Source organism: Manacus candei, unplaced genomic scaffold (genome assembly GCF_025592945.1).
Source record: "Manacus candei isolate 608988 ecotype Guabito, Panama unplaced genomic scaffold, ASM2559294v1 h1tg000015l, whole genome shotgun sequence".
NCBI classification, from domain to species: Eukaryota; Metazoa; Chordata; class Aves; order Passeriformes; family Pipridae; genus Manacus; species Manacus candei.
The window spans coordinates 4,554,565-4,667,798 of record NW_026138063.1 but is presented as its reverse complement, the minus strand read 5'-3'; the positions used below and the strand labels follow the sequence as shown (position 1 = coordinate 4,667,798).

The window sequence follows — 113,234 nt, the reverse complement described above, 5'->3', positions numbered from 1 at the left end:
GAGACATCCCACACATGTAAAATTCCAATGTCTGTCAAACAAAATGAAGAAACAGAGATTTCTAAGCACAAGTGGCTGTTGCCAGAGCAGCAGTAGCAGCACCACATAAGCTATTTATGTGTGAGCACAGAGAGATATTATTTTTCTGCACCACCAGTCTCTATGAGTTTTACTGCAGCAAAACTCTCAGTCTTCCATTAAAAAAAAAAAAAAAGAACAACAACCCTCACAGGATTTCACCAGTTTTAAGCATGTCTTTAAGCTACTTCTTGATGTACCTGTATGTTTTCTGTCTGCTTGCCCTCCTGGCCTATAGCCCCATCAGAAAACAACTTTATTATATATCCAGAAATAGTAAGATCAGCAATAAGAAGGTAAATAATAGCAGGAAGTATCTGAAAAATGTGTCAGGGTACTCATGTATACAATAGACCCAGCATGTGGCAGGTATTAAAGGAGGTGCAGACTCAACATCGACACAAAACATCAGCACCAAGTAATTAGAAACAGAGAGGCCCATGGAAAAATAAATACTCAATAATAGCCTGGATGTACCCAGCAGCAGGAAATGAGCTTCAGTGGTGGAGTGATCTGATTACACCAAATATAGATAAAAATAAGGAACAATTATTATTTCTTTTTAAAGGCAAAAACAAAGCAAAAATTTCTTATTGGGTAGATCAGTAGGGATCAAATTGCCTTCTCATTTTGTATATATATATGTATTATATATATATATATATATATATATATATATATAATCTATATATCTGTATATTTTATTTATCCATTATATATTTGGAAGGTTCTGAGAAGGTTACCCAGCTGTCCTGGCAGGGTAACCCAGAGGGGCACAATGTGGGCATCTGCCCTGAGGGCAGCACAGGGCTGCAGGACTCAGCAAGGATTCATGTCAGCACCATCCTTTTTCAGCCTCTAAATTCACCCAGCCCATCCAGCCACTCACCTTTGGGTTGCTGCTCAGCTGTCCCATGGACACGGAATAGCTAAATTCCCATAGCACATGTATTTTTGGCAGGGTGCTGACCTGAAACCCCTTTTAGTCTTGCCTTGGTGCTGTGGCTGCTATTTGAGCCCTAACTCAAGCTAAAGCAATGCTGTTGCAGAGCACAAACCATAGGTGGGAGGAGTGGCCTGGGATAACCAGGACAATGGCTACAACATATCCCAAACACCCCTCTGGCAGGATCACATGAAGCCCTCATGGAGCAGGTTGAGAGATTTTTTTTCCAAGGAGGGTGTTTCCATGACCCCTCTGAGCCTGAAAACTGCCCCAAGCAGCTTTTTGCACCTGAATCCCTTTGCTCTGTGAGTTAATAAACACACAAAGTGCCACCAGCTGGGATAGATTTTCCCATTGCTGTCCATCCATGCTGGATTTAAACAAGCAATTAAGAGAGAAATGCTTTAATAGGTTATTAACAAATCTTTTTCCTTTTCTGTTTTTTTTTAAATTAAGTAGTTTAACTTGGCAAGGCAGTTCAAACACCCCATCCCACCCTGTTCCAGCAAGCATTAAAGCATGATTAGAGTCTCATGTTTGTTATGATGTTCTTGCCATTAGTTCAGAGGTTTGGTAGGGATTTTAAATGGAAACATGGGACAACAGGCATTTTTTTCAGCAGACCATTGCCCACGCAGTGGCTTGATCACCACACTGGTGTTCCCTGCATGCTGACAGGATGCTCTGAGCCCAACTTCCAGCTGCCAAAGCCAAAAACAGCATCAGCATCTTCTTAATAACTGGCACAGGGGGCAGGGAGAGGGCAGATGGCACTGCGTAATAAACACAGCAAGGCACACAAACAGCAGAATTGAAAGCAAATAACTAAAATGCTTCAGTTTGATACAGAAGAGTAGAATGCTTCTGGGAGCAGTGCTGCCACTGGCTCGAGCGGGGGAGATCCCAGTTATCCCTTGCTCCTCATCCAGGACAGATAAGAGGGTGTTCAGCCATCGCTGTTCCCAACCCGGTAACATTTTCCAGCGAAGCTGCATTCATCAATCTTCCTCCTTCCACTCATTTAGAAAATATTTACACTGTTGGCAGATAAGGCTCCTGAGATAGAGGTAATTCTGCTGACACAGTGAGCTGGGAGCTGTGAAGCCTGCAATCTCCCCAGCAGCTCTTTCACAGCTCTTCCTCCTGCTCCAGCCTGGAATACTGAGAGCCCCACGGGGATAAAGACCCTCCCCATGGCATCAGCTGCAATGGGGCACAGCGTTGGGCTGGCAGAAATAACTGGCAGAGCCTCTGGGTAGGCAGCAAAGGTCTGCTGAACTGGGGTAGTAGCCTGAAGCCCAGAGCAGGAGGGTCCAGCCGTCTCTCCCACCTGTGTAGCACCCAGCAGACACCCCAGGGACCTGTGTTTTCCTCCCTGTACAGGCTTTCTGGGCTGATGGGTATTTGCTGGAAGCAGAGATCAAGTCTTTTTTCTCTGGATAGCCTCAGGAGTGCAGGATGTAGAGCATTTCAGGGAGCATCGAGAGGTGTGCTGCAGCTTCCGTGCTGCTGCGCGTGGGTGTTTCCATGAGAAATTATACTGGAGCTGAAAAATACGAAACCAAACCAAACACAGGAGCCTTCTAATTACACCAGCCAGGCTATTAAATGTAAATTACCCCAGTGCTTGTTTTCAGGCCTGTCAGACCCCCCTGGCTGAGAGGTTACAGCCCCAGTGCCAAAAGGTCTTCACTAACAGCATGGCAGCAGCAAAGTGGTCAAGAAGCACAGAAGGGCACCAAAATTTGTTGTATTGGCTTAAAAATCATGAAGCTGAATAATGAATTATTTTTTACTCTTCTGCAGTTTAAGGAGTGGTATTTTTCAACTTTTCTTGGCAGGAGAGTTAGAAGTTAATTTGCTTTTTAAAGGAAATTTTTGGAAATTGTGTGATGCCAAAGGCTGAAGTTTTAAGCTAAATACATGGAAAAAGCTGTAGTGAGTCTGACCAAAGGTTCTGGACTCCACTGCCCTCCTATCAGTAGAGGTCAGCCACACCTACCAGATTGCAGCAGCTCATGGTTAGGGACTTCCCAAGCCAGAGCTGGTGTCTCTTTGTTCAATAACTCTCTCTACTTTCCTAATCCTTTCCTACTGTAAGCTTGTTCAATTATTTCTCCAAATACCAGTAATTGCCAAGCTTGCAGTTATTAAAAAAAAAAAAGTATATCTGTGAACCCAGCAGAAGGTGGAGCCAAACAAAGCAGTAATGTTCTGAAGATGAGATGGGCACTGCTCTCAGGGGAAGGAGGGATACCCCAGGAAGGTGAGTTGTCTGCCTGAGCATTGCTGGCTCTGACTGCATCCCTCTGCTCCTCCTTCGTAAGCAAAAGCACATCCATGCATTGAAGCGGAATTTAAAGGCACAAGATGAGTGGGTTTCCCTACCTCCTGCTGAAGCCTGCTTGGCCCTTTGGAAGAGAAAGTCATCAATTAATTTTTTGCACAGGATCAATCCGAGCCCAAAGGCACGTGCAGAGCCCAGGGCTGGGCATAGGGATGAACATGACCATGGAATAGCTGTATCAAAACCACATGTATTTTTAACACAATTATTAGATGAAATAACTATTACTTATAATAAAAAACACACTATGTATCATATATAGATAACCTATAAATAAAATATATTCATACGTATATTTTAGGTATATATTATACATATCACAAGTATATATGTATACAATGTAATCATAAAATATTTATATATTATATATAGTATGTATAAATTCTCTCTCTCTATATATATATATATATCTCACTATAAATATGTATAATTCCCAAGGGAAGGTGCCTCCCAGAGGACAGGGATGATGGCAGCAGGGTGCTGACAGTGCTGCACCACATCTGAGCTCTGATGAGATGCGTGGTCCTTGGAGGTTAGTGGGGAGAGGAAATCTGCTTTTTCTCAGTGACTTCTGACCTTCAAACCCACTACAGAAAGCTTAGGAGGGCTCTTTTCCTCTTCCCACAAGCACAACAAAGAGGCACAAAGCAACTAATGTTTTTGCAGGTGCAGAATTATCTGTTGGGAGAGCAAACTGCAGAGATTGTGACAGAGAGCTGCAACTTTCCTGCTCACCTTTAGCAGGGAGCCTGTTTCCCATATCAGCCCACTAACCAAAGAATCAGAGCCTATGAAATCAGAAACCTGGGTTTTTGTTCTGGTATATTTTGGGGACCTTGTCTGCAGCTCCTTACAGAGCAATGCCATTGGCAGGAGTGCCCCGGGAGGGCTCTTTCCCAGGGTGAGATTGCTGGACCTGCTGCAGGAAGAGCATTTTGCTGCTGTGCACAAAATCCCTGGGAGAGCTCTGCTTGCTAGTCAAGAAGCCACTGCTGTCGTTTGCCTAATTCCTCTGGGTCTTTTGTGTTGCACACAGCACAATCAAAGGAGTTAGGATCATAAGAATATCTACATGTGCTGTCCTGAGCTTTGCTAAGCCCCAGAAGCAGCTGGGATGCCTAATTCCCTTTAAAACAAATGGCATTCCTGTGCCAGGCCCTTCAAGATGGTTTTACAAACAGACCTTTGAGATATGAGCTCAAAACTGAGTCTTTCAGGGGGGCTCCATCCAGCACCATTACTTTGCCCTGGGGAAAGAGGGAAGATACAAGTGAGAATCAGTGCTGATCTTGGGCTAGTATCAGACTGATAGAGGGATGAGTGAACATGGGATGCAATTAAAATCCCTCCCAGTTTGCCCATTTATCTGCTTACCAGATAGCTTCCCAAGCTTCCCAAGGTTTAAAGCTCAGTGTTTGAAGATGTGCTGTTTTGCAGGGAAATGCTTTGTTGTAAGCCAGAGCCAGGGCTGGCTGCCCACACTGAGCACAGTAACCCCAGTCTGGGCTGCAAACTGAGCAAGCTGCTGGTGAACTGGTCACAAACAACCTGTTGAGCAAGAGTCAGCTGCCGAAATGCTGGAGTGAATAATACCAAAGCAATGCACTCGGGAGAGTTGCAATGGGAAATCCATACAAGAGAGCAAGGTCTGTTCATTCCTTATTTACCCAATATCTGGGACAGCTCTGTGGTTTATTCTTTTAACTTGCAATTCACTGCACGAGTGTTTATCTGAACTTGGAAGTGGAGGTTAAGCAACACTGCACTCATTTTTCCCAAAATTTCCCCAGGGTGTGACAGTGGATCAGATCCATTGCTCATGCCAGTGTGTGATAACAGGAGAACTTGCTTCAGAAGTGGAAAACGCAGCAGCAAACTCCATCTCAGCTGCACGGGGGGAAGATCAAGGCAGAAGATCACATTTTGCCCCAAATAGCTGCAGCAGTGTCCTGCCCAGGACTCCTCACTTAAGGCAGGACATGACCCAAATGGCCCAACTCCAGCCCGGATAGGCAGCAGCATCCAGGGGCTGATGGTCCAGGCTGGGTTGCACAAAGCAGGATTATTTTAGGTTCTGTCACACTGTCTCCAAATAATTGGAAATTTGAGTTTAGTAATTAAAAGTTCTAAGGTGAATCCAGGATTATGGAAAGGAGCTACTTGCTCGGCTGGTGCACAACATTCCAACAATGCACAATGCACTTTTTCAGCTGTATTCATTATGCATAACCAATTTTACATTTCCCTGGGTACTTTCCTCAACTAACTCCAAGAATCAACATGCTGGCATGTGCATGCACATCCACTTGCACTTTCAGATTCCTCCTTTGCTCCTGTTTCTAAGGCAGTGCACTGATGGCACCACCTACATACAATACCTTGAAGTCTAAATATTGAAACTAAAATGCTTCAAGACCCTACTGTCAGTGAGTTTACACTTTGATTCACTGCAGATGCAAAATATGCAAGTAAGAAGCAGAGCTGGGATGCAAGTTTAGCATCCACATCATGGGATGTTGGCCTATTCACTGTGACAAGCCAGGCTGACACAGGTAGAACCACAATTACTTTATGCCAAGTCTTTAACAACATGGAATCACATGGAAGTGATGAGATATTGCAAAGCTAGGTCCCAAGTGAAGTTGGGAACTCCTAGTCTAGATCTGACCAAAATTCTCACTGTGAGTAACTGGTGGGATGCTGAAGTAGCTGCCTGAAAGCATTACTTTCATGGGAAGGCACATGTTAGCACAGCCCAGGAGCAAATAGCAGACCTCTAGGACCAGGAGCTGAGGGAATTGTTGACAGACTAGTTCTTGGTTGATTAGCCAAAACAAAGACATTCTTTAGAAACCCATAAATTTTGGTGAAATGTTTACTAAGTCCAGAAGGTTTCCTCCCATATCTGTTTTCCTTGGCAGTTTATTTCACTAACTGGAAATGAATATTTTTTCCTAAAATTTTAAGCTCCCAACAGACATAGGACCCCAGGATGGCTCCTGGGAGTGAAGAGGAGGAAAGGGAAGAACTCTGACCCAGAGAGGCTGCTCCAAGTCCCAACTGCATCCTGGCCATCCCCATTTGAGACTCAAATACCCAGCCAGAATAATGCATGGGAATTTTGTTGTCCTGTCTGACAGACTAATTAAATACCTTGAAAAAGCCACACAACCAGAGTCAGGTCACACCAGCTCTGTTTGACCCAGCAGAGATCTTCTGCCATTCTGTGCTGGCTGCTGCCTAAAGGCAAGCACAGATGCCAAAAGATGCTTCATCGTCTACTGAGAGGCAGTTTTTGCATCCCTACCATCTTTTCACAGCCTGGGACCAACACTGTGTCACACGACAGTGGCAACAGTCACCCTGACTGGTGGGCAGCAGCCTTGAGGGCAGCACATGTTTGCTTTGCAGAGGTACCCAAGGACGGGGTCTCGTGTTCTCAGCCAGATCCCCCAAATGTGGTGCTGAGGCTTCCTCACACAGCTCCATGGTTGTGTAAGAGGAACTATGTCCAGAAAACACCATCACATCCAGCTCCATGCCCAGAGCTTCCAAATCCCTACAGTCATGGAAGATACACAAAGAAACCCCCTTGACTTCACCCTGGGAAATAGTTAAACAGCAGCTTTTGTTCTCAGTAGGGGTATTTAAAATATCATCATTCACTGAAAAAGATGAAAGAAATTCTTCCCTGTGAGGGTGGTGAGGCCCTGGCACAGGTTGCCCAGAAAAGCTGTGGGTGTCCCATCCCTGGAGAGTGTTCAAGGCCAGGTTGGACGGGACTTGGAGCAACCTGGTCAAGTGGAAGGTGTCCCTGCCCAAGGAAGGGGGTTGGAACCAAATGGACTTTAAGGTCCCTTTAATTCCAAACCAGTCTCTGATTCTGTGATTCTACTGTTATGCCTCTCTCCTTTGATCCTGATCTGAGGTACCAGGACAAATGAAAGATGGTTGATTACCCAGCAGATGAAATATCCTAATGACTCTCTTCAAGGTCTTAGCCAGCACAATTTAGGTGGATGCACCAACATGTACAAACAAAAATGCACTGTGAATTGAGAAGTATTGTCCTGATGAGGGAATATTTGCTGTAATTTGTTTTGCAGGCACTTAGCAAAAGTAAAATAAGTAGAAATGGGGAGAGTACCCAGCAAAGTAATATGAAAATGGAGTCTCTGGCAGCCTCCAAGATGCACCCTTTTAATGCAATTAGAGCACGGAGTGGATGAGGGACCCTGGGCCCAAAGTAGCCAAACTCTAGTTGTGTTTTTTAACACTGAGAAGGATGTGCCTGCACTTCTTAACTCTTATTCCAGACAGGGAGTGCAATGGAAAATCACATGGCAGAGATGAACATCATCTTTGTCAGCACTTACCAGCAAATGGTGCTGTAGGGGAACTATCCCGTGATTCCCTGTGTGCAGCCCGTCCCTGGCACTGTGCATCCCTGGGGTAATCACCCCAGGGCTGAGGCTTGTTCCCCATTAGCCAGCCCCAGAGATGGGAACATTCACATTAGTCTGGAGCCAGGAAGCTCTTGATTCTTGCCTCAGGCACATCTGTCTTGAGCCCATTGAGTTCAGGAAAATGCATCCACCTGGGCATGAGGTCGTGCCTGTAGGTGGAATTATTCCTTAGCAGGAACATCCTTTCTTAAAAAATTGCTTGTTCCAAAACAGTACAATCTGTGTGGGACCTATTTGGACAGATAGCTGTGGGACAGGCTGAGCATCCAGGAGCAGACCCCCCATGCCCAACATCCCTGCCAATGCCAGCAGCGGCTCCTCTCCTGGTGCCTGCAGTGTCCTGAACATGCTGTGTCCAGGGCTCTGCCAGCCCCACTGACCACAGCCACATGCACTGCTGGTGAGAGCATCTTTGGCATGACATCCCCAGGGAAGGAAGGATCCCCAGGAAGGGGTACCCTCCTGACTGACTGCAAACCAGGAGCCCACCAGAGACACCTCCAGCACATCACCCACCACCCAACACCTACAGTGGGGCACCTGAGCTTGCAGTGAACACTCAAATGGAGTGAAATGAGCTATAAAAACCCACCAAAAAAAAGACAAAAATTGCCACAGTCTGGACAAATTGCACTGTGCTGGGCGAAGGAGAGCATCAGCCTTTTCCACCCCCATCCCCATCTGAGCTGTGTCAGTGGTTAAAGCTGCAGGTCTGAGCACAATCTGTTCCACAAGTGACTGGAAAATACATTACAGCTGTGATGAAAATGGATTTTTCTTTTCTTCTAAACCTACTGTGAAATATGAATTGAGAATTCATTAGCTATGAGCTGCTGCAAAGTAACATTGCTTTTAAAATATTCTGTAGTCTCCTGGCTCCAGAGGACCTTGGTTAACGGCAGACAGAGCAGAGGGGTCTTTCATTTTTTAAAATGTCCTGGGGAATATCATTAGAAATTACTTACAGGTTCTTTCAGAGGCTTTTTAATTTCAATTTGCAGACTCTAAGTGAAGAGAGAGGACAAAGGGGAATGGCTTTAAGCTAAGAAACATAGATTTAGATTAGATATTAGGAATAAATTCTTCCCTGTGAGGGTGGGGAGGTCCTGGGACAGGTTGCCCAGAGAAGCTGTGGCTGCCCCATCCCTGGAAGTGTTCAAGGCCAGATTGGACAGGGCTTGGAGTCCTGCCCAAAGCTGGGGCATGGTCTGCCTCCATGGTCAGGTCCCAGATATGTTTTAATTTCAAACAACCCAAAATTCCCAGGATAACCAGGCCCACGGCTTTGACTCAGGCTCCTCACAATTGCTGTGTTAGAGAGCTGCCAGGGTTGTTATCCAGAGAGCCCAGCGGATGTGATGGGAATGCTTCCAGCACCATCATCCAGTTGTAGTTAAACAGCTGTATGATGAAGTGGACCATGAGGGAGTAACTCAACACCACCAGAGCTGCAGCAGCCTTTGAAGTCAGCACTTATCAACTCTGTCTGTCAGCCGTACAATTAAACCTTTTTTCCCCCACAAAACAACAGATGCCAACATAAACTGAATATCCCCTGTGATTCCCTGCTAATCATTGAACAAACCCACTACAAAGGTGACCCCAAATCCTCGTGCAGGGTGGGGAGAGGGACGCATTGGGGAACATGTGGTCTCGGAGGTGGGAGGTCTGTGCTTGGGAATGCACTGTGCTCAGTGAATGAAGGGACACAGAGATCATCCAGAGAGACACAGAGGTTCCTGTCATATTCCCCTGCCTGGACTGTTCACCTCCCACGACAGTTCTGATGGGTTTTGAACATATTTCCAAATTTGACTTGGCAGTGATGCTCCCAGAGCACTGCATTTGCTCAGATTTCAAGAAAATGGTGATTAACCAGGTAGGGAAATGGGGAGAGGCAAGAGCACCTCCTGCCCAGCCTGGCCCAATGGCACCAGGGGACATGACAGGAGCAGCAGGGACCCATGGAAACCCAGGGGGACCTGGGGAGGGAGAGGTGGCAAGGTAGGACAGGGGACCCAGGGAACTAGGCAAATCACAAACTGCCAGCTCGGCTGTTCACAGAACAATCTATTTTCAACAGCTTTGCAGAAAATCTCAGAGGAGTTACACAATGATTTCATGAGTATCTAAAAGAGGACCTGAAATCTCCTTTCTCCTGCCTGCAGGTGCATTGATTTTCCTCAAAGTTTAGAGGCCAAACAGCTCCAATGTCCAACACATCTTGACAAGCAAGAAGCCGTGGGCTGAGAATTAGGAAGAAAAAATGTGTGAGGTCTTTTTCAGAGCCAGAAATATCTTCACAGCTGTAAAGACAAGATCTCCTCGAACAAAAGAGTCACTCCCACCTCTGCTGTCACTTACCTGACCTTTTCGTTTGGCAAAGCTGTTGTCTGGAGAGCTGATAAAACTCACACGACAAGATATACCTGGAGAAGAATCCTTGCTTACAGGTTTTTGGTAGAAAAAAATACGTTTCCGCCAAAAAAGGTTTGAAACCAACCAATTAAAAAGAAGTTTCAAAAGAATCCAAAAGTAATTTGCATTTTGGTTGTTCAGTTTTTCCGGTTCATTCCAAAAGAAAAATACCAAAATAAGATACTAACTCCTATCAGTATGGGTATTTATTTCTGCTGGCATGGTACCTTCACGCCAGTCTTTTGATAGTGGTGAATATATCCCCACCTGGAGAGCTTGCAGCGAAAAAAGTGAGAGCCTGAAGGAAAAACTGACAGCAGACAACAATAAAAACAACAATATCTTTTTCTTTGGAACTGACATTTTCTTGTGACAATGTGAAATGAAAAATGTCTTGTTCAGTGGGAAAGCAACTCAAGAAAGCCAGTCCCTGCCAAGAAGTCATCCCACTTGCCCCAGAGCAGAGCAGGGGGAGGTATGCTGAGCGCTGCAATGCTCAGCTACCCAGCCCAGCTCTGCTGCCTCCCTCTCCCTTCCCTTTTTTTCTTCCTATTTTCCTTTATATTTCTTCCATCTGCCTGGGGCTCATGTCCCAGGAGAACTAATATTTTACACCAGCATGCTGATAGCTGCTAAAGTCCCACCAGGCTCTTCCCTGCCAGCATCTGTAACGGATGATCCAGCATCAGGATCATTCTTGCTCACCCTGCGGTGCTCTGGGAGGTTTCTGAGCTCTCCGAATCTCCAGCTCCTCTGCACCCACTTTTCAGAAAATCATGGAATGGTTTGGGTTGGAAGGGATATTAAAGATCAGTTCCAATCCCTCTGGCATGGGCAGGGACAGCTTCCACTAGACCAGGTTGCTCAGAGCCCCTGTCCAAGCTGGCATTGAAAAAGGCCTTTTCTGCAAGGCTGTTTTCCAGGTTGTTTCCTCAACAACTTTTGCCACCCCTGTTTGATTCATTTTTCCCAGTGGTTTCACTTAAATGCAAAATGCTTCATCTCCCACCCCGCCTCTGCACCCACCCACCCTCCCACTGCCAGGCACCAGGGACCGGCAGTGCTGAGCTTCACTTCCCCTTCGGACGTCCTCCCTCTGGGTATTGTGCTACTCTAGTAATGAGAAACTGGAATATTTTGAATTAAAACCATCTCCCTCATGTATATTCATCGCTACAAACCACAGCAGATGCTGCATCTCTCAACACATTCAGTGAAGACAAAGTCTCAGCAGCAGCTTTGACTTTCCAGATGCCAGCACAGAGGTGCCTCCTCCTGCTCGCTGGCCCCGACCAAGAGGGATGATTGATTTTACAGTATTACAGCCAGCTCTGCAGTCACAGATGACAGCTCTGGAGAAGACTTCACTGCTGACTCCCTGTGAGCTTTGAAAGATCCGTAGTAATTATTTTTCCTTAAGAAAACAGATGAATTAATCCTTCTGCTGGGGTTGCAGTTAGTTTTTCTAAAACTGGTGTTTTTCAGATGATTTCAGAAAGCAAATAAGGCTGTCTAGCACCATTTTTCAAAATCATTCCCAGCCATGTATTTTAAACACTCCATCAGATTTTCAGAAAAAAACAGATCAGATTTCTGAAGTGCTCAGTGGGTGCTGCTGGCTGCCAGAAAAATGGGGATGTTGTCTTGTGCCTCCAAAGAGAGCAGCAGATTTTGCACAGATCTAACACACTGGAGATAGATGCCAGATACGTGCTCTCCCTGAGTTTTAGCTGCTTTTTTTTTTTTTTTTCCCCTGAAATGATTCATTTATAGCTTCAAATATGAAATATAGATAATCCAGGAAAGAGAACAGGAGAATCCAGCAATGGATGAAGTGTCCTGACATGGTTCCTGCGCACAGCCACACTCCTGATGCCAACAAAACAAACCACTCTGCTCTAAGCCTCAGGAAAGCATGTGAAAACACTAAATTTTGCAATGCAGAGACCTCATGACACAACTAAGGAGGTTTGGTAAAGGGCTTCGATGAGCAGCTAAGGAAAAGCCTTACTTTTTCAGATGGAAATGCCTTCTGTGAAAAGCACTGGAGAACAAGCTCTCAGAAAACTCACTCCAATTTAATACAATTTAGCATAAATTAGTTACATCAGTGACAATTAAACAGAAATACAACCTTAAAGACCTCTAACCTTCGAATGTCAGACTTGGACATCAGCAATGCAGATGGCTCTTCTCTGCAACTGCTCTGCAGATACCATAAAATGGTTTGGGTTGGAAGGAACCTTAAAGAACACCTATTTCCAACTCCCTGCCATAGGCAGGAACACCTTCTACTAGACAGTTGCTTAATCAAATGATTTGACCTCCTTTCTGTGGCTATACATAAATAACCCCTCATTTAGAAAGCACTTTATTTATGAAGCTTCTCTGGTTGACTTTACAAACATTAACATCTGGCAGGAGAAATCGTGGTCACGTTAAAACCAGTGGAGGTTTTCTCAGCAGCCCCACACAGCAGTGTTTCTCCCTCTGAGCAGAGATAAACTGGGACAGATGACCAGGGTCCTGATTGAGTCTTTATTTATGGATTTAATAATTTTATTGCCTGAAATAAGAGAGCATAACTTTATGAGGACACCAGAGAGGTTTGGCTTAGTTAGCTCAAAAAAATAAAATAAAAAAAAAAAAGGCAGGTTGAGAGAAGATACAACTGCTGTTTATAAGTAAATAAGGAATAACAGAAGAAAAGACAATAATTAAGCTAACAATCCAAGAACCAATGGGAATGAGCCGGCCATAAATTATTCAGGATGGAAATGATATGTTTCACCCCATTAAAGTAAATCTTCATAAAACCAGCAATTCTTGCCTCCAGTTAGTCTAAAATATCATGGGTGGGGGAAGGGAGGGGGAACTGACCGAAATTTCATTCTGAAAGGGAAGGGCAGGAGCAGAAGGGTAAAAGCCTTTTCACACAGAGCAGCAAATACAGGACCACAATCCAACACAAATACACATCCTACAGATTAACTAACAGTCATGGGGGAGAAATGGCCAACAACCCTGGCTCCTCTTAGTTTATGATTTCTTTATTACTGCCATTAAGCACTGTTGGGCATTTTGTAGGATGGTCTGAATGCAACTCCCAGGAAGGTCAGAGTAAAAACATATTCTTTTAATAAACTATTAGTTTGCTAAACTGCATTATGAGAAGGAATGTCTCTGTGAAACTTTAATGAGGCAACATTGTGGCCCTTGTCTAAACCCAGGATCAGGGCACAGGAAAGACTGGGTTGGCTAACTGCAGTCTGAGTCTAACTTAAATGCCAAAAATAGAAGGAAATGCTTGGGGAATGAAGCGTTCACTGGTATTATCACACTCTCACAGTTTTGAAAGCAGGCAATGCTGGTGACCTGTGATCTTCTAACTAGAAAATATTCCTAGAAAGTAAAAAATATGCATAATTGTCAGGTGGTGTGTAGTTTTGAGCAACATCCCTTCTGCTATGATGTTGTGGGTATGACATTGTCCCTAAAGCAGGGTGCTTTAAGGCATCCCCTCACTCCCAGGGATCTGAATCCTACCAGAGGCATTGACAGACACATCTCCGTTTGCTCTACAGCAAATACCTCATCTGAGGGACAATCTGCAATACATTCTTGAGCTGATTGGATGCAACTCCTTGAACTTGCAATTTGTGTTTAATTGTAGCACTGATCAAAGCAGTTTTTAGTTGCTAATTCTCACAAAGCCCTCACAAGGCTGTAACACCCAGTGAAAACAAAGCAGGCAGAGATTAACTGATCAGCACAGGGTATGTCACAGCTCAGCAGAAGGAGCCTTGCCCTGACCCAGATCAGTTGCATTGATGTTTTATAGCAAAGAAATGCAAAATCACTCCAGGTTAGGCCTGGAAGTCTGTGCTCTGGTGAAGTGCTGAGTGCCAGGCTTCACTGTGCCACCAGCTTGTGGGCACTCAGGATTGCTGTCTGCAGCTCCCACCCATCACTCTGCATTATGGGGGCCACTGCAACAGGCAAAGGTGGAATTTGGGATGGGAAAATCTAGATCAAAAGATTTGGAGCTCACTGTGCCTCTTTCTGAGGTGGTTTGGTCCTAACAAGTCCTAATAACCAGCTCCTGATTTGGTCCTAACGAGTAATGGTGACCCTTTTGGTGTCCCTAAGGACCCAGGGTCTCCCTGGGCACTCCCCTCCTTACCACCACCAGGAACTCCCCTCTAAAACCAGATGCTGCCAAATAAGCTTCTCCACACAGAAAACATGGTATGACCAGATTTCTCCATAGCCATCCCAAATCTTTTCCTATTTAGCCACCCCAAGCCCAGAGGGTCGGGGCTTCAGGGCACATCCCGTTCCCACATGTCACACACAGATGAAGCACTGATGCTTGACTGTGGAACTTTCACTGATAATAAATCCCTCCTCACACACCTGGATTGTCCTTTCATGAATGTCCATAGATCAGCACGAGCTTGGCAGAGCCACCTTCACTCACCTCGATGGAGGAGCTGGCCCCTGGAGATGCCAGGCTTGCTTAGCTCAACACATCCCTTATCAACAAGGACACTCCTCACAGTGCTTTCTGTCCCTCTTGCCTAAACAAGAAACATTTCTGTGCAAGCCAGGCAATGTGCCTGGGAGAGGCGATTCCAGCCCGGAGATAACATGGATACAGCCGCCTCTGTTCCCTGGGAAATCTGCTGATGGGAGACAGGGTCTCACATGGGGGAGCTGCTGTTTGGGGCCATCCAAACTGGTGTTGCTGATTGTGTGATATGAGGCAGTGAGGGGTAGGCTTGCTTTCCCAGTGAGCTGGAGCAGTGAGGCTGGAGGGAGTCAGTGTTTTGTATCTCTCCGTGCAGAATTTATCTAAGGAAAAGGCACCAAGGACGGGCTGCAGACACTTGGCAGGATGAGAACAGCCAAGCACAGTGATATCATAACACACTCCCTGAGTCATTAGCTATGACTCCTATCTTTGCTCTGGGTTAGAGACAAGGGGATGTAAATAGAAGCCATGAAGAAATGCCAGGAGGAAAAGTTTCAATTTTACTGACGAGGCTATTGCTGATTAACTATTTTACAGCTTGGGCTGTACTGAGGGCTAGATCTGAACACAAAAATCCTTAAATAGTTTCCATGTCAAGCGTGGGCAGCCAGGGAACCATAAACTGCACAGCAGAGACCTCATCTCTCTCTGAGTCCTTAGTGTCCTGATGCTGCCCAGCATCTCTGAGGTCTGGGATTGAACACCAGAGGAGGTAAAGGCACACATTATGTGCTGACAGGAGCTAATTAGTGCCACAAATACACCCACCTCCTGAAGACATCCAAAACCATTAGTAATTTTTCACAGCTAAATGGTTTTGACAGGCTTTTCAAAATTATGGAAATCTGTTTAACTAAGTAGTAAATACGTTTGTGCAAATCTAAGGATAGAAGAGTAAGGATGCATCCTCAAGATGAGCTCCTCTGCAATCTCAAATCCTGAAAGTTCCAGAACCCATCAAGTAACAATAAAGGAGTAAATAATAAAAGTAATAATCCATGAAGCAAAATGCTGCATTTCCTCTCTGTAACAGCCCTGGAGCCCAGCTTGCTGTGCCACGGTGGCTGAGCCCGATTTCTGCTAACACACACATCCTTCCCTCCTTAGGTATTGCACACCGTGACGTTCTTTCCAAGTCGTTTTCCCCAAGCATTGCTTAGCAACTCATTTCTGGTTATCTAACTCCAAGCAGTTCATCCTAATGACCATGCTGGGTTTTTCTTTTTCCTTTTTTTTTTTTTTTTTCAGCTCTCCCCATGTTGCTTCTTCTAGTGAGGAACTGCAAGTAGCAGCAATTTGAAAGCTCTGGGCAGACACCACGGTCTCTGCAAGTCAGCCTGTTCTCTGCTATCCTTGTTGTGCATGGGGACCTGCAGGATACTCATGGGCAGCCAGCACAGATCCCCTGGCCCAAAACACCCCAAATCCACAGTCCTTTAAGGTTCTTCCTCTGCATCCCTCCATCTTGACCCATGCAATCCGATTTATCATTTAAAAAAATTGTTTGAGCACTAAATGCCAAAACATCTCACTCCCTTGCTGGTGAAATCAGCTGAGATTTCTCTGTCTGACATCCCCACATAGCCCAAGGTGCTGGAAGAGTCACCCTGGGGTGCAGGCAGCAGGTCTTCCACCTCTGAGGAAGGTCGGCTTTATAGATTGACACATGGGCTTCTACATTTTCCCACACTATAGCAGGCATTAATTAACTTGCACAAGCAAATCACGCTGGAGAATTGTGTGAGAAGAGACTGTCATCGAAACCAGAAAGAAAAGTAGGAGATGCCTCTAATAACATGCATTTATTCCATCAAAGTGTGCTTCTGGTCAGATCATTAACAGCAAAGCACCACTCAGACTGCAATCTAATATTCGGAGGATTCAGACGTCTCATGCCTTCTTGTGCCAGAGGAATATTTCAGCTCCTGCATCAATCTCTTTCACCTTCGTCGTCACCACCACAGTGACAAGTCCCTCTTCATGGCTGGTAGCATCTTGCCAGTTTCCTCAGGCAGAAAATTTCCCTTTCTGAGTCACTGTAGAATCTCTCAGGCTGCAGAGCAGCCAAAGCCTCTCCCCACTTTTCAGCTCTCTGTACCATTTGACAAAATCTTTACCTCAGCTTGAGGACAGAACTACAGCCCCACAAACAACCTAACCACCAGGGGAATGTCTGCTAAACCGTGTGCTTTCCAAGCTACAGGTGAATTTATCTTTATGCTGCCAGTCAAAAGCGTGGTACCTGTATGGGCAAAGGCAGGTCATGAGTGTTGTGGCCTTAGCTACTGAGCCAGTATGGTGATGGACATCCTGCTTAGGTGATCTGAAGGTCTGGTGGACAATCGTGTCTCCAGACAGACCAAATGTTGCATTTCAGGATGGAACCAGGGTCCTCCAAAACACAAAGACACCCTGAAACAGATCACCTCCATCCTGAAGGTCAGAGTTTACACACAAACCTACTGCTAAAATTCTATATCCCTGGGACTAACAGATAAAACCAAACAAACCCTACTTATTCAGAATGACCCTTACTGAAACCCACAGGGATGTGGTAGATGAAGCTTGACTTTCCTGGGCAAAAAAGTTCTGGCATCCAGCAAGGGCTATGCCAGCACTTCCATCCTGTCTGGGCTGTGTGACCTGCTCCAGGCTGGGCAGCCTCAGCAACACAGGGAAGCCTGTCCTGGAATGTGCAATAATGGTTTCTTTAGTACAAAACCAGTGGCACAAGGCTGGTAAAATATCATTGGGAGCTTCCACACAGCCCAACATCAGATGACTTGAGTGATGAAAGCTAGAGATTTCCTTCCTGTACGTGGTCTGACTCCACTGTGTCATTAAAATCAACACATAACATGAAAGGGAGGGTGAGGGGACTTGACAGCACAGCAGGGACCCTCAGCAGGACAGTCATACTCCAACACCAGCAGCTGCTGGTGCTTTCCTGCCCAGCCTTGACCTGCACATTTTTTACTGCAGAGTGATTCCTAGGCAGGATCTGCTATCCACCAGCTGTACAATTTGGGGCAAATGACTTGGTTTTCTTGATTCCAACAGCCTGTAGCACCAGCTCCTTGTGTATATCACAGAGATGTTTTGAAGATGAAGGTAAGACCCTTGGGGAATATAAGGTGGGGAAGTGGTACCACTTCCCACTGATATTTAGCTGGTATCTGGAGAGAGGAGAACAGAGGAAAATAACCAAAAAAAAGCCTTTTATCCTTTAAATGGCATCTTTGTTTGTTTTATTTTCTATTTTGTTTTTTTGTGTGGAATCTAAAGGAAATGGGGAGCAGCAGAACATTAAAAGCCCTGTCTGTTGTCACCTGGCTGTGCAGATACCTTGCAGCAGTGACCACATTGTCCCAGCTGGCAGCAGGTCACAGCTTGTCCCAGGCTACAAACACCAACCCCTAGAGAAGGAGGCCAAAACACAGCTCAAAAGCTGCAGCCGTTTGGGGAGTAGCTGCAGTGTCTGGTTACTTCAGCTAATAAAATTGTAATCCTCTCAATGACTGGTCCAAAAATAGGTTACGATTTTGGAGAGAGACAAAAAGTCTTCGTGGTGCTTCTGGGGTCATTCCCTGCCCTGCAGCTTTGCTCTGCTTTCCAAAATAAGGAGCTTTGCCGTCAATGCATGGCTGCAAATGCTCCCGCCCCTAGGTAATTAGGGCAGGAGATAAATATGCATGGTGGCCGTCGGTCCCCGCCGTCGGGGGCATCTTGGGACAACACGTCTTTTAGTATAAAAATATTACTGCAATCTCCCCGATCTGCAGCTTAATGTAGTAACGTCTCTCTCAGGAAGAGCGCTGGCAGATGCACAGCAGCTAAATGGGTTTTGCAGCCTGAATCAGCCACCCAAACAGCCCCAGGGAAAAGCAAAGTTCCCTCCAGCACCAGGGGACTGCAGGGTCCGTGGCAGAGCCCATCCAGGGAGGCTGGAGGGGCACGGGGAGCATCAGTGATCCCACTCTCAATCCCGCACCTTTGGGTGAGGCTCCCCTACCCCTTTCGAGGCAGGAGTTGCCCCCCTGTTCAGCCTGGGCTCATCTGCCTCGTGGCAGACAAAATATAATGGAAATGCCTTGCCCTGATGAATTTACTTTAAATTTCTGCAAATGGAATAAATTCCAGCAGGGTGAAGAGTACACAACAAGCCCTGAGCACAGAGGGTATTTCAGCATCAGAGTTTTCTATGTGCAGTGAACGCAGATTCTGCACCCTGAGTGCCCCTTGAACCAGGCAGTGCAAGACCTGGACCTGTGTTTCACCCTTCTCATTGCCTCAGGCTTGAAATGGCTCATCTAATTTAAGGTCAGAAAAGGCTTTGAGGCAAGCAAAGAGTATCTTAAAGACATTCTGAAAACATTAACAACACTATCCAAAAATGTTAAATTCATTAGCTGATTAAATCATACAACAGAGTAATAATTTATTTTAAATATAAGCTGGTGCCTGGATTGTCAAGTCCACATCTTTTTCAGTCCTAAAAGAATCCCTTTTCTACAGCAGATATTGGTATCAGCACAGAACTTAAAGATTATTCGTGCAGTTGTTAAGACACTTCCATGTGGACAGCCTGCTCCTGAGAGGTTCAAGGCTGGGTTGGGTGGGGCTCTGAGCAACCTGGTGTAGTGGAAGGTGTCCCTGTCCATGGTAGGGAGGTTGGCATGAGAGGATCTTTAAGGTCCCTTCATACCCAAACCATTCTTTGATTCTATATTCTGTCCCCTCTCAACACTATTCAGCCTTTTCATTTTAATTGGGGCCCATTTGCACACATGTCTGGAGTGTTTCCCTCCTGATCTTCAGAGCAGGCGCTGCTCAGTCACACCACTGAAAAGTAAACCTGGAATCTGCCAATACTTCAAGAGACAATGAATGAGCAAAGATGGATGGAGAGGAAAAAAATTAAGTAAGAGCAGGAGCAGCAGCAGATATTGCCTGACAGTGGCTACAGAATAATGACATGTAAAACTACATTTCAAGCCAGTGTAAGGCACCAAGTAGAGAAATCACACTTCAGACTGTAAACAGGAACCTCTTCCATCTCATTTTCCTCTAATAAAATTATTTTCTATGAGTTAATAAAATTATTTTCTATGAGCGCTGCAGAGGTTACAACCAGAGCCACGTTTCAGTGCAAGTCCCTCACCTACCCAAACACAGAGGGGCTACTTGCTGGCTAGTTTTTCAGGTCCCTTTGCGACTCTAATTAAAGCTTTCCATTTTTTCAAAGTGAGTAGCAGAGCTGCTAAGTAACTGCTGAAAATTACACTGAGGATCCAGTGTCTGCTGTGCAGCTACCTCGGTGCTCATCAGCTTCCCAGGGTGATTGCAGGAGGGGTGGAGCAACAGCAGAGATACAGAGAGCACGGGGGAAAAAAATCCAGTAACTTTTGGAAAGACTGGTGGCTTGGGAATGTCTCTAACTTGAATTTCACAGGAAGAAATAATAATAATAATAATATTAATAATAATAATAATAATAATAAAAGTTGGATATCCAAACTAGAGTGCAATCCAAACCCACCAAGCATTATCCTCTCTTTGCATCCTCTCCAAATGCAGAGAGGACCACTTCCATTTTTGTGATTCTCTTGCAGGAATCACAATCCTTTTTCATAAAAATTAATAGAGAAAATATATCAGATGCTAAAAGCATTTTAGTTCCCCTGCCTCTGATGTTCTGAAGACTCTGACATGGAGAAAGAGGGGAATACTTGTTTAGATGAAACTTGATATGCCATGAAAGCCATCCTGTGTGCAAGTAATCCTGAAACCTTGGGACCAGGAGTCTTTATTTCTGATGCAATGGACTGTTCAATAACAAGATCCCCATGGGAGTATAGGAAACACACCCTAACTCCCTGTGGAGCACAGGAAAATGTGAAATGGCAACTAGCCCTTCAAAATCTGCCTCATTTATATGATTTGTGGTAATTTTCTGATTTATCATCTTAAATGGACCTGATCACCAGGAGAGGAGGGGGGTCAGGAGGTAGCTAATAGCATATGAAGTGCTGTTGCTTGAGGAGCATTTCAGAAAGAGCTGTAGCCAGATTGGTGAATGTTTTTAATTAAGATATAACCTTAAAAGGCTTTTCTCGATGAAATGCCAAAAGTTGGAGCACCAGAGAATGAAGCAAGTGATTCGGGTGAGGTGTCTCACCAATGGAAGTGGCTTAATGAACTGCCCTTAACATATCTACAGAGCTACTGAGATATCTTGCAGCTATCAGCAGAAAAGATGATTGCACTAAAATCCTGGTTTTTCTTTTCTCCTGGCTCTGGTGACCTCCTAAAAATCCTCAAGCAGCCTCCCCTGCATCCTGAAGGACCAGGGCTATCAACAAAGGTCTTTGCTCCTTGGAGAGAAGCCACTGCTGTGCAGGCTGATCCTTGCTGGCAGGCTGAAGCCTTGCCTTCAGGAGATATGTTTTCTGATGCTCCTTGCAGGTACCTTTCACAGGAGCTTTGAATAAAAAAAGCATTAGAAAATCTGACCATGGTTGATTAAATATTTTCCTGAGCAGGAACATGACCAAACCACTGCATCCCTCCATAACTCCAGAGAAATCCACAAGTCAGTGCGGTAACACTTCCTATGAATCCTCCTCTGGGAACTTGGGGCTTCAGAATGGTCTTCCAAGGCCAAAGAAAGCTTTTTTTCCTGCTCATGACTTAGCCGGAGGGTTTAAACACGCTATTCAGTTGGCTTCGGTGGTTGTTGCCGAGCTGTTACATGTTGTTTATGCTTTGCCCACTAAGTGGAGCTGGGGACTCTCCCATCCTTCCCCTCCCGGGATGGTGCCAGTGTGCTTCTTTCCCTCCCTGGATGGAGTGACAGGTTCATGTGCTGGCAGCGTGGCTGCAGCTCACACAGACAGACCCACCCTGGCCCAGGGGTGATGGCACATTACTCACTTTCCATCACTTAAGTTTGAGGTCTTTCCCCCTTTTTCTACAGAGAGGATTTGGTTTTGAACCCAACTGATGCAACCTTGTGCAACCAGGACAGGAACATTGACACTTTTGGAGGGTGAAGAGTGCCAGAGCTTCCTCTTTTAACACTTTGCTGTGTCAGCTTTTTTCACAAATTCCACTAATTAACCTCTCCAATATCTACAGGTACTAACAGAAATATCTATTAGCACAGAGAATTTTCAGAAACCTACTCATAATATGGTCCCCTGTTGTGGTTTTTCACATCTGTTTTATACAAACCACCTGAAAATACCTATAGATGGCATGGCAAGTCAGCAACAAAAAATATTCCTGTGACCTGCCACTAAGATCAATTCAACCATTAAGACAAACTATTTGCTTCACTAGAGACCATCCAACACCTGCACAAGTTTATACATTCCCAGAAAAAATTCCCTGGGAATTTGGGAAAGCAGCTGAAGATGGATTAATTCCTCCATACAGCACCTGTATCCAAAGATCCTGTAGCCAAAGATCACATCAAAAATAACCTCAGAGGAAAACAGAGCACGTCTCTAGAGAAAATAGAGGACATGGAAGTAAACCAGGATAAAATTACAGCTTTACAAAATTCATTGCATTACCCTGCAATGGAAAGATAATTAGGAAATTGGTTTTGTACTAATGATTCGTATCTAGCTGGGCAGGAGCTATGTCAGGAACATGACTTTAATTTAACATAATACTGCAGTATGAAACATGGCTTGCAATATTTTTATGCCCAAGAATCAGATACACCCAGTGTGATGCCTCTCCTCTCTCACCCCTGCCCCCCAAATCACCATCCCAGACCAGGGCATTTGGAGATCACCTGCACAACCCAAACAGTAGCTAAATGTCCTTAATGTTGTTTGCAATGAAGCAGGTTCTGCCTGAAAGTGTTGGGCTAGTGAGATTTTTTTCTATGAACCTGATTATGATTTTTGAGGTTCGATTTATTACAATATGATTTTCTCATTGGTGAGGCTGGATAAAAATCCATAGGATCACTGAAACCTTATACTGAGAGTGCTCCACATGGTGCTCCCACCTGGAGCAGTCTGAAAAACGTCTCTGATGTTGAAATTTCCTCATGAACATCCCTTTCCTGGAAGTCAAAATTTTAGGATAAGTTCAAGCCTTCCTATTCAGCTGTATCAAACCTTTCCCTGTGTAAAGGAAATAATTCCCTTCAAATTATGTCAGCACACTGACAGTGTTGACTGGAGTAATATTAATTTGCAAATCAAGTGTCTTTATGAAGCAGACATATCTTACTTGCCTCTACAAGGGTTTTCTTTGCAGACAAAATATTTGCTTGACAAAAATTTACAATTTCTCATGGAAACGTTATCCATGGAAACCACACTACTGACATGTGATGAGACAGGAATATGCCACTCACCGCTGCATAATGAATGTGGTTGAGCAGTACATGGAGTAGACTGATGCATAGTTCTTCAGTTTATGAAACAAAGTCTACTTGTTTTTCAGTGATCACCATACAATTAGATGGCAAACAATGAGTTCTCTTTAGCATGTAATGAATTTACTGAATATAAAAGTATTTAATTAATGGCAGATTTCATCTTTCCCCCTTTCCTTTGTGTCCCAGATTTTAGAGTGACTCAATATCTCTTCCAAACTTATAATGACAGCTTCTTTCTCAATAGTGGCCTCGAGGCACAAGGATTGCCTTGGAGGAAAGCAAGTTCGTCATACGCCAGGTCCATCCTAAAATGTAATAGAATATACTGAATATTATGTACTTACATAAACTAAAATGAGGAATATCCTATTAGTCAGTTCCTTTTAATCTAAGAAAAGAGACAAGGATTTCATGGCATGGAAAATTTGCTAATATATTGAACCATATTGCCATTATTGCTTTATTGCCAGTTATCACAGGGCTCTTATCAGAACATCCACTTGGTAAATGAATAAACCCTTTCACAACACACAGCTCTGGATAACTGTGGGATGGGACGACTGAGGAGAGTGCCAGGCAAGGCAGAGGATGCCTGTCCTGCCCCTCAGGGACACACCAGCAGGCACTCATCCATCTGGGCAGCACTGCTGTCCCTGGAGGCTTTGTGCAAAGCAAAGGGATTTGGTGATGTAAAGGCAGACAGGACCACGTCCAACTCCCAAACCCTTCACCTGTCTGCTCCAGCCAAAGCCGTGGTAGGAGCTGGTGTCACACCAATGGCTGCTGGGGGTGACACAAGAGGGGACCTGCACTGCTGGCTCTGCTCCCAGGGCACTGATGGGGCTCCTTGGCTGCTGCAGAGATGCACAAGTGAGTTACTGGGTGGAATTTGCCTTCGAGGGATTATTTCAGTGAGCGTCTCACTCCTGAGTGAACTTCACACATTACTGAGTTAAAGCACTTAATAAACACTGATGAGAGTGTCACAGTATATAAATGCACTGCTGGTGGGGGTGGGCTGTGTTTTGGGGAATATATGGGAGAAAGAAACATCTACCCACCCTTCCAAGATGCCTGAAGGGGATCCTCCCAGTTAAATCTATGCCTTTCGCTCATATACAAATATAAAACTGTAACACTGGTCTAAACTTTCACCGTGAAGCCAATTCTGTGCCAAGTGACTGAAAAATCCCTTCACTGCATCAGTTTCCTAATTATTTACAAGCAGACTGGTGCTACCTTTCCTGTTAGATAGGGTTCCCATAGCAACATTACTTTTATCACATAAGAGGATTTACCAGATTAAAACAGACGCCTTCAGGTAATTAAAATACATGAAATTTCTTTGTTATTTACATTTCTGCTAGCGAGGAACCACAATACTCAATTCAAACCAGGATGTTGAGGATCTTTGCGACCGAACAAACAAGAAATAAAGCTGTCAGTGTTTGTCTAGTACAAAATGGGGACATGCCAGCTGCAGGAGGCATTGCACACAAAAAGCCTCCCAGTTTGGAGCATGCGATGCTGAGAAGGGCAGGCTGTGCAACCTGGTATTTGCATTTGGAGCCGGTGCCAGAAGGTTGGGATGAATGGCCTGGTTTATTTTCTGGAGAGCCAGTTTTCAAGAGAAGACATAATGCATTGGGTGTGTAAGAGCTTTGACCCTGGTCTGAATGACAGAGAGGGGTGCATTTGAATACTATCACCTGTTTCCCAGGTATTTCAGCTGGACACAGTCTTTGCCACCTCTGCCTTGCAAAGTGTCAGACCTCCAGTTAACTAGAAGTCGTGCAAAACTCATTCTTGAGCTCCCACTACAAGAGCAAAAAGATCCAAACCAAAGCATCTAATCCTTTCCATCTGTCTCCAAAGGCTTGCTGTTTTGAATTTTGCTTTGCCTCCTTAGCACTTCCAGAAGCTCTCTCCCAGCTTTACGCTCGTGATGCTCCTGGATGTCCCAGACTGTTGCAGGTGAAGGCAGACACAGGATTCAACCTGTCCTGTAAGGTGACAGGGATGGGAGTAGCTCTGGCAGTGCTATCATTGGAGTCAGAGCGAAAAAGAAAACAGCAGGGAAAGACCAATCTGGAAAAGCAGCCGCCTTCTGGGTGCTGAAAGTCATTTTGCACAGTGAGAGAGTTTCCTTCTGCTGATGTTGTGGCCATCAGGTAAGAGGTGGGAGGTTGGAAGCAGGTGTTTGTCTTTGTCTTGAGGAACAGAGAATTCAGCCAGTAAAAGCACTTTGGTTAGAGGGCTGAATTAACCTGCTTGTACCTCTCCACAACAGTAACAGTGAAGACATGGCATTCAGAGAGCTGGATTTCAGACTGCTTCACTCTGTATTTTTGTATGGCTTCCAAAAAAGCACAGAAAGCTCTTCTCAAATTAAATCTGTCATTGCTATATTTTAGGATCTTTGTTTCTAATTAACATTCAATTTCAGTGTCTGCTATGGAAAGTTTTCTTGTTTGAAAGTATCGAGGAATATTAAATCCAAAGTTTTTCTCAACACTGTGCCAAACTACACCACTTATTTACTCCACAGCTAGAATCTGGAGCAGTGAGAACTTAAATCATGCTGTGTAAGATGCAACTTCAACTTTAACAGCAGAGACAGTTCAGACTTCCAGCCCTCTTCTACTTGGAGACAGAGTTTCAGCAGAGATTTAGTGTGTGTTGTCCAACCCTTGGCAAGCCCTGGCTCCTGCCAGCAGCTACAACTGGTAGATGAAAGCAAAAGAATATTTAAATGCAGATAGGGGTCTCCTGATCATTTTCTCTGCATTTCCTAACCATTTCTCATGGGAATGAACAGAGCAGCTCACCCTCAGAAGTGAGATTTGGAGTCCCCACGATCCATGAAGACCCACCACACAGACTCACATCTCAAGCTTCTTTGCCAGACATTAGAACTGGGAACTTTTTTCTGAAGTTATGAAAGAAGAGCTAACTTCCGTTTTTTGGTGTTAAACCCCATGTCCAGCTTTGCATGACATGGAATTGTAATTAAAACCTGACTGTTCTGATGACAGGCAGAAAAGAGTAACTTACAGCTGAAAGTACAGCAGCCCCTGTAAGTTCAGTTTAGCCCCGGGAAGGCCAATCTAATTCTAATATTTCCATTGCAGATGGCCCATGAAACCCATATGTGACATCACTATGGCCTTGCAGCTTTCTTTTTATTGCCCTGGCATATCTTCAAAAAGATACATTTGTCTTCGGGAAGGTGAAATGGAAATAAATTTTAAAGAAAAATGAGTACAGAAGTGATTACACAGAAGGAAATTAAACCAACAGTGTTATGTCTGGCAAATCTCCTCCATCCTTTGAATAAGCTGGTTATCTCTTGATTAAAAAAAAACCACAAAGAACTGGAAAACAGGAGAGTGTCCATAAAACAAAACTGTAACCCCAGCCAACATCCCTCACTCCTCTGGGAAAAATGTCGATTTGGGGTTATTTGGAGCAGATTTAGGTGCTACCATGGAGTTTTAATGATTCTGACACTGCAGACCAGCCTAGTGGGCTGCTCAGCAGCTCCTTCATGGGGTCTTGGTTTTGCACTGACTGAACTCTTCATGGTGAATTGACCTGTTCCTGACTGCTGCAGAGTAAATCTAACACCAAAGCAAACAACTCACATGGAAAGGTGGCAGCCTGTGGGCTCAGGTGACCATCTGGGTATGGTTTTGAACTCATAAAGCATTTCTCAGTGAACAGAAAGAAATATGACATGCTGTGTTTGGAGGACAATGAGGATGCCAGGAACAGCACATTCAGTTCCTTACTGCCCTAAGACATGTGGCTCATCTCTGTGGTAAATCCTCTGAGCAGGCTCTGACAACTTCTCTTTCTTTTATAGCAGTGTTACACAAGCCTAATGCCCAGTACTCCAACCTGGAACTGTCACAAAAATAAGATGACACCTTCCTACAGTCTTTGAGTGCAGGATGCTCACAGACCCACTTACAAGAAGTGATGGTATCTGCTCTAAATAGTAAATTAATCAACCTCTGAGCTCTGAACCTCTTCTAGTTGTTCCTAAAGCACTGATCTACCTGAGGGCTCAACCCTACCAATCTTTACAATGCAAACCTTACCTGCTTGGACAAACTTGGGTTAAAATTGCAAACCGTTTACTTTCTAGGCATTAAATTTTAGTATAAAATTTCAAATCCCATTGTGAGAACTGCCCATTCCCTGCTGTAGCCAAACAGCAGGCACTAATTCCACTAGCACACACTCCTGCCAGGCCACACCTAATCATTGCACGCTGAGCCACGGCACAGATACAAAACCAGGAATTAAGAGACTTGTTGTAGATCGTAAGTGTGTTCAGCTGGGAACTTACTGAGAACATTGGCCATAAAATGTATTACTGTCAGAGAATTTGGAAGGGGAAGTGCCTCTACTCTGTGCACATTATCAGTGGCTAGGTGGGCTTTGGACTTGAGTACAGTTTGCCCCAAGGATTGTTCCCAGCCCTGTCACTGGCTTCATCTGTAGATGGGCAAAGGACAGATGTAGAACTATAGAATCATTTAAGTTGGAATTCTAAGATCACTGAGCCCAACCATAAATCTAACACTGCCAAGTCCACTCACTTCAGGGTGGTTTCATGTCATAACATACAATGAGAAGTGGCTGCCTGAAAGGTTCCTGCCTGGTCTAAAGCCTCATCGAGGTTCTCCAGAGCCAGCAAGGGATGGTAGCACTTCCTGAGGACAAAGTATCTCACCTCACCCAGACATCTGCCCAAGAACTCCAGGGATTTTCACAGAAATATCTTGGATTAGACATGACTCATGGAGTGATTCAGGTACCTGTGACTCAGCTCTCCATCGATTACAGTGGTCATAGCCCAGCTGCTAAAAGTTAATGTGAAGGTCATTTAAATGAAATGAAACAGGTGTTTTTCTAAGGATCATTACTGGCTTTGATGCTTCCCTATGGATTTTCACATTTCAGAAAATGCAGTGACAACATACAGTATCTTAAAACAAAGCCTGAATCATTTATCCACACAAATACAGCAACAGAGGCAGGGGTTGTAAAACAGAGTGATTTCTTACTCTGTCTTAGTATTTCCCTTGGGCATGGGCACTCTATTCCTGTGATCCTGCTTCTCATGCCTGTGGTTTGTGTGCATTCCTGCTTTCCTCTTGACTGCCTGGACAACAGTTGTCTTATTTAAATTTAAATTTTTAAATCATACAGTTTCTTGCATTCCCTAGCAAGGGAGACCATTCCCTACCTGGAAAGAGTCATCCATTATAAGTCAAGTAACAGCAGAGAAGAAACCCCAGGATAACTTGATGTTATCTTGGAGCAAGAAAGATCACTGTCAGCAAGCAAAACACCACTCAGTGGTCCTGAATCTATGACAAATATATTCCTTTTTTTTTTTTAATTAAATCTGAACTGAAACCATCAATGTCCCCATTCTGAAAGAAACCCCTGTAAACAACAGTTCAGTTGGGCCTTCCCCAAGAGACAACTAATTTTATGTTTCATCAGAAAGAACACATTTCACTCCCAAGAATCATTTTAATCCTTTTCCTAATTCGCACATGTTAACACTCAGAAGTGATTAGAGTTCCACGACATGAAGTAATCAAGTTCAGGCACTGTACATAATGCTCAGCAGTTTCTGCACAAGGCAGAACACACCCTCAACAAATTTATTAGTAGGGTTGCCCTTTTGAGACTATCTGGGGATTTTCTGTTGACAAAAATATTTCCTTTATTCCCATGGTATTTGCCCAAAGTATTCCCTGGAATGCCAAAAGAACAAGACAATAACAAGGCTGCCTTCATAACCCTTCATACAAAACTTACGGTTTGTATGGGGCCCCCTGAGCCTTTTTTGCTTGGCTTTTTGACTCATCTGAACTAATTTACTTTGGGTCAAACCCAGAAGCCTTTATTGAGGTAAAAATTCATCACCTCCAAATGACCAAATCTTGAAAGAAGCCTCAGCCCCCAGAAAGCAAACCATCAATTTAATCAGAGTACTTCTCTGCTAATAAATTAGATAGGCTTGAGACCATTCTCTTGTATATTGGCCAGCTGGCACAGGATGACCCATGTCAGTAATGTTCAACTCTCTCACCCTGCAGAACAAAAAGGCTGTGTGAAAACTGCCTGTGGGAAGGGTTGACCCATCCTGACACCTGCACCGTGCCCAGGGTGTGCTGCTGGGCACAGACCATGGACAACTCTGACAGCTAAATGGTATCAAGGACAAGACCCCAGACTCCCTGAACATGAGTTCAAATGTAGCCCCACAGTCCAACTTGGGTCAACACTTGTTGCTAAGTTTGCACAGCCCTTAATCAGGGAATCCATCAATGAATCCAAATGTAAAAAGTGCACCAAGGCTCCTGAGCTCAGCAAAACATTATGCTCTTTGGGTTAATCCTGGAAGTTTGAACTTGAAGTTTTCCAGTTATGGAAATGCCTTCTTGATGCAGTTGATAGGAAAACCTGAACAATTCCTGTAAAATCCACTGCATTACTGTATTTCTTCACTTAATCCCTCGTGGATAAGAGTGAGAGGAAGCATTAACAGAGCAGCATAAATTGACACTGACTACTGACAAACCAATGTTGTGAAATAATCCAGCTGATTCAATATGCTCGGTATTGAACATATTGCTGCCCCTGAGCAGCAGCAAGGGAGATCTGGGCTTTGGCTGCCTTGGCACTGCACAGAAACCATGGCATGATGCCTTGCTCTGTTTGCCTCCGCCTCCTCCTCCTTAGGCACAGCTCTTGCCTAGGGAATGACTAATGCCATATTCAATTTCCTTAATATGGCTTTGCATTGCTTATACTGCACTGGAAATTTATATTGGAGTCTGAACATGGAGAACCTGTACTGAAGAGATGGGAAGGACAGCCAAAACCAGAGCCAGAGGGGCTCTTGGGCTCACCACCAGACTCTTGCTGGTGGCTCAGAAGTCACCCTCCCAGAAGGGCACCACCTTCCTGTTCAAGAGAGCACCTTTAATTTAAGTCAGTTATTTCAAAATATTTTCTGCTTGTTCCAGTGTCTGCTCCCTCCAGAGATGTCACAACAAACCCCAGGGGAATGTTAACACAGACCCCAAGCTGTGCTTGCAGTGTAACCTCCATTTAGCTCCGTTCCTCTGGTTCTCATCTTCCCTGTCTAGTCCTTCCCTAATTCAGGCCAAGGATTTCTCAAAAACTCTGAGGATGGGCGTTTTTCCTCCATTGTTTGAAATGCATGAAAACCCACTAAATAACTTTTATTGTCTGTGTAATACAGGCAGTACTGCACCATCTGTGTTTCATGTTCGGGGAGAGAGCCAGGAAGCACTTACATACCCAAGGAAAGGCTATCAAATTAAATGAAACAATGGGAAAAAAAAGGCATCCTGTAACCTAGTTTGTCTTTCTACAGTGTTTAGGATGACATGAAAGTGCCACTTGATCAAAGAACAATTTCCAGGCTATTGTACAGCCAATTGGGCTTTTCTTGGGTGCAATTCCAAAAGATATTTAGTCTACAACCACTGTTGCAGCAGCAACAGAGGAGCTGGAAATGGTGTGCAGGGGCACTAAATGCCCATCCACAGCTTCACATGTGTTCACTGCCCTTTCACACAGCCCGTGGGCACGTGCCCTGTGTGTGGCACATGCCCTGTGTGTGGCACAGCTCTGCACATCCCACAGGGACTGGGAAGGACAACTGCAGAAAATGCAAAAGAAAGCTGACAGTACAGACAATGCAGACAGAGAAATGGCTGTGGTAGTTTGGGATAACAAAGGTCCCAATATCCCACTTTACCAAAGCTGACATGCTGTTTCACCCATGCTCTAAGCTCTGCAAACAACAGCTGGGGCATGAAGAGCAGCAGTTCAATCCCTCGCCCCCAGACAACACCATGGGATCACACAGCATGGGCTGCAACTTCAGCATCAGAGGAGAAACTCATCTACACCCAGCTCTTTTCAAACTTAATGGGAAAAAAAACCCCAAACCCAACAAAAACGTGGCATTATGGGGCAACAGGCTGGACTGTGGAGAACCATGAGTAATGATTTCTGACCCCATGCTGAGGCTGTTAGTTATGAGGAAAAGGTTAATTCTCTCCTCCTTTACCTATTTTAAGTGCTTTAGAGTTCTTCATTCCTCTCATAGAAACTCAGTGCTATATTGCCAACATCCAGCACAGTCTTCTCCCAGCACAGCATTACAAGCACTCTACAACAGCTCTGTGGGTGCACAGAGCAGGCAAGGGGTTGGTCCTCCCAGGCATCAGCAGAGCTGTGGCCAAGGTTGGCCTTGTTTGCAAGGCCTGGGATATTCTGCACTGACATCAGTCAGGTCGTTTACAATGTAATATTGAAAAAGAAAAATAAAGAAAAGAAATAATTGCAACATAAGTCAGGAAAAACTGTAACTCCAGGGGAAAAGAGTGGGGCTAACATATATTCCATCCTAACAACTTAAAAAGAAAGTATTGGCTACTTCTGAGAACAACACAAGTATTACTAAATTCATATTATTATTATTTCAGGATGTTAACTCTATGCCCCCAAAGTGTCTCTGACAAGAGTCCAGTGGACTGTAAAGGGAGCAATTAGGACAGCACAGCGTTTTGTTAAATGCCTTCTGCCATCTGCCAGTCCTGTGTGGCTTTCCAGCACTCAGATATCACCAATATTGCTCATCTACAAACACTCCTTGCCTCCAGCTTCTCCATATATATTTCTTGCTTTCTATCACCCTACAGTCCTCCTGTATTTACAGTTACTCCTATGAAGATCACTACATGCACAGTCTTTTAGCTCAAAATCATCCTGAAAAACATTACCCAGCCCTCCTGTTCCAAACCTGTGGTTATATATGACACTTCATCTCCAGCGCTCCCCAGCAGGGTCCCTTCACCTGCAGGAGGTGGCTCTCAGCACAGCCCTGAGAGGCTGAGGGATTCATCGAGCACGGGATTGAACAGGGATGGGAAGTAAAGCAATTGCATTAGACAAGAAAGACAGAGAGTGTTCTTTTCTATTTTTTTTTTTAATGTAGTCAATAAAAGAAATAACTGCAGGGAGATGCTGTGGATGAGCGATGGGTTAGCACAGCTTAGCAATATCTCCAGAAGAAAGTCTGTATCATTAGATTTTGCTCTTGAGAGCTGTGATGGACAAGCTCAGCCTTCACATCTTCCCACAGTTAAACAGAGCAGACTGACAAGCTGGGTTTGTCTTGCTCCCTGTTTACCTTGACCTTTTGGGGACAAACAGGGTAAATCCCCATGAGGGTTCACAGCAGGCTGTGCAATCAGAGCTGCCAGTCTCTCCCCAGCCACCCATGGCCAGGTCAGCACAACCCAAGGGCTCCTCACTTCATGATCACCTGAAGACACTGTCTGTACCTCTGTGAGCAAAGTGGAGTCTCTTCAGCATCAGGCTCCAGGGTCACAGTCAGGGACTGCTGTTCAGCCCATGAGACAAGGCCAGTGGTCTCTCTTTAATACAGAAATCACAGAATGGTTTGGATTGGAAGGGACCTTAAAGTTCATCTCATTCCACTTCCCTGCCTTGGGCAGGGACACCTTCCACTATCCCAGGTTGCTCCAAGCCCTGTCCAACCTGGCCTTGAACACTTCCAGTGATGGGACATCCACAGCTTCTCTGGGCAACCTGTGCCAGGGCCTTACCACCCTCTGATTAGAGAATTTCTTCCTGACTTCTAATCTAAATCTCTCCTCTTTTAGTCAAAAACCATTACCCCTTGTCCTATCACTATCAACCTTGTGTAAAATGAGAAATGTTCAGTTGAAAAACACAGCTGATAAAAAAAAAAATCACAGGGGAAGGTGAACGTTAAATATTCAGGCAAGAAAAAGCAACATAAAGTTGTTCTCTGTAACACAAAGCCCCAAAATGGGACAAAGCACATCCCAGTGCTTTGCTATTACATGCTGCAAATAAATTGTTTCTGCAAGAGAAATAGGTATTTTCTCAGCCAAAAGAAAAGCAGAGCAGGAACTAATCAAATTCAATGTTCTTCAGCAATATAACACGAATGCCTCCCACTCCAATGTCATTTCAAAAGAGAAGTGAAACCTATAACATGTATTTTGCTTTACTTGTAAATATTTTAAAGGCCAGGGGACCTCAGTACATCAGTATTCTTCCACAAACGTTCCTGAGTTCATCTCCAGTAGTCTCTGGAGTAAAAAGTTTGTTGTGAAGGCGGGTCATTATGAAGATGGTGTAACACGTCTGAAGGTCTGGGGACCAGACCTCAGGAGTGTTGTGCATCCCCAGAGCAAAGTGTTATCCATTTGTTTCTTAAAAATACTGATGGAATGAAAGGGCTGGTTGCTTTTGCTGCTGGAGAACTGGAACCCCCTGGCAGCTGCGGGCTGAGAGCCAGGAGCTGGTATGTTCAACTTGGGGAAAAGCAAGCAGGGATTTTAAAGTGCCACTTCATCTGATTCACTGAGCAACAGGACAATTAAATAAACAAACCCAAACCCAGAGTTTATTTCTCTTATTTCAAATTTGTACTTATTGCTTTTCTTTCCCTCATTTCTGCCCACTGTTTGGTTGAAGTTTAATCTGTCTGCACCACACGACTCGCATGGATCCATGCCAAGGCAGTGGAAAACATGGATCAAGATTTTGCATGCCCAAAAGGTATTTCATATATTTTCAAAGTATATCTCCCCCTTGCTGTTCAGACCTTCCCTTCTTTTAATTTCATCTGAAGGATGCTCAAGTGGGAGGTCAGGGATAGCTTTAGTTAAACATGAAGAAAACAGAAGAAATCATGCAATATTCTGGAAGTGCTGAAGCTGGAAGGAAAATTAAAACCAAACCAACAGTGTTCTCCCACACAGAAACAATTACCACTGACTAGCCATCCCTTTTTTTTTTTTAAATTTCACAAATTTCCCCTTCCCATTAAGGGTTATTTGCATTGCCAAAAATTGAATTTTCTTTGCCAACAAATTGTAGTCTGTGACCTCCTTTCCCCTGGGTAGACAAAGTCATGGTAAGAGCACTGAAGATTCACCAGATAATTAAAATAGCTCTACATTTGCCTTGCAAGCATCAAATACATGTGAATTTATAACATAAAAGTGAACTTTTTTAAAAAAATTAATATCTTTGACTAGATAAGGCTTTACATTTTAAAATACAAATTAATCCTCACTGGACTGGCACAGAGGGGGCTCTGACCTGGCCATAATGGCATAGTTTTTCTCCTACAGTTACAAAGGGACCTCAGCTCCCTTCTGGGAAGGTCTCGTCTACAAAGGAAACGATAAAAAGAATTGATAAACCTCTGTCCAGTTCCTGAGTGCCAACAAAAGTGTAAACTTGAGCCATTTCTTCGGATGGATTTGATGATGGCAATATCCACCCCCTAAGAAAGTCACTGAGCTGTATTCCCTTCCCAGAGCACATTCCATGCCGAACACAAAAGGGAGCATTTGCTTACAAAGCAACTGTTTTAGAGCCAACTCCTGACTTTAATTTATTGAGTATTTGTTCCCCTTGACCAAAATTTCAGCAGTCCTTCTCTGCCAGAGCTAATATTTTAAATCGTGTATTTTAACATCATTTGCATAACTTTTTGAAAACACGTTATCGCTATCTGTGTCCTCCTGTTTTACATCCTGCCTAATCCCAAGGTCAAGGAACTCAATAGGATCCCCTTGATTTTTCTGGGCTTCAGACAAGAATTTCCAGGCCCAACAAGAGCTCTCTGCCAGCAAAGTGCTGCATTTGCCATGGGCTCTCTCCCGACTACACTGGACACTTGACAGCAGGACCATGCTTAGTTTGTTTTTATTCACTCTCTGCCATATATTTTAAACTTTTATCCTTGCTCAAAAAACCAACAGTTTTACTTGCTACATTCTTTTGCGAGGTCTTTTGTGGCTACAACAAAGTCTTCTGTCAAAACCTGAGCAATAGCTAAAATTCATTTTTTCTAAAACACTCTTTCCTACAGGAATAACGTTCTGGAGAAAATGGCTACAAGCACAACAGCCTTTCTGCTCAAAAAGCTGCAGGAAATTAAGACTATGCCAGCAGGAGTCACTCACCTGTGAGCTCCAAAAGCATCGACATACCAAAAGGGATCATGACCTGAAGCTTGGTGGAGTTTATGGGAATGTTCCATCTGGTTCCTCTGTGCCAAAGCCCATCCTGACTCAGACCAAAAGGGTCTCATCCTGATCGTGCTCTGTCAAAATCCAATGGGCTCCTCTGCACCCATCCTCACAACCTGGGCTTCCTCACCCTGGGCTTTTGGTCAAGGACACACATCCATTTCCAGTTCTATCTTTGCTAAGGTAAGTCAAGGTGAAAGAGCAAAAACATGGCCATTTTCTGTGTTTCAAACCAACACCACTTCTGTTCAGGCATTTCTCTTCCAGTACTGTCCTTATGAAAAAGGCTGGGTTTGGTGCACAACTACTGTCCACACAACCCAACAGAAATGACAAATTGACTTATTTTTAATAGGTGCCCTTTTGCAATCTGTTCTATAAATAACAGTTTTTACAGGAGGATCTATAAGCAGATGGGTGACAAGAGCAGTTACCAGCAATGGCAGATATGTAGGAAGCTATTTTGTATACCACGTTATGCAATGGTGGTAACCTGTTGTACGTATACTACTATTTTTTAATGGCTCTACTCCATCCTTGCACTTCCTCCACATAAGAGGCTCTTGATTTTCAGTTCAGGAGGGGAACAGGAACAGACTGTTTCTCAGCAGCAGTCAAACAGTCCATTTGACAACCAACCTGACACAAAGCCGATGGAAATTCTGCTTCTATGTTAGTACAAAAAAAGTGGCTTTAATTGGCAACAGTTTTTGGACAGCTCATTCAGGAGTTGCCTTCTGAATCACATCCCTTCTCCCATAGATGAAGGTGCTATGAGCCCAGCCCAGAAGAAACACCCCCCCCCCATATGTCTTTTGTTCAGTTGGGTCTCTGAACTGTCAGGAGTAATTTCTCCAGGAGAGGATTATTGACTCTGAGTTGCATCACCCATGGGATGCAGCAATCTGACATGATTTAGAGGATAGGAAGGAGAATACAGCACCCAGCTGAAAGAGCAAGGAAAATTAAGACGGGAGTGGACTAAATACATTGAAGGAACTGGAAACCAAAAGTGACACAGAGGACAAAAAATATTATGAATTCTCCTTATGCTCTCAATAAAACCACTGCAGGAAACATTGTTTTTTACTTGGTTTTCTCCACATTCTGACTGCCACCCTCATTCTTAATGGTTATAAAGAAAATAAGCTTTATAGATTACATTTTGTTCCTCTAAAGCAAGATATTTGGAATTGAAGAACAGAAGAAGAGACTTGCTGCAAGCCCTCACAGGCCCACACTTACCATGCTGCTGGACAAGGAGACCAGGCATCCTTGTTGAGGTGGCACTGAGAACTATTAACAGAGAACTATTAACAGAGAACTAGTCCTAGTCCTTTAAACAGAGCAGGAAGACTTTTTTCCCCCTTGTATCTCCATCACAATTGACTTGAAAATTGTGCTTCTCAGATCAGCTGCCCCACCCTGTCGATGGTGTTTATCCAGCACAACCGGGGGTGAGTGGGATGGTTGTAGGTAGGACCCTCCACCCACGTGAATCAGCCCAGCTGAACCATCTGTGAGGCCATCAGCTGATTCCTGCCAGCTGAGCCTCTGCCTTCGCCTCCTGTGACTCATCCTCCTTCGAATTCAACAAAGAGCCCCCAGACTGCAGGCTGAGTCACATCTGCTTTGAAGGTGGGAGCGGGGTGGCTTTTGTGTCACCCTCTCTCCACCTCGGGAGGGAGTGCTGGGGAGGAGGTTGTCCATGTGGCAGTGAAACTCGAGTCAGAGCTCTGAAAATAACAGCAGGGGGACAAGAAAGGCCTCTGAGAACAAGAGTGGCTTTCAGCCACCTTCCGTAATAACACTTCGATCTGCTTCTGCCGGGGCAGAGGGGACAGGGATGATGTCTGATGCAGGGGAAGACCAAGTTCCCAAGGACTGTAGTTATGTGGAATTAAAATGTACAGCTCTGCAGTTACATTTTGACAGAAATGACAACCTTAACTGGGGAAAAACTCAGGAAAGGGCACTAGTAAATCAGAACAAGCAGGCAAATTCAGCTCTGATTTAAGCATGTATGTCTCTGCTGCCGGATTTGGCCACTTGGCACCCTCTGACAGCTGTGTATTACCCAGTGGTCCTTCCTACCAGAGGCAAAATCACAAATTTCCTTGGAGATTACTAAGATTACTCTAGATTCCTGCTTTAGTGTTGAGTATGAATTTCTTCCCTCCCCACAGATGTGCACCGCTTTTCCTGTGGAGAGGAGTTGGCAGTATGTTCCCCTGCCCTCTCCCCTCCTCCTCCTCTCCCCAGCCAGCAGAAACCTTGACTGCCCACTCCCTGCTCCCTGCCTTCAAGAATCATTAATTATCATAACAAAGAACATTTCCTTTAACTGCACAATGTCAAATGACTCTTCAATTGAAGTGCTCGTCTGTTTTTATCAGTTCAGAGCCAAACTGCTGTATGAGGAGTCCGACCGGTAGCATTCCACTTGTGAGAACGCTCTGACTGGGAAATACAAAGACAATCCACTGACAGCAGGAAATAATATAAGTCATGGAAAAGCCAGAAAAAAATGGAGGATAGACTTGGATATTGTGAGGGAACTGTGAGGCTGGATAAGGGCTGTCACTGGTTATCTTGGAGGAACCCATTAGGCTGAACATCTGCATTTCCAAGTAGAACTAAACTCCCATCAGGAGCCTGGGTTTGCTTAGATGTTGCCTTAATGTTTAATTTATTCAGAATAATTTAGCTTCATTTGGGAAGTTGCAAATGAACTGTTACTTGTTCTGTGTCAACAAAACACTGGGGTTTCTTGCTTAAAAAAAAAATAAAAAGAAAGGAAAACACACATCTTGTCAAGCCAGTGTTCTTTTTTCATCATTCACCTTTCTGAAGATGAGCTGGTGGAGAGTGATATGGGATAAGTCACTCAGCAGTGGCCAGTGATGCTCTACAGCAACTGTGTTGAAGCACAGCACACTTCCAGACCAATGCCCAGCAGGAAAAGGGAAATTACTCTCCTAAACAGCTATTTCCAGAGTGGACAGTGGAAAGAGTGAAACAAACCACATTTTCCTGTGTCTCCTCCTGCATGCCTCAACACCAGAAACTTCATAAAAGCCCCAGGATTATTTGACTTTGTGATTCTGTGTGGGCACAAGAGGATAAAAATTGCCTGCAGGAATGTACATCTATAATGTATTTAAGGAACTGGTGGTGCTGGGCACTGTGTGTGGCACAAAGCGCCAGGCAGCTCGTGCTCCCTGGTGAATGGGAAAGTGGGAATTCAAGCCGGGTGAAGCCTGTTTATACATACATTAGTGTGTAGGGGGGGTGGTTAAGTAACTGTCACACGCTGCAGTACGTGCTATCCTACTGCAAAATTTCATTATGGGTAACTCCCCTTACTCCTTTCTGTGTAATAAAAACACCTCAGGAAATTCCATCATGCTAAAATTAGCAGCCAAGTCTCGGTTCAGAACTCGATCTAGATATAATCCTGTATCAGCACAATAAGGTTGTTAACAGAAAGACCAATTTTAATTTTTCCTTAAATCATAGATGCTGGGTTTAATCCCATCCATTGCCATCCGTGCTCCTGCTCCTTCTGCCTGAGCTCAGCCTCACTGTGGGGCTGTTCCTGTGCAGGCAGGTCCCCACAGTCCCCTGGGGTGACCAGTGCCACCACAAAGGACCAGCTTCTGGGTCAGTAGCCTCTGGTTGCCATTTCCATGAAGCACTTTTCCACAGAGCAGCTTTGTTCCCAGTGCCTCTGCTTGATAATTCCCAGTGGGAAAGACCCAGTGGCCAGTCCCAGTTATCAGCACTGCACCCATCAGCTCAGCACCGATGCAAAGGGAATGGCAATAAGAAATGGGGATTGAAACCATTTTTTTTTAGGCTGGTGGGAGGGCAATGGAGCATTAGCATTTTTTAATTACTTGTGATGCTGTGAATGTAAAAGATGACGATGAACTCTAACAGAGGGCTTCTCCTCCTTCCCTTTGTAGTGCTACATGGTTCCTCTGCAGCTTAGGCTTGTTTGCTCACTTTCTCATGCTCTTGTTTGGTTAACAGCTACCTCTTGTCAGCTTTGCCCACCCTGCCAAGCCCCCAGGACATGCTGTGTGTCCTCAGCCTGGCTGAGGCACCTGGGGTCCCTGCTGCCCCCAAGGAGGCCACTGAGCTGTGGCACATCCCCTTGCCCTGCAGCACAACGGTGAACTCGCAGCCCTGGCTTGTGGTTCGATGCAGGTCATCAAAATGCAATTCAAATATTGTGGTTTTCACAGAGCAAGTCAAACACAACATCTGAATGAGACAAGGGTGGATCCAGCATGTAAATGCTGTCTCCAGCACTGCATGATGAGGACCTCTGAAGACTCACCTCCCCCATCAAGGGGATGGAGAGGGGATGAAAAGGCGGGGGCTTTCCCTCACCCTCTCTCCTGCCTGCAACAGGCAGCATTTCCTAACCAGGAGTTGTATAAGCCGTGAGAAACATGATTGAATCATATGCTTCAGAGTCCCTGCTGGCTTCTGTTCTGGTAAATCAAGAAGGTAAATATAGATCAGTCACTGCCTGGGTTTATCCGAGTGTATTTGAGCAGTAGCCGGGCTGTCCATGCTCGATGTGGACAGCCAGGACGCACCCCAGCCATTAATCTGGTTTGTCTAATTGATGTGGTCATTTCTCTTTTGCTGACTGGATACATTAAGAAATTGCTCATTCACTCCTCCAGGTTTTTGATGGAAATCTACTTTATTTTGCCCAAAAGCACGAAACAAAGCAAAGCCCTTCTTTTTCCCTTGTGCCCTGCACAGAAGAGATGGCTCCAGCTCCTGCTTCAGCACTTGTTTCCAGCTCTGTTCAGTGCTGGTTCCATGAGACTGAAAACATCACCTCAGATTAGGTAAATCTTTTCATAAAAGCCATTAACTCCTCTGTGGAAAAGCCCGGTGGATTTTTCCATGAGATGCAATTTCTAAAAGCCTGTCTTTATAAATGTGCAACGTCAGGGCCCAGGAAAATAACAATAAATTAGAAAAAAAAAAAAAAAAGCAGAACGGGTCAATGTAAGCAGCACTTCATTTATGTACACTCCAGCTGAGTTCAAGAACTACATCATGCCTGTACCTGGCCCACTCCAGAACTGATTCTTCAAAACATGTACTTTTAGCATTAGATCTCACTGGATCAGACTCAATACCAGTATTTGGTCTCCATTCTGGATCAACTTTTTTTTTTTCAGTCTACAGACTAGTGGAAAAATTTATTTTTTCCCCAATTTTCCAGTCCTTTCCCTGCACTGCAAGTGTTTTGCATACTAGCTGGCACATCAATGATGGAAAACACGCTGTCCTAATATCCTCCCCCAGCCCTGCAGAAGCTTTCTTGAAACCTATTTACTGCTGGGATGTGCATATTAATGTCTTGTCTTATTTGCCTCACCAAACAGAAAGGAGCTATTTTAAGTTAGCAGAAGATACACAAACTACTGAAAATCCAATCTTCATTTTCAGGAGAAGCCATCTGGTTCATGGTCCTTCTTTTGCATCAGTTTTAAAGCTTCTTTGGGGTATTCCTATGGACAGCACACCCCCATGTGCCAGGGGGTCACTAAAGGATGGTTATCCAAGCCGTGGGACCTACACCAGAGACCCAACACGTGGCAAGTTATTTCACCAGAGCCACCTGGCTGAGATCCCATTAGCAGCTCGTAAGTGAGCCTGGACCCTGATCACTGATCATGATATAATGAATGCCAAATTAAAACCTAAAACTATGCTACCACAGGCTAGATCTTATCAACCTCCCCCGAAAGCTGAGCTGCTTCATGCCCTGTGGGTCTTGAGTAGGATATTTCAACTAATATGCTGCAGGTAATTCAATCTGTGCTGCTCTGCTCTTTCGAGCTGCACTCGGCCAAGGCTGCGTTATGATATTAAATCCATGGCGACTTCAGAGGTGTAGGCTTTGGCTCATTGTCCTTCAGCTGACATGCAAAATCAGGTTGAACAGACCTGGAATGACCCAGCTGAAGTATCTTGGCTGAGCTTCAACTGAGAAACTGTGTTTAGTCCAAGGAAAACTGCACAGTGGTGCACATCTGGATGAGGCTTTTGCCTTCAGTGCTGGCCCTTCCCAGCAGTGGCCTTTGACTTCAGCAGTAAGAAATCATCAGGGAATAGTAGATCAATAGAAATGTCAATGACAACAAACTATCAGATCAATATTGTCCTCTCTTTTTCTGCAGTGCTGTTGGTTTCAGAGCAGATGTGCAGTGCTCTCCTGCTGAATAGCTGATGCTACTTATCTTCAATCCCTGGGATGTTTATAAACCTTTCCTTTCCTGGAAGGCCTACTTCTGGGACAACAGCAGTTATTCTGGGCACGCAAAAACTGCACTTTTGTGAAAAACAAACAACAAACAATAGACCTTCTTATTTACATGCAAAGCAAATGCAGTCATGCAAACAACAGCCTCTCGGCAAATCCTGGGATGGGCAAAGCCCTGTCCATGATTAGCAGCAGGATGGATAAATCACACAGCCAGTTAGAGTGCCCAGGAAGCATTCATATATCTTTCTGTTTTCCTTCCCCAGAAGAAAATGTTCTGTTTTGTTTTTTATCCAAGCAGAAATAGTTCAGTCCTTGGGTAAAATTTGGCAAGTAAATGCTAAAATACTCTGAAGACCAATAATCTAACCGGGCACTCTCAGCAGTAACCAGTGAGCTATTTGTGTATGAACCCAAAACAGATACTGTGGCCTAACACTGCTTTTACTGAGGATAATGTAAACAGCTTCTCCTGGGCATGGGTAGCCCAGCAGAGACTGAGCTGGTCCTGTCACCAGAGTGTGCCACCGTGGGGACAAACAGCTCAGGGATCTCCCCAGCCCTGTGTGAGGCAGCCAGGTACAAGAAGTGATGGGGAGCTGAAATGAGTCCAGGGTAGGGATCATGAGAGGCAACACGGGAAAGCCATGGAGATCAGACACAACCTGGTGTGTGCAACACCACAGCAGAGCAAGTCATCCCTCAAAAGCCTCCCAGAACATACCTGGAAGTGTTCAAGGCCGGGTTGGATGGGACTTTGAGCAACCTGGTCTACTGGAAGATGTCCTGCAGCAGAACATCTTTCCTGCCCCCTGTTCATCATGGGTGAACCAGGTCACGTGTCCCCTCATCAAAGCTTTACTTTCAAAGCTTTTTCCTCAAAGTATTCCCACACTAAAAGCATTTACAGCACTTGCTCCTACAGCAAAGAAAAAATGTTCTCTCCAAGCTCTTTACTGATAGATTGAGTTTCTGCCTAAAAGTAGCCCAGCATGTGTCCTGCTAGAACCAGCTTTTCTAAGACAAGTAGCTGGCTAAGCCAAGCAATCCTCTCAGCTTCAGAGGCTCGTCTTTACAGAGCATGTGACAGGTGGCAAACACCACAACCCACTGCTCTGGACTAAGCTCTCAACACCAGACAAGTCAGTGCCGACAGATATGGGTTACATCAGTTCAAACCCAAGGTGCCTGGCAGACTTTGGAGGGCTCAAAGACATCAAGTAGGTGCTGATCTTCTGGGAAACATCCACGGGAGTCACACTCTTGCCTAACACAGAGTTGTCATCCTGTGGTGTCTCTATATCCAGAGTCACATCCCATGTATGGTCTGTCAACAAAGCCATCAAATGTCCCTGCACTGGTACCACCTTTGTGCTGTGGTACTTTACCTTTTACTCTCAGAACAGACAACTAAAACAAAATCCTGCCACCAGCTGCACCCGGGTGACTTTAACTGAAATTCAGAAGAGCTAAACCCACCTGCAAGACAGTGGGAACTGATACTCAGCAGAGTATCAAGTCTCACTTGATTAAGCCATAATCATCACAGCATACCTGGTGTGACCTGGATGGGCAGGTAGCACTTAGAAGCTACACAGTGGCCCAAAGCATTAATGTTAAACTGTGGGATGAAGAACATGGGAAGGCAAAAAATCAAGTTTCTGCTTGATTTGGTTGTTAAAAGCAGTCTTCACTGGACAAGGAAAAAATAGTGTGTGGTCCTTTAAATAAGGCAGCAGCCTCCAGACAGTGAATCATTTAATCCCTTCTCACTGGCAGCTGCTTTATCCCAGCCTCCCCCAGAGGCACATCTGCAGCCCCTGTCCCAGTGCAGGAAGGGGAGCCCTACTGGGGACTGCAGCTCCCCAAGGTGGGGTGTCCCCACAGGTATCCCCACACCATGGAGCCTCCATCCCCATCACAGGGTTCTTTATGTGTCCATGGCCAAGGCAAGCACAGCTATCTCGGTGCCAGTGTGATCTCCCTGTTGGGGCACTGACAGCACAACCAATCACTTTGTTTGCAGGCTTGGAACTAGGCTTGCACTGTGTGTTCACAGCTGAACTGTCCCAGTGAGGTCAGGATCCCATAAAACATGTAGAGACCATCCCTCACCCAAAGAAATTACAGCCTGTGCAGTCAACATGCTCCCTGAGACCAGGCAGCGTTTCTAAAACTGTTTCTAAAAATACTGGCACTTCTGCAGGGCTCCACCTGGTCTAGGCTCAGAGACACTGTCAGCTGAACTTTGCAGTGGATGTCTGGGAGATCCTGCTGTTCTCTGAGATATCTTGTGATGCCAGAGACCGAATCAAAGAGAGAACACTTGCCAAAGCCGTGGACATGAGCTCCTGGGCATGCAGAGCAAGCAGGTGCAGGGCTAACAGGCTCCCACCACTTCATCCCAGTGGCTGCTTAATACAGTGTCCCTGTGCAACCTGGTGTTTGCAGACAGAAGAGCTTTTCTATGAAATATCAATTGTTCCTAAGAGCCAGCTGACACTGAAACTACCTGCGCTAAATGATGAGTGTATGATAGAGGCTGTGCCTTGCTTGTCTAACAGGAGCTGCTGGAGGGATGGCAGGCAGCACACATGGACACAGAAATGGAAAGGGAAAGGTGCTGTGGGTTCTCTCAAATAGTTTCAAATAGTTTTTTGTTTGGAAACATTACCCAAATCAGTGCACCTTTTTAAACCCAACAAAAATGTCATTCGGTGACCAAGCACACGCTCTGGGACCTTGATGTAAATCCAAGCTTGAACATCCCACTAGTCAGTTTTGATAATGTCAAAACATTTTGAGGAACAGCACTGAGGAAAACTCATCAAACTAAAGGAATTAGAGATGAACCTTCCCACTCTGGGGAGGTTTCATGGAGAAAAAGAGGCCCCATGAGATGAGGATGCTGGAAGCCCTGGAAGAATTTGGTGGTCAGCAGGCCAAGAGATGTTGACTCTCCTAATAGAAAGCTCTGTAGACAGAGAAATAACCCAGAAAACTGCAGTAACCATGGTATTTAAATGGCACGATTAATTAGTCACCGATGAGACAAGTATGAGGGGATTATGAGGGAGGTAAACAAAGATTTTAATAAAAGGAAGAAAGAAAATCAATTGAATGGATTCTGCTGGCTTCTTCTCTCTGTATTCAGAGTCACAATAAAAAGAAACCTATGTCCCACGAAATTGGAAAGGCCATATTTAACACTGATAAGCAAAACAGCTGAGATAATGAGATAGCAGCTGGTAGAGATCCCTGCTACAAGGTGTTATTGAGGCCAAAGCCTTGGTGAAATTCAAAATAGGATTAAGTATTTAAATTACTAGTCAGATGGCCACTTGCTGTTAGGGAAAAAAGGGCAGAAATTAGTTTGGTCTAGAAAGTGGGCAGTGCCTGAGAACAGAAAAAATTCTGCTGTGAAAGTATCATCCTGTGCTTGGCTGCTATGGAAAATTTTACCTTAACCTGAGGGCGACCTCGCTGATGGGACTTGTTGAGAGGGTAACTTGTCCTCACTCAGTTCTTTATCCACATTTAATCACCTTGAAGAGCACCATTAGAGGGGTAGGTGTAGAAATTCATCTTCCTGCACGATTGGAAGTTACAAAACTCATGAGAACAGGGTAAAGATTAATGAGAAAGAGCTTAAATGAGCCTCTGACAAAATGCTTGCAACATTTATTACTCAAAGTGGTGGCAGGTTGTTTTGTGGAGCTAACAGCAGGTACCACTGGATAGAACAGAAGCAAACCTACACAAAGTAGATCAAGGCTGGACTAAAACAGGGTCTTCGAAGCTATTACACAGCAAAGTCTGCCAGAGCAAGAGTTCTGAGCAGTAGAAGGTGGAAGGTGGGGGTGGTACTGTGGAACTGCACAGTGATTTATACCAACTTGGGTGCTAGAAGGCTTTCCTAAGAGGATACAAAAGCCTCTCTCTGCTGCTGCCAACCAAACTGCCCTCAAACTGCACATGCTCTGCTATGCAAGCCCCAAGTAGTAAATATGACTCAATTGATTCTGAACCCCCCCACACAGATAAGTCCCATTAAAACTTGGCCAGACTGACAATCCTTTAAGAAACAAACAGTCCCATGTCCTTTACTCACACACTCTACAAGCACCAAGGAGTTGGATGTGAGCACAAAAGGCTGGCAGTACTGTCAGATAGAGTTCACCATGTTCTTAGAAGTGCTGCAAAACAAGGTGCAATAACAAATGGAGAAGGTTTTCACTTTTACACAGATTTAGTCAAAGGAAAGCTCCTGATATCAGCTGTATCCAGTGTCCACAGACTGAGGAAAAGCAGCTGGGGGAAGCCAATGAATGAGAAGAGAAGCAACAACCAAACAGGAAGCATGGGGACTACAGAGAGGGACAGGAGAGAAGCTGCAGTGCTCACTGCTGCTTTCAGGCAACCAAAGAATAAGGAAAAGAATAAAAACAGGGTTTCAAAATGGCTGGTTGTGAAGAGGGCAGTCAGCTGGCTGCACTTTGGCTCCAACAAAGCTTTTTCTGCTGTGTGCTGTACGATGAGATGTGTGCTGGCCACAGCAACAGGAAGGGGACAGAGCATCCTGATATCCTGTGAGGACACCTTCTGCTGACCAGCAGTAACCTGGGGGAGGTCTTTTCTGTTCCTGTCTGGGAAGAGAGGGGCTGCAAAGAGACTGCTGCAAGGGGGGGAAAGAGCAAGGTAAAACTAAGCTGGAGAGAGTCTGGTAAGAAACTGGGAAAATGATGGCGCTCAGCTGGAAAGCCACAAAAACCACCACAGAAATCAAAGCTGGAAAGGAAATCAGACATGGCACGTGGTCTGCTACCCTGGACAAAGACAAGATCATGGACATAGAATCATAGAATAGTTTGGGCTGGGAGGGACCTTTAAAGGTCACCTAGTCCAACCCCCACCCTGTCTGGGTTTATCTGTGCAGTGTCACTGTCTGTATGTCCCCAGAAGGTCACTGCCATTGATGCAGCTTCTGTCAGGGTCACTCACATTGGGCAAACACTGACTTCTGAACTGAACTGATCCCACTGAAGGATACCATCTTTCACTTTTATGAGCAGACATTTATTTCAGTACTTAGAGAATTAAAAGTTTCTCTCCACTCAAGACACAGCCTGCATTTGGAATAGGTCCTGTTAGAAGCTCTAGCATGAAGCTGTAACAGAGACTGAAATCTGATTCTCACCAGGCATAACTGGAGATGAAACCAGTTTGGATTTGATGCCAAAATGGTACAACACAGATACAGCCAGGGAGTGTATCCAGAGCAAACTAGACTGTGAGAATCAAGAAATAAAAATGCAAAAAGGAATAATCTTGAACATGAATTCCAGCCATCCTGAAAAGCAGCTATGGATATAAAATATTAAACACATCCTGCACCTGATACCTAACTCCTCCTAGCCGTGCTGTGTCGAGGGCTGGACAACCCGGCGTGCTGCAATGCATGAGGCATTATTTTAGTCCTAATTCTGTCTGTTCCGGGATTATGGCATTAGCACCCAAATCTCACAGTGCAGTTCAAGGAGAAAACAAAAACCAGGCTCCCCACGTTTTGTCCCTGGGATGAGGAAAGCCCTGCTCCGGGGGAGGCAGACAGAAGAGTTATTTTCCAGCAGCCAGACAGTTTGGGGGATGCCGTCTGCAGCCCTCAGGACACTTGGGCAGGCAGGAACGACTCCGTGGGAGGGGAGGCGACAGCCCCGTGCAGGGAGATCTCCCGGGCCCGGCACGGCCCGCGGGTATTGCTGGCGGTCACATGCGGCAGAGGCGGGGAGGGGAAGCGCCGAATAATTGAGGAGCTGCAGCGCCCTCCTCCCTCCCTCCCTCCTTCCCTCCATCCCTCTCTCCCTCCATCCATCCCTCCCTCCCCCCTCCCTCCACACTCCCTCCGCCCTGCGTGCGCTGCCGGGAGCCGGGGTCGGCGGTGCCGGCGCAGCCCCCCCGCCCCTCCGGCTGCAGCAGCGCAGCCGCCCCCGCGGGGAGCGCGCCCGCGGCCGCCCCGCAGCACCGCCCGCCCGCCGCGCTCCGCGCCCGCGGTGAGTGCCCGCGCCGCCGGGAGGGAGGGAGGGAGAGAGGGGAGGTGGGAGCCCCTCGGAGCCCCTCGGGGAGCGGGGGACGGGCGGCGAGCCCGGGAAAGGTCTGCCCGGAGCCCCGCGGGGGAGCGCGGCCGCGGCCCCCCCGCCGCGCACACGGGGCCGGTTTTGTGCCCCGCTCGGCAAGGGCAGCGCCCCGGCTCCTCCGGGACGCGGGGGACCGGCCCCGGGGGACCCCAGCCCGCCTGAGCATCCCCTCGTCCCGGCCCGCCGCGGCCCCGTGTTTACGGAGTGTCGGGGCACTCGCAGGCGGGGAGGAGGAGGCGGGGGCGCCGGCGCTGACGGCGCGGGATTGATAGGAAACGGGGGAAAAGCAGAGTGAGAGGAGGGATATCGGGTGGTCTGAGCGAAGCGACAGCTCTCGCTACAGGTGACCGCGCGGAACGCGCCGGGGGGGGAACGTCGGGAAGCTGCGGGAAGGGGGGGAATGGGGGAACAGAATCGGAGGAGATGGTAAACCGCGAGGGAGGCGGGCGCGGACAGATGAGACCTGCGGGGCAGGTGACACCCGCGGGGCCGGTGACACTCTCGTGGCCGGTGTCACCCGGCGGGGCGTCTCGGGGTGATGCGGGGGTCGGTCCCGCGTGGGGCCGGCGGCGCCGGGCGGGCGCTGTCCGCGGTGCTGAAGCCCCGACGGGGCGGCCCCCGGCGCAGGCGGCCCCGGCCCCCCGAGGCTCCCCCGTGGCCGCGGGCGACCCACGCACACGGGCCCCATTTGCGGCTCCGTCTTCCCGCCGGCGTCGGCAAAACTCCCCGCGACTTGGAAGCCGGTAATGGAGTTGGCTTCCTCTTTACGTCACCCCGGCTCGGTGCTGTTTATTGATTCCACACGGGTATTTTGGAGCTGACTGGTACCAGCCGCCTGCCCGCCTCGGTCCCGGGTAGGTGTGCTCCAGCAGCCTAATTTCTTCCCTCAGATTGCTTTCCAGCCCAGGTTTTGTTGCTTATTAAATAAGAGTTTATGCAGATAGACTTAGTGCTTTCCTGTCACAGACCATGTTGAAAGTGCTCTAGTACAGGGCTTCCAAAATCAACACCGACTCTGGGAGTAGGAAGCCGTATCACTCTGGTCGACCCCAGAGAAGACTTTTTCTCAAAAGGACCATGTCTGATTTTATCTAGCATATTACCTAATTAATTCTCCCAGTGTCCCTAAGCAGTAGGCGAGTACATTTTAGCATGCCAAGGCATTTGTTTAACTGCCCCAAAGCTGTCATGAGACTGAAAGTCTGATTGCTAAAGATATTTACGTGTGTTTGTTTTATTGGCACACGTTGCTTAAGGCATGTGACTTACAGGAGTTGAACAACATATTGTAAACAAACAAAAAACCTCAAATAAGCCAAAAATGACACTAGAGAGAAAAAGTTAAACTGACAATCTGTTCTTGCTCTCCATGAGGAATCCTTGTTGCATGACAGCAGAGAATTAAGGGGTTCTTGCGGAGATCCAAGGCCCAATTTCCCTTTTTCATCTATCAAAGTTGCTAAACTTTGCCAACAAAACAGAGACTGATAAGTAGTAAATAATACCAACAAGGAATATTGGATCCTCTCAAAGTCAAATGTGCAGTACATATCTGAGAAGACAGCACAGAAGCAAGAGCTGTGATAGGACAAGCTGTTGAACAAGAACTAGGGAAAAAATGTCTTGCTCAGTTGCTGATCAGTAAGTGGAGACGTAGGAAGGAAATTTGCCTCAGCCCTTAGAGGCAGACTGCTAGAATACATTAGACATCAACAAAAATGACAATAAAATTGTAAGTAAGGAGAAAAAAAAAAAAAAGGAGGAAAGAAAAGCCAAAGCCTGTCACGGACTGGAGAAAGGCCCTTACAAAGGAGGAACTATGCCACCTGAGAATTCACTTCATTACAAAGAAAGGTGACATGATTCTTGCCTCTACAGAAAGAAATTATTAGGCACTGACTTATTCTTCCATCTGCCAAAGAGAGTCACAACATGAGCTAGTGCCGAGGTGCTGAAGCCAAAACATTCCAATTTAAGTGAGGGATCGCATTTTTGAACAGTGGAGGGCTGATGACCTGATGAAGGAGCCATCAGAAAACCTGCTGGATTCTCCATCTGTTTATGTCAAGACTTGATGTCCTCCCAGAATATGTAATTTAGCCAAAACAAGTCATTGGGCTCCCTGCAGGAGTAATTGCCTGGAAACTAATGGCCTGCAATTCAGACAGAATTAACTCAGAGAACTTAATGGTACCTTTGATTCTTAATTCTCCAAGTAAGGCTCAGGAATGTAGAGGTATTCCAGCCTCCCCTCTAGACAAGTATAATGTTCCCAGTGAGTGGGATTTTAACTACGTGCCAGGAGCAGAACAAATGACTGACCAAATTCTATTTTGAATCCCCCAGTTTTCCAATTGGTTTCATTAATTAACTCTGCCTAAAAATAATCTCTTTCTTTGTGCATATTGCAGTGAAGTGAAGCATTTTAAAACCCTTCTCCTCAGGGAGTCAGTTATGACTCTCAATTCAAGACGTATCTTATCCTTCTCCAATTTTTTTAGGATTATATGAAAATGATGAAAATTCATTCTTTGTGTAACTTCAGAATCTCAGATGGGATCATATCAGAAAGGATTCCAGCCAAAATTATTTTAAAGGATATATTTGTAGTCTGACGTGACACTACTTCCTTCTTGAGCACAAGACAGTCTGTTTTCTCAGTTCTGAAATCACGCGCATATAATAGGATTTCATCCATCTTCCCTTGAAGGCAACAGGAGTTTTTCTAGAAAATTCAGTGAGAACAGGCAAACCTCTTACTGGCTAAATTAATGGTTTTCCTGTGAAGCCCTGTAACACTCAATCAAATAGAATGGCAAGAACTTACACAAACGTAAACACCATCCTGGACTCCTCATGAAAACAAACAAACAAGCAAACAAAGAGGATAACAGAGCAGTCTGTAACAGACTTCTTAGCCTCCAGATAATCAGAATTTTGCTTTCAGAGCACTTGAGCTATTAAAGTCATCATAATGTATATGTGTAAGCAACATGTCATTGTTTGGATTATTAAGACATTTAAAAATAAGAACATAAAAGGAAAGCAAATACTTCATCTGTGTGGGGTAGTGGGATCTATATGTCGCTCAAAAACACTTATCTGGTGGGCAGTATTTGTGTCTTTCACATCGATTAAAAATAATTAAAACCCACAAATCACTCGCAGAATTATATATATATATATATATATATATATATAAAAAAAAAAAATCACTCCCTCTATAAAATATAAAGCCATGGTTGGGTCTGACCTTGTCACTCTTGTGGAAGATAGAAGATCTAGGGATGCAAAGCATCCAGAGCCCAGAAATATAGTAGGCATTTTTAAGCTACTTCATATGGATGTGAAAACATGTTCAGAGTCTCACCTCAGCCCAGGTTGAGTCTGCTGAACTCATTAAACCACCCAAAGTGTAAATGGGAGCAGACTCTAACTTAGATCCACAGAGATCTCTAAAACATTTTTCATTTACGAGGTATGAGACATAGTTAAGCTGTGGTTGCCAATGGGAAACTGCTCCCTACTACAGGAAAAGGTTTTTCTTGTATATGTTTCCTTGACTCATCGAATAGCAGCCCTTCCTCTAGACCATGTGGTCATCTGCATGGCACTGGATGTTCTGAGCAGCATTGATGCTGCCACCACAGCCCTTCCTTTCTGTCACCAGACAGGAACATCTCTAAGGGAAAACTATTTTTTCCCACAATAAAACTCTGGTACTTATGAAACAAAACCAGGGAGGTGGAGCCACACAGCACGTGACTCTATTGTTTTTGTTCCTCAGCACAGTGACTGTATCAATAATTTACCGAAAGTCATGATACCATAAATTAAATCTACCTGGGAGGTGATCAAAATAAGAGCTTTTACAGTACAGGTTTTTCAAGCACCACAACCTAATTCTCAGAAGATAGTCTTACAGGACCCAGTGGTTTGCTGCCTGTGGGGAAATGGGTTACTGCTGCCGTGCTACAAGTGCCTATGAGGGTGTCAAAACTTTAGGCTGATGTCTGTAAAACCACACGTGTGCATTTAGTCCCTCTCAGCAGCCATTGACTCCTGCTTGTTGGTGACCATGACCTCAGTTAGTGGTTTGGTGCATTCCTCCTGCGGGTCCCTCCGCTCCATGAGTGCAGGCTAGGTTTTCTTCAACACAGGTTTTTAAAGCTGAGGATGGAGACACCCGTTCGTGCTAGACATCTATTTCAAACCTGGGCAGGTTTCACCCACAGCAGCCCAATTAAAACTTAGCTTTAATCATGTGCTTGAGCATTATTGAACCAGGTCTTGATGATGGACCCATCGAGCCATTCTGAATGAGCCACTGCCCCACAGTGCTCAACAATGCCAGGGTGGCTCCAGGTAGGATTTGGACACCCTAGGCTGGTAGAGAAGGAAATGTGTGCTTCTCCTACCTGTCCTTCATTTTCAGCTGGGACTAGGCAGAAAGCATTGATGACAGGCCTTGCACCACTCCAGCCCTGGAGCAAGGAGCTCAGGAAGCATCTGGATATGCCAGTGCCTTGTCTAAGACACCTGGGCAGCAGCAGGTGTGTTCCACTCATTAACCGGCTGTGGAATCAACAGGGACCAGGAGATGTGCAATTAAGAACCAGGGGCACCAGCTCTGCACAGAGTAAATTAAGACAGAAAGAAGCAATATGTCAAGTTCCTTTGGCTGAGAGCTCTGGCACAAGCAAGAACTACGGCAATAATATTCCAGCAGCTCTACTCTTAGTTGTTTGTGGGCACGCCAGTGGAATTACACTTGCCAGGCAGGGCAGCACAGCATGGGGAGACTCTGCTGGCTGTGACTGTGTTGTCTCAATGAAAGAAATTAGGTTTCGGGGGTCTTAGCACTAAGGGAGGCTAAGAGCAAGTATGCAATTAGCTACTTTAAACTGGAGGTAATCACGCTGGCTCAGCTGATTCCCTTGCTCCATAAGGACATCTCTGGGCAGGGCATGTTTATCACTCAGGGATGTTATAATACACGAACTTATAATTTTTAAGAACACATAATTCTTCATTTAATTGTACTTCTCTAGTACCATCCTAGATACTGATTTAGCCTTAGATATGCATTTTCAACTCACTGGGAAATGTCAAAGAGCTCTCATGCTAAAGCTCCAGGTATTACTCACGCTACACGCTGCTTAGGTGTTACGTTGCCTTTGCCTGACTGATGATGAAAAATGACTAAACACAGGAACCCTATTCTAAATCTTTGATCATCTTGTGCTCACATTACTCATATAATCGGTTGTGTTGAAAAGCAGGAGGATTACTCATGTAAGGCAAGGATGTTTTGTCCTAGTGAATAAAAAGAATAAGCAGCAAAAATGTAATAAAAGCAACAGGAGCTTCTATTCACTTCTTTGGAAGTGCAGTGAATCTACCTCAGGCTTCTGCTGAGGAATTTAGTGACACAGGTTACAAGCAGCCAAATTACCCCCCAGCTCAAAGCTCTCATTTGCATATGCAAAAAACTCCCGTTGATTTGCATATGCTACTACTGCTTTTTCTGGAACATTTAGTAGGCTCGGGATTGAAGAATGTGTCTTTCCAGCTTCTTCTGAGGAAAGCAGTTGTTTGAGAACCTCTCCTGCATTAATTAGCTGATAGCCAAGATAGTGGAAGCAGGACAGCAAGGCATAATCAATTACATTTGTAGAACTGCTGATGGAATACGATAACTAATTAATGAGACCACGTGCACGCCCAAAAGAAAAACGCATTTGAAACCTGGCAAGAGCTGATTTGTGTTTGTAAGCCTGATGTGTTTACTGTGTAAAGGGCCAGTTCAGGACTCCTACTAAATTATTACAGAAAGCTGGAAAGATTGCTGGTGAGTGAGAGTCAGCACTAAGAGCAAAAAAACCCAGCAGTTTCTTAGCTGGGAATAAAGGAATCTCTATAAACCCAGCAATCTTCAAAATAAAAGTAGAGGTTTAAAAATAGTGGATTTTCGGGTCCTGTGTTTGCCATACAGGTAAATCTTTTTCTGACTCAGGTGATGAAGCCAAAGTGTTAAACCAGTTCTTTACTGAAAGATTTGTGATTTTGCCTCTGAATGCAAAATGTTACCCAGAAATTAAATAAGTTGTCATAATGATGCATCAGCCAGACTCTTGCAACAGTAAAAATCCATTTTGTTTAGAGAGCCTCACACGTTAATAAATAACCCATTCTGTGAATTATGTCAAATGAAAAAAAGCTCTCCTGTCTGGCTTGCAGCAAACCACAATGACTTTCATTCTGTGGTGTAAAAGTATGGATCCACTGAGGAAAGAAAAAGAAAACACAGCCCAGTAATTAGAGAGATTTCCTCCTGTGTGTTGTTAAAGCAAAGACAGTTTTTAAGTGAGTATAATTCTAGAAGAGACCATCTGGTAACCCAGGACTAAATGCTTCAGTGACACAAAAGCAACCCTTTCCCACTCTCACAGTGAGATTTGATACAGAAAATGTGCTATATCATCAAAGTGGTAATTACTGAAAGTATAATCTACTAACCAAAACCAGGGAAAAGCTCAGAGTTGCAAACACAGGGCTGCAACCACTCCACTGATGCCATCAGCAGTCATACTGTTAGAGAAATGTATACCCAGCATTGCAAACAGGCCACTCACTACAATCCAGAGATACCAGAATATCAGGAAGATGCTTTTCCTCTTGTGGCAGCTCAGGGTCTGGAACTGCTACTCTCAAAACCAGAGGGAAGGGTGCAGAAGGATCTGCCAGCATATTTCCAAGACCAGGTTGGATGGAGCCCTGAGAAACCTGCTCTAGCAAAAGGTGTCCCTGCCCATGGCAAGTTGGGTTGGAACTACAGGATCTTTAGGGTCCCTTTGAACCCAAACCATTCTATGAATCTGTGATTCCATGAGAGACAAATCTGGGTTCCTGGGCACCCATCTCACAGTATTTAAAATGCCTGAACTTCAGCAGTCAGCACGTTAGTGCTTGAAAGAGTCTGAGCATCCAGACCTGTGAGCCCAAACTTCCTTTAGGAGTTGCACTTGTCCAATACCACTGTGGCTTGTGACTGCAGCAGGATGGGGGAGGCTGTATCCAGTGGCTGTCAGCTTTGGTGTCAGTATCTGCACTTGGAATGCAGAGTCACACAGCTGCCAAAAATGACTGTTTGGAAGTGTCCAGAGCCTCAAGGGTCCTTCTGCAGATGACCACGTGCAAGTGCAAAACCAACATTGACTTCAACAAGGCACATCTAGAGGAGCATGAATCATTTTTGAGCGTGTTTTCTCATCTGCTTCCTTAGAAAACCCAACCGAGTTAATCACCACACACTTCCGTAAGGCAGCGGTTTTCTCCATTGTACTGATGGAGGAACAAATTTACTAATCTCATGTGGTATCACTACTCTCCTAGAGGGATCCTGTCAGAACAGCTCCAAGAAGTTCCTGGTTGCCCACTTTCTGCTCAGCTCACCCATCTATTTATTTACCATTTCTCTGCATTAACTGTATCGTTATAGTCTTTAAGGTTTTTACTTTCCCATCTCAAGGCAACAATGACAAACTAGACCTTTTTGCAAATGTGCAAATTGATTATGCCTCTTTCTCTGCAGTTCTCTCTCTTTTTTTTTTTTTTTTTGGTGGTTAAATAGCTTTTTTGCAAACCCAAATGGAGCACTTCATACATATTGCATTACCTACAGCTCGCACGCAAAGACTCTTGTCTGTCATACCCTGCACTCATTCCTACGCTGCTCTGCACCATGGAAATCATTGGTACCTGTACAAAACCAGCAGAAAACAAGTGAAAACACAAAATTCTATGCATTGGACTGCCTTCTACAGACACAAGGACAGGAGAAAATCTGATGTCTTGGATAGGTGGATTTACTAAGGGGAGGGGATGTGCCTTCAGGGATGCACATGAGCATCTCTGAAAGGGTGAACAGGGTATTTTGGCTTCCATCCCATGCAGGCTGTAAGAACTGTAGGTGCTGTCTCCAAATGCATCCAGGCCCTAGGAAGGAGGAAAACACTGATTCCTTCAATTCCAGAGCTGTTTCTCACTAGGCTTGTGCTCCAGAGGATCCCAAGAGACCCTGACAGCCTGGACTGACTGCTTGTGAGGCTGGCATGTAATTAACCCTGGCAGAGCATAGAGCAACTCAGTATCAAGGGATCTGCTGGCCTTCACCATGACCAGCTCTAATTTCACCTCTGAATACATCACTTCATCTCCTGTCTCATCCAGGCAGGAAGATGAGCTCTCAGCCACCAAAACCTCCTGTGTGAACAGACTGCCCACAGAGCAGTGCTCAAATACTGATTAGCTATTTACTTGGGACATGGAAACCGTCAGCTGCAAGACAGAAAAAAGCTTTAACATCTCTCCCATCCTTCCCTCTGCCTTTTCCCTGATAATTCAGGCAATCCAGTCTCTTTCCAGCAAGGACAGCAGTTAAACCATCACACTGTATCCCCCCTGAAGGCTGGAGAGAGGCAAAAAAGGGTGATCTCTATGTACATGCTAATTATATCAGTGGATTACTTGTCTATGCTCTTTTAACTCCTGCACTAGAGACTAGAATACAAAGTTTAGGAATTCCTTGGGGGCTAGCTCTGGATGCATGGCACCCTTGCCATGCATTTAATGGCAGTTAAATATTTCCTCTTTTATTTTGTTTATTTGTGAAGAGGTTAATGATGTTTAGCCAGCTTGGAGCAGTGCTAACATCAGTGAAGCACTAAATGTAACACGGATGGAAATAATGTAGGAAACGGCCATTCAACCTCTCCACTTCCATTTTGCTGGGAAGACACACACAAACAATCCCTGAACCCATTTTTTAAGTTGATGCACACAGAAAGTTAGCCTTAAACCTGAGATATTGTCACTGGTTTAACTTAGCAACAGTTTTAGTTTAAATTAATGACAGTTCCACTTGAATTGCTCCAGCAGAAATAAAAATGGAAAGATTAAAAATAAGAAGAGCCCAAAATTACCAGCAAAGGCACAAGGCCAGATTGCTGAAGCTGGACCCACGTGAGCGGCGCCGGGATCGGCGGGGACCAGCCCTCGCTCTCGGCTCCGTGCCTGGTTTTAAATCCCTTTAAGGAGGGCTGACGATGGAGACAGAGCCAGCTTTTACAGTGGCAGCCCAGCTGGGGCTCAGCACTGTAAAAACAAGCACGTAAAACTCCGGATGAAATCGCTCTCGTAAGGAAAACGCCGCGGTGAGGAGCAGCCCCAGCAGAAGGCTCCGCTCGGGTCGGAGCTGCTGCCCGACTCCCGCATCGCCCCGCTGACGTCAGTGCTGTCCCTGCTGGAGGAGCTGCAATGAAATTCAGGATCCAGCGTCTCTTCAGACGAGCCGCCTCACCGCTACCGAGCTCACAATCAAAGGAAAACGAGAAGGGGGAGGTCAGGCTAGCACACTGTTCCACTTGTCCTTTTTCTGGGATTGCAGCGGGTTTGCTGCCTGGAGCCGCCTTTTCCATCATCTCGAGCCACCTCTCGCATCCCTTTGAGCCTTTGGGGCTCCCTTTCCCCAGGCAAATGCTTTAGCCCAGCTGTCCATGCAGCCCCTACGAGGAGGGTGTCTGAGGGCTGCTGCTCCTTCATCACAAACACCCGTGTTACTGTTCCCGGGGTCCACTGCAGGCACTGCCTTGGGGATTGGTAGGAACCTGCTTCAATCCCACATTTCTGGAGCTCATCTCCCCTGGGCAAGGACGAAGGTGCTTTCCCCCTAGAAAATCCTGCAGCAAACTGGGTGCTGCTGACCCAGCTGCTGGGGCATCATCCAGTTTCCCTCTGTAATAATTACTCTGGGAGCCATGGAAAAGCAGAGAAAATCCAACCTTTTCCTCTTAATGAGGGCCCCTGGCTGACTTTCCATATACCAACAGGAGCTCTCTTTTTTCATTTACCACCATCAATATTCTGTTTCTTTTACATCCTCAACAGCTTTTAATAGAGATCTTTGCTCAGAAATACTCCTATGGACTTCTGGACAGATTTTTTTCTGTCATTAACAGACAAATCAAGTAGTGGTTTGGGGAAGGTTGTCTGGGGAAGCTGGAGCTGTGGGGGTGATGAGGATGGGCGATGCTGGGGTGCACCGTGCTGCATCTCACCAGCAGAATGAGTTTTACATCAGGAATAATTCAGCACTGGTCCAGACACTGAGGAATATCCATGCCTGTAAATACCTAGACCTCTCCTTCTGACTTGATTGCAGTTTTAGTTAATTTACTCTGATGAAGAAGAGTGTTTCGGTACAAACAGCAGTCACCAACAAGCACATGGTGGCAGCCCCAAGCACCAGCCAGCAAGGAAAACCAGCCCCAACAGCCTGATGATGGAGAGCTGAGCAGCTCCAAAATCCGGCTGCAGCTTATCCCCCCGAGCCACAGCTCCCTTCATCTTCCTGGGTTTATGATGAGGAGAGCAGATTAAAGAAAACAAGTATAAATTCCCTTTCCTTCCCACTGTGTGCTTTTAGTCAGCCAGGGTGAGTGAAGCAGAGCAGAAGGGAGCTGTCTCTGCCCCATGGAAAGGGTTGCCATCCATGACATATTTTTTCATTGTTTCAAATGGAGTGAAAGGATGTTTTCCAAGCTACAGAGCAGCAATATGCTGATCTCACTTAAACATCTGGAATAGTTTCGAGTGACTGCTTTAATTGAATATAGCAGCAATTATAGAGTTATTTCATTTCAGATGTTTTGAAAGGTTCTTTTTCTTTTCCTTGGTGACTTAGGAGGGGCCATATGAATTGCAGGGCTACGTTGGGCTGCCATGCAGAAGGATTTGGTCACAGCCCAGCCCCAGGCAGCTGGAACTGCCTGACAGCCTAAATCTGGGTGCATCACCAATCCACCAGCTAGTTGCTGCTTTAAATTTAAAGCATTTAAGATATTTAAGTTTTTTTTCATTATTTTAGCAGTTGAGATTATTCCAGAATAAGACTGCCATGTCTTCTCTTGGAGTTCTTTGCAATGCTGGTCAGAAAGTAATTTCTATACCATGACGTGGCTCAAGAGTGAACTGAGCAGTCCAAATCAGTCATGCTCAGCTCTCTTCAGCTGGGGGAATGCACTGATTTTTCCAGTGTGGATGTGAATCCCTCCAGCAGGACCTGAGCATTTGCCACCCTTCTCAAAGCCTTCATCAGCCACTCACAAACATGCCAGACAAGATAATGAAAAATTGCTGATCTCAAATCACGGTCCCAACCCCTATTAAAAACACAGGGCAGGTCTTCCCATGACAAAACACAACCTGGTGATGGGAGCAAGGACCAGCCCATAGCCTCAGCACCTCCATCCCACACCATCCTACCTCTCCCAATGGCCCTTCTCAACTGGTTTAAGTCAATTTGGTGCAAACCTTAGCATAGCAACCTGAGTCTTTCAAACTCAACTAGGAGCACCCATAAAGCCCAGGGTAAATAATTATATAGAGGTTGGGAGGTGGGAAGCACTGCAAGACCTCTTTGCCAGCCCATGCTTCAGACATGTGCTTTGGATAACAGGAAGCTCAATTTTGGGTAATGATGAGCACTTTTCTTGGAGAACTATTTTTCCCTGTGGTTGAAACCACAGATGCACATTTACTTGGGAGCAGTAACAATTTTTCCTTATTATTATTCCTAGCTAGAACATCCAGCCTTTCAGCTTGTGGTTGCTTGAGGTAAAAAAAAAATCAGCACAATTTGAACTGTGATCAACCAAAACATGAAATGAATGCTGTGTTTCATTTAATAAACTCCAGCAACACAAGGCTGCCTGGTGGACACAGTGTAATTTGTTTTGGATGTAAAGACGGAAAAAATAATTGTTTTGTCTTCAAGGCAATTAGAGAATAAGAAAGATTTCTCTATTAACAGAAAAGAAGCTGCCAGGTTAAAATTCATATTTCATAAACTATTTTTCCTGTTCCTTTGTATTAACTTGCAGATTGTCAATTCTTGTTGTTTTGCTCAAAGCTAAGTCATCATGTGTCACTAGAAAGTCACTGCTGCTGATATTATGAGAACTACACCATTTGTGAAGAACAGCAGAAAAGGAAGTGGGAATGGCAGTTGCTGAATAGCTCTTGAAAATATGACTGGGGAGGAAAAAGCACAGAGAAAGAGCTAAATAAGATAATGTCATGATTTTTAAGACAATCCTAGAAGAGATGGGTTCAGGCAGGATAATTTAAAAGTATTTAAAAATGGCTGGAGCTATCAGTTACTTGCTTTTCAGTGGCCAGTGAAGCTGGCACTGCTTCTACTGAGCTTCCCACCCAGCTTAACTACACAGAAGCCAGACCCCAAAATGCACTGCAGTTACACCAGCAAGAACACATATCTCAATTTTAAAAAGTACTCCTTAAACAGTATTTAAACAACTACAAGAATGAAGCGATAAATTGAATGAAGAAACCACACCGAAGAGCATTTTTAACTTTGTGATTCATGGGGACCTGAACAAACAGTGCCTTTTAAAACTTTTCCCTTTAGGTTTCACCAGGATGACAGTAGCACACAAAAAACCCACAAACAACCAGTATAGCCTGAGAGCTGTAGGACTGAAAGTCTATAGCACCAGAATGAAAAATCACCTGTCCTTGTAAGGGCCGGTTTGTGGTGATCCAGCCCCAGCCTGGCACAGGTGGGCAGTGGTCTCAACACACTGGATGTAGGAGCAAAGCTACAGACTTCCTTAATTTTTTGCAGCACAAGTGGAGCACAGTGATCACAAAATGGTTTGGGTTGGAAGGGACCTTCAAGATCATCTCATTCCAACCCTCCTGACATGACCAGGGACATCTTCCACTAGACCAGGTTGCTCCAAGCCCCATCCAACCTGGCCTTAAACAATTCCAGGCATGGGGCATCCACAGCTTCTCTGGGTAACCTGTACCAGGGCCTCACCACCCTCACAGGAAAGAATTTCTTCTTTCATCTAGTTTAAACCTGCCCCCTGTCAGTTTGAAGGCCCATTCCCCCTTGTCCTGTCACTTCATGCCCTTGTCCAAGTCCCTCTCCAGCTCTCTTGGAGCCCATTTTCATACTGGAAGGGGCTCTGAGATCTCCCTGGAGCCTTCTCTTCTCCAAGCTGAGCAACCCCAACTCTCTCAGCCTGCCTCCACAGGAGGTATCCCACACATGGTCCCCACATAGTCTGCCATGGTGATGGTGGGCTGACAGCCCTGCTGCTGGAAGTGCAGTGCCATCAGGCTTGGAGTCACGCTGGGTCCTGACCAGTTCCCAGTGTGCCACAGTGGCCACCAACACCTCACAGCTACACGTAGCCATCACTGCTTTTGGTAGCAGTTAAGCCATGTGATGAGCACTTGGAGGAAATCAGGTTCCTGCTGTTGTAGCACTGTAGCAATGACCAGGGTTACACCCATCCAAACACGAAGGAGGGCAGTGCATCCCTGCTGTACAGAACAACTGGGATGGAAGGAGGAGATTTCTTGTAGCAGCAGCAAAGGTGAAACCAAAGCTCTCCCAGCACTGAAGCCCAGTCAGAAAACAGCTTAGGGGGCCCTTTTGGAGCACATCCCTCTTTCTTTACTATTTCAGTCAAAAACTCTTTTCCTCTCTTGCAGCCGGGCCGCCAGCGCAGGAGGGAGATGCAGCCACAGCCCTGAGTGGGTGCTGCCAAAACCATCCGTGACCCCCTCTCCGGAGCCCAGCCCCAGCCATGAGCGGGTTCTTCTCGCGGCTGGACCCACGGCGGGTGCCGTGGGGGGCGGCGGGCCATGCCCTGCGCACCCGCGTCCTGCGCACCAAGCCCGTGGAGTCCATGCTGGAGGGCACGGGGACCGCGGCCACGCAGGGCGCCAGGCTGGCCAAGGTCCTCACCACCCTCGACCTCATCTCCCTCGGCGTCGGGAGCTGCGTGGGCACCGGCATGTACGTGGTGTCCGGCCTGGTCGCCAAGGAGATGGCGGGGCCCGGGGTCATCGTGTCCTTCATCATCGCGGCCGTCGCCTCCATCTTGTCGGGTGAGTTGTGCTTGTGGGATTTTGGGTGATGTTCCCTCTCGTGCCACCTCGTGCATCCTCTCCGTTCATGGGTGGACGCCTGGCAGGATCCATGCTCGGCAGCACAAGCTGCAAGGAGGCAGCACCTTCCCCACAGACTAAAAAACCATTTCCCTGGTTCACCCAACTGGGTTCACCCAACTTGTGGGGTGCACTGTCCCTCACTGCCTAAATATCAGACCAAACCTTGTACTGGGAGCCAGTAGCCCAAGTACAATTATCCTGATGAACTGCTGATGGCTTCCACAAGGATGGAGCCTGTGGCCAATATGTTTTGAGACATTGGAGAGTTTTGCAGTGCATGTCCCAGGCAGAGAGTTTGACCGAGCCACAGTATTGGAGCGAGAGCAAAACGTGGCTTGTGGGAAACTCAGTTCCAGCAGGGAGGATATCAGTGGCTTGGGCAGCACCAGGGCCAGCTTCCTTTGTTGACATGGCTAACAGTTAAGAAATTCCTGGAATTAAGAAATTAGTTCTGGAGTTGATTTTATTGGCTCCTATTCACGCAGGGTCACTCTTTGAATTTCCAAACAAAAAACACAACAAACAAATGTGCAGGGACAGAGGAATTACGTATTTTAGCGAAAACCCTGTGAATTCCATCTCCTTTGTAGGAACCCAGCTGAGCATATGGCTCGAGCTGCGGTTTCCACATGAAGCCAGTACTGCTGGCATTTGTCCTTTCCAGATCAGTGCTAACACGATGATGTGATATTCCTGCTCTCCCCCGCTCAGAGGACTTTGCATGCTGTGTCAGTCTGGTATCCAGCTTTTGTCTGCGGGTTGGATAAGGAAACTTGAGTAAATGGCAAAGAGCTTTGATAGAAGCAAACATGGCAAAATGACCCAGCTCAGCTTTTCAAGCCTCCAGATTTTTGTAGGTGGAGGTGGAAACACACTGTGCTCTTTCCCTGGAGGTTGCCATGCTGCTCTGTGGAGATCCCATCAAAGCATGTGCGAGTTTGAACCCCTGACATCCTGCAGCCCAGAGGTACAGCCCTGGCACAGCACAGGGGTGAGCATCACATTCTCTCCAAAGCCCACAAAAAGAACAGAGAGCTTGCAATGAGATCTGATGTTTATTTGAGATCTCAACAGAACAAATAACCCTAAACGTCCATTTTTTAACTGAGGCAGTAGATAGCATCAGTGTCTCTCCTTTCCCACTGCCTGCTTTCTCTCCTCTGTGAGGGTTTGGTTAGCTGGGATGCAAACCAAGAGCAAATGGAGCTTGGGTGGGTCTGTGCTAACAAAAACATGCTGTCCTCCAAAAGGGGCTATTTCACCCCAGACATGAGCCCTACCCCACAGCAGGAGCTCCTCCCGCCTTCGCCCACGGGAGCCTGCGCCACTTCCCACTCTGCTTTCATCTCCCCTTGCTTTTGTAGCCCTGGGAAAGTGTTTTCTGAAGGATGCAGTGTTTTGATAGTCTCCTTGGCCGCTTCCTCACTTCATCCTTTACACTGCTGTTGTTTGTAACAGCAACACTTTCTTGGCAAGTAAAACCAAGCAAGAATTCAGGAGCTGGACAGGCTGTTAGACTCACTGGGGATGTGATTTCAGCTCTCACATCATGGTTGCTCCCGGTGTGTCAGGCACGGAGTTTGGGCAAGTGTGCACGGACAGATTTTAAGGAATTTTAAAAGTTTTAAGGCCAGATGGGACCACTAGATCACTCACTCTCCCTTGGTCCATCACAGATCACCAAGTCAAACCCCACTGGGTGCAAAGTGAGCCCAGGGGTGTTTGGATTAAAAAAATTTCTAACAACAAAAAGCAAACAAACAAAAACCAATACCATCCAGAAAGTCATCCAGCTCACCTGGGAGCCCTGCCAATGGGAAACCCCTCTGCACTGGTTAGCCCAGTTATCCCAGATAGGGATTTTTCCAATTTCATCTACCCAACAAATTCCAGTTACACCTTCCCCGAGGTTTAAGCAACATGTACCCCATCAGGGTACTTACACAGGCACCATAATCCATTAACCTGATAAATTAAATTAAATCAATTATTCTCTCACTGGAAGGCCTTTTGTTTAGCTCTCAAGTAGAAGCTTCCCTCCACAAAGCCTCTGCAGGCTCCCATGACCACCAGCATTTTCTACTCTCACACCCATGTCTAACCAAAACCCCTTCTTGGCAAAAATCAACAGTTTCCATGTCACCCAACCCCATCACCCTCTCTGCAGCCTTTTCCACCAGCTGTTGCTTGGTGATCTCCTCACCTGAAGTAATACAACCTTATTTGGAGCACAGTGCCATGGTCTTACCTGGTACCCATGTAGGAACAGCTCACCAGCAGGCGGGATGCTCCATGGAACGGGAGGGAGCTGAGCATGTGCCTCAGGTGCTGCCCGGCTGTAGGATGAGGGCTGGGCTAAGGGGCTCCAGCTGCAGCCATTTGGGTGGAGCTGGAGAGATGGGAGTCCTTGTTCTAAGGAATCTTTCTTTAGGGAGCTGCCTCTTATATATCAGCACATAGTGATCATGAAACACAATGGACAGGCTCAGTGGCCTACTGTAAATAATATGAATGCCTCAATAAATTAGGTGCTGTTCGTTAACAAAGTGTGATCCCTCTGGGTTTCTTGCACAGTAACATGAATTATTTGGTGTTACCTCCAGTGCATTTGAAAAGCCCCTCTCTGAAGGCTTTTTTTTCACCTGAAACATCACTCCCATCATGCCAGTGCCCTGTGGGACGTCTCATAGTTCCTGTGCCAGGTAGTACTGGGAGGACCATAACCCACAGCATGGGCACCACCATCCCAGCACACCAAAAGCACCAGTTCCTCAAGCCACCAGTTGTGCTGTCCATCAGCTATTTTCATCTTAGAAGGGCCAATGCCTTGGACCAAACCCCTCAGCTGTGTTTATGTCCTGCCGAATAATGTCAACAACCATGTAATTACACAAGTGTAATGACTGTCACATCAATTGCACAAGTGTAGCAGATACTCAAGGAAAAGAAATGGTCCTCTGTAGAATGTTTGCTCTTCCAAACAGCCACTATGTTGGCTTGTTTTCTGCAGAAGCTTGTAAACACTCTTGACTGGGGGGGGAAAGAGAAATCTGTCTCCAAAGAGTTGTGGCAGGGAGGGTGTGCCCAGTCTCTGCCTACAGCCCCCAAGTTGGACTGTGCAGGAGTACTGGGAGAGCTGCATCCCTCTGGATACAGAGGGACAAGGTGCTGAATAGCTCAGGCTGCCAAGGAGTAACTCACACAGTGGTGTTGTGCAGTCATATTGTAGCAGTAACAGTAGTAGTAGCAGTAGTAATAGTAATAATAATAATAATAATAATAATAATAATAATAATAATAATAATAATTTAACTAGTATTATTCTACACTGCAGATGCAGCAGATTACTATATATAATATGTATTTTATATATATCTATATATAAAATATGCTGATACCTAATGCTTATATCCGTAACGTATTGCTGTACCCAATGTATAGTGAAAGACTGCTCTTCTATTTTGGGATGCTAGTAGAATAATTGAAAGCTCCAACATTTTGTACATATTAATGTCTTTGCTTTGCCATTATCGTTGTGTATTGATCACAATTGTCTTTAACTTGTTATCTTGTCATTGACTAGAAGTAGAGCTGCCTCCAGAAAAGTGTATATGATTTTTAGGGCCATCAGAGAGTGACACTAGATACTTGTCCCCATCAGAGCACCAGTTTCATAAATCATTCAGGGCTGTAGTTGTCTGTGAACGTCGTACCTTTACCAAGCACATGCATTTTTCATCAGCTTTGAATAATGACTGTCAGTAGGGCTGGATGGATGATGGGGATGTCTTGCAGCTCCTGTTGGGCTGCTTTACAGAAATCAAGTTTTGGAGAGCCCCATTGCAAAGCAACACACATGCAAGTTGAACAGTGAATGGAATATAAAAGTCCTCCAATAGAAAGAAAAAAAGCACCACCAAATTCAGTTTAAGAGATTCAATAACTCTGTGTTTGTACTGTATAAAAACTGCACTTAGAGTCTGAGAGCAGCCACCTCATAACGTTTTTATAAATTATTCATTCCCCTCTCTATACTGAAGTGATTGCAAATTTGAAGCAATTATTATCTTTTAAATAGAGAATAGTAGATGGTAAAGAACTCAATAATTACTAAGTGTTTACACAATGGTAGTAACAGCCTTAACCAATTCACCCATACCAGCTGTACTGGGGTCTTTGGGAAAGGGGTTTTGGGACTTAATCAGTGTTAAACATGCAAGACACTGTGTGCCCTTCTGGCACTTGTCCTGACTAATATTTGGGGAATTTATAAGTAAGTCCATCCATTCCTTTTAAATAAAAGCTAATGATTGTTTTAAGACATCAATGTGTCAGGGTCAAGTTTTTATTAAAAATTATCCTGACATAGCAAGCGCACAAGGAGTTCAGAAGGTATTAATGTCCACTGAATTCTCCTCCCAAACAGTTCCAGTTAAACACTTCTTTTTGCTTTTCTTTTCTTCTTCTGCACAGTTAGTTTTGCAATTATTCTTTAGAAGATTTAAATATAACATTTTTTAAGTGTTAAAATAACTTATGTTCTCTATGTGAGATGTCTTCAAACTCCTCTTGCATGAACAAGAGCAGGGATGATCAGGACAGTGCTCGTGCCTGGATCTGGCAAACAACACAGTAATAGTTGTTTGGAGATTGGGAGGTTGGGGCAGGGAGAGGTGTAGCCTCATGTGGGCTCTTCAGTGGCATCTCGATCAGGGCAACACCAGTCCAGGATCCCATGTAAACATTTAGCTAGTTTGAACTGTGTCTCCCCAGAAAAAAAGAAAAATCCATCACAACTTGATTTTAGTGGAAATTTGTCTGGTTTTCAAGCCAAGAAACTGAGGATGGAGGGTCACCATGGTCCCCTGCAATGTCTCTGGGCTCCTGATGCTGACTGCAGCCCTGACACCTCCTGGCACCTCCTGGGAGGTGCCACCAAGGCAGTTTTACTTCCTCCTTTTCCAAGCACATCTTCCTTATCTCTCTTCGTATTCTTCCAACCAGGTGTTTGCTACGCCGAGTTCGGCGTGCGCGTCCCCAAGACCACGGGCTCTGCCTACACCTACAGCTACGTGACCGTGGGGGAGTTCGTGGCGTTCTTCATCGGCTGGAACCTCATCCTGGAGTACCTGATCGGCACGGCCGCGGGGGCCAGCGCCCTCAGCAGCATGTTCGACTCGCTGGCCAACCACTCCATCAGCCGCTGGATGATCAGCAGCGTTGGGACGCTGAACGGGCTGGGTACGCCGCGCTTCCGCGTAATGGGGGTCTGGAAAGCAATTGGAAGCTCGTCAAAAGTCAGACATGGATATTAGGCTTCATTCATTATTTACCGTCTGTCTGGCTCTGCTACTTTGCCTCGGCGGCCGGGTTCGCAGGCAGGGTTTGAGGAGATGGGATACGGGATACTTTGAGCCCCTTCGGGATGAGCTGGAATTTGGAGTAAACGCACAGAAACAGTCAAATGTCAAAGGGTAGTGACAGCACAGAAACACTTCACCCAGTGCAAACACTGTGCTCAGTCCCATTGGGGCACACACAGAATTTTGGTAGAGAGAACAAGCTGGTGTCTGCGGTACTGCCATGGACAAACTCGGGGCTGTGGTGATCCTGCATGACCATCATTTCCAGCAGCAGTCCATGGGTTCTACCAGTAAGTAAACCAGCCAGATGTCCTGTACCTGTCATGAAAACTTCATGACTGATGGATTTTTAATGAGTATTTGGCAGATACATGTTATGCAAACTGGGACCTGATCACTTGTTTGCTGCTCTCCCAAAACTCTGAACAGTGTCTTTAGGCATCAAGATTTATCACCTTAATTAAATAACTTTAACTGGTGGAGTTGAGGGCATCTAGAGACTGCCTTTGCAATGAGACCAGTGGGTTCTGCAAAGCTTTAAGGTCTGGAAAGTGTTTAAAACTCCCACTACCCCACAGAGTTCCTGGCGATGCTGTGGATGGAGAGTAACACATCTCTTTTCTCTCACCTAGGGAAAGGAGAGGAGTCATACCCTGACCTTCTTGCTCTGGTCATTGCTGTCATTGTCACCATCATCGTGGCTATGGGGGTGAAGAACTCGGTGGGGCTGAACAATGTGCTCAATGTCATTAACTTGGCAGTCTGGGTCTTCATCATGATTGCTGGACTCTTCTACATCAAAAGTGACAACTGGGCTGAAGGGCAATTCCTGCCCTTTGGATGGCCAGGGGTAAGTCCTGGGCACATGGAGGGACACGCAGCACCCAAGTTGTGCCTCACACTCAGGTTTGCTCATGGGGTGCTTCCACTGCACCCTTCAAACCCCAGCCCTGCTAAACCCACCTGTGCTTTGGCCAGGGACCTCCAAATCCCAGGCCTATAGGCTTGGATCCAGACCAGCTCGCTCTGCCAAATCCAGAGACTACAGCAATGCTTTGCTTTTATCTCCTGATACCTCTTAGCATAAACCCAGAACTTCTCCAAAACATCCTCCCGGAGAGCCAAACTCCACATGAAAGCATCCCCCAGGAAATGCCACTAATTGTCAGGCCATGGAGCAAAATGCTGTGGCCATCCGAGGCAGGGAGCTCCAGAGGAGCTGGCTCAGCCTCTGTGGAGTGGGGAGATACTTGTGTTGGCTGCTTTTCAACAACAATGTTCTCAAGCATTTGTTTTGAGCACTTCATAATGCCACCTGCCAGTACTTATTTTATGGACGTTCCCTCATAGCTTACTGAGAATTTGGACATATTTGGCTTTTTTTAACTTGCTTGCACTGGTTTTTATCCAAGGATGAACAGAGACTGAAAATATCTCAGCTGGCCTAAACCCAAGATAATTTCTCAGATTTACACTGCTCGACTCCATTGGGGTTTTGTGCAGAAAAACAAGCAAGAAAGTAAAGTAAACCAGGAATCTTGATTATTGAAAGGATCCCAAGCTGCCATACAGTCCCTGCACCTCCCTTCAGTAAACCAATACCTCTCTGCCAGAGAACAACAGTGAGAAGAGCACTGAGGCTCACTTGAGACCGGAGGTCATCTTTACCTTTGGGTTGTGATTGGCTTTTTGTGCCATACAACAGGAGTGAAAAAGAGGAAATAGAAAACATCTGTTTTGCTCCAATTCAGGTCACCAAGTTGAGAGCAAAAACCCATAATTTTAAAAGGTACATATCCAAAACACATCAAACCCAATAGGGTGGTCCCATCATGTTCAGCTGGTTGATTCTGTCACAAGTTGTTTGTAAAAGTAAATCCACCAAGCAGAGGTGTGAGATCACCAGCAGTATAGAGGATACTTTAAAAAGGTAATTACAGATAGTCCCTAAAAGAGGTGAGTTTTACTGTGTTCCCTATCACCAGACACTGAGATGACAGAGATGTGATGGACAGGTGGTGCCCAGCAAGCAATCTAGATGCATGCAAGGGTTTCACAAGTCCAGATCAGCTCACTCACAGCCAGGCAGTCTTTACCCTGCTTCAGCATTTCTTTCCTATAAATGTCCTCGCTAGTATTGTATATTTTAAAAAATCACATTAAAAAAAACCCTAAAAAGTACAAATAATTCCTCATCTAAGGGCTCCAGTGTGTGCTCCTAACCTGTCTGCAGCTTCCAAGCAAAACAGAGGTTGTTTGGAGAGCGGCACACATCTGATTGCTGCTGCTCTCTCCTGCTTCCTCTGCTAACGGCTCTTGCTGCCACATGAGACATCGTGCTAACACAGAACGTGTAAACATGTTCCAAATCCCTACTAATGTAAACGGATTTGGGGTGGAGGATTGTGAAAGCAAACCTGAAATTGGTTGACTGTTTTCCTCTGCCGCTGGGGCCCTGAGTGTGCACAGGTTTGTGGTGTGCCATGAGTCACAGGTGCCTCCAGTGACTCAGGACACACAGGGAAATCTTTCCCCCAGACCAGATCACTGGGTTAGGGGTGCTCCCAGGGTCGGTCCCCAGCTCTATGTGTGTGTCCCCTGACCTGCCCTCACTCATCCTTTAGCTCAGACAAGGAGCAGAACTGGGCTCCTGCAGTTTTTGCTCAGCTCCCTCTCCCTGGCTGGGTGCCAGCCTCCCTCCTGGCACCCAGAAGTTTGATCCTCCACGCAGGTGCTCAAAGGGGCTGCGACCTGTTTCTACGCCTTCATCGGCTTCGACATCATCGCTACCACGGGAGAAGAAGCGAAGAATCCCAACACCTCCATCCCCTACGCCATCACAGCCTCACTGGTCACGTGCTTGACAGCATATGTGTCTGTAAGTAACACCTATACAGGTGTACAGCAATGTACAAAAATATGCATGCAAGCATGTTTTACATATATATATATATATATATATATATATATATATATATATGTACAGTGTGAGTCCCTTCTGGGCATCTGCACAGCTCCCCTCTCCAGTCTGAGGTGAGGTGAGCCAAGGTGCCAGTCTGACCCTTGGACAAGGTCCCTTTCCTTGGTAGGAACTGACATCAGCTTTGTTTCCATGTGCCTGCAGTACCTGCCAAGGCTCCTTGGCCATGGCCTGGTTTGTCCCCAGGCTCCTGTCACCTGACAAGACCCCTCTTCCAGCTGCAGGGACATGTGGCAGACTTCTTTTTCCTCATCCCCACCCACAGCTATTTTTGCATCCAGGAGTGCAGGAAAGCAGAAGGAGAAGCAGCATTGCAGCATCCTTTCTCTGTGTTTATGGGAAAAGCAGCACTGCCTCTGCTGGAGATATGGGAGAGGGTCCAAGGGAGGGAAGGGATGGGCAGGGGTGGCTGTGTGAGAGATTCTGCTGCTCTGCAACCCAATAAATGCGTGTCTGTACTCAGGGATTTTCCCTGTAAGGGAGTAAGATTGAGTCATGAAGGAGAAAAAAATATTGTTCTGATAATTTCAAAGAAAGCTTCTTGCAAAACCAAATTCTTTGACTCAAATAGGATCAGAGTGTTTCCCAAAGGAATGCAATCTGGATTTGAGGTCTATCCCATTAGGAGTGCATGACTCAGGTAGCGCTGTCCCAGCAGTGGAACGTGGCCAATAAGAGTGTTAGTGACCCTGCCAGCCCCACCAGTCAAACCAGTCCCACTTGACTCCTGCATCACCACTACAGCAAGGTTCAAGGGTCCCTTTCCTGCCTTTGAATAGCAGGGACCAAGTTCCCACAGTTTTCTGGATTAACCACCCCACAACAAAGCACATACAATCCTAGCCTCCAGCATTTTACATCCCCTCCACAGGGGACATAGGAGTACAATCCCAATCAGACTTGAAATTTTTTGGGTTTCCACCCTTGACAAGCAGCCCCCACACCCTGAGAGTCCCCTGGAGCTGCTGCTGAGACCTCTGTCCTACTCCTCTCCCCTTCCCCAGGTGAGCATGATCCTCACGCTGATGGTGCCCTACGATGCCATCGACACCGAGTCCCCACTGATGGAAATGTTTGTGGTCCATGGCTTCTACGCGGCCAAATTCATTGTTGCCATCGGGTCCGTGGCCGGACTGACCGTCAGCTTGCTGGGCTCCCTCTTCCCAATGCCCAGAGTCATTTATGCCATGGCTGGTGATGGGCTGCTCTTCAGGTCAGTCATGCCCATACTGGCATTTATTTTTGGCCCCTTGGGATCTGGAGGGGAGTTGTGCAGGGGGATGGGGGCTGTCCTGTGCCCCAACACCCCGATGGTGCAGGGGGCAATGGGCACACAGTGACTCAGTGCTTGCAGAGCAGGGCACACACCAAAGCAATAGCCTGGGGGGAAAATATCAGGAGTGGTCTACCCAGAAGTTTCTCTTTTGGTGCTGGTACGTGGAGGTTCCTCTTATGTGAGGATGAGAGTTTAATTCCAGAGTTACTTGCAAAGGAGATCAGCTTATACACATAAAATATAGGCACTTATTTGCAAGTGTTCCAGTGCCCATTCCAGAGCTGCTCAGACCTAGATCTAACTCCAGATCCAGCCTCAGCAGTACTGCCAGTCACCAGCTTTCTGGAGTCTAAGCTCCAAAAAGCAGCAAGAGCTGAAGGGGTCCCAGCTCTGAGTCTGTCCCTTCTAGCTGGGGATGGGTTATTGCAGCAGAGAACTGCTGCGATGTGAAATTTTAACTTCCGGCAACTCTTTTTTGCTCCAGGTTTTTGTCCCACATCAGTTCTTACACGGAAACCCCCGTGGTGGCTTGTATCGTCTCCGGGTTCCTCGCAGCGCTGCTCTCCTTGCTAGTCAGCCTGCGGGACCTGATAGAAATGATGTCCATCGGCACCCTGCTCGCCTACACGCTGGTGTCCGTCTGCGTCCTGCTCCTCCGCTACCAGCCCGAGAGCGACATCGACGGCTTTGTCAAATTCCTCTCCGAGGAGCACACCAAGAAGAAGGAGGGCATCCTGGCTGACTGTGAGAAGGAAGCTTGCTCCCCAGGGAGCGAAGGAGAGGAGTTCTCCGGCCCACCGACCAACACGTGCGGGGCGAAGAATCTGCCATCGCTGGGGGATAACGAGATGCTGATTGGGAAATCCGACAAATCCGCCTACAACGTGAATCACCCCAATTATGGCACGGTCGACATGACCTCGGGAATAGAGGCAGATGAGTCTGAGAACATTTACCTCATCAAGCTGAAGAAGCTGATTGGCCCTCGATACTACACGATGCGGATCCACCTGGGGCTGCCAGGGAAGATGGACCGTCCGACAGCAGCCACCGGCCACACGGTCACCACCTGCGTGCTCCTGCTCTTCGTCCTGATGTTCATCTTCTGCTCCTTCATCATTTTCGGGGCAGACTACATCTCCGAGCAGAGCTGGTGGGCTGTCCTCCTGGTCGTGCTGATGGTGCTGCTCATCGCTGTGCTGGTGTTCGTGATCTTGCAGCAGCCAGAAAACCCCAAGAAGCTGCCCTACATGGCACCCTGTCTGCCCTTCGTCCCTGCCTTCGCTATGCTGGTGAACATCTATCTCATGCTGAAGCTCTCCACGGTCACGTGGATCCGATTTGCTGTCTGGTGTTTTGTGGGTGAGTCCCAGATTCATTTTTTTTAATATTTTAACTGACACTTTTTTAAAAAGTTGTTAATAATAACAACTTCCCTAATTAGAGTGCTTAGACTGAGGCTTCTTCAGCTGGGACATGCCCAGTCCTTTTCATCTGCCCCTTGTCATCCTGAAGTTCTTAGAGACCTCATTTTATCAAGCCCCTGAACCACATCTAAATGGAAAATTACACCTCCAGGAAATGTCAGTTTGATGGAAGCAAACTGCTCCATGCAAAGGTGACTATTTTGATGGCTTTTTTGATGCAAGGTGGGCAGGTTCTGGAAATTGCCTCGCAGGCAGGTTTCATACAGATATCAGCCTGCTTTCTTGCTAGTGCACCCACTTGAGCAATTCAGCAGCCCACACCAATATCTCAGCACTGTGTTTCCAAAGCCAGGAGCTGCCCAACCCCAACAGCCGTGGGGAAGACAGAACCAGGGGACCTGTAGAATGTATCTCCTTTTCTTGTCTAAATTCTTAACTATGTGGCAGGAGCATCTTAGGACTCACAGGCTCTGTTGTGGACCCTTGTTTTTCCAAATGTAGGCTTTCTGACGCATAGCCAGGAGTCCAGCATAACCATAGTTTCCCTTGCTTTACATTGCAACCCACTTACTCCACAAACCCAAGAGAAATAGGCAGCTCTCATAGCTCTTCCATGCTGAGCCACTGAGCAGGAGCTGCCACCTGCACTGTATGGGCTGGCAAAGCCATACTCGGTGCTTTTTTGGCCCTTGAAGGTGATAGGTGAAGCTGTAAATCCAGGGAAAGCCCTTCTACCTAGAAGCAAAGATGACTCTGAAGCATCAATTTAATCTGCTGTGATTAAGTACTTTCCCCTGTGGATACATCTAATACCTCTTCAGCTGCCAGCAATGGCAAGAAGTCAATTAAGCCACTGCATTAGGTGTTATGGGCTCCAGCAGCCCATCCACAGATGTTTGTGTGCTGGAGGAGGCACATCCCATTGTTTTTTCTGGCAGAGATGTGTGGTCCTGATTTAACATCACAAGCAGTCCCCTGTGGTCAGTCCACAGCACGTGGAGAAGCCTGGGGTTTCTCTGTGCACACTGTGGTGTAGGTTAATCCCAGGATCAACTGGAAATGAGATCTCTGGATACGTTTGTGCTCAGGGAAAGCATTGGTGCAGGAGGGTGGGATCAGGTAGGGGTAGTAGCTAGCTGGGGTCCAACCCTCTCCCTCTCACCCACCGCAGGTCTGCTCATCTACTTTGGCTACGGGATGTGGAACAGCACTCTGGAGATCAGCGCCCGGGAGGAGGCCCTGCACCAGAGCACCTACCAGCGCTATGACGTGGACGTCGACCCCTTCTCTGTAGACGACAGCTTCTCCTTCGCCCCCGAGGGTGAGAGCTACCCGGGCTGGGATCCTCCCGAGGACAAGGGCTTCTCGTACCAGCAAATGGCGGGCGCCAAGGAAAGCCATCGGACAAGTAGCAGGTCGAAAAGCAAAGGCAGGCACAAAGCGCCTTCAGAGGCCCTCATTGCCAACGATGAGTTGGACTACTCGCCCGAGTAGCGGGACGGGCAGCGGGGTGCCACACCACCCAGACCATGAGGAAGGGTCCCTGTGGCTCCCTCGTCCTGTCCCATCCTCCCTGGGTCCTCCACCACCGCCCTGCTCACCTCCGGTCCTCGGGACACGCTCTGCGATTGCCGTTGACCCCGAACCAAAATCACTAGTGGCCCATCCCAGCTCCACCAGTTGGGTCTCGCCCCGGTGAATGCTGGCTGATCCCCCAGCACTTGTTGATCTCCTGGCACCAGCTGCACCAGTGGAGGCAGTGGAGTGGGAGATGTGCCAAACTGGGAGGGTGTTGAGAGGTGGAAGGAGCCACGTGAGGGGACAAGACAAATTGTCCCTGGGGAATGTCCACCCGAAGGCCACAGCGGTGGGATGTCACTCTTACATTTTTGGCACTTTCTTGGCATGTGTATTTTTTTCCTTTGAACCACCTAAAGTGACGGCTGAGCCAGAGACGCGGGCATGTGGATAGGTACAAAATGGAGATGGACAAACTCTTTCCCAGGAGTTGTTCAGAGGTAGATGGTTGTTTCCGTCACATGGTGTTTCCGTGGCCCGTTCTGGTGCGAAGGCACTCGGTGCACACAGCAGTGCTACCCCTGAGTCCATCCCCACACCCTGAACTCAAGTACCCCAAATACAGGGATTCAAAATTAATCCATGTCTTAGTCCAACCTTGAAGTCCCAGCACAGCCCAACATCCCAAATCTGTGGTTGCGACCCTGGTCCCATTTCTGGTTGCAGTGAGGGCTGTGACTCACTCTTGGCTAACCCACTTTTTAGGAATGGTCGACAAGGACCACGCGCTGCTGCTCTGAGCATCACCTGTCTGAGGCTGAGCGCTGCTTCCAGCACCTTGTGTCTTTTGCAGAAATGACTGCACCGTCATTCCCTCACCACGCTGGGCACATTTCAGTGCTCGCTCTGGCCTCAGTGCTTCGGGGATGCATCCATGCCCTCACAAAACAGCAGTGTCCCTGGGTCAGCCACACCTTGACAGGGCTGGGCCACACGCGGTGAGCAGAGAGGACTTGGCAGCTGAAATCTGTCTCCCTGCTGCCATCTCCGCCTTGTACCATTTCCTCTGACTTTGGCTTGGTGGGTGCTGTATGAAAAACACTGAAATGCTGCTCGTTCCTTAAGTGTCCATATTTCAGTCTGAAACCAAACTGAGCTGCTGGCTCGCAGGGCAGAGGTGGTCAGCAGGTGGATGTTAAACCTCCTGAACATGGCCATGGCCCCCAGCAGTGCCATCAGATTCCCTGCTGCCGGTGTCCCCACAGAACCATTAGCAGTGATGGGGTTTGGTCAGTGATTAGCAGCAGGTCCAGTGCTGAAGCCCATCACGCTTCGTGTAAAACACTGCAATGGAGGAACATCTTATTGAATAAATAATAACCAAAAAAGCACCCCATCAGACAGCAACGCCCATCCTCCTCCTGGCTGCTGAAGGCCACAGGTGAATCCATCTGTGGGGCTCCTCAGCACAGCCTAGACCAATCCCTGGTATCAGGTGCTGCTGCTGGCATTCCAGAGGAAAATTTAACATCAGTGGGGGCAGAGTTTCCAACATGGATTTATCCTCATGGATATTGAGAACCATTAACACTTTGGTTCACTGAATGAGACTCAGCCCCCAAAACACCTGCCTGGCACCCTCTGTGGGTAAGTGGCTGCTGGGTGCAGAGGGTGCCTGGACGTGTGTCCGCCCCCATTGTTCCCAGAGCTCAAGGGTTCAATGGACAGGCTCTGCCTGGGGCCACAGAAGTTTCCCTGCAGCTATCCCAAACAGTGACAAACTACAGTCATTTTCCCAGTGGAGAAGAGCATCTGATTCTGCAGATATTAACCTGGAGCGCTGCGGGCAAGCCAAGGGATGTTTGACCTCTGTGCGGGCTTCCGACTGGGAGTGAGGATTTGGTTAATGGACCTGTAAGCTTTGCTCTGGCATTGCCTCCTGCTGCCCACCCCTACCACGCTCCTACAGCAGAAAACCGGTGTGTCCCACCGAAAAGCTGTTTGCAATGTGTGCACCGCTCACGGGCCAGCTTGGAAAACCTTCCTGGTGGTGCTGAGCTCCTCTCGCAATGGTCACCACTCACTCACGCTTGGCTGCTCTCCTCCTCAATGCCTTAGAAGCTCCCAAGAGAGATGGCACCTCGCAGGTCTGGCGTTACGTTTTCAGGGAGAAAGATTGATGCTATTTTGCTACCAGCTCTTGTACTGTACCATATCCCAGGTAGTCGTTTTGTCCTGCTTCCTCACGGTATTTAGGCATCTGCCGAGCCACAAACTCAAGCCCAAGTACCCTGTTGAATCAAAGCCCGTTATTCTTCTTGCAGCCTTAATCTCTTGCTACAGAGCAGTTACCAGTTCCAGTGTCTGTCGTCATGTCTGCTCTAGTTATGCCGTATAATTTGGTGGGGGTTTGACCCCTTGCTCTTTGGTGTCTGTAGGAACCTCTCCATTGGATCCAAGCATTGAGTGAAGCCCTTTGGCTACTCTTGTTCCCATTCACCCATCTTCCTTCCCCTTCCTGAGGAAGTGCTGGGGCAGGATGGCTGTGCCACATCCTGGGACTGCCAGGAAACAGCATTTGATGCCACAGCACTGTCTGGTGCGGATGGGCTGCCGTCAGCTCTCGCCGTGTCAGGGGTGGGAGCTGTACCCTCTTCCCAAGCCCACTACATCCCACCCAATGGAGCTGTTCAAGGAGAAATGGCCAAGCCACAGGCTGGGTCAGGCCTGGTTCACAGCAGGATCCCTGCCCCCTGCTCCGGGTGGCAGTTCCTGGGGGATATGTGGATTCAGTCTCCATTTGGGAGCTTATGTGCTGTCTCTTGTAGCAGTGTTGGGGTCTTCAGTGGGCACGAGCAAAAGCTGCCAAGGCAAAATGTCCAGGTGTGTCCATCGTCCCTGGGCACCGCTGGCCCCTGGGACAGTCTTGGGTGCTGCAAGAGGCGCAAGTGCTTGTTTTGCTGTAACCCCAAATCCAGCCTTTCTCCCTGGGTGCCCTGAGGGATGTTCTCACATCCCTGACCATCACGAGGGCACAGGCAGAGCGGTACCATCCCGCTCCCACCACTGGTGAGAGGCACAGAGCCCCTTCATGCCTGACCACCCCTCCTGAGGGGCCCAGTGCATGGTACAGATTGAGCATAAATACCTCAGACCTTCCAGACCAACTCTATAAGATCTCAGCCCCTCCACAAATTCACTCTGCACCATCACAACCCCTCAGTCCGAGGCCCAGCACGCTGGCATCCTCCACATGGCAGCGAAATCACACCCTGAACTACGTGGGATGTTGTAAATCCAGCTTGTAAATGACCTTCACTTTGTTTTGTTTGGTCTCTCTGATGTATATCTTGCTTTTTTTTTTTTGCAGGTGGTACTTTCTGGTGTAACAATTCTCTGCAGTTCTGGTATGAAGTTGGTGTATTTGTTAAAAGCAGTTTGTTATATCCATTTATTTTTTTTTGTGGTTTCCAGAATCCCATTGGTGCATTGTACAATGGGATCTTGTAGTGTGTCATGAGAAAGAAAAAAAATATGCAGATATGTTATGGAGTGATTTTTATTTTCAAATGATTGTGTTGTTGACAACTATACATATAATACATATATATAATCAAGATACTAAGAAAAAAAATCTAAATTTACCAAATCTGTATATTTTAATAAATGCATAAAGCTTTATTGTGTGCCTTTACATTTAAAAATCAAAGAGGAACTAAGGGATTTGTAAAGAAAGCCAGAGACAAATGTGTCTTAGTATCAGTTTCCATAGTAATGTAAATCTTTTAAATGAAAGACTAAACCAAAAAATAATAAAAGAAAATTTCCCATGTAAATTTTGTTAACCCAATCAGTACCTGAGGGTCTGATACTTTTTCAGTGCTAAATTGAAGCTAGAGATGAACAAAATCTTGCCTTAAGTGCTTCAAAATTTCCATTGTAGAAGATCCATTTCAGTGAGCTGACTTTGGTATTGACTTGCAATGTTGTGAAAGAAAATGGTTATCCGTTTACACAATTAAAAAAAAAATAGAAGGAAAAAGCCTAAAGCTAATGACCAGAGGTTGATTACTGCAGTGTGAAGCCCTGGGGAGCTACCTGGTCTTTCCATCTGGCTGTGGTGCTGCTAGCACCCACCTTTCCCTGGAGAAACTGGAGTGTCACAGCACTGTCCCCTCCCTGCACAGGCACCGGCACTATCGGGAGCCAGGTTTCACTTGTGAAGACACAGCTGCCTGTCCTCTTTGGGGTGCTCAGGGCCACCAGTGTCCCCCCATGGTCTTCTTCCTTATATCCTTGCTATCTGGGGAGTGGGGAGGCTGCCAGGTGCATTCCCATCATGGGGATGGGATCACCAGCTCCAACTGGTCCTGGTGGAGTTGGGGAGAGCTCCACTGGGCATTGGGGATCACCACCCCCACAGTGGGGTGGTCACTACAGCTCACACCCACTACTCCAGACTCGATGGTAGGCACGGTGTGGAGCAGTTTTTACATTCAAGACAATCCTATTTGATCCTGTTTTGAGGCTTTGAGTCAGAGGACCCAAAGCCTTCAAGAGCCAACAGTGCCATGGCCATCCCCACCTGTGGCAGCCCACAGGGGAGCAGCATGTTTGGGGAGGGCACAAAGCAGGTATTTCAGCTTTGATCCTTTAAAAACTTGAATAGTTTAGTGTTCTTGGTGCTTCCTTTGAACACTTCCCCTCTGCCGTGCCAGCACTAATATCCTGTCACATTCTTGGCCCCTTCTCCTCACACCCCACAGTTGCAGACAGTACATTTTCCCCGCAACTGCTGGGGGGTTGTTTTGTTTAGTTTGTTTTTTTTTATTTTCTTCCCTGAAATAAAGTTTCTTCCCTCTGAGCAGCTCACCCAGGGCTTTTCAAGGGTTGCATTTGGGGTCTGACACCGGTAACTTGTGACCATGGGCAGACCGAGCAGAGCCCTGGCACCATGCCCTGCCAAGGGGCCTCAGCCCCACCTGCCTGAAGATCATGGAATCACAGAACGGGTAAAGTTGGAAGGGACAAGGTGCAGTCCAAGGATGTGGACAGGAAAAAACCCCTAAGGGCTGCCTGGCAGGACTCGTTCCCCATCAGGCCATGCACCTCCAGCAGCACCAACACCTTGCCAAAGACCCGACTCAGGCATCTGAGAGCGGGATTCCTGTGCGTTCCCCTCCCGCTTTGCTCCAGGGCTGCTTGCGGGGCAGCATTCCAGCGGCGTCCTGCTCCCACGCCGCTGTCAGTCCCGGGGTTAAATCCCGGGGCTCAGTCCGCGGGGCACAATCCACAATCCCCGGGCAGCCCGCACAAGCTGGCACGTCTGTGCGCCGCCCCCTCGCCCGTGGCACCCGCACATCAATGGCAGCACTGACAGCGCCCGGCGCGTACAACAACTGCCTGTGCCCTGCCTGTGATGTCATGGGCACAAGTGTCCTGCCACCGGCCCTGCCCGCCCTGGGGACATCGCACAGCACGGCGGCGAGGCACAGCGCACACAACAGAGCCGCCTTCAAGGCTGCGCGGCGTTAGAGGCAGATGCTCGGGCTGCTGCCCATCCCTGGCCCAGGCAGGCAAAGGGTCGCTGTGGAGCACAATCAGCCTCCCTTTGGCTCGTTTTAGATGCTCCAGCCTCTGCTTCCCGCGGGGAGGTGGGGGGAGGTGGGAGCTGTAACATCCTTGCCCATGGCTGTGTTGCACAATTTGGCTTCTACTGAAGCAGATCAAGGTGAAAGGACAGTCCCGAATCCACAGCCTTGTTTTCAAATTATTCTTCTGACCCCAAACAATTTGGTTGTTCAGACCCTTCTCCTCCCCTCACCTTTCCACTGTGGCTCTCTCCTTGCCCATCCCTGAACAGCAGCTATTCCTCTTTTCCTTCTCCTGGCTTACACAAATTATTTGAACTGAGTTAACATCTCTGGGAACAGATGGGATTTTGTATCAACATAATTAAATTGCTACAGCCTCTGGTAAGGACAGAGTCAGATCTTGATCTTACAGAGTTTTAATCAGAGCGATGACCCCAGATCAGACTCTTCTTTTAGTTGAGAGCCCTTCCAGCAACACGAGGTCTCAACTTTACAGTGCTGGGGGTGCATCTCCACCACCTCGGGGAGTTTCTAAGTCTTCTTCATAATAAAGAATCCCACAAGTGGATACTACTGGTACAAGCTGCTACTGGGAACATCGAAAGAGCCGATGAATAAGATAATGGTCAGTTCCGTGCAGGAAGATTACTCATATTTTAAATATTCCCCACTTAATGCCACAGCAGAGCAGAATTTTTCATCCTAAACTGCTACCAAAAAAAAAAAAAAAAAAATATTTCAAAATCATTGGGAAACTCCTGTCATGGAAAAACTAGCTATGGAAACACACAGGAAGGAAGGAAAAAAAATGAAGTCAGAGGTTGCAGGTACTCTGTTATTTATTGTACAGTATTTCACTGAAAGTACAAAGGCATCATCAGTACTCACCAGAATTGTATTGTAACAGGTACATTATACTGCATGTTAAAATGTGGTGCTTTAACGAGGCAATACAGAACACAAACTTAGAGGAGGAAAGCGAGGAGTTTAAAAAAATGTAAAAATACATTTTTAGTAACTGGTCTGTACAAAAGAAAGATAAGAAACTAAACCAGAGGGTGGGGATAAGAGCCCCCAAAGTCATTTATAACTATTTGAAAAGGCACTGTTATCTACCGCGTCATTAGGACCTTTGGGTTCGGTTTCCTTCATACTGATGACTGTGGGGGTGGGGGAAATACTGTTACTAAAATGATGAAACTGATACAAAAGTATTTACAGAGAAAGGCAGAAAAGTCCCCTCCTCTTGTTCCAAAAGAGAAACATTCGCCCGGTGGGAGAGGACAGCCTTCCTCCCTATCCTCTCTCCCCAACTGTGCCAGAGCCGAGACCTTGAGCAGGGGAAAGGAAACAGTGAGGTGGGGGGAGAAGCTGTCAGAGTCCTTCTAACAATGGGAAAGTGTCTCTCTCATTTTATTGCTTTAAACTCTCCTATAATCAGGGGAGCTAGAAAATAAACTAAAAACCCTAAAACCCACATGACAACCCCAAACCATCTGAGTCATCCTGGCTGCAAGAAGACAGGGCAGGCAGTCAAGGACAAACTGGGGAGGGACTAAGAGGTAGGGCTGGCTGGAGCTGTCTTTCTAGAGAAAGGGGGAACAGATGGGGGGGGAATAATGCTTCAAACTACCAGACATTTGTGCTGCTTTTTCTAAATCTCCCCCTGGGAGCCTGACAGCCGTGTGTGTCAGTAGGAGCAAACCCAGGGCACACAAACCCACCAGCCAAAGCATCCGACGGCAGCCGTGGGGCGTCCCCGGGGCGGTTACACGTGCGCGCTCTTGGCGTGGGTGGGGGAGCTGGACCCCGAGCCGTAGTAGAAGCGGTTCTCACCGAACGTCTGGGCATCTCCCGAGCAGCAGACGATGACACAACCACCGAAGAGGCAGAGGGCAGAGCCGATCCAGCCCGTGTACAGGGAGTAGCCGAAGCTCATGATGGTGGTCTCGCGGTGGGCGCACACCGGGAACCAGATCGTCGCGACGACACCGCACATGGCTGGGGAGAGAGGGGGAGCAAAGAGTCAGGGTTCCAAACTGGAGGGGACTCCAGCATGGAACCCCACCACGGGACACACAGCACGCCAAAAGGGAAGGAAGGCTCTGTAGGACAGGGGACAGAGACGAAGCCCATCCCTCCAAGAGGTCTCCGAGCCGGAGGCCTCATGAGAGAGACAGCAAGAGAGAACAGCCATCTCTCTCAGGAGCCAGCAAACAAGAAGAAAAAACAACTGCTGCCTGACACAATCTGATATGTTTATGAGAAGGGAAAAAGATTTGTTCCCCTAGAGTTATTTTTAAGGAGGAAGGATGAGAGTCATCCCTGCAACTGATGCTCTGGAGGTCTGCAGAATTAGGAATAGGTTAAATATGAAGCAAGACCACAAAAGCTGTTTGCATTAGTGAGAGAGTAAAATCAGTGGCCCAGAATCACCTGATTTAAATCACTGTTTCTGCACGGACCCATGTGCTGTGTCCTCAGCCCATGTCAATCCACATCATTGCAGTGGCTCTACTAAATGGTCACACAAATGTCACCAAAATATCCCAGCAAGGCAGAGTAGGGCCTTATGAAATAGGAGCAGAAAATGGGCAGAGGTGAAATGAGCAGCAGTTCAACATTATCAGGATTTCTTTATGGAGAAGAAAATGTCTCACAACTCTGGAAAGCAGATTCTGCTTCCCTATGGAAAATTTCTATCAAGTGATGGGGTCAAACCTGGCAAGGCTGTCCAGAAACTTACTGAGTTGAACAGAAGTGAGACCTGGAGGGTCTAAACAGGAGTCTACCTAGAGTGTACAATGGGTCAGAAAATGACTGTAGGATTTGCATTTTACTTGAAATTGCCTAGTTTTTTTCCCACAGAAAGCAGGAATGCTGGTGCAGCGGTGCTGTGAGGTGACATGTGAGGGAGACAGTCCCCACAGAGTCCCCACATGCACCGAGGGCAACGGGAGTTGATGGTGTTAATCACCTCCCAGGAGCAGGTCCTAAAACAATACTCCTTGATGGCCTGTACATCTGAGAAGAATTAATGTGTCAATATTTACTTGCCTCCGGGACAAGCTGTGCAGGACTCCATCCTTGTGGCTATCAGAGAATGAGAGCAAAACAATAACAGGTCCGTGGCAGCGTTACAGATTCCACCGACCGTGTTAAAAGGTATCTGGAGGCAGTGTCAGAAAGTTAAGGTTGCAAGAGGGAAAAAGAAAGGGGTGAAATTAAAAATAAAATTGTTTAGTTAAAGCAGAGAACAAACCATAGCTCCTGGCCAGTACAGCAGAAAACCCATCCCCAAAGCTGCAGTTATTGTGAGAGAAAATATTTTCTTATGGAAGAGAGAAGAACATTTGAAGGATGCTAATGAAGCCAGTAATAATTTTGAGCCTCCTCAAAGCAAGGGCCCCGCAGCTTTGGAAGGAATTTTTGGAGAAGGCAGGGAGGGGAAAGAGCATTTCTCCTGCGTGTGGAGCAGTCCTGCAAACAGCTCATGAGCTTCCAATGCTTTAAAACAAAAATGTATCAGTTGGGAATCCACAAAGCATTCTAATGGGCTCTGGAAACAAAGCTGCTTTGTTGTCCGAAAAAACACAATCATCTTTTCTTTTTTCTGTCAGCAGTAAATATATATAAATATATATATTTTTGTCTATAGACTATAAGAGCCTTATCTATCCAGACCCTCCCCCACAACACAGGAGCAAGGAAAACACTTGCACTGGGGTGAGAAGAGCTCTCAGGGATGCTCACACAATGGCATCTCTTGTGTGTGTGGCTCCACTACATGTAAACCCATCTTATTTTAGAGCTGACAATACCAGAAAGCTGTGAAACACAAGCCAAGGACTTTGCATGGGTCCTTTTGACCTCTCTGCCTTTGGAGGCCACCAGCTGCCATCAGTCACCAGTGACCCTGTTGCTGAGCAAGAGGGATGCCCTGGAACAGGGCTGGGTTTCATTGCTCTGCACAGATGAGATTGGGCTGTAAATCCTCCGAGGATATGGGAAAAGGACAGTCAGCAATTGGAATGCCTCTCCATGGACTCAGATATTGGTCTAGTTGTATCATAGGGAAAGGCTGAAAAAAACCAGGTGATTTGACAAGGAACCCAAAGGGATTGGAAAAGGCATTTTAGGGCATATTTCAAGTTTGCTGCCTACATGGAAAAGGAGTGCAGATGGAAGTTATTATCCCTTCTCTTCTGATAATGCCAAGATACCCTTTGCCTCTCTCTAAATAAGAAAGTGTTCAGATAGTAGAGTTGCTGTAGCCAATATAGCCTAGGAGAAAAGGAAGTCCTTCAACAAACAGAAGGAATATATTCTACTAGAACAACCAGGCTAGCTGAAAAAACAGGCATGTTTTGGAGCACACATGTATGGAAAGCTTGCCTGCTTTTTGCATCTGGAGTAGGCAATCCTGTAGAAGCTACTGCCTCTACCTAAAACATCTCAGCTCTGCATGGCATGAATGTCCTTGTTCCACCAGATTCCTGTGAATCCACAGGGAGACATTCCAGCTCCCAGCATTTCCAACTCCTTTTTTGACTGTGAACTTGCAGTAGCTCAGTCTGCTGAGCTGAAACTCTTAATATTCTACATTACAGGAATATTTGAGTCAGATGGAAGTGCACAGAAACAAGAAGCACAGAGGGTACTTGGAGAGCTGGGGGAGAGGGAGCAGGATTACTCTAACTCAAGGGACAGTGAGTCCCTGCCAAATTCCTTAACAGTAAGTTAAGGCTTTCTACAGAATAAAGAAGTTTTCTTTCACAGCTAAATTTAACTACTCTGAGTTGCTGACTCAAAGTCACACAGATTTCTCTTTCAAAGCATTTGGTTGAAATAATAGATATCCACAATTTTTTTGTTCTATGCTCAAGGTAATCTTTTTCTCTTGATACCTATGGTTTTACAAGTAAAACTCAGGCAGTGTCCAGAAAAGCTCATTAACATCCTTTGTTTAGTACACAATAGCTGATAGGTCATTTTGTAGTAGCAATTCCCATTAACTGATATATATTTCACTGTGTTTTCCAGTGTCTCAGTCTCTCTCCTCCATTAGGAAGATGCCCCTTTGGTTACCAGCAAGGGGACCCCAGATAAGTATCAACAACACGGGCTGGGCCAGGGTTTTTCCATCAACACCAGCCTTTGAAATGTTTTCATGCCAGCTCAGAGCAAACCTCTGCTGATGGTTGTTTTCAACTATAAATCAATTCTCTCAGTCAGATAGGATCAAGCCAAGCCATAAACACATCAGCAGCAGGATAGGAGGGCGTGTACACAGGTTGCACTCTGCAGCCTGCGATTATCAGTGGACAGAAAAATCAATGGAATATCTGAGCCCATTGTTTTCCTGGCAAGTTTTCAACTTCTTATATATATAATTTTTTTTTTTCTCCATGCTGTGTTTCAACCCCTATTTTCCCTTGTAATAAATGTCAGTGACAAACTGCCATCCCTTCCCCAAGGAAGCGAAGTTTGCCATGGGGCCAGTTTCCCTGCTTGTATTCCCACTCCCCATTTCTGCTGTGTTAAGGAGTGTTTGGGGGGTTGTTTTCTTTTAGCCAGAGCTCTGGGACTTGCTCTCTCCTAAGAGGAAACGTCTGGAGCCTGTGAGGTTCTGGAAACCACAAGTGAGAGTTCAGCGGCCAGGGGGAAATAAGAACAGTCCAGAGCATGTTACTTCTAGAATATAATGGATTTTAAGTTGGTATTATATCTCTCAAGGCCTGATCCGTGCTTGTTAAATGCTCTGGAATGGTAACACCTCATTTTGCAAGTAACAGATAATTCATCAACCTAAACAATGTCAAAGTCCAAAGCTCTGTATATTATTCTTCTTCCAAAGGGACTGTCTTGCTGAAAAGCCTGGAAAAATTTGAGCTTTATAAAAGTAAATGTGGGTTGGTTTGTTTTTTCTTAAAAAAACATTTCCTTTCCTCACAGGATCTACCTAGTGGGAAAACCATGTTCAGAGGCAGAGGGGAGCCTGGCCTATGGAGCACCACAACTCTCCATCATCCTTGCACATCTATTCTCCTCCCTGGTGTCCCACCACAGCACGACCAAGACAGGATAGTGGCACAGCAGACCCAAATCCTGGTGTGACACTGCAGCATAAGGGGTTTCACTTGTTCTAATGCAGCATTATCCAATATTATCACTGCAATTTGCCACATGTGTTCTGGTCCTGTCATCCCATTACCCTTTGGGATTTTTAGGGACAATCCTCCTGCCTCCATGTCTGCAGCCATAGAAGCAGAGCTGACCTGCAGCATGGTTCTCCTTGGCTGGAACCAGAAACTCCTGGCTTTTGTGACACAGTGCAGCTCTGCTGGGCCTCCTCATCCTGGGCAGACTCCCCCAGCACTGAAGTTTCACTCACAGGCAGAAAATAACCCCACTTATTCTTTCATTTTGTTGAGCCCAAATCTGTGACTCAAGGTTTCGGGACAGGGATGAAAATCACATTCCAACAGCTCTCTAATGTGGCTCTTTGTGATTAGGATGTTCAAAACAGGCCCTATAAAGCTGATTTTAGGACTTCCAACCACGATAATGTGCCCCTAAACCCTACAGATACTAATAGGGCCCCTTGGACTCAATCCCTTAGATTGGGATGTATGGACTCGTACTAACCACAGGGGGCCAGAGTAGGGATCACTTGCATAGAAGGAGCACCCAGGGGACATCCCTTCTGAGTGTGCAGCCTATATTCAGTGCCCACTTGAAAAAAAATAAGGAGAAGAAGAAGAAAGAAGACGGGCATGATGTCAGTGCTGGCTGCCAGCGACCAGCAGAGCCACACAAAGAGGCCACTTTCCCTCCCCCCTCCTCCTCTGCCACACAGACGGGTGAAAACAAGGCACCGCAGGCTGTTGCTGAGATGACGAGGCTTCAAGAACATGCAGGTGTTGCATGGGGGACAATGAGCTCCACAGTCTGTGCTGCTCAAAACAATCTCCTCCACAAGCACTGAGGGCGGGAAGAAATTCCCAGGGGAACTTGGAGGCCAAGGACTAGGCTGGTCAGAGGGGGTTGGGAGACACAGGGGACACACCAGCCCTCTTCCCATGTCCATGCCCACTCTGTACTCCTTCCCCTGCTGCTTCCACAGGACCAGCCCTCGCTCAGTAGGGGCTTTCCCTTCCCACACGCCTCCATTTATTTCACCCTGTTGCATCTGCAATGCCCTGTGAAAATTTGAAGGTCATCCATTCCCTGGAAGCAGCTTGGTACTTTAGATCTTTTTCCAAAAATAACGTGGCTTCCACAGCGAACCAGCAAAACCAGTGCCTGCAGGCCATGCCTGAGGACTCACAGGACAGACACAGGGGGATTCCCATCCCTCCTCCCTCACCCCGCTTCACTCCCTGCCTCCTGTCTTTGTCCCCCCACTCCTGTCTGTGCCTTTTGTCCACCCCACAGACTGCAGGGATGCTGGAGAGCTCCAGAGTCAGCCCAGCCTGGACAAATGTCCTTCCAGGTGAACACGCTCAGCCAGCCCACACCATGCCATCCTGGAGCAGGGGAAGAGCTCCAGCTCTCCATACGCAGCAGGTGCCTTACCCAGGAGGATGATGAGGATCCCTCCCAGCTGGGACCGCCGGTACTTGGCTGCTCCAGGCTCGTGGCCCATCCGGATGCAGGGCAGGACCGTTATCAGCAGGAATATGGCGGGAAGGCCCAGGACGGAGGCGGCGATCATCAGTGCTCGACATGCTTGGACATACCCTGTTGGCAAGGCAAGGAAAGAGGATTTGGGTTATTTGGCACAAGAGGAGACCTTTGGACAAAGGCTCCTGTTGGATTAGATCCTGAGACTTGCATGGAGTATGGGAGATGGGATCATCCCTCGTGTAAACATTAAACCCGCCCCAGGCGTGAGGCGGCGAGGCCACAGTGCAGTGGGCAGTGCATGAGTACAGGATGTGCAGGCTCAGAATTTTCCAACAAACAAATAGCACTGCCTGGAAAACACAAGCTCTTCCCAGTAAGACACTGAGAAATCATGGAGCTGGAAAATATGGGAAGGGAAAGTAGAAGAAATGGCTAGGAAGGAGTTTTCCTATAGCTTTTCGTAGAAAGAGCTTTGATTAAATAACAAGAATTTGCAGTCTTCAAGGTTAAACACAGGCATTTAAAGTTTTAAAGCATCTCCCATCATTCAGAGGGCTGAATAGTGGAAGACCCACTACTGAAACTCTCAGGTCTGTGGAATACTACGAGGAGCTGCCCTGAGGTGCTGAGCAATGTTGACCTGGGAGGAGGAGGAGGAGGAGGAGGAGGAGGGACATTCCTCAACCACATCCCAGCGCTGCACCCCAGGAGCTCAGCCTGGTTGTGGGGCTTCAGAGGAGATCCATGGCTCGGGCTGACCACTGGCACAGCCCTTCCTTAGGGAGAAGTGACTGTACTCTGCAGAGCTGCCTGAGTTACCATAACTGAGGGCCACGTTATTCCTTTGGGTCCCTACAGACATCACAGGATCTCCTGGCTTTTCATCATCTCCCACTCCTCTCCTGCCTGTTCCTACACACAAGGCAGCAAGAAACAATAGGAAATCAGGGGCTACGTGTGTGCTGGGCAGGACTGTGGCATTTCTGCCACTCTGAGAGGGTTTGTGTATCCTAATATATGATTTAAAAAATATTCATACGTAGACTGTATATATAAATTTTATTTATTTTATATACAACGTATATATACACTATATAAAAGTGTATATATACAAAAGAAAACGAACCCGTATCAGATTTGCCCCAGTATCTGGTGACCTCCCCAGCTCCCGAGACAGTCTCAGCGGGTGTGCTGGCTCCTTGTACCCTCTCAATAACAAAGCTGCCAGATACAGACACAGGGTTTCATGATGCCTCAAACAACAACAGCACACTGGAGCCTCAAGCATGTCCCACTGACACACGGGTATGGCACCAGGAATGAGGACTTACTGTTCCTGGAAATGCAGACTCTCTGTATATTGAATATTTGCTTGATTTTTTTTCAAGAGGAAACTTAACAAAAAAAGTTTCCTGAGGAATTCAGGGCGTAAAACAAGGCCTTAAAGGTGATGGCAGTGCCAAGTGAGGTTTCTGTGCAATCACTTCCAATTAAACGAGAATACCAACAATTCATTTTAAAGACTTGATTCAGACCATGAAAGACTCTTGGGCACACCAGGATAAATTTCACCAGGATAAATTTCCCTCTCATGGCAAGCTGTGGGTATCAAACAGGCTACAAGCAGAAACATCTTGGTTTGTAATTTGTTTCTGCTGGAGGGAAGCCTTGCTCTCTGCTGCTGCAAGACCCATTTACCTATTTATTGAGTTGCATTCAATAATGTTTCTTTGGGACAAACACTCACTTCTCTGCTGGATCAGATTTAACAACAGGAGTAATAAGAAAGGTAAACCCTCTAAAATAAAAGTATACACACACAGAGAGAAAGGGAGAACAGGAGTGAATCTGAGAGACTCAATATTGCTGAGCACTGTGTGACACAGACCAAGCTCTGTAACAGAGAGAAAGTCAGGAACAATCCCTTTTACCTCTGGTAAAATAATTTTCACATCAGTTTAAACAAATAAACCAAGAAACATGAAAGAAAATGACGAGGAATAGTAATTTCTATGCTGTCAGCTTTGGGAGAGGCACCTCTGACATGATATAGGAATTGCAATTTAAAGCACAGGAGAATGAAGCACTTCAGAGTTAACAGTGATTGAAATGGGAAAGATCACAAACTAAACTTACAGGGACCAGACCTCACTAGACTTTGGCAGGTTTAATTAGCTCAAAATGCTATTTAAACACCTTGCTTAATTTTTGCTTTGTAATAAACTAGGTGAAAATTGCTATATCGTTAAAAAACATCAAGACAAGTTAAATATAGTTACATCTGTTTGCTGTGTAAAAGTTCTGTCTTGCCTCAGAACCTTGGGAAGCACAAGACCATCAAGACTAATGATGATCTTCCAAAAGATTAAAAGCCATAGGAGCATTAATAATAGATGCTGAAAGATTCATTATGCTCCAAATCACTTTAAGGAACTGAGCCTTAACGTTTGTAATAGTTCACCATCCTCTTGAAATACTCTATTACACCTCAGTGTGCTCTGTATGTTTTGCAGTGCAATCTAGAGACAAGATATGAGAGGAACAGTGAGCTTTTACTCAGAGCAGTGATTAAACATTAACTGGATTTTCATAGCCACAGATAACACGATACCTGGGTATGATTAAAACCAGGTATAAATCAATAGGAATCCTGTTAAGAGCTATCATTCACATTCTTTAGGGTATTTAATGGACCATCTCTTGTGCTGATGAAGCTGAAGGAGCTTCACCACGAGCTCCTCTGGCAGCAGGACCTGCGCTGCTCCGGGCAAGGTTTCACCCTTCACTCTGGGTGGAAGGGGGAGGATGGGACACACGTACCTGGCAGTATGAGGATGTCCACGAGGGGCTTGCAGTGATAGAGACCTGTTGCCATGACACAGTCTGCCCACAGCCCCTTGGATCCCAGCTCATCCATCTTCCTGCAGGTGGTGATGGTGTAGCCGCAGGTCACCACCCAGTCGTTGGTGGCCGTCGCCACAACCACCCCGATCCACCCTATAAAACTGCAGACAAATCCAGCCAGGTGCAGGCAGGTGGCCACCATCTCTGTCCCCTGGTGGGTCGAGCTGGACAGGACAGTGCCCGCAGGGGTTCAGCGAAGCCGCCCGGCGAGATCCTGGCTGCTGGGAGCAGGAGGGATGGGGTTTGGCAGGATGAGGTCCCTGATCAGGCTCTGCTGAAAGAACTCGGCTGCCTCTGCCCAGCTCCCTCCCTGGGAGGGGTCAGAGCTGCCTCCAGCCCCACAACACATGGGAGGAGCGAGCAGGGAGCCCCAACTTCTGCCAGTTCATCCAGAGCGTCCGAGGGGAAGGAGGGTGTGGAGAGGAGGAGATGCACAATCACACCCAGCCGTGCCTGAAAAACAAACCAGAGGGGTTTATTCAAATGCAAACAGCCTGACTATTCAAAATTCAGCATCGATGGAGAAAAATTAAGGCAGTGTTTGTGAGCTGAAGACAAATGGTCACACTGGTACCTCCTCGTGGAATGATGAGGGAAGAAACGTGGTGGACAGAGTTACTGGAGAGGTGGAACTGATCATCTCACCAAAGCCATCAGCAGGGCTGCAGTACAGGGACAAAATCACTCTCGGGTCTTTCCTGGTGTTTTCAGTAATTGTAAAAATATAAAAGACCCATCACTGCATTCTCTGGTGCACCCGGGGTTTTCAGAAGTATTAACTAACAGTCACCGAGTCTTAAATATCTGTATTTTTAACAGTATCTTATTTCCACATTTGAACGCTCAAAATAGAATGAGCAGATTTTAACTGAGACTTTTAGTCTGAGTCAATTTATTATATAAATTTTAGTGTATTTGATAGAACAGGAACGGCCTGCTTCAAAATGACAAAAGAAGGGAAACTTTGCAGCTCGTTCTGCACCAGGAAAAGCAGGCAGGCAGGATATTTTCCTGACGTTGCTTTGTATTTTCACAACACATAAATGAGTTATCGCGTGCCAACACACTCCTAAGGATATTTCCTCACTGTGCGTCCTCCTCCAGCGCTGCTGGGTTTGCCGGGGGAAGGTTTGGATCTCGGCAGATGCCACGTGCCTGGAGGGACCACTAGTGGAGAGCTGTCTGTGGTGCACGGGGAGGAAAACGAGGCAAGAAAATGACACTACAATGGATTTGATTCACTCCTAGAGCTGTTAGTGAGAAATACTGGAAGCTCCACTCTGCGATTAAGGTGTCGGGAATGAAATATATCCTGCTCTTCATCCTCTTTCGTCCAGTGGTATTTTTTCCCATTTTTTAGCAAATAAAGTGAAAAACATGAACAAGAGCATCTTAAGCCTCATCTATCACCTGTTCCTTAGACTCAAAATTCAAGGACATTGAGGGCACACTTTTGTCACGAAGCTTCATCCACACATTGGAGTTACTACATAAATAGCTGAAAATTATCTTTAAAGAGAAACTTTTATAATAAATAGAAGTTTAATAGTTGTTTTCACATTTGTTTTATATTGTTGGTTACTCCTTGATTTTTGTGATACCTGGTTTATGGTATTTTTGTGAAAAATTGACTTTCCTGATGCTATTCCAGCTGCCTACATAACTTACTCCTCTACTGCACCCACTTCTAGTGGAGCATGTTGTTCTTACATCCAACCACCATTTTTATGTTGCCTAGGGTTCAATTCTAGATAGATTTTATCTTTCTCCAAACAATATCCCTGTTTATCTATTATTCAGTAGATAAACTTGTCTTCTCTTGAGTGAAACTAGTGTTGTTCCACTTCTTGGACTGCACATTTGCTTTGGATGGATCACGTGTCACCTCCTGAATTTGGAAGGAGATGAGATTACAAATTTCATCCCAAGGCTGAGGTTAGAGGCATTTTACACAGTGATAGTGCAGGTATATCCTAATGCACAATAAAAGTATTTTAAAAATGCTGCAAGGTATTAATTTGCAGGTTGCAAACATCCTTCTGTAATTCAGTCTCCTACAGTTACATCTTCCTTAACCACAAAACCTTCTTAACTCCCTGTTTTCCTTCACAAATGTATTTATCAGGGACTGTGCAGCAGCTAAACAGGCAAGGAATAAATTTTACACTTTGGTAACTAACACTATTCAATAGTACTGGAGCTGGAGCCCGCAGGGCACAGTGTGAATTATTTCGCTAATGTCGATAGAGACAGAATTTTATCTGTCTTATAAATCACACCATCAGTAGTTAAGTGAGTATAAGTTACTATGAGACAAGTGAACAATGATTTACAAGATCAATAAAATAAGAAATAAGAATGACTTTCCCAGCAATATGCCAAAGAAACTGAATCACTATGGGCCACAGTCTTAAAAGTTACCCTTTTAAAAGACACTGCTGCACACACATTTATTTCTGCAACAGTGTGAACTCCTTAAAGATCAATCTTTTCACCCTTCACTCACACAGTTTCTGTTTGATCCTCATTGTTCTCTCTGACAAAAGACAGGAGCTGCAATTAGTCATAGCCAAGCTATCAACACCCCATGGCTCTTTCTCATCCAGATGACTCACCTTGAACTTTTTCTTTACATCTTCAGCCCTCCAGCTGCTCCCCATTTAGAAACACAGCAGTATGAAAATGCAAGATAGGATGCAGAATAAAGGCAGGTTTAAGTGGTACAGCTTGTTTTTCATTTTCTTCTATACTGAAGGCTGAGCTCATGAAAATATCAATTTATCCTGGCTCATACCACCCCTTTCTCTCCTCAGCTGTAAAACATGGGCAATTACACGGTACCATTAAGGGTTTGCAATAACCTGAATCATCATCAGGATTTCCTATATGCAAGAACAGTTCCTTAAAACAAGGACAAAGCATTTTTGCACTGATTTGAGGAGAGGAAAAAATACCAAAGTGTGTGTATGTGAATGTGCTTTCTTATCTGCCTAGAAAAAACTCTCAGGATGCATAAAATCACCCAGAAAACCTCCAAAATATTACTTGTGCCAAAAGTTTTATTTTACTACAATACAGGGTGTTTTTAAGTGACAAACAGAATACAGTTTATTGTTATAAGTGGTGGAAGCTCAAGGTAAATGGAAGACTCATTCATATACAGCTTAGAGGAATTGCTCCCTTTTTTCATCTCAACTGCTCTTTCCCTCTCCTATTCTGATTTTTCTGCTATTTAAGCTCTCTGATAGGACACAAAACTTGTGTTAAGCAACACAATCACATGGTTTACAAAAACTAAGAACTCCCAAGAGTTGCTCTAGGAAATATTTCCCATCAGCAGTAACCTTTTTTTCAGGAAACACAGTAAAATTCTCATTTCTGATTTTAACTTTGTATAAACTCAGCATTTATTCTGGTAATGTGTGGTTTTAACCTCATCCATTACTGAGCTCTTGAAGAGAGGTGTGAACAACTCAAACATTGCTTGAGCAGCCGAGTGGTGACAAAATTGAGCACCACAGAACTTGCCAAGCATGCAAGTGGTTGTATTTACAGGTATAAACCCCAAATTTATGCCAAGATACACAGAAATCTTACTGTCAATACTTTGACAGAGCCATAAGAGCTTTAGGAAGTGGAGTCGTGGGGAGGGAGAGCTTTGATCTTGTAGACTTTGCTAAAAATACCCTCTAGAGAAGTGGGGACCTGCTGCAGGCCACGGGAGTTCTGCTAACAAATTTCAGCATAATCAGGTTTTAATTTGCTGTAATCAAAGCAAGGAAGGCTCTGTCCTCATGTTAAACACCTTCAAAGAGTCAAGTTTAGAAGGTGGTGTTCAAAAATATGACAGAGACAAAGTGTTCTGACATTACAGTTCTTTATTTGCTTTTGAATCCACGATCTATACAGGTATTTACAAGGCATGGAAATGGATAACAGCACAAAATACAATTGAGGTATAAGCTAAGAGCACAGTATGTCATGTTTCAATAAATATAATTCAAAATTTGTAAACTAAGTGACCAGATAGATGCATCTTGTTTACTAAAACCATATAAAATATCTGTTAAATCTCACGTGAGGTAGAGGACAGTTCTGTGTGTCATGTAATGCAACCACAGCAACGCTGACAATAAGACTGTACATCATTGGCAAAGTATTAAAAATTGTTGAATGCACGGATCGTTTTTCCTACGGTTTCAGAACAGTCATTCAACCTGTTGCCTCGAGCTCACACGGACTCGGTTGTTTTGCAGCCACTTTCTGTCATTTGAGAGAATTATACTGGCATGTCAACAGCAAAAAATACTTTGGAGAGCGAGGATGAAAACACAAAAACGTTTTGTCAATCACAGAAAGCAACGTTGATGGCAACGAAATATTTCAGACCAACTTTTTTATTATTTCCTAGAATTAGTTTAAATACAGTACAGCTGTGCTTTCCTTTAAGTGAGGTATCTCTTAGAAGAAAAAAAAAAAATTCAATTGGTATTGTTACATTTAATCCATTTTCAAATAGTAAAGTTTTATACCGTGTTTGCTGTGCTTGATGAAGTGCTTAAAACTCGTTTTTCAAGCGTTTTCCAACTGAACCACTAACCCTGAAAAAACCAATTTGCTAAGTAATGGAGACACACTAGAAAATCATCGTGCAATTTGTAAGCAATAACTGCTTTCACAAAAGCTAAAAAATGACTGCATTTTTTTTAAATAGATATATGCAGCAAATAGAAAATTCTACAAGCTTTCTGTAAAGAAAACTGATGAGCACGCACACTACAAATGTAATGAGCAAAAAAAAAATATTGAAATTTGCAGCTTTCTGCTGCTTCCTATTGATGGTTTAAATAAAATTACTGAAATATTGCAAGCACAGATTAACAGGTAGGAGAAATTACGTCTTTTGTCGACTTCACCATGTTATAGAAAACTCTGTTGTGTGGATTAATTACACAAATTAAGTGCAGAAAAAATACAAAGTTGTTATCTTTACCGACAATCAAAATATATACTCTACAAACAAGTGAATTCTAGGTAGCTGACCATGACAGCACTGCAAGGCCAACCTCCTGACTAATGCTAGGAAAGGTTTCCAAAAATTTCATAACACATTCTAGCTATCCCCTCCCCAATATAAAACAAGATGTATGAATAAAACATTGTGACTTCTAAAATACGGGCCAAGACTTATTTTTTTTCCAGGCCACCAGTAGCTTTATGCTCCCACCCAACTTTTCCTACTTCACTAATTGCATTATGCCTTTACTATGTACAAATGGTTTTACACCTAAGCTATTAATATATTAAATATAGAATAAAATTAGTTTAAGAAGGTGAAACATAACTACATTCATCTAAAATGCTCAAACTGAAAGATATGCTTTATAAAAACCTAAAACACGGACTTAAATCTGGAGATTTAGATACAAATCTCTTTCGTTGAGGGATACCTGGTTATACTGTGAGTGAGGGTGTTTCTAGACTGCCAAAATTACAAGAGTTTTACTCTCTAAGCTCTTATATTTTGTTGATTAAAGTACACAAAGCACGTGAAAGTTCTCTTTTAAAAAGGTATAGGAGCAAACTAGGTATTCACCTTGAATCCTACTTACTTTGTTCCAAAAGGTGCACTAGGCAACTTCAATCTTGCCCTAGGTGTTTAATAATCCAACTTTCAAATTAGGGGCAATTTTAGGATTTTTTTTTTTTCCTACAGGCTTCATCTCACAAGTATCTGGGAACATGACTTCCTGCCTGAAAGACCAGCAAGCAACAGCTGAAGGAAAAACAAATAACAATACATAAAATGAGCATGCTATGACTAAAAGCAAGGACCTGATGACAGAATTAGTTTCTACCATTAAGTGTGCACTTAAGTGAGTGCCCTCAAGTGTGCATTCCAAGTTCCTAAATCAGGCTGCAAAATAAACCATTCAATAGAACTAGCATAAGGTAGGGGCAAAAAAAAAAAAAAGTCAACATATATTTGTTCTAGAACTTACACAGTACTATTTACAATTTACTAAAAAACTATCTTTCGAAGACTGTGAACACACAGAAGTCTATGGCACATTTATGTATACATTATTACTGAAAATCAGTATAAAATTAAGTCTACGTGTATGAAAATTATGTTACGCCAAGAGCCTGGAAGTAGTATTTAAGAACTTTAAGAGGATTACAATAATTTAAAATGCATTCTAACTTGAGGTTAACTAAATGGAATATTTACAAAGCTACTTTTAAAGTCATTTTAAGAAACGTCCCATTAGCTTTATCAGCCAGATGTTTGAAAACGATCAGGAGGCCTCATCTGCAGTTGGAATTGGTAAAACATCCTACAGCTGCTGGAATTCTTGCAACAGTGGAAATATTAGAACAAAGGACAGACACCAGCATTTTAAGAGCCTCCAGCAGTCCACCAAGTGCTGCTGAACATCAACCGCTGGCAAAAGGGGAGGTTTGAGCAGAAGTCACAAAACAGAGACAAGACCTGCATGGAAACGGAATATACAGTGTTCTAATATAATAATCCCAGGAGGATTCCATACATTCAACAGCTAAGCTTTAAATACTGTGTGAATTAGTCACTGCAGCTGTACTAAACGAGCTGGTGGCCTTATTTATCTACACTGACAACCCAGCAAGTCTGGGTCCAAACACTGACACTGAAAAGCAACTAGAAATGCATCTCTCCATCCTTTAATAACACCTTTTTCCCTTGCCCATCCAGCTAATCCAACACAGGATCTGCCAAGCAAGTTGGACAACTTGCTCCATTCCCTAATCATCACACTTTTATCAATATTCCTGCCTCCTCTCCTGCCATCCCTGGGTTTGGTGGTTGGTACAATAAAACATTTATGGTGTTTTTAGAACAAGTGCTGCATACACAGCCAGAACTATTTAGTCAGCACCTTCCCCTCCAAACCACGCTGCAAAGACAGGCCTTTTCTTTTTTATTTTTATTTTTTTTTAATGCAAGAATTTGGAGATGGAGTTGAAGAAGGGGAAAATATAATCTGGGTTTTCTTTTCTGGCAGGGGGGTGGTTCAAGATCATCTTTAAGGCCCCTTCCAGTCCAAACCATTGTATGATTCTGATCGACACTGACAAAGAAAACTGATAATTTTTCATCTATCCTGCTTTAATTGTCAGTGTAACTATGAAACAGAGTTTATAAACAAAATTGTACATAGTTATAAAAAAATCATCCTATGACTCCATGACATTTAATTTACCTCCTCATTTCTCATCCAATTTAAAGATATGTGCAATTTCATCTTTCTCTGTGATATTCAGTCTTGTTATACCACTAAAATAGAAACAAAAAAGAGCTCAAAAGTTTTCAGTTTTACAAGTTCAGGGAAAAAAATTAATAGACGTAGGCTTTTACTAGTGGCTTCATCCACAATTAACTGAATTATTAAGAGGATATTAAACCTAAGTACCTTAAAAAAAGAAGCTAAAGCACAAGTTAAAATATGTAGTGAAATACTAGAATTACGAAAATATTCCTATCACTGACATGATCAGCTGACATCTGCCAGCTGTATCCAACGTTTTGGAGAGAAGTGCAAATAAAGTATTTCTTCATCCAACTCTGTAGCCATGCATTTAATCCACCAGGAACCAGACTTCAGAAGTACTCAAACATTATATATACATAAAACAGTAATTCTGTACAATTACACATTTCCCAACGTTATAGCTTAACAAACATGCTGTATTTCTTAACTCATGGTAACCCTACCATGCCAGTCAAATACAGAGACTATCAAAATGATTTTTTCAAAGTGCCATACCTCAGAATTTTATTTTTTAAGCTATGATCACAATGTCAGTTAAGGCCTGTTCTATGTAATGAAAGAAAAACCCACAAGTCGGCAAGAAGCTCAAAGTGTGGAGGCTTAGGGTGCTAAAGAAATTAACACATATTCCTTAATAAATATTTTTCTTGAAAGCATTAGAATCTTGAAAACAGGTAAGTCAAGCTTTCTCAGTTTCTAGAAGAAATAGCCCCACCTTTAAGCCTTTTATTAATGTTTCTTTCACACCTACTACATAGAAGAAAACAGAAGAAAACTTGTGAATTTTTAACTTCCAAAGATTCCATTGTAATTGTAAATTTTTTAATTAATTAAAAAAATCCCAATGTTTTCTTCTTCCAGCACAGCAAGTAAGTGCTGGCTCAAGCACTCTTTAGATTGATAACGAGCTGTTAAATAGACAATACTGAAAAGATCAGCCTGACTTCACACAATGAAATTATAGGGAAAACTCATGCTGGTAAATCACTTTTGAGGCTCAGTCATCAGTCATTGTGGCAATTCTGAGCATTACCTAACAGATGAAAAGCTGCCTTTACTTTCCTCAGTTCAAGAACATTTAATTCTCACTGAAACCCAAACTATTTTTGACTTTGAAGAATTCAGAATGTTCTTAATGTACTTGTATAACTGGATGTGCAATTGATAGCAAAATAAAGATACCCACATATGTTTTAACAGACAGTGTTAAAAGGTGTGGAGTCCTTAAGACTGTGTTAGAAATAGACAAAAACTGGTCACTCTAAACCAAGGGTTTCATATTTTTCATTGTTTGAGAAAAACACCAGTACAAATCAATGCAGATTTTCATTGGTTAGGAAAATCTAAAAATGTCTTATCTATCTCTAGTTATTTATATCTATGTATATCTTCATCTGGACCTGTCTGGGAAACAGAAACCTGTAGAGAACACTTTTTCTCAGCACACAGAAATTGTTCACAACTCATTAAAAACCAAAACACCCTGTTTGAAGGAGGCAGTCGTGCTTCCTCTTCCGATTTCTATTTTCCTTTCCCATTTTTTGAAGATTTCAGGATCTGTAGCTTCAATTCCTTTATCATCATCTCTAACTTCTCCCGTGCCTCTCGCTCCTGTCTCAGTTCATCCTGAAGCTCTTGTCTATCTGCCTCTGCATGATCCAACCTCTGTCTCAGTTCTGCCAGCTGTGAAACAGGAGAGACAGAGAGGCAGAGCACATTTTAGCAAAAATGAGAAAATCTAGTTTTTAAATACATATAAGTTGTAGTTATAGGACCTGTCACGCTAGACCGCGCTGACAATACATATAATCTGTTGGGGAGATTAGGATGATGTCTGCATCAGATGTTTCACAAATCCCAGGACAAATTGCACTTTTCATTTCCCAGGTTCATTTCTCCGACCTGACAAAATGTTACTTCTTTATTTCAACACCTGAATGCATCTCTAGAGCAAACAAACCCACCAACACTGTTTTCTGATACCCTTTAGTATAAATGAAATAAAATTACCAGAAATGACATTTAGAAAATCTTGACCATAACCATGTGTGCATGTTCAAACGTAAACCTGAGTCCACTCAAATGTTTCTGTGAAATATTTTATGTTTAAACACAGAAATAAAGTACCTTCTTCATCTTTGGAATACAGTAATAGGTTGTTAATGCAAGTCCTCTGACTCCATGACTTGGATTCAGTGAAGTGCTGCAGCACAACAGTGCCCACTGCCTGCATGTTGCAGCACGTCCCACATACACATTTCTCTGGCTGAGTTTTGATTTCCAGCTCTAAGGAAAGGTTCCAGTACTGGTTATTCTGCCCTGCTGTGATTGACAGGGTGAAGCAACAATTAAAGTAGACAATAAAGAAGCCAATTTAATAAAGAAGCCAAAAAGGGGAGAAGGCAGTGCCTAGACAGGCCGAAAAAGAAAAAGAGACTTTTAAGCAAGTAACAAATCCCAAATTATTAATTTTGTTTAATGCACTCAGAGGGTTCCTCCCAGTCCACAGTTCTCTGACAGAAAAGGTAGCCTGGGCAACTGCTTCAGGAAGACATTGGATTAAGGCTTGGGGAAGTTCCCTGTTCCCAGGACCTCTGTTTAAATCTGATTCTTCCTGGAACCAAAATCTACTATAAGATGTGATAAGTGAAGAAAAATGTTCAAATTATATGTTGTGAATAGCTCTACCACACAGGTAATATCAGAGTAAACTTTTACACAAGGAATGTATTTAGTTTTCAAAATCTAACTTCAAAAGAAGTTAGAACTTGGGGGAACAATCCATGGTTTTTACCCTCTAAAGAAAGAAAGTTGCACAAGCCACATAAAACGTGCTATACATGATTATCTTCATGAATTAGAACACGTTGTTACTTGCACTAATAGGGCTTGTACCAGATGTTTAGTAAATCAGGCCTTAGTCAGAGAGGATTATTTCTGGCAGCAAAGGCCAGGAATCAGTGGAGTGGGATGTCATGAAATTAAATTCGTGAGAAGGATTTACGATGCTGGTCTCTGCCCTGCTCACCAAAAATACCAAAACCTGTCTCTCAAGTACTGCCTGTTTCTCACTTTGAGTCAGTAAGAACAGGAAATATACACAGTCAGGAACAAATAAGTGACCACAAAACTTTGCTGAGTTCAAGTTTTCAATTTTGTTTACTTTAAAAATGAGTCTGTTAGGACCAGCTTTCTGTGACATGGTGCAAAATACATCACTATACATTTGATCATAACTGCAGTTGATTTTTAAAAGGGTATTCCAGGATTCCTTTTGGCATTGTCTATATTTTGTCCCATTGGAATGACATGAGTACCCTCCAACATAAAGGGACAATAGTAAAAGCTGAAAGGAAAGTGAAAGGAAAAAACAACAACTCCACAGGTTTTGACATATGAATCCAAGGGGTAGGAATGAGAGACACAAATATCATTTTCATTTCCAAGAGAACTCTTGGCCAAATGCTCTGCTGCAGCATGGAAGGGGCTCAGCAGACAGTGCAGAAGATTCTACCACTGAGGAACAGAAAGAGCAGCAAGTTATGCTGCTAATCTGACAAAACCATGGTTTAGAGGTTTGGATTTTCTTTTTAACATAAAAGGAAGAAGATGAACAGTTTATTCAAAGAAATAAAATGAGATTTTTAACTCTATACCACTGGCAAGCCCCTATACATTCAGAACAGAGTTTGTTTTAAATGAGGATATAACAGACCTCATGTTTAAGATTAATATTTAGTCAATAACATCAGGTGTTTCTTTAAGTTGCATTCTACCCCAGTTTCAATCAAGGGACAGGGAAATAAATATTGCCGTCACTGTGACCTATTTTGGTATTTGTCTGTGGTGTCAAAACGCACAGAGAAAATGAAACCCTTAAGTGCCTGAGCAACAGCTTCACCATTTCCTGATAACTAAATACTGCTTGGTTGGAAACAAACCTTCCCTTCTCACCTGTGCTGCATATTCAGCTTCTTTGTCTTTTTCCAGATTGGAGTCACAGCTACACTTTTGCTTCATCACTTGGTCCAGTTTCTTCTCCAAGTCTCTCTGCTCAAAATAAAACTCTTCCATTCTTTGAGCATGATCTGCTTGCAAACACTCGAGTTCTTTCTGTAAATTCTGCTGCTCTTCAGTCAGTTCCTTCATAGCTTTAGAGTTACTTAACATTTCCACTTCCTGTAAAGAAAAATCAAGATCACATACACCTTTTTTTCTAAGACCAGAAAAGTAAAAAAACCTGGTTTACTAAAATATACTCTGAAGTTGTAAGAAGTGCATTATCAGAAAACAGAATAAATGTGTTTGGCTTCTTTTTCCACTAGCATTTTGATATTTTTAAAGACCTTATTACCTCCAACAGCAGAACAACTTAAAAGTAGTAGCTTTAGGGCCCTACCTGAACTCATAGAATCTGAGATTAGCATTTAAACTAAAATAAAATAAATTAAAGTAAAATATTAGGTCTGTTCCATGAATGTAAGAAGCAAAGACAGTATTTAACTTAATTCAGAAAACAGAAATGTCCTAAGGAAACACCAGTCTCTAAAATCATCCATTATTACAAGAGGGCTAAAACTAAAATCCCTAAAAACAAGCCTCAGCAAACTGAAATAGGAGGGTGGTGTGCTTTTTTTGTACAGGGTAGTGATAAGACCATTCCTAGAATACTGATGTCACCTCTTTAAAACCCTTAAAACTGAGAAATTTGAGAGGATACAGCAAAAGCAGGAGCTGCTTGGACCCAGCAGCTGCAAACTGAAGAGACACCAATTATTAGCGGGCTCAAACCTCCTGAGCGTAAGGGATACTAAAGATCTGGTGTCTGGATTCAAGCTGAGGGAAAGATGATCTGTGTGTTTTGCTGTTCCTAAATGAATGTAATCTGTGCTATTGACTCTGGGGCCAGCCAGCTCCCAGCAGCTCTCTGGTGTCAGAGGTGAAGGCGCTCTCAGACTGGCACTGTACCATTTGGAGCTGCTGCTTCCTCCGCAAAATGGTGTTCAGCTTTTCCTGCTGTTTGATGTAGGTTTTCATCACTTCTTCCATGATCTTTCCCTTGTCGTCTTCACAACTGATGTCCTTCATGAGCGTGGGGGACAAGGTCCGTGCATCACCCCCCCCTTCGGCACGGGCAGAGTCTCTGGTGAGTCTGGAAGAAACGCGTTCGGATTTCCCGCCTCTCGCAGGACGAGTGGGCACCACAGGTGGATCTACACAGAAAAGAAGAACCACAGAAAATTCAACTCCCAGAGTGGGGGGGGGGGAAAAAAAAAAAGGCAAAGAAAAGCAAGACAACAAAAAGGTGCAAGGAATTTCTGGAAACCTGAGGTGACGTCACAAAGTTCTTGCTCAGAATTTCCAAAATTCTGTGCTATAAAAATCAAAGACTTAGACATGATTCTGACTACTCACCTAAACGTTTATGCTGCTCCACACCACTTTTCAAGTCAATTTTTTCCTGTTCTTCAAGAGAAACCTCTGGATAGGAGGCAGCCTTTTTGTGCTTTCCACTGCTGAGCTTCTTCTCCGACTGCCCAGGTGAGGATTTAATTACTTCTGAAGCTTTGACTGTTGTTTTTGCAACATCCTTATATTGTGATGCAAGAGATACATTCGGGGCAACCACTTTATCACACATATACAGGTAGTAACTGAAACAGCAGAAGAGTAAAATTCACAGTGAAAGGTAAGACATAATAAATGATGGCTGGTACAGAGCAGTAAGTTTAATTTAACATGAGTTCAAACCGTAAAAAATAAGCACGCCCTTTTTAAATTTTTCCTATGCAAAAGGAAATCCTAACAATCCACTTAATCTTTACTGAGTAGATAATCTAGATAAGGTTTTGAGGCTATCAAACAAGAGGATTTTCCAAACATGGCTGATTAAAAAAAAAAAAAAACATACAGAAAATCATATGAAGTCTTCATTTAAATGCAAAGAGTGAAATTAGAATGCCACTAAATCCAGACTCTCTAGCATTTTCATAATCCTTATACTTATATTAGCAGTGGAGGATGGGGAAGTGATCAGTGAAGTGGGAATGAGCATCTTAAACAGCAAAGCTGCATCCTGACAGTGCTGGGGTATGTCCCAGACCAATGCTGGACCTTCTTTTCCACATACACTGAGCGGCCTGTTTGGATTTTCCTGGGCTCCCAGGAGCATCCCTGTGTACCACTCCAACCTCACCACTCAGCTTTTGGGTAGTACAGAGGGAAGAGAGTCCCAGATGTGTCCAGGTCAGTGCCAAGACAACCAGTGTCCTGATGCTGGAGTCAACACTGCTGTCTCCAACACCTCCCTTTCTCCTGGCTCTGAAGGAAGGCACTGACAGAAATGGGAATGTGGGGGACCATCACAGGAGTGCACCCACCCTCGTGCCTGTGTGGGAACCAGTGTGACATGCCTCTGTTAACCAAAAGGGTCTGCTCTGACCCAAATCCCCCCTGTGTAACCACAGGGGGTGAAGGCACACGGGAGGTCAAGAAAAACTGTTTCCCTCACTGAAGTAGATGACAAACTGTGTGAGAAGTTAAGGAAATGCACTCGGTTTCTCAAACCAGGAAACTACTCAACAGACAACTCAGTGCAGCCATTGCTCCACTGTGGAAGAAAGCCTTCAAACACCTTTTACAAGTCTTTTCTGGAAGAAAATTAAGTTGCCTTCATGGTAAGTGCAGCTTTCCAGGAGCACGCATTGTACTACAATGTGAAAGGTCAAAAATTATCTTCTGTCATTTCTACTCTGAAAAGTGAAATTTTAATTACATTTCAATAGTATTGCCTACTGAAGAACACTCACAGATCACAGCTTGAGTCCTGTACCAAAAACTACTCACAAGCAGTTCATTAGTATTGACATTAAGAAATGCATAAAAAGTTAGAGTTCAATTATCCCTGTGTGATCCCTTAAGAGTTTCCTTAACAGTTCAGGTTGCAAATACCTTTTTTTTCAGTTTGAATTGTACTTAAATAGCCAAAAATATTTAAATATTTGAAAGTACTTATAATTTTAACCAGGAAATTCAGTTACCTGGGATGGAAAAAGGAGGGTGGTTGAGGATCAGTTTCTGCTTCTTGCTTTATAACTGGATACCACTGCGATAATTCCAGGTTCTGCTGTGGCTCTGCCTAAAGAAAAGAAAATAAATTGGTAATTGGAACATGGGTACATGTTATTTACATTTTCATAAGCACTCCTCAGAGGAATGGCATTTACACCATTAATACAGACACACCAGAGAAACTGGAGTATGGGCAGTGGGGTGTCTTTGGCAGAGCTTCAGGGTGAGGCCAAGCCACAGAAGTTTCCTCGATCTCCAATATCCTATTATGGGCAAAATAGCAATGAAATTAAAAGAAAATCTCTTCACAAACCTATCTAAAAGCTCTGCTGAGTTCCCAGAACTCTGCCAGACGCACGTTAAACAAGTTTGGGAGAAATAGAAAGCAGAAACTAGGATTCCTAAAAGGTTGTGGGAGCCTTTTGCAATAAAGTATCTCTACACAGACTAAGAACCTGTGAGACACTTTATTACAAAATAAAAAGGAACAATTTGATGGTGTTCCAGGGACTGAATTTTATTCAATCAATGAATTTTTACTGTAGAAGCAGGCAGAGCTGCTCACAGTAACATGACAACTCCATTCCCTTTGCAGTAACAAACAAAATTAACTCGGGTGCATCAGAATACATAATCTTAAAAACTCCTGTGCATGCTCCCTTTGGATAGCAATTCCTGTTCTGTGTGTCTCAAGAAATATTTTTGGAATCACACTTTAATCAAAGTTACTGGTGATCCTTTGTGCTCCCCTGCAAAGTTGCTGGTAATTTCAAGGGAAAGGTGTCTCATCATATATTTAAGCAAGACTTGTAGGTAAGAAATTGGTTCTTAATTTCACTGTGTGAAAACAGCCCTGGGATGTGGGTTTTTGGGTAGGGTGTGGTTGGCTGACCCCAGGCAGCTGTCAAACACCCACACAGCCACTCCCTCAGCACCACCCCCAGCGAGATGGGGACAAGGACAGGAAAGTTCCCAGGACAAGATAAACACGGTTTAATAAGTGAAGGAAAGGGAAAAATACAAGTGAAGCAAAGGATATCACTCCTTGTGTGCTATATCATCAGAAAAGTTTATAACTACACACCCTGAAATAAACTGTCACAGAACTCCATCCCTGGCAGCCAGAGAGCACCCAATGACACCAGGATTGTCTGTGCCATGGTCTGCAGAATCCCACATGACTGGAATCCAACATGAGGGACCAAATCCCACCTATTTCATTCTGATCACAACTTCCAGCCCCCTAAACTCAGCTCTCACAATGAAACTGAAATTTAACTCCACCCCTGCAGTTCCTCAAGTCATTCCAATGCAGACAGAAAGGAGGGAGGGCACAAGGAAGCAGAGCTCCAGAGTATAAAATTCATAATCAAGCCTTTAAACAATAAAGACTTGAATAATCTCTAGAAAAATTGGCCTCATCCTGACACTTGTGAAGTCTTTTCTACTTACTCAGATCATTCGAGTAATTTAAATAATCACATATAATCTACTTATACAGCAGCTAGTATGCAGCAATCTGATTTTGTCCTGAACCACACTTGTCCATATTTTACAATTTACATTTTAACATGTTTATATATTTACATATGAGATTACCTATCATGTAATCTCTATTTTCTAGTTATTAAGTCAGATTTTTACTTTTTTTAACCTATTTCAAATGGAAACCAACTTTACTGTCCACCCGTTAATGTGCATTTTGCAAATAAATTTCACAGCATGCAATCAAATTTTTACTCATGAAAGAAAATGCAATGTAACCATAAACATGAAGTCATTTTCTAACAGGATTCTTCCCTCCACATACAGGTTAATCAAATAAAGCATCTACTTACATGTATATACATATGTATATTATTTCATTACCCAACAATTTGTTTATTTTAGATGCTCTTAAATAATTCTGTAAACACATTGAATTAGTTATACCCAAACTGTTTGAAAGGGCTACAAGAAATATGTCTTATTTTTCTTCTAAGCTAGTTGGACAAAGCTGTTCTCCAAGGAAAAATAATATATAGGAAAGTAGTTTTTTCAGTCTAATCATTAAGCCACTAGTTTCAGCAGAGACAGGATTTACAAAATACTCAGAAGCAATGTTAACTCTTCACACTGAGCTTTTCCCCACACACTGTGACCAACTCAAGGAATTAGGCTGAGAAGCAAGACAAAGTTTTAATGCAGAGAGGTCAGAAGCTGTCGCAAAGTCAAAGGAAACGAGGATCTGTGAGCGCAGAGATCAGCACAGACTCAGTGACAGCTGTTCCATGAAGAGCAGGTGGATGTGGCACTGCAGTCTAGAACTCCACAGAAAACTATGATAATCAAGCACACAGCTTACAGATTTCTTACTAGCACAAAGAACAGAAAGGAATTAACCTCCTGAGTACTTTGTCTGCTCTTAAAATACTGAAGCAGAATATTTATGCACTGTGAGGTGAATAATCTCAGAGTGAAACGTTAAGGAGAAAGGCAAGGCATGGGGTCTAAGATGCTCCAAAGGTTATGGGAATGAACTGATTTATTATTACTAGATGGATAAAGATCTGGCCAAGGGCAACTGTTCTTCCTGGGCCCTCCAAGATAACAAAGATGCATTGGCACTTCAGAGCACTGACTCAGCAAAGGTGGTAAAGAGGTGACAGAACAGCAAATGGAACATCCTGCAAATAAATTCCCTTAGGAGTATAAGGAAAGGGAATGTCTACATGTTGTACCTAATACTTCTCTCACACCACAGAAATGAGGAAATAAACTGTGGCTGCCCCATTTCTGGAAGTGTTCAAGGCCAGGCTGGACCGGGCTTGGAGCAACCTGGTCTAGTGGAAGGTGTCCCTGCCCATGGCAGGGGGTGGAACGAGATGAGCTTTAAGGTCCCTTCCAAACCATTCGATGATTCCATGAAAAGACAACTGAAGCAGCCCAAGCTTCCCCAGGACAAGGAAACAGAGGCTGTGCTCCAACACTGCCCTCTTAAACTATTCTAATCTTTTATACTTTCCAGATGAATATCCACAAGACAAAAAAAAAAAAAAAAAAAAGAAACCAAGAAAAAATCCTCCCCCATCGCTTGATTTTGTTCACGTTTTCACAGCTTCTCACTCTGGTTTCATACGATGCTTTGTAAGAAAGAATTACACAGGTCTGCAGTGGAAGACTGCAGAAAGTTTCTGTATTTCATTTGCACCAGTCCAGTCCAAATGACTGCTACTGCCAATTTCAGCTGGCTTTTTTTGTCTGTGCACAAGGAACCGAAAGATCTCATGGTCTGAAATCTGCTACTGTGGAAAGGGAAGCAGCATTTACAGGTATGAATATGGAAGACTATTTCCACCATGTTGTAGTTTATTTCCTATGCTGGCTTTGCAGGGATAAAGACTGACAGGTCTTTATCAGTTGAAATGCAAAGTCTCCTTGCTAGGAGACTGCATCTTCAACTAATTCAGCACATGGAAGTGTGCCATACTGCAGACTTCCATAGGAATTTGCTGCTAAAACCCCTTCTTGTAGACTGACACCACTGTAACAGTACCTGTTACTACAGCAAGCCTTCCTGCAACACTAACTTTTCAGGAATTTATGTCAAAAGGTGTCAGCTTATAGCACCCCTTTTTGGGCTCAGCCATCTGGGCTGCTCTTGCTGCTATTTTGAAATCCACCACAAAACATCCAACAGGCAAAATGGATTTATCATCAAACCAAGAGCCATCAAACAGACATGGAAAACTAAATACACTAAAAAGAAACAAAGACAAGGGGTAGAAATCATTAAAGACCTCTTTAAATTTAAATTATACCCAAAACTTGTACTTTCTATGAATGGAAACATCTATGATGTAAATGTTTATATCGTGCTTGTCTTATTATTTAAAATAGAAGCTCTCCAAGGGACAAATAAGCTCTGTATTTTTGAACCACAGCACAGACTTGCAGCAGTATTTTAGGAAAAAATAAGACGTCTATTATTAACCATTGTCAAGATACCGGCCTACAGCTCATTACTTGGGCTGCTTAAAACCCCCCTCTTTTTGGCATATTTCTCTACACAAGTGGTTTAAACAGAAAGCTCTTGCTGAACAAGCAGACTTTGGGCTCCTAAATAGCCCTTTAGCAATGCACCATTACCCTGCACACAAGTCATGAGATGGGTGGCCAGCAAGCCAGGTCGCCACCCTGCCCACGTGTGTGAGCTGGAGCACAAATAACAAATGAAGAATTCATTTGTAATACTTGATTTTCAAGCTCCTTTCTGCTTTGCTCAGCTGCTGCAACACACGCCGCATAAAACCTACTCAAAGGTCAAATGGGAGAATGAAAATTCCCACAATGGCCCTGATTTTTCCAGAGTCTGTAATACCTCAGAACAGAACAAGAACCAACAGAGCCAAGCCGGCTCGAGTGGTTACTTACAGCCCAAAGAGGAAAGAAATTACCGCCCCTTTTAATGAGAAATGTTATTTCCATGGTGAAGCTCTCTCACAAATTTAACTTAGGCTTGATGTGACAAGCATTCCCACTTAGCAAAGCCAAGCAACGCGCTTCCAAAACAAGTATTCACGTGTGAGCAGGAAGAGATTGGGGAGTTTTACCAGAGCAGGTGAACTTACTTTGGACCGCGTCCTTTTCTGATTTTTCTCGCTGAATTTCTCCTTCATTTCCTCCAAGAGATGCTTCAGCTCCCGCTCCTCCGACGTTCCCAGGTATTTTTGGTTAATGTGCAGGTAGCAGTGCCACTTGGCCGACTCAAACCCCCAGTGGCAGGTCCTCTTGTCCGGGGACCTGTGCGAATGCATCACGAACGTCTGGGGCGAGAACATCCCGTAGCATTCCAGACACTGGATACACGGGTCGTCCGGCGCAAGGTAGAACTGAGGTGCAAACAGCCCCTGGCACTTGCCCAGGCATTCATGCTCTACTTCAAAGGCACTGCCAGTCTCTTTCAGCTGGGCCAAGGTGTTCTTACAGGGGAGAAAACTGCCGTTTTGGGGAAAAGTGCGAGGGCGCAGTAAAGCATTGCATAGTCTCTGAGCATCCGTCAGCGTAATGAGCCCACAGGACGGAGCGTTGAACGGAAGAATTCCCAAAACCTTCAGGATATGGAGCTGGTCGGAAGTGCACCGTGAGCAGTAAATGTAGAGTTCATCACACACCGTGTTGATCTGCTGCAGTGAGAAGTCTCGGAGAACCGAGTTCAACACTTGAGGAAGGCAAAGTCTTTTTTCTCCCCCGACTTTAAAACAAGAGATGGATTCCCCCTCCAGCAGAGTCTGGGTGAGCTCCGTGGAGCTGTCCGGAGGGATGAGCAGCGGGCCGGAGAGTACTTGTGGCGATGGAAGAGGCAGGAAGACGGTGGGTGACATGGTCTCCTGGGAATAACGAGCTGAAAAAGCTGCCGGTCCACCCAGAGAACTCTGGCTGCTCAGGTGAAACTGTGCCAATGTGTGTTTCAAACCTGGATTTAAACTCAAAGGCTCAGATAGTGAAGCACTGTTTGGCTTGGCAGATTCCCCATCAGCCTCCACAGGAGTTTCGTCATAGTCATCCAAGTTTTCCTTCTTTATTGTTGGCAATTTATTTATTACAACCTGCACTTTGTTATTTACATGCATTTCTGTCATTGCTTTTTTCAGTGGAGGACTCCCATCCTCTTGGATCCTGCTCCTTTTCTGGTCTGAAACCAGACCTAGAGGGAAGTTTATCTGTGGGCTTTCCATTGCTAAACACCAGAACTTTAATTAAATTAGTCTTAAATGTGCATTTTCCTGATTGTTCATATAAAAAATAGTTTCAAGTGATCTTGGATTACCTCAGGTACAACAAGTTTCACAATCCTTTCAGTAAAATGTTACTTCTTCAGCCTCCAACAGTAAAAACTGTAACCCATTTTGCATGTAATACCATAAAATTATTAATGGAGAGGTTATACAACTTTTTTAGTTATTTGTTCAATTTTCTAATATAAAAAACCCACTGCAATATTTATACAAAAGGCTTTTCTTCACACCCTACCCCCTATTTCACACAGTAGTCTTGTGCAGCAATTCAGTAAAAAATGATGCGCCGATACATGTCCATCCTTGATCATTGTTTTCCTTTAAAAAATATACTGTCTTTTCAAACAAGTCCCTATTTAAATATTAAAATAGAAAAATGGGCTCAGCTTGAAGAACGTCAATCTTAACGCAGCCAATCCAAAACGCAGTTTTAAGTTGTGCGAAAATTTTATTCAGCACTTTCAGCTCCCAGAGATCAAACACAATCTTAAGGGCTTGCTTTATTGTGCTGCCAGCTTTATGATTTCACCACCACCACGAGAGTTACTACGGCAGTTCACAAATAAATCCTCAAACTAAAGGCTGATCCAGATCGACAGCAAAAGCTAAACGTCCCTAGAGAGTCACCTTTCGCCCAGATGTCACTGGCGTGTGTCAGAATTTTCCCAGCCCGAGTTATTAGTAGTAGAGGTGAGATCCAGGCCATGGGCTGAATTCATGTGCTAGAGCAGAGTTCTGCCAGTCCTTCCTGATAACCTGTGAACAGAGAGAGGGGCCGGTCACAGGCAATCCCAGGGTTTGCTCAGCACCTAAAGGGGCTTCAAGAGAGCTGGAGAGGGACCTTTGACAGGAGCATGGAGTGACAGGACAAGGGGGAACGGCTTTAAGCTGAAAGAAGGGAGGTTTAATTTGATACAAGGAAGAAATCCTTCGCTGGGAGGGTGGGGAGGTCCTGGCACAGGTTGCCCAGAGAAGCTGTGGCTGCCCCATCCCTGGGAGTGACCAAGACCAGGTTGGACGGGGCTTGGAGCAACCTGGGCTAGTGGAAGGTGTCCCTGCCCATGGCAGGGGGGTGGAATGAGATGAGCTTTAAGGCCCCTTGGAACCCAAGCCACCCCGGGGTTCGCTGCCAGAGGCAGGGTGCCTTTCCCAGTGACTCACGGAGCCCCGGGACGAGCCCGGCCGACGGGCGATGCCGGCGGGGGAAGGGGCGGCCCGGAGCGGCTCTCCTGGCGAGCACGCCCCGCAGGGCGGGCGCTCCCCCGAGCCCAGGGCCGGGCACCGACCCCACTCCCGGTCCCCGGCCCCCGAACCCCCAGCCCCTCCCGGGACGCCGCATCCCGCCGCTCCCTCCCGCGCCGTGACTCACCCCGGCCCCGCCGGCAGCGCTCCGGGCACGGCTCAGCCCTTCCCCCTCCCGCCGCCGGGCTCTCCCCTCCGCCCCGCCCGGCTCCCCGCTGTCCGCCCCGCACGGCCGCCGTGCCGCCCGCTTCCCCCGCGCTCCCCTTGTCCCCCTCTCCCCGCCGCCTCCGCGCCGCCGCCGCTCCCTCCCATCCCCCGCGGGCGCTCCCGCCCTTCCCCCCGGCTCTCCCCCCCCCCCTCCACCCGCGGCGTGGCCGCCCCGCTGGCCGCCGCTCCCGGCGGGTCCCCGGCGCGCTCGCCGCTCCTCACCCGGCGCCGCGGGGGCTCGGGCGGCCGCGGGGAGCGGAACAGGCGCCGCGCTCGCGCCGCCCACCCGTGACCTCACTGCGGAGACCGAGACGGCGGCGGCGGCGGCGCGCGGGCACGAACCCGCCGGCGGCGCGCGCCGGCCCCGCCCACTGTCTGGGGCAGCGGCGGGAGCGCCCGCCCGCCCCTCCCCCCCTCCCTCCCGGCACCGCCGCCGCCTCAGCGCCGGGGAGCCCCGAGCGGCCCCCTCCGCCCGCGGGAGAGGGCGGAATACGTTAAAAATTGTATTTTAAAAATATATAAATATAATAGACATTAAAAAGTGTTGTTTCTGTCCGCCCGCCGCCCCCACCTCAGCCCGCCAGGGTCAGACGCGGCCCCGCGCCGCCCTCTATCCCCCGTCAGAGCTCGACAGGCGCCGGCGGAGGGACGGGCACGGAGCGGCAGCTGCGGCGGAGGGGGGAGGGAGAGCGGCCATGGCAGAAGGGCAAAGCCGGGCAGGAGGAGGCCCCGGCGCCGGCAGGGAGCTGTCGGGAGGGTCGCTCCCCCGAGACGCGGCGGCGGCAGGCGGAGGCCCTCACCGAGGGGCTCCCAGTGAATGTCCCTCAATGAGAGTCCCTCAGGGACTGTCCCTCGGCGAGGATCCCTCATAGAGGGTCCCTCAGCGAAGGTTCCTCAGCGACTGTCCCCCAAAGCTCCTTCAGTGACTGTCCCGACAGAGGGTCCCTCAGTGACTGTCTCAGTGACTGTCCCTCAGTGACTGTCTCTCAGTGAGGGTCCCTCAGTGACTGTCCCTCAGTGACTGTCCCTCAGTGAGGGTCCCTCAGTGACTGTCTCTCAGTGACTGTCCCCCAGCGAGGGTCCCCACGCAGGGTGGGCTCT

The 113,234-nt window shown here is 45.5% G+C and overlaps 3 protein-coding genes across 5 annotated transcripts; 1 reads left to right on the top strand and 2 right to left on the bottom strand.

Moving 5' to 3' along the window:
- Window positions 1–47,661: 47,661 nt before the first annotated feature.
- Window positions 47,662–78,080, top strand: SLC7A14 (solute carrier family 7 member 14). Its single transcript, XM_051781733.1, has 8 exons — window positions 47,662–47,702; window positions 61,374–61,772; window positions 66,840–67,076; window positions 67,831–68,048; window positions 69,930–70,076; window positions 71,183–71,391; window positions 71,939–72,816; window positions 74,053–78,080. The coding sequence occupies exons 2-8, from the start codon at window positions 61,469–61,471 to the stop codon at window positions 74,373–74,375; spliced, it is 2,316 nt and encodes a 771-aa protein (XP_051637693.1). The 5' UTR covers window positions 47,662–47,702; window positions 61,374–61,468; the 3' UTR covers window positions 74,376–78,080.
- Window positions 78,081–80,821: 2,741 nt separating this feature from the next.
- Window positions 80,822–90,915, bottom strand: CLDN11 (claudin 11). 3 transcript variants are annotated; one of them, XM_051781759.1, is made up of 4 exons: window positions 90,443–90,915; window positions 87,572–87,736; window positions 81,830–81,994; window positions 80,822–81,324 (listed from the first exon to the last, which is right to left on the bottom strand). In XM_051781759.1, the coding sequence occupies exons 1-4, from the start codon at window positions 90,666–90,668 to the stop codon at window positions 81,290–81,292; spliced, it is 591 nt and encodes a 196-aa protein (XP_051637719.1). In that variant the 5' UTR covers window positions 90,669–90,915; the 3' UTR covers window positions 80,822–81,289. The 3 variants fall into 3 exon arrangements, with proteins under 3 accessions (XP_051637719.1, XP_051637718.1, XP_051637717.1); XM_051781758.1 differs by having other exon boundaries at window positions 81,718–81,994; window positions 90,443–90,914; XM_051781757.1 differs by having other exon boundaries at window positions 80,822–81,994; window positions 90,443–90,913.
- A 3,471-nt stretch (window positions 90,916–94,386) lies between these two features.
- On the bottom strand, window positions 94,387–112,511 carry SKIL (SKI like proto-oncogene). Its single transcript, XM_051781734.1, has 7 exons — window positions 112,356–112,511; window positions 109,518–111,440; window positions 104,877–104,974; window positions 103,252–103,490; window positions 102,805–103,049; window positions 101,791–102,015; window positions 94,387–99,519 (listed from the first exon to the last, which is right to left on the bottom strand). Exons 2-7 carry the CDS (start codon window positions 110,622–110,624, stop codon window positions 99,358–99,360), a joined length of 2,076 nt encoding a protein of 691 aa, XP_051637694.1. The 5' UTR covers window positions 110,625–111,440; window positions 112,356–112,511; the 3' UTR covers window positions 94,387–99,357.
- Between the last annotated feature and the right edge of the window lie 723 nt (window positions 112,512–113,234).

Bases quoted from the DNA above. Each gene is read 5' to 3' on its own strand.
- CLDN11 (XM_051781758.1), bottom strand. From the start codon at position 90,668: ATGGTGGCCACCTGCCTGCACCTGGCTGGATTTGTCTGCAGTTTTATA. The intron at 87,737-90,442 runs GTACGTGTGTCC...CCTTGCCAACAG, and splicing joins GGACATCCTCATACTGCCAG to GGTATGTCCAAGCATGTCGA. The intron at 81,995-87,571 runs GTAAGGCACCTG...CTCTCTCCCCAG, and splicing joins GATCCTCATCATCCTCCTGG to CCATGTGCGGTGTCGTCGCG.
- SKIL (XM_051781734.1), bottom strand. From the start codon at position 110,624: ATGGAAAGCCCACAGATAAACTTCCCTCTAGGTCTGGTTTCAGACCAG. The intron at 104,975-109,517 runs GTAAGTTCACCT...TCTTTTCTTTAG, and splicing joins AGAAAAGGACGCGGTCCAAA to GCAGAGCCACAGCAGAACCT. The intron at 102,016-102,804 runs GTACAGTGCCAG...TTTTCTTTACAG, and splicing joins GGAAGCAGCAGCTCCAAATG to GAAGTGGAAATGTTAAGTAA.
- SLC7A14 (XM_051781733.1), top strand. From the start codon at position 61,469: ATGAGCGGGTTCTTCTCGCGGCTGGACCCACGGCGGGTGCCGTGGGGG. The intron at 61,773-66,839 runs GTGAGTTGTGCT...TCTTCCAACCAG, and splicing joins CGTCGCCTCCATCTTGTCGG to GTGTTTGCTACGCCGAGTTC. The intron at 72,817-74,052 runs GTGAGTCCCAGA...CACCCACCGCAG, and splicing joins TGCTGTCTGGTGTTTTGTGG to GTCTGCTCATCTACTTTGGC.